Source organism: Pyxicephalus adspersus, chromosome 4 (genome assembly GCF_032062135.1).
Source record: "Pyxicephalus adspersus chromosome 4, UCB_Pads_2.0, whole genome shotgun sequence".
Lineage (NCBI taxonomy): Eukaryota > Metazoa > Chordata > Amphibia > Anura > Pyxicephalidae > Pyxicephalus > Pyxicephalus adspersus.
Genome location: NC_092861.1, coordinates 44,000,119 through 44,119,258, shown reverse-complemented (window position 1 = coordinate 44,119,258; position 119,140 = coordinate 44,000,119). Strand labels below are relative to the sequence as shown.

Here is a 119,140-nt window from a genome sequence, read left to right as displayed (position 1 = left end):
CCTTCCCAAGAGGGTGCAAAGTTCTGAAACAAGCATGTCATGGTCACAGTGAGTCAAGAATTTCATCTTTCAAGTCCATTTTCTTATTGAGCAGACCTAGACAGGATGGAAGGGAAGATCCCTGAGAACTTGTAGGACCAGAGGCAAGTCTTATGCTGAAAAGAATTACTTTACTGAAGGCATCAATTTCACAACTACTTTGAAGAACTGTCACCGCAAAAGACGTTCCACCCACTTGGTGGTTGTGGGGACTGACACTTGGACCTATACAAGTTGCCCCTGAGTTCCTTGTACGAAACTGAATGCAGAACATTTTGCAACCTGTGCTGGTGATAGGTTAACCAAAAAAAAAACCTTGATCTCTGCTATACAAATAAAAACCTATATATTGTGGCATCTATTTATAGAGCATTAATAAACTTTGAGTATATCTGCCACCACTGAGAATACCCAAATGCTAGGAGCCTCTGCTTTCCAGCAAGTTGGCATTCAGTCACGGGCAATCAGGGATAGAATGCTACCAAAGGCCATGGAAAAGTTAGTCCTGGCACAAAAGAGTTAAAGGAGTAGGGAAAAAAAATCAATTTCCTCGTGCCAGGGTCACGACAAGTATTTGCTGGCACTTGGACATAGCTGGAGATGCAAGCAGGTCTATCAACTTGTGTCTGCCCAGGGGCCACTCATCTGCTTTATGATCACCCAACAGATTTTAGGCTGGTGGTTAGGGAGAAAAAAATGCTTTTTGTCCATAAAAAAAAACAAAAAACCTGACTGTGACTTGATGGAAAAACACAATCTTTCTATTCCCTGCATTGACCCTCACTGACTCTTCTGATAATTCGTCAGAGTTTGCAGAATTTTCTTGTGACACTCCAACTTGGTTTTGGATATTGTCAGCAAAGAATGTTGTTTAAGTAGTGACATCGGCTGACGAGACAGGCCTGTAATCTTCTGCTGGATCTATTGAAATTATCCAATGAGCCAGACAAATGACTGACAATGTCATCTGCAAGATTATCGTGCAAAACCTTCTAGTGTAAAAAGCATTTAAATCTTTCAGGTCCAGAATTGACCTAAACCCATGAGAGGTCATTTACTATGAAAAGTTTGGAATAAAATCCTCTTTCTTGCTCTCCTATTGAAAGCAGCACCACTGCTTGTCCTATTCCTTGCACAAAAGATAGAAGCACATTGTTCTATGAATCTCTTGGAACTGTTGTCTGAATGTACCAGGATCTCAGAGAGCCCGACACAAACTCTATCCGGTAACCTTGTTACCTGACTGAAATCACCAAGGGTGTCCGCGTGCTTTTCCAAATGTCGGAAACCTGAACAAACTTCTTTCTATCTTCAACGTCTAGATGTATACACCCTGAAAAGGCTTTCCTTGGGCTCTTCTTAGACTATCTGACTACAGAACCTAGTATTTTTAGGTTCCATTTACTGAGGGTTAACACATTTCTTGACAGGAAATCTCTTGCCTCCTGCACAATTATGTAAAAGAGATAGTGGTGCCTATGCTATACCCTGGCAACTTGCCCCTGTGATCCTCGTCATACCTTCTTCCAAATAGGATCTGGGCAGCATACAGGACCACCTGTTTATCTGCCCTCAACAACGTGACACTAAAAGTAATACTACTGCTGGGCAACAACCAGACCTTTGTGGTGTAGACTCACTTCAAGTCCCCATCTAGACACTGACCCAGAGGATCCTAAACAGAAAAGAATTGGACTTTCCTTCTAAAATGTAGGATAACTTCTTTAGTTGAAGACCGGCCACATTTTACTAGCCTTGATTCACTTTCTTTATCTCAGCCTGCTTTAAAGCATATAGCACACACCCTCTTAGATGGTAATGATCATGCCACATGCCCAACATGATTCACTTTCCGGGTGTTCCACTGATTGGCTTCTGGAATGAGAGAGTGACCTCTTTCTATTGGTAATGTCCCAGGGTGAACTTTCTCTTGCCCCTCATGCTCTTCTAGAGGATGGACAAATAGAACTGGGAGAAGTCAGGTGTCTTGTCTTTCTGAGATGCTTTTTTTCCAGGGCTTTTATCGCTTTTGCTGAAAAGATAGGCAGGCAGGGAAATATCTGGCGCAGACATAATGCATGGCTTGGTTGTGCTTTTTTTCATCTTTATTTGCTCCTTTAAAGCAAGATGCACAGAGAAGTTTGAAGAACAAGGCCTTTGTGCCACACACCCAGCATGCTTCAGTGGTAGGGTGATATGCGGACTGACATAAACTGGGCAAGAGATTTCTCTTTGCTTGATGGCCTAAATCCATCTTTCTAATATTTTGGGAAAAGCCCCTGAAGCAACTTGTGAGTCTTAAGGAACCATTGCCACACATCCACAGATCACTGTACACTTGTGTGATGGTCAGTGGGATAAATGCCTGGTTGCATTACTGCCAGTGGGAAGAATGTCACTTTTACAAACAGCCAAAACATTATTTGGTGTCAGAGTTAGCTGACCTGAGAGGCACAAATTGTACATTACTGGTCAGTGTAATGATCAGTGGGATAAATGTGTGGCTGCATTGCCGCCAGTGGGAAGAATATCACCCATACAAATAGACAACACATTAATTGGTGTCAGAGTTAGCTGACCTGAGAGGCACAAATTGTACATTGCTGGTCAGTGGGATAAATGCCTGGCTGCATTGCTGCCAGTGGGAAGGATATTACCCATACAAATAGACAACACAATAATTGGTGTCAATGTTAGCTGACCTGAGGGGCCCATATTGCACATTGCTAGTCAGTTGGATAAATGCCTGGTAGCATTGCCACATTGCATTAGGGAAGCCTTAGCATCCTTTGACACCGGCCTACATGGAGACATATCCTTTGTTACATACCCTCTATTAGAGGCACGGTAGACTGAGCTGGAGAGAAGCATGTTCTGACCTCCTGGTATGCTTTTTATCCCACAACAGAAAGAAACACTTTTTTTTTTAGGAGGCGGCCATCTTCTGAATCCATCCTCTACCTGTGCCGCAGTTTTCGTGCCTGTGAGGCGAGGTTAGGTGAGCCAGCAACTAAAACAAGTAATATATCTTTCTTATATATGTACCTAACAATACCTACAAATAAAACTTCCTATCTGACTTCCAACCAGTCAGCATAGCAGCTACAAAGAAGGTAAGAACAGAAAAAAGTATTTCAAAATGGCGCCTGCTGTAAGCAGGATGGTGATGGTCACCTACCAAAGGCTGCTACCCCTGCTGGAGTAGTTTGAAGATTAACAGTGTTATCTTAGCAATTGCACTCATTAACATCTAATGATTAATAAATGTACAAGTAAGTAAGAAAAAACATCCAAGGTGTTTCCCACAAATACCACAGGTATGTATAAATATAGAATAACAGAATCCTGGTAAAAAACACCATAACAGACAGAACAAGAGTGCACTAAGCCATATTATATGGACAAAAACAACACAATTCCACCAAATTATATGCAATGCCTAATATTTGAGGCTCAGAATGCACTTTCATGGAGCTTTACAGCAGGTGTCCCAGAGATACAACGAAAAGACATTCTTTCCTTTAAACTCATCTCTATTACTGCCATTTGCATGATGGCTGTGAGCTGAAGTTTGCTGCACCTGTGCAAAGCACTGAGCAACTGTTTAGACAGCAAAAGAAAATGGAAACAGGTCAGAAAAAAAACTTGCTGCTCACCGACCCACAACAAAGGGCTATTTAAGCTCCATATCACCATACCCTCAGCACCAGGGTTCCCATATTTACCATCTACGATGGGACTTCCCCTTGGAGAGTCTGAACCAGGGGGGGAGAGGAAGGAGAAACAAATGCTTGGTCCTGGTGCGAGGACAGAAAAAGAACACCTGTATAGGAGAGGGAGGTTACTTTTATTCCCACAGAGTCCCACATCACAAGAGAAACTATCATTCCAGTAGAGGATGGACCAGTTTTTAAGGTGGTTGGAATTCCACTTTAAAACTTTAGTTCTCACTGTTAAGTTCTACCTTCTGACTGTGAATTTGTTTTACCAGACCTTTACTGGTCAAACTTTCTTAAAGTCCAACTAAACTTTAAAACTGAACCAGGAAAATAGGTTTGATCAGTAAATACAAGCTGTGTATATTAGAAAAAAAGTTAGACATTTTACCTGTTGTATGAGCTAAATGTTCTTGTATGCTGGATTTCCTCCAATCTCTGAACTCAGCTGGTGGGATGGCCATTCGTGTTTCCAGGTGATGTTCAAAGGAGGAAGAACAATAGATTCAAGATTACATTTCCCAGCCTCCCTGCATTATAGTATGAACCTTGGGTCTTCTTGGAGAGGTGGGTAGTCAAAGGAAACCATAGGACCCCAGTCTAATACCAGGACATGCACAGCAACACAAAGTGTTTCCAATTAAAGTTTCAGTTTCAAAGGCAATTTATGCTAATATTTTTTTGTGTTCAGTTTGGGGATTAGTTAGATATTATTGAAAAAGGACGGAAGCTGCATAGGATGAATGAATGGAGCAAAAGGTCATAGTGAGTAGTATAAGCCTCGTAGCTTGTCTCCCATATGGGTCTCCTTTCTATACAAAGGGCATTTTGGGTAAAGTGCTGAACTATAGTAATATTTTTTTTAATATTTTGAAAAAAATTTTAAAGTTACAAAAATTTTACATGATGAGCATGACTAGGTAAATGGATGTTTAGAACTCAATGCCACAAACTCATACCTGTCCAAAGCCTGGGAACCTAACGAAGAGAATAAAGAAGAAAAAGAGAACAATGGCTGCATTTTACTGGTTATTGGACATGGGGATGGTTACAGCGACCCAACCATTGCTAAAATCATTTTAAAGAATGCTAATTGCCTAAATACTAGAATCTGAACTTCTGGATTTCCTTTGCACACCTAAAAAAAGCATTTAGCTAATTGTATGCATTTTAGCTGAACAACTGCTTATTCTGGGTCAGAGATTCAGAAAGTATTAAAGGCAAAGGATCAGAACACCAACAAGACGAGCTGGATTTTTAGAACCAGGTCAGAAATGGCAGTTTACATAACGCCCACTTTAAATAGTCTGAGCTTTCTTATATTAATATACACGGTACATTACATAGTAGGTATACACACAACATTACCAGAAGTACTATTCTGTGAGCAAAACTCAGACAGATTTTACACTGCATAGCATTTAGTAGATCTACAGGAGCTTGGTAATTGGATGTGCTTTAAACACACAAACCTAAATGGTAATTTAAAAAAATTTAGGAGAACAAATCAAAACATTAATATTTTGTCCTAACCAAACCTAAGATCGTTGTTAAAATAAGCTACACACTACAGCCGTGGTACTCCTGTAATGATTTCCTCGATCTTCTGATGGGTTCGGTTTGACGAAATTTCACGGACCCATCGGAAGTTCGAGGTGATTTTTGCAAGAATGTCAGAGGCATTCTCGCTCATCCCTAATAGTGAATGATATATTCATTAAAAAGTTAGGAGGAGATAACAGGCGAGTATACTAGAGGCTTTACCTAATACAAAAACATTTAAAACATAATTTCATAAAAGAAAGGTATTTTTCACTGACATATTGTAATTAATTATTCATGTTCAGATGTACCCGTATACTCCTGATAAAAAAGGTAAAACAATGTTTAACATCATTCTGCCACAGTTCAGGAGTGTGTGATTCTGTATTATCACGTTATAACTGATAGATTTCTATATAAAGCACTGAATCTGACATTCACCATTCTCTGGTGGAGAATTGATCAATGCTATTGAAAACACTTGCATGAAACATTCTCCACCAGAATACAACATTTAAATAGACCCTTAGTGTTTTAGGAAGTAAATGTCAGATATATATACACTAAATAACTGCAGTTGAAATCAAGGTAAGAAGAATAAATGCAAGGTACAACTTTTACATCTCCCCCTTTGATGAATATTTGGTATATAAACACAAAATATATTTGTGAAGGTATTTGATAAATGTGTTTATGTTAAGTGAAAACCTTTATGCATGTATCCTTTCAAGTAGCAGATCCTAATTGTTAAAACACAGCACACTGAATGGTAAGAAAAAAATGACATTGTTTGCAGGATATTCCACATGATGGCGCTATTGAACCAGATCGTATGTTTCATTTTATAAAAATTCCTCCAATTGCCCTTCCAGTGTTGTAGAGGATACTTTATCAAAGGTTACACATTATGTTATCAGGTAATGACAAGCTTTCATATTTAATTATTTTTTAAATTTAAAGAAAACTGTACATTCACAATGGCATATTATTTAAACCAACTGAACTGCAACACAACTCCCAAAAATAATTGCACTTCTATTTCAGTTTTCTTAGCAGTGTTTTCAGCCTTTTGACCAATTTGTTTAAAAGTAGCACGACCGGTATTTGGGATCAAGTATGCAACATCATTGTGTGAATTCTGCTTTCCTCTTTAAAACAGAGCTGCATTGCTATGATTACTTATTGCACAGTTTAAATTCAAAGTGAGAAAAACCTTTGCTCTCATTCTGCCTACAACTGAGACAGATTTTCCATGTGCTTCTGTATTATCAGGATGTTCTCACCTTTGCCCCATAATGACATTTTTTTTTGTCTGTGAATGCCTGCACCAGTGGGGAAATTTACCTACACTACCAAAGAAGAATGTTAGAGGGAATAACCTAAAGTAAAGATAATTCTCCATTGCAAGTGTTTTGTCTTTTTAATAGTATGATCAGTAATGTATACAGAGTCAAAGAAGCTTAATTAGTCATTAACATATCAATGGATTAATAGGAACACACCCACAGAAAACCATGGTATTGTTTTATTATTTAGGACCTGGACTGTTTTGACATACAAAAGTGCTGGTGTCCCTAAGGCTATGTACACACGTGCAATAATTATCTTGGAAACAAACTGGCCAACAACGCCCATGAATGAGGAATGTCGCTGGAAATGAACGACCGGTGGATCTGATTGAACCCGGTGGATCTGATTGAGCAACGACCGTTCGCTATCTTTTGTGTGTACAGTCGTTCAGTGTTCGTGGATGTTTCTCCGGTACACGTCACTTCCTGCATTGTTCAAACGATCGTATCTAGTGTGTGTACATTATTGGTGGAATATATTTGAACAATCGTATCGTTTCAGCATGTACAGAATTGTGTATTATACGATCGTTTAAACTAATCATGAATAATCATTGATTGGTCGTTAATCATTCGTTTTCTAACGATAATTATTGCACGTGTGTATGTAGCCTAAGGTCAAACGTTTTACCACTGCTTTACCCTGCATTATTTTAGCATTATCCCTCTTTTTATTGTTGTCACATCTGAACTTTGAATGGTGAATTTCAAAAATGTTTCACAGCATTAAAACTTCTTGCTGAATTACCCCTTCAGCAAGGAACTACCCCACTAAACTTTACACCTACCCCATTTTAGCTAACAGTTACAGACATAAAAGGCTATGTTAAATACCCCAAATACTTAAATTCGTAGTCACATGATGCACTGGGTCTCAAGTTTTCTTAAGTGCAGAGTAATATAAACATTTTAGTAGTAATCAAACATTATAATGGTTGCCACTTTATTTCCTGGGTGAACAATTGCCATTGCAAGTGGATGATGTGTTCCCATTTTTGAGGAGGTGCTGATGGAGTTTGAAGTTACTTGTTGAAAAAAGACTCAAGTCCATTGGGTTCAACCACTAGGTAGAACAAACATACCAGATAACCTGAATGTTCCAGAAAGAAACATATGTGCAAAGTCAATCCAGACGAAGGCAAAACAGTGCAACTTCATCAAGCATGGTTTAATTACCTCTAACAGGGGAAAAAATGATTTCCTGATTTCTTAAGGCAATCATATACCAGTTCCTAGTGTCATTCATTTTAAAATGTAATACCCAGTAATAGAAAAATAATTTACATTGCCTATATTTTTTAATAACAAGCATGCTTGGATCATCCCAGTGTACACAGAGTGCGAGTGGATTGTCAGACATGGCTGAAGTTGGAAATATTATAGTATAAACAAAAAAAGAGAGCAGGATCTAAAGCACTCTGGTAGCAGTACTCTGGTAGTGCTTTTGCTTTAAAAACGTTTTAAGGACTTTAGAGAAATAAATGTACCTTACCCAATACAAACCATCCGATAGATGGGCACTCCATGATAATCTGTGGCTGGGAGCCAGTGCAGCATTGTATAAATGTTGGCTCACTGGGTTGTGAAGTGCGTCCATCTAGGAGCGTTTAGGAAAGGGGAAGTCTAATTTGACATTTTAATTAAAAAGTTGCAGAGCTTAATGCTCCAAAAGTGCACTTATTTGTTTAAAAAGAAAACATGTCCTAATTCTAGCTGAATAAAGCAACTATTCAAAATTCCTCATTACGTGGGCAGTTAGATGGTGTCCTGTTCACTCTGTTAACCCTTCTATGTTACTCCCAGCTGGACAGGTGGTTTGTGGGAAAATAAGCGCATTGTGCTTGATTGCATCACGGAACGTTTCAAAATATCAGCTTGTGCTCACCAGCATACTGTGTACTAGAATGGCAGGCGCTACCCAAGTACATATTATGCCTAATGTGATATGCTCAACCTTCCCAAAATACAATACCATTTTAAGAAAGATCGCTCTGCACTTATAAATGAACTACTTTAATTAATGGCTTTAAAGGATATTTTAAAGTGCTCACCGCCTTGTTTTTCAGATCCTTGAAGCTGATAGTGTTTCTTAAGCAACAGTTTAAAAACGTATTGGCATTGGGCATAACAAATGTTCTACTCTTAATCACTGCTGCAAGTACATATATATTTCTCATTATGGACACATTTTCTGAAATCCTTCTAACAGCTTGTTAAAGTGAACAGCCAAAACTCTCATTAAGATCTTTAAACATGTACACATTGCCCGATGCTAGATGGAAACTTTAAAAAGCTTTGCAACAGTTTTTTGTAGACACCATACTCATGCAAGTCAAAACCTGTGAGTGTAAAGCCATATATAAATTTAACAGGGAGTACTTATAAATATGTTGTCATCTGCTCATTTCACCCTCTCTATGCATTATGTGGAATCAGATTATCTTCTCATTCAGGGGCCTAAACCTATTCTAGTTTAGGCTGCTCGTCCATTCTTCACTAAACTGTATTGCTGCAGTATATTGCCTAATAAAACCTTAATTAGGATGCTATATTCATAAGGGCCTTTCCAGAAATGTAGAAGTGTTGTGGCCCCCCTTAATAAACATGCACTGAATCTGGGAGAATCTGTGATCCGCTTCCATTGTCCAGACTAAGTGCCATTATTTGGTACTTTTTAAGCCTAGGAGCACTTTTCTGCAGATCTTCCAAGTCAGACCTACATCTTCCAATCATAGTATTATATATATATATATATATATATATATATATATTACTCTTAGTATAGTAAGGTCCGTTTTAATGGGTAATCTTGGTGCCATAATGGCTGGCTGCTGTCTGTTTTAGGGGAGGAACCTGACCATAGCAAGGTAGTAGTCAATCACTGCCCTGGTACATTACTTTTTGGGATTAGGGTAATGTTTTTAGGCAGGTTCTGAAACTAGTTAAATATGTGTAAAAATGATTTAGAATAGGGGCCTCGCCATGAATTATTGAAGAACCTAGGGGAGTCAGGGCAGGTTGGCCCTGTGGCCCCCAGGGATTGAATAATAAACCACTGAAGGGATGAGCTAGTAGTTAAGACTTCATTGGGGAGAGGGGACCCAGAAGTGATATGCTCTGGGACAGGATCCCGTTGGTGCTGAATATGGAACTGTCATTTAAAGGAGAGTCATATTCCAGAGAAGAGCTTCTCTCACAGCTTGCCATTGATTTACAAGTTTAGCGAGGATTCTAAAGGTCCACTACCAGTGTTGATGGTATGGATTGCATTTAGATGTGAACTACCACTGTATGATACTTTGATACCCCAACCCTCTCTCTGTATGTGACAATAAACCACTTAAAATAAAATACTCAAGGCTTTGTAAATATACTACAAGGAGAAAACTACGTAAAAATGGTCTACCCCTTCTGGGGTGAGTGCTATATATTTTACTTTATATATATAAAATGTAAGACTGGTGAATCAAGAAGAACAGTGTGTTAAATGTTTACCATGAAGGCAGACAACATGACACATACCTTCCTAACAACTAAATACTCATGGATATTCTGTAATAGTCTTGTAAACCTTAGCAGTTTATTCCCTGCCTGGATACAAGCAGCACAGTTGTCGGTGTTATGTACATTTTCATGTCTGTTTGCTGAGTAATTCCAATGAATGAAGTAACATGAGCTCCAACCGTGCAACTTAAAAATTGACCTTGGTTGTTCATCTTTTCAGTAATGGGAATAATTACTAAACATTTCTCCGGCAATCATCTGCAACAATTTTGTAGATTTAACAGGAGAAGTGAAGGGAACATTGCTGTTCTAGGATGAGAAAATAGATGTTATTAAGTTAAGAATAAAGTGTGGGTCTGTAATGATAGATCATGCATATGCACACACAGCTTTCTTCAGTTTCCGATATTTAGATGGAAGAGATGACTGTATTTGGTAGAGCTAAGGGGGTGATTGCTCATCACATACTTTCCAATGAAACACACAAATTTGCACATTTACTATCATCTCTGACAGCAAGGACACAGGAAAACACAGACAAAAGCCTCATGGCCAGCTTCATAAACAAACATCTATCTGTCAAAGCAGATTTATACAGTTCTCCACAGAAATTGTCCTACATCTTTAGCAGTTTATACATCCATACAGAAATGTGTACATTTTGAGCTTCATTTAGCAAATTATAGGAAACAAGAACTGTTTGCTTTGCATTATGTTCATGACATATTAGGATCCATAATAAAACAAATGTATCCATTCATCAAAGTGATCATATTTATGTGTGTGTTTCAATCACTTTCCTACAATCATTTGGCAGTGGGATCGAAAAAAGCTTGATTGATTGAAGTAATAAATTAGCCTGCTTTCTATTACATTTTTCGTGTATATTCTGTCTGTAAAACTATTCCTATTTCACCTTGGAAGTACAGCGGATCAAATCTATGATTGCTTACAAAAAGATCACCCGTGTTGTCCATTGTCCTGAGATCAATGGATTCTAAGTTGTACATATTAATTCCTTTTTTATAAATCAAACTGAATCCATAGTAAAGCAAACAGTAAAACATGACAATATTATAGCTGTGCTGGTCTTAGCAAGTAAGATCTTTCTCTAGGTTCAATATTATAGTTGAATGGTTGCTTTAGGAAAATACAGTTTCTTCAGACATTTATTCACTTCATTTAAGTGTGGGGAAATTATAAGTGTAAGGAATGTGGTTAAAGCACTCAAAAGTTCAAGTTAGTTATAAGGATAGCTGAACGTTGAAGCTGGGCTCACAGATCTGTGTGTGCATTTTCTTTATTCAGAAAAAATGTATATTTTTGTATGTATATATATATATATGTATATATTTTTTTATTTACATAGTTTTAGTCTGTAATATACCTATGCATTTGAAAAAGGAGCAACTCAATATAAATCACCATATCAGTATGTTAATATAAAAAGCATTTGTTTCTATGTATAGTTGCAGTACAGCCATATTTCCTTAATTCATACACATATTCTGCTTCTTGCTTGCTTGCTTGCTTGATAGTTCTATACAACTGTGCACTGTTCTGCACAATTGTTCTATTTTGCTGATCCTCCTATAATGAATGAATGAAATCTAAATCTAGTAACCTGTCTATTCAAAAACAATAGATTGATAGGTAGTGGTAGCCAGATATCTTGTGATTTGGGCTGCCTAGACTGGGTAAAGCAGTTTTTTTTTATAATAAATAAAAAAGTAAAAGGTGTCCCAAACATTCCAAAGTGAACAAAATTGTCATTGTAAGGAACTGTAGGAACAAAAGATGTCCCAATTGACAAAGTTTCACTCAACTCTCTCTGATGGTAACTGAAAAAGTTTGTTTTTATTTGCATTTCCTCTTACTTTCCCAGCGACAATGATTGCCAAAATAAGTGCTTAACCCTTCCCTAATGTATCTAAAACTAAAAAGATGTTTTCCTTTACATAGACTTTAAGTAGTATTTAATGAAATGTTTTCAATGTATTGATGTTTGCTAGAATATTTTCCGTCTTACTCATGGATTACTATGATGTATCATCAAAGCTCCCATGTAAATATAAAATATTTTATTGTCTTATTGTTTTATACCCTGGAAACTTTATACAATTTTAAATTAAAGCTGTAAATATTTTTATCAATGTGGGTTAATTTAAAAAAAAACATTAAATGCCAATCATAGCATATGAGATTACAATAATGACAAACATATACCCTTATAAACATGATCATTACATCCTATGAGTCACGACCTCCGTGTATTACATTTTGCAAGAGCTCTGGGAAGCTCCAAAAGATCATTTTTGTAGAACTAAGTCCAGTAAATTACTAGTACTTTATAAACTCTCACTTATAGTATTGTGGAATTTCTCTTTCCCACTCTGCAACGAATAACACCTAGCATTATTTAATCTCTCCGGTTTAATAATTAATGGTAAAAACCGAGATTGTCCTACAAATAATCTTATATTGTCCTTAAAATCTCCTGTGTCATCATGGGAGCTGAGCTGTTTTTTCCTGGTTTAGACAGGCTACAGCAACAAAAAAAGAACAAAACCAAGAATCTTCATTTCCCCAACATTTCTGAGAGATTTTGATGCCTATCGAGTAATTTTGCTGCAATTTCATCATTTTATTGAAATTCATTGGAGTAAATAAGGAAGTGAAATGAAAGCACATCAAACCCCAAGAACAAATATCTTCATTATATATCTTATATTTATCTATATATATTGCAGCTGAATGACATTGGGCATGAATAAAGATGAAGACAAAAAAAGTCCTGAAATATAGTGGCTGCATTTGTTTTCTTGCTTTTTTCACTTTGTTATCACCAACTGATCCTGCAACACTTCCACTCCCAGGGTGACAATAGTTACCATACTAAGCATACTGTTTTATTGGAGGAGTAATGCTATCACCATAGGACAGGAATGCAAACACTTCCCCATATACTTTTCTCCAAAACATAAAGGGGGATTGTTGTACATTTTTCAGGGATAGCTGAAAACAATGTAAGTGATAAGAATGCAGTCCAGGCAGACTCCTGTGAGTTTAACTTTTAAAAACAAAAAGAAACCCTAAAAAATAACAAACAAAAATTGACAGTACGCAAAAGACATGAAACTAAATAAACTACACTAAAAGCAAAAAAAAAAGATTTATCCATTGTGTTTTACAAATATAGTTAGCGTAATGAGCTGACCTTATGAACAGTTTAATGAGCTTGAAAGTATTCAATTATTATTATTATTATTATTAATATTATTATTATTAATAATAATAATAATAATATTAGAGTATTTATATAGTGACAACCTATTACACAGCACTGTACATTAAATAGGGGTTGCAAATGACAGAAAACACAGACAGTGACAAGGAGGAGAGAAGCCTGGCCCGAAGAGTTTACAATCTAGGAGGAGGAGGAAGTATCACACAAATATATACTGTATCAAATCTGTTCTGTAAAAGATTGGGTACAGGATTTTATAAAACCAACATTATTCAATGTACCTGTGGCATGAAACAAACTATTGTGATACTTGAAAGTGGTAAGATAACATAATAAAAAGATGTTTTGTTTTTACAGAAAGCTTTGCAGTTTTTCTAATTTAATAGTCGTGTTTTTGGTCATTTTACAAAACGAGCTTCCTAACATTTCTAAATGTTTCCATTAAGGACCACATCAGCTGGGTTATTATCCTGTAATACCTGAAAACAAAAAGAAGACATAGTTTCCCATCTTCCTCCAAATGCAGTCTCAATTGAGAACAGGAAATTACTTTCTGATTCTCAGTTCTATTCTCCATAATATGATAATGAAAAAGCATGCAAAGAAATGAACAGACATCACGATCTAACAATCGGGGGAGTACAGCGGCACAATACAAGATTCTCTGTTGCTTTAAGGCACCTTTTGTTCAGCTCTTGTTGACTCATGGTTGTGGACTGACGTATGCTGTTATTGTAGGGATACATCTGTAGGGCATAATGTGCTCTCAACATATTACCCACAACATGTCAACGTGACTCATTGTTTCAAATCTTAATTGTAATGAGATTGCTGGATTCCTTTTCTAGACAAACAGTTCAAGGGTCCATACTGGGATTTGGAAAGTGCTGCTGTAACATTCTATTCCAGCCTAGATTAGTGAGTTCTTTTGGCTTAGCATAAAGTAGATATTTCACAAATAGATTAATGAATCACCATTGTCATTACTCGGTGTGGTCCTGGAATTTTGTATAATGAGCAATGCACGGGGGTCACGATGCACAAGCTAAGGCAAACCAGTAATGCTTTTTTGGAAGCAATTCACCGCCTTGTTTAGAAACTTAATGCCCCCTTTAGGAAAATAATCATGTGGAAACTTCTTTTGAAGGAATTTGATCTGACATTTGTATATGTATGGTATAAATGAGCTTTGAGAAAGTTGCTTCAAATTTTAGGGGTCTGACATGAGACCTAGCACTCTACCAGTATGTTACTTTACATTACAATTTTAATTTGGTTTACTAAATAGGCAATGACATTGGGCATTATTTATTAAAACTCTCCTAGGCTAGAGAGGATACACTTTTATCAGTGAAGCTGGATGATCCAGCAAACCTGGATCTAGTCCAGGTTTTAAAACATTTGCTAGCAAATGCTAAATAAATTTGAACAAATCCGTTCCAGGTTTTATGGATCACCCCACTTCACTGATGAAAGTGTCTCCTCTCAAGCCTTGGGGAGCTTTAATAAATCATGGCCATTGAAAGAACTGGCAGCCATGTAAGCAAGCACAAGGCTGTAGTATTTTCCAGTATACCATTAATGGAAGCATTGCTTTCTAATTAGCTAGGAGGAGGAGTAATGATGACCAAGTTCATTTCAAGTGCATGAATTGTGTCATAGGCAGCATCCGAAGTGCAACCCAAAACACCAAGAGACCAACAGGAAAGCTAGGGAGACCAAAGAGGACGTGACCAAGCTTACCTTTTGCAAAAACAGATACATTTTATATATAGCTTTAGGTGCAACAACATCCTTGTAACATTTCAGTGCATGAATTGATTTTCTAAACCACCTTGTAGAATTTGATAACAATACAAATTCACCTATAAACTTGTCTGGGTTGTGTTTAGGTATGAACTCCAAGCACCTATATACATAGCTTGATACATTTTTTATTTGTGGTCAGAGAATCTTCTGCTAAAGATATGCCTGCTGTGAAGTCAGGTCCTGGAGCACTCTGCAAACTGCACCACATTTGATCAATATTGATATAATAATAAAAAAGCAATGCCCCAAAAAGATATAAATCAGCTGCTTTCTATAGAAAACTACAAAAAGACCTTGTACCGACTTTTTACAAAAAAAAAGACTTTTTAAAATAATAAAAAGTCATAATTTTATAATAAGAATTCCTTACCACTAAATTTAATAAATTCCAGTAAAATCTATACATAGAAAGATAATCACAACTGTACTATATATCCAGCCCAATCCAGGCAAAAAGCTTCAGAGCATTACTGCTTTTTCATTAGATCAATCATATAATAATACATTGTATAGATTTTAGTAGAATTGATTAGGATTAATGGTAAAGAATTCTTTGTTGGATCAATATTGACTAGTATAAGACCCATCGCAGCCTGTGATTTGACATCTGCACAACAATAATGGCATCACAATGTTGTCAGTAGGTTCCCAGAGTTGGATAGAAAGCATTGTGCAATGCGGCAGAACATAATTGCCTTACTGTGCTCCCCTTCCAGTCTTAGTCATTCTGTTCAGGTATGACAAAAGGTGAATGTCAAAACAAATTCAGATACTTACATACAATAATTCTATGTATTCCTGGTATATGTGTATACACAAAAATTGTCCAGGATACAGCATTATGCTGTGATAATATATACATTATATGTTTTTTTTTTTATTTGTAAATGAATCCTGTGTTACCTAACAGTTTTCAACCTCAGAAGCTTTTCTTTTCTACCACTTGGAATCTAATAGACAAACATTGTGCACCGTGACATGTAGCCCACTTTAATGTCATTGCAAAACCTGCACTACTGAGCATTAACCTTTAGCACAGACACTTCTACAGTTCTAATTAAACTTTCCTGGATGAACTGACTTCATTTTTTATATGGCCAACAAAGATATGAAATATGTAAACTAAATGATTATAAAATAACTTTTGCATTGCGCAAACCATATCTTTGATAATATAAAACCTTTACCTGACATTTTATGATATAGCACCTAATTGGGGTGAATAACACAAAATATGCATTGCCAGTTTTCCCAGCCCTAATGTGGCACTTCCTTCTACTCAATGACGTCAATATCAGCAAAAAACATTGCAGAGAGCGAGTGAAATGCAGAGAAGTGAAAACAGACATATAGCTGTATGTCAACAACTTCGGTGACAAGTACGCTTCTATTTGTGTAAGCACAAAGCAGCGGGTAAAATGTCTTCCTAGCTTCTGCCTAGAAGTAATACAGGATTAAACTTGTCTGTACTACAAAGCATTAAAAATACATAGACAACACGCATATGCCTGCGGTGACATATGCCATGTAATACTGTGCAAGCAGGCCTGGGACCCAGAACATCAATACTGCAGACAACCATCTGCTGCTCCATAGCCGTCCACTCCGTGGGATTGCCGTGGTAGCTGCATGCAGTGATGTGTCCTGCGGTGTCCTGCAATGTAATATTTGTGTGTCTTGGCACCTCCAGACCTTGAAATATTACAGTATTTAATTTAGCTAATTGTATGTTATAGACAAAATTCACAACCATATGGTAATATTTAAAAGAGATGAGCTAACTGGAAAGGCTGTGCTGGCTTACAACCTATGGCAACATACAAGATACGCTAGTTGTAAATGAAATTTAATACTGAAAAGTTCTAATCAGCAACAAAACCATCATGGGCGTTTTATACTCTAGAGTAAGCTTCTTTCCTTTCTGTCCTTCAAACCTAGAAAGGCCTAGAATTGCACAAAGGTCAAGGTAAGGTTGCAGTTGAACTTTGGAGATGGGGAAATATTTTTTCCTGTTTTGTCCTCCTGTAACATTTCTTCCTTTTGTTCTTTGTTCCTCCTACACTATAAATATTGCCTATTTCATAGACATTTTACTAATGCATTTTATATTAAGAGTACTAAGGCATGCTGTGCAGATAAGTAATCTTAGGTGCGGCTCCGGATATATGATTAAATCAGAACAACAGACATATATATTTTTATATAAATAGAGGTCTAAGTAAATGTAACCTCTCCTGATGCTGTGAAAAATGTCTGAATCACTGCAATTTACTTATCCATAGTTTTCCAAATGGCCACTCCTGTATTGGATGTGAGATCTACAGATCACATTCACTGCTGGTATTTTTATACCTACTTGTTATATAATAAAAAACAAGAGATTTTATGTATGGTTATTAAGGCACAAATACAATGTTGTACCATGCAGAAAGTGCAGTAGATGAATCTGAACATTAGGTACACATTGGGAACATGAACATTTATTTACACAACCATTCCTAAAAAGAAATGTGTTTTGCTTTATATTCCAGTCTTTTTCATAGTCCCATCGCCATCCTGTATTGTGTGCCCTCTCACTTGCAGAAAGAGACAGTAGTGTCCGGTACTCCTAGGTGCATAGTGTTTAAGAGCTACTGGGATCACTATGTATCCCAGCAAATGTTTGGAAAATTTATTTCCCATACTCTGCATGCAAAAGGGCAGTGAGGCAGTATAATTATGTCTATATCACCAAAGATTATATTTCTTACATAATCTTTATGCCTTCCATACAAAATAGAATCTCCTAAACAATGTATATGACAGTCTCAAGTATTTTACTGCACTAAACCTTTTTTCCAATCTTTAAATTATTCAGTTTGTTGTTTTAAAAAGCCAAAATAAAGAAAAAGTAGTGATGAAAAAACTATGATTAGTCCAATCACCTTTACTAGTATGGCTTTGGTCGGGTTTGGCACAGTCCAAGACTTGGTACCAGTCCACAGCCTGGTGGTTGGGAACCTGTAATCTAATGCATTGGGAGGTATGGCTTATGTGTATATGCACTGCACACCCTCAAAGGGTGACACATGGTCAGCTCTGAAGATCTAGTTGAGTAGAATGAAGTTGCCCAAACACACATACACACTAAATTAGGCTGACCCAAGATAAACAATGTAAGCTGTGACCATAGACAAATTTTGTCTATAATTCTGCAATTCTGAAAAGTTGTAATAACTGCATGCAGCCAGCAGAGAGAAACAGTGCTTGTGGTTGTATATTGCGCGGTCTCATGCTATATTTTAGAATGGTATGCATTGTCTTCATCACCAAGGAGGAGCTCAACTACACCAATGTATGAGATAGAATAATAAAATGGAAATTATCTTCTCTTACTTTTTGTATTATTATGACGATTATTATTATTATAAATAATAATATTAATAAACAGTATTTATATAGTGCCAACATATTAGGCAACGCTTTACATTAAATAGAAATGTTTTGAATGTTGGCTTGGGAGCCACCTGAAGCTTTGCTACTTTTCATATTGGCCATTGCTGCACCACTGTATTACTGCACAATTTGCCCTGTATCAGTTTTGCCCTTTTAATCCATGATTATATTCAAACATCAGCATTTTTTTAAAGAAGGACAAACAGAATCCCTATTAGACTGTTACTGCAGTCTGTGACCCCAATGGCAGTGATTTCCAGAAATTAAATTAATAGAAATCTCCCCGTGGTAATACCGACTGCAACAAAACACTTTTTCCAGTAAAATGGGTATTGACTAGAACCTTGCCAAGATTTTACTTTACTGTTTCTGTTTTCTGGTGACAGCCACCTCCCTAATTTTTATGCTGTGCTGTCACAGAAGCCAAAAAAATTGTGTTGTAACTTCACCAACAGGGTCACAAAATGCAAACTTGACAAAAGTTTTTACCTTTTCAGCATCTCTCCATAAATGATATATTTCGATCACGTAGGATCCAATTCTTTTCTGTTCTCCTTGTCACAGATGGGTGTCTTGTGACAGTAGAGTGTGTTCTGCAGTGTAAGTACAAAGATGTACCTGCCTGCAGCAATGAGTGTGGAAATATTATCTAGCGCTCATAAACATGGTTTTGTTCTGTACTTTCATTGCAAGAATGGAACGCACAGAATAGTACGGGAAGTGATACTGCCTTGTATCTAGGACTGGGTATGAATGTAGTAATGTAGTATAATGTGTATATGAACTTTAACAATGGACTTCTCTTCTATCCTCACTTTTGGTATACGAGATAGGGACTGTAGGTTTGTTCTTAAGTGGAATTGGTATGTAAGTCGGAACAGGTACATTATTTTAATAAAAGCAATTAGGACAGATGTTTGTCTCAACATATTATTAGGCAGTGTGGTGTCACTTACTGTATAAAATCCTCACTGTGAGTTAATCACAAACAAAGCAAAAACAAAAAACTTTATGGAGCCTAGACATTCATTAACTTCTGGAGAAAGCTGTGTTTTAATAGAGTTTGTCTTGGTCATTAAAGAGTTACAATATGCTACTGATCAGCTCAGCTCTTAAGATCACCCCCAACATCAGCTGTGTTTATCAGAAGATTTCTTCTGCAAGTCATGCAAACTGCCCCCTCCCCCCTATCGGTCCTTCATCCTGCACACGAGGGAGCAGGGAAGCCCCGAGTCATCCTTTTGTTGGATGTCCTTAGCTCAAGGAATACCTGTATTTGTCATCCCACTACAGGATTTGTGAATAGATAGGAGTAGGTTTATGGTATTCTCTTTAAAAAAAAACTAAATCAAAGGCCACCCCCTTAAATAATGAATCAGAAATATGAAAAAGAAAGGACGGAGGGGTTTTGTGTGTGGCCAAAGTAGAATTTAATATATATATATATATATATATATATATATAAATACATACAAAGAATTAGTAAGAATTAGTTGCATAATTACAATGTGAAATTTATAAACCAAAATAATCCTGTGAGGTATACGTACAACAACAATAGGTACAACTTTCAATACATTGGCACTGTGTACCTGAAAAACATAGGCAACGATTAATTACATAATAGAGTAGTATCAGTTCACAAATAAGTGCTGTTAACAAGATAATAACTACAACTAGACATAGAACTTCCAATGTAATTTGGAGTGATGATTGGATAAATAAAAAAAGAGGTCTCTACTCCTGACGCATTACCCCTGAGGAAGCCCAAGGCGAAACGCATTTTGATCCTACTATAGGACATAGGAGCCTATTGGCACACAAAAAGATATTTCCTGCACTTGCAGGGTGCTTGAAAGAATAACACAGGGGGTAATGTGTACTTATTGCAGGGATATATTTTGTATAGGATACATTAGCATGATGCTGTTTGTGACCATGGCTAGATGAGATTCTTAATTATTATTATTATTATTATTAAACAGGATTTATATAGCGCCAACATATTACGCAGCGCTGTACATTAAATAGGGATTGCAAATGAGAGACTAATACAGACAGTGATACAGGAGGAGAGGACCCTGCCCCGAAGAGCTTACAATCTAGTTAATGGCCCATAGAACACATATTACCTAAACTGGCCTACACTTAGCTACCATTTCTCACAATCAATCATTTTACCTGGGATGAATAGAGATATTAATTATAATATTGTATTGAAGGGCACACAATGGTTTTATCAATATAGAAAAAAATAATATATAAATACATACCATGGGATGTCTAGTTACATAGATCATTCTTCATGTTACTAGAGGTATATTGCTTTTATTATTTCACTAAGGAAGAAATAAAACTGTGAGGTCTTTGCACACAGTGGGTACACGTCTGCCCGATGCTGGGCCGGCAGATATCTCTGTGTCTAATCGGGATGGTATGCTGGCAGTCATACAGAAGACAGGAAAGCTGCAGGCACGGGGCAGTACATAAATCTCTTCATGTGCCTTTCATGATAGAAATAGCACAAAGGCCTCAGACTGAAAAATGAAAAAGGCTCTCGGGCCCTAGTCCTTTTTTTTAAATACATGACTGATTTTACACATCAATAAAGCAAAGCACATTTTTTGCAGTGCTCCTTTCATTAATAGGAAAGAGCATGTAGAACTTGTTATGTGAGATATGATCAATTAGCAGAAGTACTAATTCTTCTTCAAGGCTTGGCACGAAACAATAGCACAGTTCCCAAGACAGCATTATGGAAATGATGACTTCCGTGCAAGCAGCTGAGATGCGTGACACCTAATATTAGACTGGTCCTGTTTTTATCTATTTCACGTGAGTCCTATAGGCCACTGTAACCCCTTCATTTCTGCAAGCTTTTACACCCACTCACACAGCTGGGCTTTCTAGGCTTGGGATGTTTTATCTTATCATATGAGAGCAGAATCTGATAAAAGAAAAACCAGGAAATGTGGTATAGATGTAAAAATATTCAGAAACCACATATTTCCCCAAACAAATAACATGTACATACTAGTACAGTGCATGGGCTAGATAAAGCTAAAAATGCCAGAGACAAAAAACTACAGCAGTATATACAGTGTAAGGACAATATTTGCTGTTTATTACATGCAGTAATGAATATAACAGTGATAATCAACTCCTATATTATATTTTTTATTTTATTTTACAAGCCCTAATTTATCTATATCATCACATTTACATCACATGTGCCTAGAACTGATGAGAATTGACCTTCTATTCATATATATTATGCATGTACAAGTTATATGAATATATTTGTACATGTATTTAAACCCATCAGTATATGTGTTTTTTTTTTTTTTATTATTATTTTATTTGCACTCTGACTGTTGAGCTATTTGTTCTATCTGACTAGTACAAAACAATCTGGTAATCCTGCCAGACAAGTTAAGCCGCATACACACGTGCAATTCTTGTCGTTGGAAAGGATCTTTCACGATCCTTTCCAACGATAAGAACTGCAAGATGCATGAACGGTGCTGTACATACAGCACCCTTCTGCTCTATGGAGAGGGGAGGGGGAGAGCGACGGAGCGGCACCCTGCTGCACACTCTCCCCTTTCCCTTGCATTAGGATCGCTCATCGTTCATCGCCAGGATGGATCCACGGACGATGAACGACTTGGGCTGTACACATGCCAGATTCTCGCCCGATATCTGGCCGATGCCGATTATCGGGCGAGAAAAATTTGACGCGTGAACGGTTTGGATTCACTTATAAAATGTTGCAGGAGCTGGTCGAGCAGTGTGATGGTTTGTCCACATTTCTGTCACTTCTCCTTGACAGATTGGTCTGCGATGTAGAGAAAATATAACAAAATATATATCAAATAAACAAAGAATTCCTGTAATAAAAGCTTCAATATACAAGTGTAATAAAAATGTGCCTTTATAAGGAAATACAAATAAAAAACATATTTAATAAAAATTTTATTTCTGTAAAGGCGGATGACATCCTCATCATCAGACACATATAGAGACACGCTTTTCATGTTACAATCAGGTGCTTTACTTGCATTGCAAATGTCACTTTGAAAAATCCTCATATTGCGTGCCAGAATAAAATCCCATTTCTGTAATACATAAATCATTTACTAGTATGTCTTTTTTTAAATTTTATTAAAAAGGAATATGATCAGTTTACAAGAAAAATTCTTGGCTGATATAAAAAAGATCTTATCATGCAGATCTGTATTCATTACAAATATTTAAATGCATTTTACCTATTTCTGAATTTTGGCCATTGGGTGCAGTGCATTTTAGGAGCTAGGCCCCAGAATAAACATCCCCAACCTTTTAAAGGTTCCTTGCAGCTATAACCCCAAAACCCCTCTCCACTTATAGCCCCCAACTTTCATGTCCACTCCTCTGCACCTAACCAACCCCAATTCCTGCCAGAGAATCAATCAACTCCTATAAAGGGAAGCTGGGAATGGTAAACTTGGCTCTCTGAGCTTTTTTCTTGCACAAGAAATCCAGATGTAACCGCAGACTCTAACCCTGTTATTATGGCATGTGATACCCCGTACAGCATTATTCAAACTGGAGGGGGGCACCTTGTGCCAAACCAAGCTCTTCTACTTTGCACACTGCTGTCAGTTACATTGTAAATAGGTTTGTAATGGGAATAGGTTCAGTTTACATTACAGGTCTGTTTTATTACAGCTCTCCAAGGCTGGAGAAGATACACTTTCATCAGTGAAGCTAGGTGATTTAGCAAACATGGAATGGATTTCCTCAAAGTTATTTGCTATTTGGTAGCAAATGTTTTGAATCCTGGACCAGATTCGTTTCAGGTTTGCTGGATCACCCAGCTTCACTGATGAAGGTGTATCCTCTCCAGCCTTGGAGAGCTTTAATAAATCAGGCTCAATGTGTGTGTTACTACATTTCATTTTCAGGTAGCAGGTTAGGCTCTACCCCAGGCTCATTTGGGTAAATGTAGTGTAACCTGCAAAAGGGTCCTAGACTTTTTTTAAGTTTCCTACAATGGGTATGTACAGTATTTACCTATTTTTGTAGTTGTTTTCCTTAAACAAGTCAGCTTTTTAATGTATATATTTATATATAATTGAAGCATTAGGATCCTAGGTACAAATCTCGGCCAGGACACAATCCGCATGGGTTTTGTATGTTCTCTCCATTTATGATTTTCCTCCAGGTACTCCGGTTGCCTCCCACATTCCAATAACATGCAGTTAGATTATTTGGTTTCCCCCCAAACTTGACCTTAGCCTGTAATAATGACATATGACTATGGTAGGGACATTAGATTGTGAGCCCTTTGAGCGACAGCTAATGACATGACTATGGACTTTGCAAAAGTGCTTTGTAATATGTTGGCACTATTTAAAATACAAGAGAATAATAATAATTTTACACGTGTGTATTGTTTGTTAAATCTTATACACAGCATTTATACACAAATATTTACAGAGGACAGTCATTTTTCCAGCGTACTTGTTGCTTCACTTCTTTATCAGTAACGCATCATTGTGATTGTTCTTTACTTTCCTCTCTCGAAGTGAGCTAGGACTACATGGGCAATCAAATTCCTTTGCTAGGAGATTTAGAATTGTTGGCATTTAACACATATGCAGCTTCCTAAAAATGACTAATACTAATGGCATAACTGTCATCAAGTAGTTATTTTTCCCTTTTACAAAGAGATTTCATGGCCAGTGTAGCCCCAGGCTAAACCTATATTCTGCTCTGATGGTTGAATATAGTTCAGTTGTATGCTGCCTGTGCCCCTGTAATCTCAGCAGTTATTCTGCGGGGCTGCTTATTTTACAAATAACCACCAGGGGGAGACTTTACAAATCTGAAACACAGTCATAAAACTGAATGAACTGAAGAACTGAAAGCTAGTAAAAATGTGAAAGTCACATAATGACATTTAACAAATGTTACAACAGTAATTCATAATGCTTGTTCACTGAAAATACACTATATCTTTCCTTGAAGATAGAATGTCAGGAATCACAAAAACCCCAAGGCTTAAGCGTATGAGTTATTAGAATACATTCCTTTGTCTCTGCTAGAATACACTGCAGAGCGACATTTCTGTCGAAACGCTCAAATGGCCCACTTGTACAGGCGGCATTAAGTAAATGACATAATCCAACCATAATACAGAAAAGATAATACCATGAAGCACAGGCTGTATATTCTCAATGGTTTAATTTTTTACATTTTTCTAAAGATGCATACGGGATAATAACATATGATAGTTTGTACAATATAATGCATTTCTCCAATTGTTAACATAGTTTTAATATACTGTGTTAGTGAACCCGTACATATAAAGCATGAAAAGACAACAAGATCATTGGCTTATTAAACTGCTGTAAATCTGCTGTCATACTTAGATTTGATATTGTTTTTATTGCTCACATAAGATTTTTAGACACACTTTGTATAAATTCCCAGCCTGTCTCTTTTTTTACATCCTTAACAGAAACAAGGCTAATTTTCACCATTTCACAAAGTCATTGGTCCACCTTCATATTACAACAAGATTTTCATCCAAGCATGCAGCCAGAAAAAGGAGTGCAGCAACGATACAGCCCCCCATTTATCTTATCAGGCATTTCAACATTAGGGGTAACTTGCAAAGGAATTTGATCTGCTACCTGCTTGTATTTGGAATATGTTGTTGAATATCATGATTGTACATTACTGGATGACTTGACTGGCTAGAAATTTACATTATTCAACATTATTTTTAAAGTTTATAACATGTTTGTGTTTTTATTCCATTATAAGATATTTTGTCATGATGTGTTTTTTTATTTTAGTTTGTATTATTGTTTTAATTTTCTTTGTAGGAATGGGTACCCCCTGTACTCTTTCCCTTCGAAGGGGGTGGATATATGGTTGTGCCTAATAAAAGGGGCTTCCAGATTCCATAAGTCCCCCTATATTACCATGTGGCTTTTCGAGGCGCTGGCGATAGGTGGAGAATAATTTGCCCCCCCCCCCCCCCCNCCCCCCCCCCCCCCCCAAGTTATCCCCCAATGTTGGAAGGCATGTGGCCCAGTACTGTGCCCTCGCTCTACACTTTCTTTGCTGGCCACCCAGACTGCATGCCTGGTTGCAATATTAGATGGAATTTCAAACATTCTTTGTATGTTTCTTTAGGCCTTGCAGCAAAAGAAAAAGTTTGTTAAGGTGGACAGCAGCAACAAAAAGGCAAGTCAACCATAAAATATAATTGAACATAGAAAAGGCAAAGGGGTTGATTGCCGAAAGAGATAGCAGTCAGAGTTTTACTGGACTTGAAAGAATGTGTTTGGCTGAATCTCAACTACAGTGTTTAAAAAACACATTTGCAAAACCTGATATTACCTAGAAGTAGGTAGCAATGACATTATAACTGTTCTGCACATGGCCTATGCAGAAATCAGTGCTGTGCCCAGCCACTACAGACTGCATATGGAAAATACAGGAGGGGGATGAATACAAGACCAGTCACTGTGAATAAGTAGAAAGAGTAGACTGTAACTAGTCTTTATTACAGGAAACTTCTGCACACAAAAATTCACACAGCACATCAAAATTTAGGAATACACCTCCAGGTATTGCACTCCAATTGCCTTAATTCCCTGTTGGAGTATATTGAACCATTAGTACAGATTTTTTGCCTGGAGTTCAGCTTTAATGGAATGCATGTAATGTTTTTCACTCCAGCAAGCTAAGGCTGGAAAATGATAAACACATTTATAATTATTATACCTGTATTCTGAACAATCTCATTGAAGTACAAAAAGTGCCTATATATGAACTTATGATTTTCCAACAAAGACTGCATATCAAGATATTTTATTGTGCACTATACATTTTTTGCAGATTTTATACATACCTTGTATACAAATGTTTGCATGCTATACATGAAAGTCACTGTGCTGTGTAACATGCTTTTCCCTCTTCTTGTGTGGCCTGGGCTGGACCTGCTATTGATGGGATTATAATAGTGATATCCAGCAGTCCAAATGTCAAGCAGGTGTCTACAAGAATGGGTCTTCATTATGAACTCTGGCTTCTATACTTATAATTAGCACTAACAAACCCCGGATTCTATCATCATCAGCACTGGTAGTGTTTCATGTGGAATCTCTTTTTGGACAAATTGAATATATTTAAACATGTCACAATGTAGAGACACAGTGCTTGGTATTGTGTTGTGGAAAGGGCAACACATCCAAGAGCAGATCAGAAGATCGCACAGTTTCCATGGAATCAATGACAGTATTGATGCATTATCTAACAGCCAGCAAGAGACAGCAATAAAGCTTTCCATGTCTGTAAACTGATTTACCCTCACCTTGTACCCGCTCACTACCATGATCAGCCCTTATGTGTCAGCATTGTTTGTAGAGTGTACGTGCTGCAAGGTTACATACTTTGTGGGATGACAATAACACAAAGTACTCCTTTGATCTTCTGCTTTCTATTTGCATTTCTTATTTAGAAGTAAAATGCAGTTTTGTTTATTTTTCAAAGGACACCTACAAGTTGAGGTTTGTATAGTCTGATGCTTTATATTCAGACATTCATTTACTCCCTCATCCTTTATAATCCAAACAAATGAAATACTAACCATGATGTATAATGTATATATGATAGAGATGTGGTGACGGCCATAGCTCAGACTAGGATGACACAAAGGAGCAGAATACATAGAGAACCCTTGTAGTAGTTTGTGATGTGTTCCACCAGTAGGCCATATATCTCTCCTCTTCTTCCTCCTCAACTCCAGTAGGTAAACTGTAGAATGTTTTAGTGTCCTAGGTGACAAAAAATATCATTTAAAAAATGGAAGGAGGGTGTGTGAGGAGAAATTACGAATTTGCTGCTAATCAGAACTGGAGCGGCTAAAGGGTGCTGAAGTGAGTGTGCTGCTGTGTGTACAGTGTAGAGTAAGCATTGGCTTTACTTACCTGGTTACTAAGGTACATAGTAGGCACACTTCTATTGGATGATCCTTGTTACCTGGAAGGTGCCTCCCACCAGTCCCCTGTTATAAATATGGTAGTTCTACACTGTCCATTACTGATCCCAATAACACAAAGTACTACAAAGTGGAAGCACATTACAGGGCACAATTAATTATACAGAATTAGCACTATGTGTGTTTATTGGATAATGCACATCGCCTGTCCCTTCTGCAATAAAAATTGTTTTTTTTTCCACCATGTTTAGTTCCACTCTAGGGTATCTTTACCTATATCACTTTGCATGCAACAAATAAACTAGAACCCCTCCAAGAGTCCTGCAACCTCTAAAGTGGAACTCCAGGCAAACAGATAAGACGGATCAAACACACATGTATGTTTACTATTTTAGCTATCAAATAATTTGTGTGTTCAGCCACTTGTGATTTGCTGACCTTCAGCACACTGCACAGCCATGCTGATGTCACATAATTCTTTATTCATCAGTTTGGCTTCATTGGTCACCTCTCTGCTGGTAACCGGCTTATGAGTCAGTATTATCACCTCTGTACACCAAACCAGAAAGTGGCTGGGGAGCATTTCATGAAAATAGCTTTCCAACAAAACACACAGTAAATATACACATAAATGGGCTATGTTTTTAGTTATTGGTCTCTTTATAAACCACTTACACACAAGGCTTTTATACATTTTAACAGATAATGTTCAGATTTAGCTGATCAGTGTTCAATCATCACCCTTGGCTTGTTCTGTTCTATACCATGGCCTAGGTATTTAATATTTATATTACTATTAATAAACAGGATGTATATATCGCCAATATATATAATACGCAGAGCTGTACAATAAATATTGGTTGCAAATGACAGACAGGTACAGACAGTGACACAGGAAGAGGAGAGGACTCACTAACTACCATCAAAACAAACCAAACCCATGGATGCTAACCTATTTTAAATTAATTTCCAGAAATATTTTCTGCTTCATCTAACCTCAGTCTACAGGCTGCATTCATTAAATAAATTAATATAAAAAAACAATGCTGAGCAAGTAAAAATATGTGATGGATGTGATGTCCAGTGTCAAGTGGCAGTTGGCAACTAAATTTATGTATGCCTTGGAGAAGGAAAGAGTAGTGTAGCAAAAATTGTATTAAAAGCTAACAAAATATTCACTTTGAGCCATCTAAGTATAATGTGTCTTAGAGTATGTTTTCTTTCCAAGGTGAGGTGGGAAAAAAAATTGTCCCTTTCAGCATGCAGAGAACCCTAGCTATATGTGGTCTCTCTGCAGAGGTCCAAAACACCCATTACTGATCCAGAGCCAGAGATCAGCATTGAACATGAGCTTTTTAGATCTTTAGTCCTGACAGTGGGGAGTCCTGTCAGATCTCTGCTTCCACAAATAGAACCTTCCAATAAAATTACCGGCACATATTTTTGTTTCATGCCCCTAAATGTATTAAAAAGCTTAAAAATTCAATAGCAACTATAAATCCTAAATAATTGGAGTTAGTTTTATTAAAGCAATAGATGACAACCAATAAAATTTCAATGTTCAATTCTCTTTTGTAACACAACATACTGCTTGTTAATGATATCTTTGTCTTTGAGCAGACATTTTTGTTGAGATAAAAGCTTTGGTCCGGGTATTGTGTGCTGTATGATAAATTGGGTTCTCTTTTTACAATTTGACATTTCTGACAGTCATACCTGTTGAGAAAGAAGCTCTTAGCAATTCCTTTGATCAGTCTATACCATATTTTAGCTAAGACTAAGAAAAAACTATTTAAGATTATAAATATTTTATGCTGCTTTTTTCACTATATATAAATGTCAATAATTGAATTCATCCTTGACTGGCTATAACTCATCATTTGCAAATGGAGATTTTTCTCTAGTTTTCCCCATTACAGTTTCTGACTTTTTGTAATAACTATAGAAACCTTTGGACACGGGGTAAAGTATGGGAGGTGATTGTTATGCTAATCTTTATAATAGAGGCCCCAAGATGTCGGAGCTCCAACCAAGTCAGACAAGCACAGAGCCATGCTCTAGCACAAGTATATTTTAGTTGATCCTATCTTGTGACAATCAAAAGTAAAACAAAATACAAGCGCGTTGTCTTCTGCACAAAAAGTTTGTGAGGGAGCCAAAAGGCCACATTCCAGCTGCCAACACCCACTTTGTTTTACGTCAACAATCATTAAAAAATGTCTCTTGTTGCCAGGGAGATGAGTGCAATTGTAAGGAACTGCAGGTGTGGGAGTGCAGGCTCTGTCTTGCTTTAATAGAACCTCCTAGGGACGACTTCCAGGCTGTCATAAAGTTTAAGGTGGATTTGCAGCTCACTAAAAGTAAAGTTGAGTTCATCGGGGGCCAGCGTATGCACAGGGAATACATAACACATGGACCTTTTTGTGTAATAAATTGTTTTGTTACTAAAATGAGTTTGGTCTTTCCTAACTATCTATCTTAGATTCTGCAGGAGTTCATAAAAGTGGAAAGTCAGAAAACACCGGCATTTAATAATGACTCACAGAGTCAGCATTGAGTGTTCTCAGTGATCTCGCTGAATATGCCAAGTGCTGTATGAACAGGCGTATTCACAAAGTCCTGAGGTTGGGTGTGCCATGAACTCTGCACATATGGCGATGGCATAATATTATTAAGACACAAATAGTGGGGGAAGTCTCTGCACAAAGATACTGGCAAGCTTTTATATAATGTCAGGGGTCTGTTAAGGTCTCCTAACTTTTTTGCAAGGGATTAGTAAAAATATAAAAACTATTTTTTTAAATCCCTTTAACCATTTGCTGTTTCAGCTACTCTATGCCCAAGACTTTATTTTAAAGCTAAACAGAACTCTTTGTTGCACTCTGGTAGGTTATTGCAGAATGGTAATTTGATGTCCTTTCTGCAAAAATAACCTCTCCTGCCTGGTTGCAAATGTTTAAATACAGTCTCCTGTCTCCGATTAATTGCAGGTGCTGCCATCTTCTCGCTTGATCTTCAGCCATCTTGATTGGTTGGGTCTGCATGACATAACTCCGGCATACCCACGTTCATTCAGCTTTGGCAGCCACAGGGAAAGTGATCCGGCAGGTAAGCATGTTTTATTACAGAATGAATATGGCCTGTTCCTTGAATGAATATGGCCTGTCTATGATAAATTCCAAATTTTAGGACTCTGTGACCTTAATAAAGTACAAGAGGAATTATTATGGAAAAAACACGAGATAGAGTGCACCACATTGCAAAATTGGTCAGCAGTAGGACAACTATAAATAGCAAGGCTAGGCCCAACTTGACTTAAGGCAAAGAGCGTATGTTGGGACCTTAAAATGAACAAGATAAATCTAAAATTTACTGGAGGCATAAGGACAGGCACATTTTTTTAGGAAGTAAGATACCGAGGATGATATAGCAGTGAAAAACTGGCCAGCAGCAGTACTACGGGAGAAAATTAGAGGACAAGCAAATTCATGCTGTACACCACTCTGTTGTCACATTTCTGTCAATTAAAATAATTGCACATAGAAAGGTGTGGTAGAAGGGCAGGTGATGTTCATATACAGATTCTTCCAGATGATTCAGTCCTCATTAGGAAGGTCAATAAAAGTGCTGCAGCTGGTCCTGCTGTCAATCTGGTGATGTTTTATTACAGTTAAAACACAGAATACAAAGCTGGTTTGTACTTTTGACCTCAGTTGTTCTTAGGCATATATTAACTGGGTTTTGTGTGTTAGTCCCTGGAATGAGAAGTTAACTGGATGTTTGTGTTCTGTCTCTTGCACTTTATACCTCACAGAACAAGAGCTTCAGGTGTGCCTGTATTTCTTTTTCTCTGACATATCTGTCAGATAGCTGACATGGGCTTTCTGAAAGCACAGTGAGTATTTTATAATGAACAGACAGACTACAAAGACAAATCAACAGTATCTAGAAATCACAAATTGCTTCTTTTGAAACATTAGCACCAGCTAAAGTCAGGCAGCTGTGAGCAGGATTATTAAGAGCCGAGTATATAGATGTGCCATGTCACTGATCATTAATCACTGGGGTATCAAAGGCAAGGGAGGGATTTAAAAAGAACATTGCCGTAACAAAGAGTTTGTAGCGACTCTGGAAATTCATTACTGCCAGGGGTCATGGTGTAATATTTGATGACCGGTTATGGAGTTTATGGATCATTTATATCTCCAAATGAAAGATCTATGTTCATGGTTGTCAATCAATTTGCAAGAAAACATACATGTAATTTGAATGAGAAATGAGGAGCAATTTACGCTGTTTATAGAAATCACCTTACCACTTTACTGTCACCTCCACCTCATTAGCATGTAAGCCACTTCCTCGTATTACAGATTACAGTGTGTTTTACCTAATAATAATGAAAGAACAAAAACAACAAGCACTGCAGTTTTTAACTGTACAGTGCAGCTAAATTGAAAAAAGAAATGTAGTTTACATGCATTGCATGGTAAATAATTTCTTCAGAAAATACCATGCTTCATGCTATGCACAAATGCAGAACACTTTATTCATCAAGGAATTACCCTTGTATAATGTGCTGTGCGTCATTCACACAATGTTGTTTTTATTTACAGTTGGAAAACTCCTCTCTTGACTGTTCTATGCACTTTTACCTATCGCCCAACATCATGTGAAAATGTATTTGTCATTCAGCCTTAAACTGCCTTTTCTAACTTGTCATTCTTAAAATAACAAGAGAGAAATCATATGCTCAGCCTGTACATACATATTTTACAAGAGCTATTGTCTAATCATGCTGAAGAGGTGTCAGCAGAAGGTATATTGCATAGTATGTGAAGTATGTTAATTTGGGGTATTCTGTACGTCATGTTACATTACTGAGAAGCAGCACTACTAGATAATCCGGAAATGACATTTAGATTAGTTATTAACTTATTGACAAGGCCTGGCAGAGAATGGATGGACATGGCACATTGTGGTCACATTGAATACATAGGATTGTTAGAAAAAATATTAATTATATAATTCAGTGATTCAAAAATATTTTATTGTTAAATAAACTAAAAAACATATAAAAATACTAAAAACAGAAAAGTTAATTTTACATACATATCTTTTTAATAAAATATAAGAAATGTTTAGTCCAATCAACATCATTCATACCAGTCAACTGTACATTTACTGTATATGTATTGTAATGAATTCAACAAGTAATATGAGTTTACTTCTATGACATACCTTTTACAGTCTTCATCCTCAGTATAGCTTGCAAGATTACTAAAAGCTGGCCTCCTAGGGTTGTGGTTCAGTTTCTCAATTCTGCCCCACTTCCTCTACACTTTTCTCTCTGCTTTATTGAACATGCCACTGTGACTGCCATTATTAGTAATTTAAAGTTAGGCTACAACATTTGGTGTAATATAGAAAGATTTTGCCAGCTAAGAGAGAATTCATGACCAAGCTGCATGGGCCTCCTAAATTGTGAGTTTTTGTAATCTCACATCTCCACTCACTACTTAATTTCATAGTGTTGAAGAAATCCTCCACCACCTTCCACACATTAAAGCCTAAGAGGGAACATAGTTCTCTAGGCCACCAGGACAGCATCCAGTAAAATGGTCAATGTAGTCAAATTCTTTTGGTGTACTTATGCATATAAAGGTAATCAACTGCTATGGATATTTAGTAATTAAAAACAGAGGGGGAAATATAATAGGTGCTCTTTTTAGAAGATATCCATACACATATAATAATGTCTCTGCCCTTACTCACCAGGTAAAAATAAATGTATTACTTCCATGGAGTGTCACTACTTCTATATTACATAGAGTTTGGGTACAAATGGGAATTGTGGCAGGGATATCTTGTCACTGGTGATCCCAAGAGCTTTATGCACATAGCTTGTGATGTAATTTTCCAGGAAACACACAAGCACACTGCATTTAATCAGCCTACGCATCACAGAGATTAGCAACTGCAAAAATGTTTGTAGCATAGAATCTGCTGTGTAGACCAAGCTGATATGGCTCTATGAAGTGCACACATTGGAAAACACTTCTGAGAAAATAGAAGTTGTTGTGGCACATAGTTGTTCCATCTACAGGTGAATCCAGTGCATCCTGTTCTGGGGCAAATGCATTGTATAACTGTAATTGCTTTGTCACAACTGAGTAGTATTTCTCCGGAGTACTGGAGTGATTTTTTGTCGTGCTTCAGTTAGTGAAGATGATCTCTCTTTTGGGGGATGTGGGGAAAGGAGTTTAGGTAAGATACTACCTGCACTAAGCCTGGGCTTATTCATGGTGGATATAGTGGACCCTGAAAGGCTCACCAGTGTGGTTCCATTACTTGATGATAAGTTCTGAGGATGTTTCAGATGTGCACTAGTCAATATGTGAGATGGCACTGCTTTCTCTGGAGTAAATGATCTCTGTGAAACTGGGAGGTTTGCATTACCTCTTTTTAGTTCAAACAACTGTTCCCTGGTCCGGGTCAAGGCTTCAGTGAGCTCATAACGTTCTTCACACTCCATGCGAACAGTTTCCTTAAGGAATGCATTCTGAAAAAGTAGATTTTATTATTATTATTATTATTAATAAACAGGATTTATATAGCGCCAACATATTACGCAGCGCCGTACATTAAATAGGGATTGCAAATGACAGACTAATACAGACAGTGATACAGGAGGAGAGAACCCTGCCCCAAAGAGTTTACAATCTAGTAGATTATTAATTTAATCTTAAAATGGTCAGACTCTCTATACTTTTAATTACCTTAATACATGTTCAGAAATGAAAATAAGAACACTAGCAAATATTTTACTCCTATTATGATAGTTTATTCAATGCCTAGCCATGATTTTGAGTAATACAGCAACTAGCTATAGTCTGATTTAAAACCCATTGTATGAGGCTTCACTGGGCAGTGCAGCAACCAGTTTGCCTAATGTACTATGGCATTAGGTCACACCAAAATGTTGTGTTGGTGTGTTTTGGAAAAATAAGGCTTTATCTGATTTTTGTGCAGAAATGCACTAACACATAAAAGTAATAACAAATGTAAACAAACTTGAACACACCAATACTACAACACATTTAAGATCACATGCACAACAACCTCCAGCACAGCCATGCAAGCAGCAACGTATGCTCTCTGGTTTAATAGAGTTCTCAGAATTACAACTTTACTTTTACTTCTATACAGTTTTTTTTATATGTGCATCATGTGCGACCTTTGAACTGCATATGATTTGGTAACCTTACATTTAAACAGGCAAGAATTATATTTATTACTTAGCATGCATGCACTTAACATGCTAGATCAAATCTGTAATTTTTGTAACAATCAGAGTCTAAACTGTCTTTAATATGATGCTCTTATGCATCATATTATCATGTTTACATCAATACTATTACAGGGAACAGTTGATCTGAAGTTGAGCACAGGTGTAGTGGAGAGGAGTGACATTGCATATACTGAGCATTCCTAGATTAAGTTTGGTGAGGTTGACTGAAGGCAATGTATCTATGGATATATTTTAAGAAAATGCTGATCTATTTCATAAAATCACACGATACCTATTACTTAGGTAATAGATTGACAACCATTTCATATAAAAAAATAAAACAATTTTAAACAGCAACAGAATTACAATGAACAGACAGCATGTCATGCTCACAGGTAAAACCTTTATTTTTATAGGGGAAAATGTCTGCCCTAATAACCCATCCGATGCTAGGCAAGCACTAAATCTGATACGATTAAGTGACCTAGTCACCTCTGCTACATGTAGGATATGATTGGCAAGGCTATTAGTGCAACTGAAAGCTAGAACAGGAATATTGAACAACTGACTGTCTAAGTGATACAAGCTTGTAATGGCATTTCTCAGAAGACCATCAAACATTTTTCAGTTCAGTTCCTAACAGAAATTATAATGATTGCTCATGAATGGAGACCATAGTTCACAGATTGACAATTTGTCATTCCATTTGATTTTCATTTCTTCAAATGGGACTGTAGTGTAATTTGCTTTAGGTATCGTACATAATTATTTCACATGATTTGATCAAAATATAATAACTCGTTACTGGTCTTGTGATTCATTTTCCACCACAGCGTCTAAGCAGTACAAATAACAGTGATATTTTGTAGGAAATGTAAGTTCTAAAAGGTAAAATCTCATTGGTTAATTGACCTTTATCCTCATCATGGCTTCCTCTGCTTTATTGAATGAATAAGCTTTTAAAATACCACAGCAAAAAGCCAACATCTTTTCATTATTAACAGGGTTTAAGTTAATCCATTCAATTAGTAGATATATTGGGCGTGATTTATTAAAGAGCTCCAAGGCTGGAGAGAATACACTTTCATCAGTGAAGCTAACAAATAGCAAATTACTTTGAAGAAATCAATTCCAGGTTTGCTGGATCACCCAGCTTTACTGAAGAAAGTGTATCCTCTCCAGCCTTGGAGAGCTTTAATAAATCAGGCCCTATAGGAAGAGAGAAGATATCTCTTTTGTCAGAAGAACAAATGTCCCTGTTGGAAGATTTGTCTGCTATAACTGTTCTGTTCTAAATTTTGGATTTATTTGGATAAAAGTTGGATAAAAGTTTCTTTTGGAAAAAAGTTATATCAGAGAGGAAGTGAGAAAAAAACACAACACATACAGCAATGAAATGCAGACAAGTGTTCTAGTTTATAGTGTTGTGAGAGATTTGTTACTTTACCACCTGTCCTGTTCTGGGCAAGTGCAGTTTTCAGACAGAGGGGTTTTTTAATCACATTTTGTTCTTTGATATGGTATTCTGGGTCCTCGGTATTTCAACAGAAATGGAATGGTGCTGCATGTACTCTATCTCACTCAAAAGGGCTTTATTTTAAAAACAGGGAATCTGATATTCCCTCAAACATTCTTGCAAGGTATTCTTCTAGGTCTATGTGTTTCAATGTCAGTAACTGATTCCAACCAGGGAATGTTTGAGGGAATGTAAAATTCCCTGTTTTGTAAATAGAGCCCAAAGTGTAAATACACATTATGGTTTTTTATATATTATTTTTGGCACCTTTTCTATTCCAAACTCAAATTAAATTGCAGTACTGACTGGGAGCCTATAATGTATTGTGGCTTCTTACCTCCTGCATGACTTGGTCTAGTTGATGTCTTAGCTGAGTACAGTTCATGCTCATTTCACTCAGTTGCTCAGCCTTTGTGTGAATGTCTTTTCTCATTTCTTCTAGAGAAGAGGTATTGTGTTCATAGTCTCTTTTTAAACGAACTTCCAACTCAGAGATTATTTTCTTAAGGTTGGCAATTTCAGTGTCTTTTGCTTGATTTTTCTCCAGAAGTCTTGTCTGGGCTTGCTGTAACTTCTTCTCCAGAATATTTATTTCAGCCTGCAGCTTTTCACATGCTCTGGATACTAGTTCTGGGATCTGCAAAATATAAAAACTGAATTATTTTGGTTTAGTGTTTACAGGGATTAGTACATAAAATATATTGTAAGGCAAGAATAGTACAATGTATACAGTAAATATTGTTACTATTATTAAAGGTATTACCATAAAACACTGTAAATACAATAAATAGGCATAAGAACACCAACCAGATTCAAGTTTTCAGTTATCCAATCAGATCAGATGAAATATAATGGGTTGCTACTGTAAACTTGCAATGCAATGAACCCAAAAAGTGTAAGTGTATACCAAAGCTTAAGGACCTGTAAACCAAAGCTAAAAAAAAATCTAGATTGATATAATCTTCATATCAAGATATAGGATTTACACTGCAACTAGAATTTACTAGGCAATGTGTATATGTGTTTGCAAAGGGGATCAGCAAATTAAAGATTATTTTACCAATGTGTTTAAAATCTTGCTCCAATCAGTTTGTAATTATCTAGGCATATAGGGGAAGCCATGCTAATTTTGCATAGTCTATTTGATTGCTGGTCTCCTAGAGAGGATCACTCCAACTTGAAAACATTGGATTCTCTACAGTTTCCAATGACATTAAACATCAGAATACTCTTAATAGTCAGAGACTAGGCCAACCAAGCTGCCATGTCTTTACGTCACAATAGAGGATAATGAATCTGTTTTTTTATTTAAGGCAGGCAAGGGTTAATTTTTTCCATGAAAAAATTAGTAAGCTTTGGTAAAGCTGACCTTTTCTTGTATTTTTTTGAAATGTGATACGCCAAATGTCATACTTCAGAAAAGTGGTGGTTTGAAGTGTGCTATCTTGTAATCACTAAATTACTAAAACAAAAGTAAACTGGAACCCAACCAATTCTCAATACATTGTAAAGTAATGCTGCATCCACACTCCAGCTGTTGATGGGAATTACAAAACATATTACTTATTACTGCTGAGAAACCTGCACAGACTATCACGACTAATCCTTTAAATACCTACTGAAGACTACAGTGACACATACAGCACAAGGTTTCCTGAAGAACACTTATGTTATCTTATTTACATTTTTTCAAATAATAGCTACATAAAATGTTGACATGGTTTGGAAGTAAATAGGCTTTTTAGGACAAAGTGTGTAGAAGTATTTCAGCCATTCAAACAATACTGCTTAAAGACGGAAACTGTACATAATCTACCTATTGGTTTGGCAATTTACAGTTTTAGGTCTGGGGCTTCAGGACTATAGCCATACCAGCATGATATTTTTTAATGGCTAGAAAAATGATCAGGTCTTCCCCCTATGGGCTCCAAAGCTTTCTTTGGTATATAAACATTTTTTAAACTACTAAAATGAATATTTGCTTTCTTGATATTTTAGTACCTTTTTTATGTGTTTGTAATAAAGTTTTTTTTTAATAAAAAATGTTAACCTAGTTTTGTTGCTTGGCTTCAATTCTTTGCCAGGGGGGAAATTGTATCATTTTTCTAGTTTGGATTTGGCGAATAACATATTGGAACCACCTGATTTTGTTTAATTTGTTTACCTTTGTTATTCTTCCCATTTCTTCCTCTTACTTTTTGAATGGCTACCTTACTATGTACCAAAAGAAGTTTGTTGTGATGTTTGCAGCACATTAAAATGCATGTAACATGTTTTTATGCATTTCCAGCTTATGGTAACTAGCATTACCTAACAGAACTCATTGTACTAGCACAGGACACAATAAAACACGCATAAATGCACCCGAAAAAAAATATTAAAATACATAACAATGTACAGAAAATGATGTGAATCCAGCCTAAGGAATGATTTTCATTTGTATGTAGTATGTATTTTTAGTAGACAACAATCTGCAGACAGTTCATATCAATATTTTACAAAAGCCAAAAATAAAAAATAGTAATGTAAATAAAAATGTAAAATAACATTGGCACCATGACTCCATTTTTTTCTGATTTCTATGGCATTTAACAGTGAGCCTCTGAATACATGAAGAAAAAAAAAACAAAATGTAACAAACCTTCCATCATTTTATTTCTGACTGCTCATCTAGGGTCCAGAAATGTACACAAGATGACAGGGATTTACAATCTGTTTACATCAGATGGTAATAACAAATGGATACTTGCCATCCTGTTTCCCCTGGCACATATTCATCTGTATTTGTATTTTAGGTTTTTATGATCCCACTCTGTTTGCTGAATGCTGCACACATTATAAAACAAGCCACTTGCCTCCTGATTCAATAGAAATTTGCAGGTGCACAGTCTTAATTGGATACAAACCCTTTTTTTTGAATGCCAGTAATATTCTATTAACCTACTGTGATTACCATATATCATGATGCATGAATATTGGAACATTGTACCCAATGAATAAAACAAGTCCTAGTATATATGCATTTAGAACCCAAGTTTTTCATTTACACATCTACTGAGTACAAATATCAGCAATCAGTCTTTAGGAAATTACAATTCATTATTAAATTACACATTTTTCAAAATATCAAAGGTTAGTAAAAGGTTGCAACATCATTTTCAAACACATATTAATGAACTTTACATGTACACATAGTTTTTTCACATGAAGCCAAAGCCAGTTCACATATATGAAGTAATAATTACCTGGCCAAAAAAAAGTTTTTAAGTATGCTGGGGTAGTGTTATGATCTGTGGTAGCTGGAACTGGTTAGGTCTAGGCCCAGCAACCAAAAAATGTCAAAAATGCCTTAAAATGCCCAAAAATAACCTGACCTGAATGGGCAGGTTTTTCATCAATTGATTTTGTCTTCCCTGATAGAATCGGCATTATCTAAGATGAATATGCCATGATTCATTGGGTTAAAATAGATAAAGAGTGGTTTTAGGAAGCATGACGAATGATTTTAAATGTGGATAAAACACCACAGAATCCAGAACCTTAACTCCATTGATAATTTTTGATGGAGAACACTTTATGCAGTGGTTTAGGATCATCAATACAAGATCTTGGATACAAATGAATGCAATTCTAGAAATAACTGTTGTGACATTGGATAGGCTTTCTGAAGCAAAACCATGGCAAATGCATGCTGTAATCAAAGCTAAAAAGTCGGTCCAATGAAGTAAGAGTGTGTGACTTTTTTGGCCAGGCAGTGTATTTAAGAAGATACACACTCACTTAGTGAGAAGGCTGACAAGAAGGTCAGAATTCACAATTATTTACCTAACAAAGCAAGGAACGTCTAGAAAATGCACCAAAGCAGTACTCTTTAAAATTTACTTTTTATCTTACAGTCGCCCTGAACACAGATGTCCTCTTCCTGACACATAAGTGTGTGGCTGCAGCCTCATAGGTGAATATCTGCAGTGTGAGATGTAAGGCATTGCTGGTCTCAAGAAATCTAGAGAAACATTAGGTGATGCTGCTTACTGTTCTCATTTCTGGAAAAAGGACCTGTTTAAAGGATTCAATTGCTTCTGCTTCGTTCTCTCTTTTTGCTCCTAAACAATTGCCCCATCTATTTTAAAATTACCATTCACCCATCAAGTAACTGGAAAAAGGTCCTTCTCCTACTACCTACCTCGTTTATCATAGCCTGGATACCTTCCTTACTAGAAACTACTTCTGCAGCTGCATTAAGATGGATTTATCAGTATCTGATTCATCCATGCAATTAATGTTACTTGCCTACTGACTTAGGACCTGATCATTTTATCACATATATAGCAGTATTTGTGGAAGTCCATCACTGCCAAGATATAACAAAGAACCTTAGGTGGAACCATTTTACAGCCCTCTCTTATCCAGCATGTGTTCCTGCTTGCCCCTTAGTAATTATTTTTTAGTGTCAGGAAAAAGAACAGTAAGTGCAGCTACAATGCAATCAAATGATGGAAAATACATTTAGGAAAAAAAGGCCATTTTGATTGGTTGTTCTGGCCTACAACAGTAAATTCTTACATTAAATTTAAAATCTGCAGCACCCAGTATGTGCAAAAAGGATGTGCAAGTGACATGCCAAGATGTGATTCATTCTTCTGACACTTTGTAATGATTACAGAAATTGAACAAAAAAGAAAACAAACAAACTTGTTACAGGAAGGAGATTTCAAATTAAAATGCACAGCTGAAAATGTTTATGCAGCTTGGTAACTAAACAGAGTGGTTTTAGTATCCTACAATACAAAAACTAGAGATCTAAAGATCTAAAGATCCAAAGATCCAGGGCTCACTTTGGCAGCCCTACAGTGGTAAAAGTGGGTTAACCAGAAGGGAACACATAAAAAGTGTGTTTTTTGACACACAAGTAAACAAACCTTTCCTTCGAGTTCATCATTCTTATTTTGGAGCCCCCTTATAACTTCGGTATGTCTTTGTCTCTCAATCTCTACATCCACGTTTGCTTCTTCACGAAGCCTCTGCTCCATTGCCTCAAGTTTCTGCATGAACTTTTGCCGTTGATTCTCTATTTCATTCTGGATCTATAAAATGAAAAGAACAATATAGTGAACACCATGCTTGTATCAGGTGAATTTGTTTCCTTAGCTGGTAAATGGGAAACACAAGAAAAATAGAATATGATGGGGTACATTAGGAGGTAACATGGCATCAAGATAATGTGGCATCAAGTAATCAGCAACAGTAAAGAGCATTTGATATACATGAAGTTTATTACATTGTGAAGTTTGAATTAATGGAATGTATTGAATAGGATAAACTCAGATTGAATTGGATTGAAATTCATATTCTGATGTCTATCAAGAAATTTGACAAGCCAGTTACAGCCCTAACTAAACCTAGTCACTGGTTTTGCAGGGCAGGGCCATTTTATTCAACATATATTGGCCATCAATCATTGATCAGAAATTCCTGTTTATTTGTCAGTCAGCAGGTGGGAATAGGAAGGAGAATACAACTGATAGAGAGGAAAAATGTTCCAGAGTCCCTAAAGACAGTGAAAAGACGTGCTCCCCTCTGCGGTGTATAGTAAAGAACAGATGAATGTATGTGAACAAAACAAAAAGCAATGTTAGTTGATATCAATATAGATCAGATTTCTGAATGTATGAAATCTGATCAATATCTAGTAGTGCATGGTGCTAGTCCGGGTAAAAGACCAATATTAGGGAGATGTCAGTCATTTACCATGCCATGTTCAAATGAAATATTGTATGGCAAGCTAAAGCTGAAGACCACTTTTTCAATAACAGAGACAATATTAGGTAGAACATTGTAAAAAGGACATATATGGAGAGGAAAAGGAAGAAAAAGAGAATTGGAGAGCATTGAAAAGTGAACAACAAAAATGGATATGATGTCTAGTAATACTATTGGAAAATCTAATCAGCTGCAAACAGCATTTACCCATAATAAAAATACATTTATGGGTGTTTCTGACCCTTAACTAGATACAGCCATATAAAGCACTCAAACACCAAATAAAACACAAGTGTGTGAATAAATAAATGTAACAGGATTGTGAGAATCCAACAAACAGTATGTTATCTGTTGATACACCAAGGCAGACATATTGAGGGTAGACATTTCCAGTGCACTAAATGTAGTTTGTAATATTAACACCACAGCAGGAACATACTTGTCACGCTGTGAGAAAATGTGGGCTCTGCACACAGAATGACACAGGAAATCTAAAATTACATTCAATTTCTAGGTACTAAATGTACATTACAAAGATTATCAAAAGCCCCTAAACTAAGCGTGTATTCTGCAAACAGGCAGAAAATATGGTTTTCTTGGTTTGTTCCTAATTTATAAATAGTACTTCGTTTAACTGACAGCATCATCATTGTCAACAACACTTCCAGTAAAAGACTGGTCTGAATGGTTTAACGATCTCTGTAAGTGCTGCAGAGACATTTTCAATAAGTAACATGATAATAAAACATTCTTTCAGAATTTCCATTTATTGTCTTCTGAAGCAGGTATCTAAACACAGTTGTGTCAAAGACACAATGAATGAGGTTGAATATTCCTGCCTTGTTTGATTTGAGTTTAAACATAAAATATCACAATATACAGACAGGTGAGCCATCTGTGTAAAAAGAGAGTGGACAACTTTAGGGAGGTTGCGACATCATAGTCTTCTGTTTTCAAACCGGTTATAACAAAGTGCTGTCATATTGGCTCAATGTGTGCTTGTTCCAATGATATACTTGGATATACATGAATTTCTTTACCCTACATGCAATAGAATTAAATACAAGGTAGGAAATCACAGCCCTGCACATTTGACTTTCTGTCTAAGCTTCTCTTCAGTATTCTACTGAGCTGAATCCACATGAAAAGAATACAGGGGATTCATGTTTACTGCATAATGCCAAGCTCTTGCAGTCCTAACTATTAAAGCTGCCATTAATCCTTGCTCTTCTTGGAACAATATTCCCTGCCATCATCAAGGTCCGCAACAGTTCTGAGAGAGAGTTATGGAGGCATCTGTCCTGTGTAAAGAATGGTCCCATACACAATGGGCAGTGGATTCATTGCTCCTGATTAGCCCAGTTTTTAGACACACACTACACTTTTAGCAAGCCAATCTGTTTGTGTGTACTTTTATTAATTGTATAATTTTTTAATCTTGACAAACTGGCAGGGAACATGCTGTATGCTGTACATAAGTTCCCAAAAACTTCATAGCACCTTGTCTTAGTACATAGCGCTGAACCCTGATGCATGCAGTGTTCTGGATCTTGGGAGTAGTTATGCTAATGACAAAATGCTTTTATGGGTAGATGCCAGTCTAAAGAATTCAGCATTCCTTGACAGAATGCCATGGCATGCAGTTCATTCTAGACAATGCCCACATGTAATGTTGAGCCTTCTTGATTAAAAGAACTAAAATCCAATTAATGAAATGGTGGACCAGGTACAGTAAGGCGAAAAGGATTAGATAATTCTGGATGTCTCAGGCAGGAAATGAAGTGAGTTCCATCTAACTTGATGCATAAATTAGTTTGTACAACTGTGCAAGACTAATAGTAAGGCTGATTCCCTTACACTACTTTTGTTGCAAATATTAGGTATGTTTAGGCACTCTTGAGGTTTGGTTAGAACACAAAGAATAAAGGTTGGAAACCAGGAAAAGGATAGAAGAGATAAGATAGATAAGGAGACAGAGAGGAAACTGATTGTCTTGGGAAGGAAGCCTCAGCAGCATTATGTGCTTGTTTTTTCATAGTAATCTAAGTGGTAAGGATGTAAGTGTCCATTTGTCTGGATGTGTGTACCGCATTTTTGCACAATATGGCAGACTTACTTGCCAAAGAAACCCATCCAGTATAGCAATAGCTACAATCTCCCTCATCTCTGCTTCATTGCAACTAGCTCATTCTCCTGGTCTTTTTCAGGTTCATTTTCCTTGGCTACTTTAACTGACCAGGCTGAAAAAAATGTTACTCCCGCACAAGTACATCGGAATTAAATTTATCCTGGCACCATAATCAAGCAGAAAGTGTACGCTGAGTTGTACATTAATAAGAACCATTGCTGGCATTGCCAAAATACATATAAAGTCCTACCTGCCAGCATTATTTTTGTTTTTAGATTTCATTCCACTTTAAAAAAAACTAAAAAAAAATGGAACCAGCTAACAGCCTCAATAGAAGAAATATATACATATATTTCTAGAAAAATAACTCAATAGCATTTATTTCAGTAATTTACAGTGTCAGCACATTATGTTTGCTTTTTAGAGTAGATAAAATCATTCACTTGTGTCTGTGTCATTGATCTCATCTATTATTCCTGCAGCAGTTACTCAAAATATAATAGAAGACAATCCACGCTTCAATGTTCTTTTAGACCGATAGAGGAAAACAACTGGAGGAAAACCACACAAATACTGCAAAGGTCAAGCAGACCCTGTCCCTAGTACTGAAACTGAAACAATGATGTTAAAGGTTTGATTTACAAATATATCAGGCAGTAGAATATAAAATAAATATATGTATGTATAACATTCATTTAGTAGTCTGTGTAGTTGTAGTGATAGTGCTTTAGGACCCCTTGCTTGCTGCATACATTGCAGCATTACATTTTTTTTTTTACCAAACCTTCGAAATAAACCTTCTAATTTCTTATATATCGGCATGATTATATATAAAATATTTGGATAAAGAAAATTGTTATTGTCTCCAAGTTTACTTCCGGCTATGATTGGAATTCATTTCTCAACTAATCCTAAAAATAATTGCAGTGTATAAAGGTATGTGATTTGTTTGTGGGGGGTGTTTTATAAAAACAATCTGCCATATTTTTCACTATACTAGGTATGCCACTGAGTCTGAGACCCCAGCAGACTGACACACCCCATACCCAGTGCTCCACTTAGCAAATCTAACTCCCTTGAACAAAGCTATTTATTGGAGCACTGGAAAGCGGCAATGTCAGAAAGGTAGAGACTCAGACTAGTGTAGTCAGCAGTGTTCTGACTCTCTAATGTGAAGTATTTTAACCCATACTGCAGCGCTGTTGCTGATAATACTGCACTAGAAAAAGTGTGCATGTTCATTAAATATGTAAGTGCACATTGGTGCAGTGGGGGCGAGTACAAAAATGCAGGTGGATGCAATGGCAGGGAATGTAATAGTGCATCTGGGATAAGTGTTGGTGAGCAAAATAGTGCATGCCCTGTGTAGTAATCGTGAGTATGCTGACTGCCTTACCGTAAGAAATATGGAAGTGTCAACCAGGCATTAACAAAAGGGCCCCTTGATCGGGAGTGGTTTTAAATTTGTATTGTCCCACTTTTTCAACATGTTAACAGCAATGTGTATTTGTTTATAAGGAAGGACACTGCAGGGGTATAAAAAGGGAGCACTTTGTTTCACACATTGGGCCTGATTTATTAAAGCTCTCCAAGGCTGGAGAGAATACACTTTCATCAGTGAAGCTGGGTGATCCAGCACATCTGGAATGGATCTGGTAAAGAATTGAAAACATTTGCTAAAAAAATAGCAAATTACTTTTAGGAAATCCATTCCAGACTTGCTGGATCACCCAGATTTACAGATGAAAGTGCCTTGGAGAGCTGTAAAAAATCAGGCCCATTATGTAATTAGATAAGCAGAGCATGCTGGAGCATGTGCTGTATCAAAGAGCTACTAAAAAGGTACTATCTATCAATATGAACACACCCATGGGTGCTCTTGCTTGTACCTTTGTCTCCCAGCTGTCATCAGACTGCATTCTCTGTTTCAGGGTTTCCTGGAGTTGCTCAATTCTATTCTGATATGAAATCACCTGCAATTCCCTAAAAAGAATGGTAAAAATAACAAATTATGTAACCATAATCTATCCCAAGTCAATAAGTCCTGCAACAAATTTTAGAAAATGAGCACTGCCAGCTGATGCAGGAAAATGGGTAGCAAAGCACTGGAAGCATTTTGGCAGCATCAGGATTAGGGATTTCATGATTATCTCTGCTGTGAGGCTTCACATCTGTTTATGATCAGATCGGCCGCATGACATCTTAACAGTGTTAAAACATATTAGTTTATTAGGTGAACACATTAGATGACAGACCCTAGGTCTATTCAAAATTTATTTTAAAGGAAACTCATCATGAAAGTAACATTTTCAGTAGATTATAAATAGCAAACACCTGTATTTCTCAACACAGGATTAGTTTAAATATATAAAACAGATTCTAATAAGACCCTAGTTGTCAGTTAAATGTGTGAATCTGACTGGCAGCATTGTGTAAGCCAGTAAGTTCTTAACAGATTTTGTAATTGCCATTTTCCAGTCCAATTTAACTTTTATAAAAAATATATATATATTTACCTGGACCATTATGTATGAATTGAGCTGATTGCACAAACCATCCCACAAACCCAACAAGACAGTACCACCAGCAGGTTTCCCCAACCCCTCCTTTCACTGTCCTATTTTCCCACCAAACCTCCAGACCTACACACAGCCCTATGGAAATTTAGATTTATGAAGTTTTAATGCAATAACATGGCTTTACTATCAAACCCAATTTTGCAGATAAAAAACATTGGTATAGAAACTGAAAAATAGATATCAGTGACATGTCTTAGGGCTACTACATATTTTCACTTCTGATCTGATAAAACATATGGATCTGAAATGCATCTATAGAGTTTATCAGCCAACCAACCATAATTGACAATTTTTTTCACTACTGTTGTGGATAAATCTGATTTCTATCCCAGAAAGGGAACTTTGTACAGTGATGTGGGACTTCCGTCTGATTACGGATCACAAAATCAAAAGCTGTGCTAAAAAAGGGTTTGCTTTTGTCTACCAGGCCTTGGGAAATTTTGATTTCAACAGAAACACTAAACCTGTGCTGTAAATGGAGTAATGGTTATTTCAGGTGTATATCACATGAAAGTACCATGGCCTAAGTTATGCATGAAATAATCGTGGAAACAAACAAGCACCTTTCTTGCTGCAAGTGAGTAACTTCTTGCTGTGTTTGCTTTAAAACTTCATTCAATGTTCCCAGTTCACTCTCCAGGTGCTGAGCACTTCTTCGGTAATTGTCTTCTGTGCTTGCTATTTTGGTGATTTCTTTCTGTAACTGCTGGCACTTCTGCTGAAGAAGTATCACAGAATCTTCTTTCTCCCTCAGTTCCTTTGTAAGCCTTAAGGTAGAAAAACATCATAGCTATGTAATCAAGAAATAATAGGTTTCCACATAAACGCTTGCACAGTGGATATGGTACAATACCTGAGAAGATAAGCGTGTTTCATTAGAAAAATGTATACTAGTTGGAATAGGTATAAGAAAACTTTAGATACAGGCAGAGTAAAGCTACGTACACACGTCAGATTTTTATCGCCCGATAATCGGCATCGGCCAATTATCGGGCGAAAAACTGCCGTGTGTACAGTCGGTGTCGTCCATCGTCCGGACGACCGACCTGCCGGATCCACGGCAGGGTGCCGCTCCGTCGCTCTCCCCCTCCCCTCTCCATAGAGCATGAACGGTGCTGTATGTACAGCACCGTTCATGCATCGTGCACTCCCTTGTCGTTGGAAAGGATCGTGAAAGATCCTTTCCAACGACAAAAATTGGCAGTGTGTACGCAGCTTAACTCCAGCAATTAACCTCTGATTAGAGTGTGAAAGGGTGGGGGCCTTTTATTGGTGTCTGAACCAACACTGGGGGGATGTTCCTTAATTTCTTGCCCTGCTCATCCATGCCACTTATACAAAAAGTGAAAGAAACTCTGCAACAGGAATGCAAATAAAACCTGGCAGCAGTTCTAATCCTTTTATTTTACAATAATTTATTTTTGCCTTCTGTATCTCCACTAGACAGACTTCTTGTCACTGAAACATTAAATCTAAGAAAACCTACCGCTGAGAGACACATAGAAAGCAAAAAGTAACAGAGATTTCATTATTTCGCTGATCTATCAAAAATGGTAAAAAAAAAGTTTTAGCTGAAGATGGACCCTACATCCTCCTGTTATCTAGCTGTGATTCAGATGGTCTTTGTATGACATTTCTATCCCATTTATGCTTTTGGCTTTTGTTTAGTTGTGTCAGTACAAATGAGACATGTATTATAAATATTATTATATATGACTTAATTTAGAAGATTCCCATGAAGAAGAATGAACACCATTAATGTATCAGTGTAACATTCAAAATAAAAGAAATGGTAGTTATGCCTAAGCAACCTTTCTAAAATGTGTATATTGCTGTGATGACTTCCTGAGAATAGAAGTGCACTTCACAGTATTTGAGTGTGCTTAGGAATCCCTGCATCTGCAGCCTCATAGCTGTGTATCTGCAATGTGAGATCTAAGCCACTGCTGCCTCTGACTGCTTATCTAAGCAAATCAGTAGTAAAATGTAGTAATGACACGTCGATGCTGCTTTTTGTTCTCCTTGCCAACGCTCTGACATTAGGAAGCAAACCTCTGTCTCTATCAAGATGGCTGTCTTCACACAAAAACACAGTGCAAGACAAAGCACGGTAAGTCAGTAATGGGAAAAAGATCAGCTGCGGGGAAACCACAGGTAATACTAGTCAATATTCCCTTACCCTTACCCTGTGTTTCTAGGCACAACTCTCAATATTCAGTTCTTCTTTAAGAAAACACTGAAATAAATACATGAACCAAGAGCTAGTTAAAAGCTAGATCAACACCCCAATCTATTTAGCTGCATGGAAGTTATTTATAATCTGTCCTACGCATTGGCATATTTGCCAGTTACTCAGAGAAAAAAGTACTGTATGCATTTTAAGGCAAGTAGATATACTACAAATAATTAAAATAAATTTGTTAGAACTGTTTTACCTGCCAAATTATGTTTAATTGTATTCAGTATGCAATGGGAAAATACCCACCCTCCCCCAAGCAGCATAGATGAGACCCTAACCTCCATTGCTGTAGCAATAGAGCTTAGGTAAGAGAACTTCCAACCTGATAACTGGACAATAAGGAAACAGTGGCACACTGATAAGATTATCCACTTCTACTTTTGTCAACGTTTCCTGCAGCACACTGTTAAGCAACATACAGATAATTCTTGCATGAGATGAACGGTCGCGCTTGGTGAAAACCGGACTTGTACAGTGGTCCCCAATGTCATTTATTAATGTGACATGACGGATCGATGAACAGCCAATTGGGAATGACTGTTGTGCACCCCTATGGAGGAGAGCACAGCGATTCTCACCCATCTGGTGCTGTGTGTACAGAACTCATTTGTTTATCTGTCACTGGAAATGATCAAAAACTATTGTTTCCAGCAACAGTTATTGACATTATTTATTACTGACATTGCTTATCAGGTCCTAATGCAAGTCTTTCCTCTCCCAGTCTTTGTGTTGCCAAACTGGGGATTACAAGAAGCTAGTATAAAAAATGGATCCCATTAGCTGCATAAACAAAAAAGAATACTGTTCACCAAGAACTTAACTTTATTAAACAGTATTTTATTATACCGATCTAGAATTAGGTTTCAGTTGCTTTCCTGTGTCACAAATATTACTAAAGATAAGTACCGGTAGGTATGCTGAAAACTTTGCTTATAATAAGTAGCAAAATTTACTGGCATTTTTCAGTGGGGTGTTGTAAACATTTTGCAGTCACGCACACTTTCATGTGTGGTCACTCACATCCACAACGACCTAGATAGCTATTAGAATCACATCATACTGAGGATCTTCATGACCCATGCTGTCACTTGTTGGCCACTTGGGAATATTATCCCTGTATCAGATCCAGCCATCCAGGGCAGAGTGTCAGAGAGCTTTAACATTAATTTCTGTAAATGTCTGCTGGCACAATCAGGATTGCCTATTATATTAAACACAAAACGTCTACCTCAATGTACTGCTTTCATTATCATATTCCATTCTCTGTAGCTTTGTCTGGAGATCAGTGACCTCTTTTGACTTCATTCTGTAAAAGGAAAGCAAATGGAAAATGGAAAAAAAAACAAAAACAAATTACCAGGATAGTATTATACACTTCAAAAAAAATTCTACAAAATTATCTTACACACGTGTGTGTGTCATGTAAATTAAAAAGATCCTGTGGCAAAATTCCATCTGTAGTGCCTAGGTATGGTTAGCAACAAAAATTGTGTAATTTATGTATAGCAATAATAAAAAGAATAAACCAACAAAGTTATAATTGTGTGTACCAACTGTCTGCTGGTTCTAGATATCTGCAGCGTGGTTCTAAAATGACATTTCTTTAAGGAAAAATACTCCTTAAAGAAATGTCATTTTAGAACCAGGAATAAATTATGATATCTGATAAAAGCTCTTTTTTGTCTTATTTTTGCACAGCAGTTCACCTGTTGCCTTCATTAGTACAAAGTTTAGTATGCGTGCTGTATGTGGATAACAACCTGTAGAAGTATGTGGTATTCAATAGCTACTAATTACAAATGTGTTTTTCATTTATGTACAGTGGGCGGCCTAATGAAATCCATTGCCCACAAACTAATGTCTGCAGTCATACTTTGTTTCATATTCCTGATTTATCCCAGAAGACCCTGTTGCCTAATACTACTAATCATTTTTTTCTTTTTAAAATTTTGGGAAGCTCATAACTACTGCAAAGACCGAGCTGTGCAACAGTAAGAAATATTGGGTTGTGTGATTATGGGCTCAACATTACTGCGGGTAACCAGAATAAATTGTGGTTGCAGCTTTGGTACAAATCTTCAAACAACAACCATGTGATGAAAAGCCAACCTGTTGTTTTGTGTTTTGTGAGCATTTTAAGGAACACTACATAGCTATATAGATTCACACTGTTACATATGTATTTTAGCATGTGATAAAACATGTGAATAGGACTAAATAATTTCTCTAATAAACTGCTTAAAGAGGACCTATCATCCCATTTTTAATAAATAAAAGAATGGCTATCCCTTTTACATAATAATTTTTATTTAATTTTGTTACCTTTTTGGGGGAGGTCCTTTCCCCTTCCATCTTTATCACCATGTCAGTAAAGATTAAAGGAAAAATCTGCAGCCTTCTGGGATACTTATCTGAGATCAGGCATGCGTCTGGGGTCATTCCTCTAATGTAAAAAAAAGTGTTTGATCTCACACATGTGCAGTGAGTTTGCTATTCTTTTTTTCACATATGGAGGAAAACCCGATCATGCACAGCACAGCCATGTTAGGAAGGCCCTGGAAGAAAGACGATGCAAGAGCTGGATGGAATAGTGAGTCTTTCACAGGTATGCAGGTTTTAGCCGGTCGCACCACTCAGCATTTTTCTGTAAACCTACAGCTTCTTCCCATCCAGTTTAAAAATAATTCTGGGGAGGATACGAGGTAGGGTATGTATTTTTTTTTTAATGGCAGTTCTGCTTTAACTGCCGATGAACAAGCCAAATAGAAAGCAAAAGGAATTTCTACTTTATATCTAATTAATTGTTATCCAGCTTAGAAACAGACAAAAGTGAACAAGCCCCTAAAGAACCATTATTTTCATAACTGTGGGTGTACAGTACATTCTCTGCAACAACCACACACAGACCCCTAAAATAGTGGCAAGAAATCCCCTGCAATGGGTATAAATACCAATGTAAACATGCCAATAGATACTCAAGATATACACCACATGAGGAGGTACTTAGAAAACACTCCAGGTTTTGGAAAGGAGAGCATACTATATTACCAGAACCTATGATTTGCTCATAAGTGGAAAAGAAACAGGTCCACTTAACTGCCAGATTGATGCTTATACAGTTATTCCTTTCTTAATGACCAAGGCTCTTTCTTAGGACTTGGTCTTAAAGCGAATTGGTTGTTAGGTTAGGAGCTCATTAAAAAGATGGTCTCCAGTGCTATGAATGATCAGCACGTGTCAATATCGGAATTACTGACAGCCTGCAAAACCAATTATGGAACACGTAGTATGGTGCATAGGATGGAGTAGAGAAGAGTGGAGAAGAGTTGCTGCTCAACCATACACTGCACAGTTCTTGTACAGTGTACTCGTCAAACAGCTGGTCATAAGTCCAAGGCATTGTTAAGCAAGTTGGTAAGTCATAAACATCTATTCCCTATTTCCAACCTTGAGGGAAATACATTATTGTTCTGGGTGTGATTGGCATGTGACAATCTCTCCTTCTTCCCACAATGCAATAATTGGTGCACCTTCACCTACAAATAGCTAACCTAAGCAGAAGGCCTTAACAATCAGAATATACTCAGCATCATGTGCTGGGCTTTCTGAAACATTAAACCTGTAGAAGAAAGGCTATGGTAAAGCAGGAAATTGACCTAGTCTTTAAATATTAATTTTTTTTGATGTATGGGTAACACTGTGAGTGTTTTGCATGAAAGGGGTTTACAGCAAATACACCAATTTCATGACATAATCAACATCATGAGACAGAAGAAAGCTCTACCCAACAGACGACAACAGATGTGACTCAGAATTACTCTACATTCCTCAAACAGTTATTACCTTTGTAAGCACCTAATCTAGCAGATATTTATCCCTCCCAACACACACTTAAGACATCATATGTTAGCAGTCCTACGTAACAGCTATGAGCACCGTGTGCATCATTATTTAGCGAACCTAATCCGACACATGTCTCTTATAAAAAACTTCTAAGCACAAATATGTGTTACATATTCTGAGGTTTATCAAAGTCAGAAAAAAAATACTAAGTGAAAGAACAATCTGTAATAAACTATTTATCTGCAATGCACCCCAATATGTCCATAGATAAATTGGAAACTGTCCTGCTGCTGGCCAATTTTTTAGTGCTATATCATCATCCGCAGTATCTACATACATCCTATAGTAAAATCTGAGCATATGCTTTTGTCGGAGCTGACTCCTAATTTGTATACTATAACACCTGACTAAACTCTTTTTCTTTGTCAGATTTTAGCCATTTTCTTTCTTGATGAAAGATGTCCAGCTGTGGGTTAACTACCAGAATCTTTTATAGTTTTGCCAGTGGCAGGACAATTAGAATTACAAGGGAGCATAGTCCACTACTGGTCAATTTACGACTAGTGAAACTGGGCCTATTACTGTTTGTAGAATGTCAACTCTTTCTAGGTCCTTCTGCAACTGCAAAGTTAGCAAGAGTAGAAGTTACTCCCATGCTTACAGAAACCATGCTTTCCCCTAGTTCAGACCTGCTTCTTACACACTGATTAGGATTAGCTAGAGATCGCGTTTAAAAGTCAGCTAATTAAATAAGTATATATCTGTTTTGTTTTTTTCTACAACTTTGTTCTGTATATATTCCCTAACAATTACTTTAGGAACAACTAATGGCAAAGACCAAATAACAAGTAGAGTATTTTACTGGCAGGAGAACGGTGGTAATTACCAGTTCATGTTCAATTATTCATTCTTCCTTGTGGAACACATTACAGTTCACCTTTGTGTACGCTGTTTTCACTTTATTAGCTTCCAACAGGAAACTTACTAGACTGACCTGTAACGAGTTAAAAAGTTTTTCACTACCTTGAATAGGGATCTATCTGATGGATCCTGAACAGTACAGGAATGACAGCACACATGGGATAAGCCATGCAAATAGCTATAGAGGCCTGTATTCCTGTTATACCTCTGCTGAAAACTATTGTAGACTGTCTATCTTATGTCAGTTGCCATGGTAAGCACTATATATTTACACTAACAACCTCTCCTGGTTCTGTACAGTGTCGTCTGGGACCACTGAACAATATAGCTAGAATATAAGAATTATTACTCTAGGCAATTCTCATAATGCTATATTATGAGTAGTATATTTCCCTGTATGATGCTTGGATGTTTAACTTACAGATGTAATACGTTATGGCATTAGGCTTTGTTTCCCCCATGCTGAAATATTTATGAGAAAAAAATAAATGGTAAAAGTAATTGTATGGTGTTTGACAGGTGTATGCTTATCACCACAGTGACAATGGTCTGCTACAGCTTATTTTTTCCATCAAAGAAAGAACACTTTACCTCATGATAAAAGAGAACACATAAGCCTATCTATGTCTAATGTAACACTGTTCTGGATGGGTCATTTGTGAAAAACCTCTCCTTTACTTTTATGACAACGTTGTTGCAGCACCTTTGTACAAAGATCTGGTAAGTGACAACTATTGTATAAATATATGTGTGCAACTATTGTATAATTAACGTGTGCAGAAAATATTCTTAAGCCCACATGGTCTGCTATCCTATATTAAAGATACCCTTTAGAAACTGGGATCTGGGAGCACATAACTTGCTCTCAGAGCTCCTATCCCTATGGAGGTATGGCTAACAAGCACAACCTCTCCAAGGAAGAAGGCCAAAATACTTTGTTTTGTCAAAGTGAAGTCCAAGCCATTGATAACAAGCTCAACATGGTTTAGCCAGCTAACAATACAGACAGGACTCCCTGTATTCACTCTTGATACAGGATTCCGTTGCCCTCTTAACAGAGTAATTGGTGGGTGACGTCATACAGATCATCCCTGGAAACAATTTGTAGACAGCCAAACACAATCAATAAAGTAAAACAGATCACAGGTAGGCTACTAGGGAAGTCATACCTATATGAAGTTATCTTATCTTCAAGCTCTCTTGATCTTAAATATCTGTATATACCACCAGAAACAAATCACTATTTTACCAATAAGGTTTATAAGTCAATATATTTAAATTGGACACACATTACCCAAAACCTCATTCCTAATGTGCTATCTAATGTGCTATGTAATCTATTTGCTCAAAACCTAATGCAATACTCTCATCTAAAAAGCACAAAAACATTTAGCAGTAACTTCCTAATTACAGAATTAATTTAGGAAATGTGCTATTAGGGAGTCAGGCTAAAGGAATCCTGCTACGTATTCAGATCCAGAATCTAAAACTACACAACAGCCATCTTGGGAAGCTTCACAGCAAAGATCCTCTTCTTAATATAGGGGATGAGTTGCTAATGAGGGGCAGCAGTATGTGACCCACATAATGGTGTGAAATGGTTCATTAATAGCTGCTAAACCTCTGCAGTTTTACACATTACAAATTAATCTTGTAACACTCCCAGTGTTTTAATTACTGTAAAAAGTAATTAACCTCCCTACATTCAAAATAATCCTTATTGGAAAAATGTGACATCCGCACTAAGTTTCACAAGGAGAAAAAAATCAAATAAAAATAATATCAAATTAGTAAAAGTAAATTAGTAAAAGCATTTTTGATTGCCATGAAGACTTCCAATTAGAAGTCTTCCAATAGAATGTCTTCCAATATTTCCCCCTACTTCAATCCCCTGGGGAACATTTGGAGCAAAAACTGCAGCATTAATGTTAGGTTGTCCCAATTCTTCATTATACAAAAGTGATAATGATTAATATCACATATGCTTTTCTGGATATCATGTAAAGTGAACTACCCTGTTAACTGGCAGCATATTTTATAAGTTCAAGTTAATACTGCTCATTACCTCTTATTACAAGAGAGCCCTGTACAGACGTCAGATTTCTGTTGCTGGAAACAATCTTTCATGATCAATTCCAGCGCAGTATGAACAAATGTTGTACACACAGTGATATTCTTTTCTATGGACAGTGGAGGGGGGAAAGCACAGCCGTCATTCCTGAATAGTCGTTCATCAATCCACCAGGATGAATGACGTTGGAGAACTGTTGTACACACATCTGGCATGTGTACATAACTTAAGGTTCATTGACTTAACAACTGTGGACCTCTGCATAAAGTAAAAGGAGTAGGCATAACACAGACTAGTATGGATAGTGCAAAGAACAATGTACAGCATACAATCAGAATTTACTTAAAACAGAACAAAAGTTCCACTTTTAAAAATTTTGGATCAGGCAAGACATTATTGCAAAAAAAAGACAGGTGATGTCTGCTCCTACAGTCTTACCTGCCTGATTGCTCTGGGGAACTATCAAAAAGCTGCATGCGAGGCTTAGCATTGTTTGCCAGGATACCTGACAATCCTGGCTTTCCCTGGGCTTTCATGGGAATCAATGGAGTTACGTCATCCCAGCCCAGCCAATCAAGATGGCTGAAGATTATATCTACCAAGAAATGAAGAAGGAACATGGTGGCCCCCTGTGATGGAATGGGAAAAAGGTGAGTGTAAAGGGTTTCCTTCAGCTTCAACTATGCCCATACTTTGCATTCAGCACCCTTAAAGTGAATAAGCCAGCACCCTTAAAGTCAGCACTCTTAAAGTGAATAAGCTGCACAAATGCACTGATTGACATTTGAACCATGTACTAATCTGGAATAAAAAACACATTAAAAAAATAAATACTACAGCTATAGAAGAACCAGTATTGTGAATTAGCTATGTATTTATATGTGTTTATTAAATAAAATAATATTAAAAAATGTGCACTAGCAAAAACAGTAATCACTTCCTCTTAAGATGCCGCATACTTTTACTTCCTCTAAATATAGAGATGTATATGTCACTCAAAGCGTTCCCTTTCACTGTTTTTGTCCCAGCAATGTAAACAGCAAGCAGTGACAGGGTATTTCATTTGTTTGAAATTTTACATTATCATCATGTTTATTTTCATTTAGATTATGCATGAATCTTATATCTGATGGTATGAATAATACTGTGCTATTACTGGGCAGCCTGAACACTGCTCGCAAATACCCTTTGACTATTACAGTTCTATTTTTACTAATGTATTACTGCTCACATCTCTAAATTGTACTAGTAGCAGTGTACTGCAATGTCTGGGGTTTAGATGTAGAAGTCATGTTTTCTATCCTAAGTGGCCTAGAATTGCATTTTTCCATGTGTATCAATAACACACAGTAGAGTAGACACTTAAATAAATGCTATAGAAATCAAAGATGGTATCCATGGTTTTCTACATCCCACGATACTCCCACAAATGTTTGCCAACCTGTATTTTTAGTAGAAATGACATACAACCTGTAATTAGATTCGCCTTTTACACATTTTGCCAGAATGTGACAGATTAAATTATATAAAACTAGTCATAACAAATGGAAAGTGAAGCGAGGCTAGGCAATAATAAAATGTGTTATAATGTACCAATTTAGTATCTGTACTTTTTATACATGTATGTTATCCTTTAACATAATTTTTTTTGTACATTTTATTATTTTACCGTCACAAGCAGGCAGATATTCCCCCTATACGACAGCTAACTGGCCCTAATTGGAGAAATTTGGATTTGTTATGGTCTGACAGGTCCATTTAGTAATCAGTCCGAAAAGGTTGCATTCTACTCCTAAAGCCCTGAGGATGGTTCAGCTACTGGATCAATTTAACAGTTTTAGCAGGCATTTTGGGGGTAGCAATGATTGAGTTTCCAATGTGATAAAAATACTACAATGCTTTGATGTAATAGTTGACCTAGTGCAGATTCCATCTACTGTTTATATTGGTTGTTTGTCCCAAAAAAGCCTGTTTTTTTTTTTCGTTTTGTTTTTAGAACATTACAAACGCTAATATTTTTATAGGCACACCTTAATTATCAACAAGAAAATATGTAAAATGTCTACAAATCCTAACAATCATTTAGGTTATCATGGAGTGTAATGAGCTGTAGTATTTTTGGCAGCCTTCCCTAGCCGTTTAACAGCTCAAGTGAAACTACTGGAAATATATAAAAAGTAACTTTAGCATACACTAGCATTAACACAGCAGTTTTTTGTTTTTCTGAGTTCCCAAAGTTGTTTTAGCTGTCGGGCTTGCCAGTAGATATGTTATTTCCACTAAATCCACTTCCTTTAACAGGCCAAGCTGTTTACCAAAAGTTTAAGTTACTGGGGTTGCAACAAAACATGGTAAGCTTTTATTCACATATAGAACTATGGACCATTATAAAAAAAATATGTGCAGCATGTATCTGCAACTAAGCTCCACTGCTCCCGAACTCAAAGCAGAAATGCAATTCTCATTTACATTATGTTTAAGTGAGATCGGAAGATGTTGTGGGGGCGTAGCTATCAGCATTATCTACGAATGCCTTTCACAACCTTTTTAACATGACGGAACCTTTCTAAGGAACCCCTGCCATAAATACTATATCCACAGCTCACAATATATCAGATTTGTGGTCAGTGAGAAAAATAGTTCTTACACTGCTGGCCCATTAAGGGAACTCTTAGAACCCCCGGAGAAACCCTAAAGTTCCACTGAACCCTAGTTGGGAAACACTGCTATACATGCATACAGCTGGCCACACCTAGTCTTGCCCACTGCTTTCTAAATCAGCTGACCTTATTCTGTTGTTGTAAACTGCAGTGTCTGAGAGGGGTAGAATGTTGGATACAAAATTTAGAAGTAACTTGGAGTAACTTAGCACAGCCAGGGAAGGTAAATAGTGTGTTTTCCTTATGAAACATCAGTATCACATAGTAGAAGGATTGGCCAACCTAATACCATACATATATGATACATAATTATTACATAATTATTACAAAATAAACTCTATCTTGCACAGGTGTTAATAAGTCCAAGTTTTTACTGTTGATAGATGATTTTGACTGATTTTAAAAGTAGCTCGCAAGCCAAAAAAGTGTGGGCACCCCTGGGTTAGGAGATTTATAAATATTGAAGTTACAATACTTGTAATGTGATTGTGTATTTTAATAAACTTTAGTTAGATTGACAGTTCCTTTTTTGTTTGTTTAAAACATTTTAGACTTCTAATATGATAATCTAATCAAAGTTTGCCTAAAATAACCTAACTGTGATGGTGCCATATTTCCTATATGTAGAGATAACAATGGCGTTCACTAAAACAAAGGAGTGTTTGGATAATAAAATGTAACAAACACAATAATTCAATGGAACTATTCATTAAATTTAATTTAAATATGTACACAAAGCCTCTATTATGTTAATAACATATCATTAGAGACACTGTATGTACTCAGTGTATCCAAATTAAAAATTTAAATTACCTAGTGGTGGCACACAATATTAGGTCAAATATTTTAATAAGAACAAATTTAGAAATGAAAACCAAACATAATGTGAATAATCTACTATTCTGCAAAGTAATTAATGCAGTGTTAATTTAGTAAAAGTATACCAAAATCCAGTAAATATGAATGGTCAAGAGGCAATGTAATATTACCAGCATCACAAAGGAAATGTTACTATGGTTTCCAAATATTTACAGGTTGTCAGGCATTCAGTCTTCTGCCTATGAACTTGAAAGACAAGTCCTTTGAGAAAAGGGTAAACATCCTTTTGCAAGCATTCATGGAAAGCAGAGAAGACTGTTAAATGAAATGGTCACAGATATTTGTGAATAAAATGGGTAGATTTCACATGCTAGTTAGTATTACATAACAGTCTGTTGCTATGTAAAAGTGAAAAGTATGCATTTTAGAACTTGAAAGAAACACTAGGTAAACACAAATATACAGTTGGAATATATACACTGATCAGTAGAAGCATTAAAACCACCTTTATATTATTGTGTAGGTCCTTCTTATACTGACAAAATAGCTCTGACTGGATGAGGTGTGACCCCTGAGGATTCTTTAAGTCATACTGCCAACGCCAGCCTCCCTTCTTCCCATCCTACCACCATCTTTCCCCCAATGATATGAGGCACACACACTCTGCCATCCATATGATCCAAAAGAAAACGTAATTCACCAAATCAGACCACCTTCTCCTATTGCTTTATGGTCCAGTTCTGTTGTTCATGTACCCATTATAGGTGCTTTTGAAGGAAGACAGGATCAGTATGGGCATTTGTTTGCAGCTGTCCATCCCCATAAACAGCAAGCTACAATGAGCTGACACCTTTTTTACATGGTCAGCAATACATTTAGGAAGCTTTCTTCTAAAGTAGCTCTTTCATGTGATTGGCCCAGACATGCTAGCCTCCATCTCCTTCCCCATTATTAGTGACCCTATGTGCACTCATGATCCTGTTTGTGGTTTACTGCTTGGCTTTCCTTAGGCAACTTTCTGTAAGTATGAACCATGGTATGCCATAAACACCTCCTTCGTTTTAGAGATGATCTGACCTAGTTGTGTTGCCATCACAATTTGGCCTTTGTCAAATGCACTCAAATTACACTTGTCCATTGTTTCTGCTTCATATAACCTTCAATAAGTGACAATAAATGAGTGAGACAATGGCTCAGGGGTTAGCACTTCGGCCTTTGCAGCGCTAGGTCCCAGGTTCTTTCCAAGCCAGGACACTATCTGCACTGAGTTTGCAGGTTCTCCCTGTGTCTGCGTGGGTTTCCTCCGGGTACTCCGGTTTCCTCCCACATTCCAAAAACATACAGTTATTTTAATTGGCTTCTCCCTAAAAAATTGACCTTAGACTACATTAATGACATATGACTATGGTAGGGACATTAGATTGTGAGCTCCTTTGAGGGACAGTTAGTGACATGACTATGGACTTTGTACAGCGCTGTGTAATATGATGGTGCTATATAAATACTGTGTAATAATAATATGAACCACGATTTGACAGGTTTCATTGTAATTAGATAATCAATCTTATTCACTTTCTGGGGTTGTACTGTTTTGGCTTATGGGTGTATATGTGAACTGTCTGATCAAGAGATTTGTAGCTATGTGTATTCAGTCTTGTGATGCATAAACCTGTAGAACAATGAATAGCCATATTGGTGACACCACTATTTCCTGGTTCAGCTTTCCAGCTTCCAGTTTGACCTCTCCACCTCCAGGTTCGTTATTAGGTAGATAGTTAATCAACAACACCATACTATTCAGTGAACAGGATCGTAACAAATAATGTAAAACTGACAGTGAATTAGCCAAATAATGAACTCATCCTTTTACTTTTTGTAGTATTACAGAAGCGTGTGAATCACATGAGTGGCCTAGCAGAATTATAAATGTGAACGTTTAAATAATGTTCACCTATGTATATGTTTCAGCAATCTATGTAGCCATAGCAATATTTCTTTATTTTTTTTTTCACTAAAAGCAATTTTCTCTAGATTTGGTTAGAAAAATGTCAGCAGCCCTAAGGGTAACCGGTGACTCCGCTCTTCACAGGTAATCAAGCATGCTCTAACTGTTCTGTACACTGATGTGATCATTAGTCCCTTCCACAATATGAGCACTTTTAGAATAATCTAACATGCAACAGTTTTACAGATTTCTTATATTTTGCTAAATTCCATGGTAGTAAGCTAGAACTCTTGTATTGGTGGATATTGGTTGGTTAATATGGGTTAATATGCCTTAAACTTCAGCTGTGCTTTTTGCACTACCTTCCTGAATAAGCCTGAATATACACAAAAGAAAAGTGTATGTGTAACATTCCCTAAAGTAACCGTTGGAGAGCTCAGCATAGGTCATCTGGTGTTCCTTTCATACTCAACGGATATCTATGAGTCAGCAGCTGCATATTGTGGCTGGCTGGTGTCAGATAGAGAGCAACGCTTCTGTGCTGTTGTTTGTTTAGGAGTAAAAGGAAAGCGGCTTACATGGAAATGTCCTTGTGGTGTTGCATTTCTTTAGTTACATTCTGGAAATTCAGTCCTAATGTTTCCAACTGTTGCTCTAAATCTGTGTGAAAGAAAACCATTATAATTAATGGGTTGAATTCTCTAATTACACAATCAGATTACAACTTGCTTTTACTTGAAAAAAGAGAAGGTTTACTCATATGTCTAAACAGTAGGCAGTAAGTGTTAACACAGATTGCTGAGAATGTATGCCAAGATAAGGAGCACTTGTCAAATGCTTAGAATTTTTGCTTGGCGTGAGAGTAGACAAGATAGATATACAAATGAATGAGTTAGGGTATATTGTATTTTATTCTGCAGTAATAACACAAAAACTTAATTTCCCATGAATTAGACATGATTAAACCTGTCTTTCATATCAGTATATGTATAATAAAATTATATACTTATTGATATGGAAGACAAGTCATTTATAATTTATGGGAAATTCTTATTATCTCACAAGAATAATTCAAATAACTAATGTGACAATCTGAGTTAAGGTAGTAATTTATTATAGTAAATGGGAAGTTCCTGCAATGCACTATTTATATTTAGGCCACATTACAAAACTAGGGATAGGCTGATCAGTCAGAAGCAAACATGGTCAGTTTGCACGAAACTGGAGTTTACAGGGGATTTTGTTTTTTATCCAGGTCACCTTGCTGTGTAACACTCTTTAGTTGTTTATAACCTGTCTGGTTAAAAAAAAAAAGAAAAAAAGAAATGCAACTCCCCAGTTCCTCCAAAAACTGCATATTTAGCTAGGAAAATGACATTAAATTAGAAACTGGTTAGATCATGTACACACATTCAATTTTCCACTGATATCTATGGCAATCTTATCCTAAAGCTACGTACACACTTCCAATTATTATCGTTTGTAAACGAACGACGAACGATCCTGCACGATATCTGCGAACGATCGTATAGCACCGATCCTGTACATACAGATAACGACACCCTGTATCGATCAAATGTTCGTTCATCGCGCATGCTCAGAACATGCACGATCACTGAACGACCGTACACACGATAGATGGTCAACGATCGTCGTCCAATCCGATCCGCCGGTCCGGTCGTTCATTTCCAATGACTATCCTTGTTCGTCGGCGTCGTTGGTTACTTTTTTTACAAACGATTTTTGGCCAATCGGTCGTTCGTCGTTCATTTCCAATGATAAAAATTGGACGTGTGTACGCAGCTTAGACCACAAAACACCTTTCCATACAGCTAATGATTTTTAGATACAAATCAAGCACAGTTTCTACTCTGTATGTGACCTTTTTTTTAAATTTACACAACATACAACCTTCTCACCTCCCCCATGCCAACATACAACCTTTTCCATCCTCCACACTAACATAGAATCTTCTCCTCAATGCTAACATACAACCTTTACTTCATTATCACATACTACCTTCTCACCTTTCCCACACCAGCATATAACCCCGCTCTATGCTCTGTATTGTTTTTTTTATTGCTATGAGAAAAGGCATGTAGCCTGTATTTTAATGGTCTTCTTTCGGCTAATATATTACCCACTACTGAACTACAAGTTCCTATTCTGCACTGTCCATATGTGAAAGTGGAGATCTTGGTAGAGTCAGGGTTTTGCTTCCTTATGTCAGATCCTCCAGTAAGGAGAACAGTGAGAAGCACGGTAGTGGCATCATCAGATCTCACTTTAAATCTCATAAGACTAGAAGTCAGAAGCATCAAAGTTTCATAACTCACACTCCAGATATACAGCTATCACAATATATGCAAAAGATTACCTAGACACTGAAATGAAGAAAAAAAAACTTGAGTTTTCTGGGCATTGCCTAAATACAATGCACAGTTCTGAATATTCCCTATACCATAGCAAACCACCACTTTTTAGTTCAGGTTTACTTTTCTGTATAACCCCAGCTGCAGCACAATGTCAGAATGCAGGATAATTTATAAGGAGGACAAAGTGACCGTGTCTTTGCAAAAGGTCCCTCTCAAGCTAACAAAAATTTTGCCTTGCCAGAACTCCCCTACAACTCCAACAAAGAAATTTAGGTAAAACTGTGATCCAAAATACTGTCTATGGAAAATGTATTATATTTAGTTGTTCACAAATGAGATAAGGGCCCTGCTTTGTTTTTTGTGGGGAAGGGGGTGTTGTATCAAATGGACTATAACTTAAAGTCATATTAGTGTGTTAAAAATGCCCTAAACCAGCGATGAACGTATGTGTTCAGCAATTTTTACCCAAATGCAAACTGTTTTATTTTACATTTTAGTGAATGTGGCCAGCTTATAAAGCTGTGTATATATGTGAACTGTTTCTAGACAGACCACTTTGCATTCCAATGAAAAAGGACAGTCTGGTCTGCCAAGTAAAAGTGATATACAGTTGAAGGCTATTGTTTTTAAAAAATAATTATAGCTATGTGAATTTACTATTGTATTATTTGTCAGAGCAATATATTCTTCAACTTTATTGTGAAGTCAAGACGGAATGTGGGTGGAAAATGGATTAAGTCACCAGCATTCTTTAGTGGGAAACCCATAAAAAAGGTATTGTTCTTGAAGAGCTAATCAACATTAAATTCACATCACTCACTTATGCTGGAAAAGACACAAAAATTCCTTTGGAAAATAATGCAAAAAATTCTGTTCGCAACTACCACACAGATGTGATAGGGAACACGTGCAACTGCTCTGCTAGCTAATGAATTTCTCATTCATGGGACGTTTTTCATAAAAGAGATTATGGACAAATGATTACAGTGTGGAAAGCTTAAATGAAACGAAGGCCTTTCTTTACATGAAAGGGACTGCTGAAAACATATTATTTAACCGTCATCTGTTTTCAGTACATTGTATAAAACTACCAGGATTTCAAAAGCTTTGGTGAAAATGTGGAACAGAAAGCTTCTCATGGTTTGTCATGCCAGTATGGTCCAGTATGTGGACAGAATGAACCATAATAGGGACTGTGAAATACTATTGACAGCCTATGTCAGTGTTCTTGCCTGTATTCTAACAGAACTAATCACTCCAATACCTTTCATTATTTCATAGTCCACTATAATGAATTGTGTCACTGGAGTATTCTGTGGAGTGATGTGCTTTGTTAACAGCGAATAATGAGGCAGTAGCTTATCAGGAGGGTTTTTTGTATGTGTTTAAAGGACAATTTTCAGAAACAATATATCATTAAATCAGATACAGATTTTATACAGTTTTTGTCTTCAAGTGTTTTATCCTTAAAGTGGCAGAACAAGCACATCTGTTGGGTTTGTATTGCTGTCTATTCCCTCACTGGTGCGAATGACCCGTTTTATTTGTTCTGGTGTCCTGGGACTGTGAGAGAAGATTTGGACCTGTAACGGGAACAGGAATAGAGAGGAAATCTTACAAAGGGGACACTTGTTGCAATAACAACCATCAAAGTGACGGCTCCCCTGGTCACTTCCAGTTGTCCCTTCGGGACAAGAACTAAAAAGAAATCTTAGCAATGGAAAAACAAAGAAATAACTGACAGTTTTAATCATTGAAAAAAATTCCATTCTTTTACTGGTATTTTCTTAATATTTTTTCTAATGTATTAATTCATAATAAATGTGGTATTATCATTTCGTATAGGGAGACAATGAAAGGGCAATGAGAATTTACTGGTTCTAATTCTTCAGGGTGCAAAATTAAATAAACCAAAGGTGCAGCAAATATTTTCTACCCCATCCCTAGTGCTTATGTAAAGTAAAAATTTTAGTTTAGGTCAGCCTTAATATTGTCAACTTTGATCTAGTTTAGGATTGAAAATGTTTGCCACCTAAAAGCAAAGCATATTTAAGAAATCTATTCCAGGCTTGCTGGAATACCTAGGTGACCCCATGACAGTCTATTTTCTCTTGTTTTATGGAAATTTAGTAATAAAAGCCAATTGTGTCCCATTTGGAAGATTTCCCTTTACTTTCAATACCAGTGACAGAAATAGATTTAGACAACTGTTCAAAGTGGGGGGTAAAGCCCTTTGAGACAGTTGTCACCAGGTGTCACTATTTGAAGATTTTTCCTCACTTCCTGTTTTGGTGAAAACAGTAAACTTTATCTCATCATTTTCTGTTCCAGTGACATTACTCAAAATGACAAAAGAGTAAAGTGAATCTTGTCTGTAGGCTACGTACAGAAATAAAAATATATCCCTTTTGTACACTATCCAACACTAAAAATAAAGAATCATTTATAAACCCAAGAACAAAAAAATAATATATTGCAGCTTACTAATCCGTAGATGTGGTTGCTGCATTTGTTTATTAAATTGAATATCTTTGCATTCATTAAAGCAGCATTAGACTCTAAGATTGCTACCTAGTGAAATGTTTAAGAGGGCAATTAATAAAGTATTCATTTCAAGGCTGTGTGAATGTGAAAAAATACCAATAAAATTGTTTCTTGCAGGAATCACTAGGTAGGAAAAGCCATTCTGTTCTTGCAATTAAAGGAGGGGAAACCTTGTCCTCAGTAATGGATTAGATGTTAGCCATGGCTTTAAAATGCCACTGAAATGCACTATTTATATACTTCAATGTGTGTTTCTCTTGCTGAACTTTTTAATATGACCTAAGGTAAGAAACCACAGCTGCTCAGGCACGAAATGAAAAAAAAATGAACATCCGCCACTGTTTACACTTCCAGAAGACATGTGAGCTATTCTGAAACAATAAAACACACAGCACTTATGGGGGAGAAAAGAGCTGCACAAAACTGCAAGGACATCATTTGAATATCTGTGTAATCCCAGGGCTTTTTCTTTGAAACAGGCAGATGGTGGGCTTTACCTTTTATAAGAAGTGCAGCAGTTACAGACCTATTGGCGTCCTGATTGATGATGTACACAGGGTCAGACTGGCCTAGTGGAGGACTGGAAAAACCCTCCAGTGGGCCCCAGTGATGTGCCTCCAAAAATAATTTGCTTTATTTTTTTCCACAATTATTTTTTTGTTCTATATAGAAGGCAAGGCAATTGCCACCTGGCCCTCTGTTGGGCCTTTGTTGTCAAAAATGTACCACTGTGCCAGGAAACCTATGCATTCCGGTGGGTCCTGCTTTTTGATTTCTTTAGTGGGCCCCAGGTCCCCACTCCAAATCTGAATGTACATATAGAAATAAAATACAGGTCAAAGTTTGTATTCTTGGTCTTGTCTTCATCTAACATCCTGTGTTCATATTTACCAGCCTATATACTGGTTCACCTGTAAAAGGATATTACCAGTTTATAACATTGTTCTGTGCAGAAAAAGGGACCCTTTCCATCCTTTACTTTCTACAAATGCCTTATCATTAGTCTAAAGTTGTCCTGAAAGCAAAAATTAAAGAGAAAAATGACAAAAACATTTTTAAAAAATTTGATTTGCGAAATAACAATTAGGCTATTTTCATTTTATGCCCGAGTATCTCAGGCATGCGCAGAAGAAGCCTATTCACACAAAAACAAAAATTTGACGATCTCTCGCCTGGGTCACGTGACGTAGGATGAAGAACCAGGAAGAAGAGAAGATGGCAACGCAGGACCGGATGCAAGACACCCCCGGATGAATGGGACTGCCTTGCGGAATCGAAAGTGTATTTTTTGGCACTTTTCAGCTTAGTTCCTCTTTAACTTTATTGGGCAGAATAATTTGGTGGCTTTAGATGCAATGACCTGGAACAGATATGCATTTCAGGAGTTCCAGCATCAGTCTACTTTGCCATATGCTTGTTCCAAGTTCTAACCTGTTGTAAATCCAAAAGAACAGGTAGGCATGTAGAATTTTGTTAATAATGACAATAAAGCCATATAATTTTTCCTGCACTCCCAAATGTATATTTATTCTTTAAAAATCCATTACGCAGCATTTTACTTGTTGCCAAAAATGTCACTACATGATGTTGTTTTGTTTATGTATAAAAGCAAGTAATACTAATGTGCTACTAATATTCACTAATGTATTTTATTGTTACCAGCAGTTCTAGAAAGTGAAACAGATGCTTGTATTAGTGATTTAAAGTGGTGAATGGCCCTTACTCTTACATTGGGTAATAATTTCAAGTCCATTGTATTGTAGCTCCTAAATGTGGTGGCTACATTAGATTTCATTATTTTAATTTCATTAAATTTAAAAGAATGTGTTGTTAAGCTTTGCAAGAGAAGAAATGCACAAGAAAACACAGGTCTCTCTTACCCAATATGTGCTTTTGCTGTTGGTGACATCTACTTTCCACTTCATTTTGAGTGTCACGTGATTCTTGAAGCTGCTGGGAGGTTAAAGCAAGAGATTCGCAGACAGATTCTTGATTTTTCAATTGATTTTGAAGGGAAATATTTAGTGACTGGAATTCTGACAAACGTTGTTTCACTCCAATCATTTCTATAGAAGAAATAGAAACAAAATGGTATATGCTGAAAACATGTATCTTAGAAAGCAAGGTGGAACCATCCTTTTTTACAACTATGTGTTACATATCACTTACTATGACTAAACCTATTACATACGTTGCAAAAAAAAAACAAAGCAAAACTGGTAAATATAGAGTATCGTGGGAGAACCTGGATGATCTAGCAAACCTGGAATGGTATTCTTAAAACCATTTGCTTTCAATCCTGAACCACATCAATTCCAGGTTTGCTGTATCACCCATGCTCTCCCATTATAGTCTATATACACCAGTCTTAAAAAGCTTTATTAAATCAGGCCCAATAGTTCTACAATTGTTTATAAAATACAACTAAACACAGTGATGTTATTCTACTAAGTAGCCAATTTTCACTTTGAAAAGTACATATTCTTGCTGAATTGATCTGTGCTGAAATTACCACCTAATCATGCAAAAAAAAAAAAAAAATACTGTTTTTTTGTTTTTGTTTGTTTGTGTTTTTCACAACATAAATGTTCACTTTGCTTTACCTCATTTACTTGGCTAAGCATGCAATTTCATTGTAAAAGATGGTGATTTGGCCTTGTTAAGGTCAAGGCTTTTGGACAACCCTATTTTTAGTGAATGCAGGGGAAGGCAGCAGAGACCGTCCTAGCCACACTATTAATCCAGCAGAGCTGGAAAGGCAAATTCTACCTCGTCGGGATGCTAAGTACAGCCACTAGACGTTGGTTTACATAACGTCCAATGTCCTTGAAGCAGCAGCCATACCCACTCTCAGAAAGATGGAATTCTGCATTTCCCTAATGTTAGGAGAATATCAACTGACTATAAATGTGCAGATTATCAGAAATAATACAATACAATACAGTACCGATACTTAAGTTGTTATGTAGAGATGTACGTATCCATGTAAACTACTGTCGTCAATGCCTATGTTTTGCAAGCATATACATTTTTGGCAGTGCTGAGAAGTAGCAACAAAACTAAGCAGTATTCTCATCGTCTGCACTAAAATAGTAAGTAAACATGTCAGCTCTAAAAATACTGCAGTGAGAGTGCTGTATTCTTCCACTAACAAGGAGCTTAGAGGGAACATAAAAATGACATTTTCTGCAAAATGTCCTTGGCAAACAGGGAGTGTTCTGATTATTCCGGACCTCTTAGTATTGCTGCAGGGTGCGGTATATCCCTTTTAATAAGGACAGCTGGATAAAACACTGCATGGCAACAGCATGCTGGATTATCTAAAGGTTAAGACACATTCTTGTACCAGGCAATCAACAACAAATATAATCAGAGATGCCCTTTGCTTTCACAATTCCTAAATGAAACTTTTTTTTCTATTTGACAAAGAAGAGCAAACAGAACAGTTGCTGGTTTAAGTGGAATAATTGATGATGGAATGAAGATGAAAGAAAACTGGAAAAAAAAATTCCTATAGTAACTAATAGGCATTTATGTTCAGATGAATCTGCTTATCAATGCCAATATTTCTAGGACTAACTTGTACTATGCCATGCTATGTTTTTACATTTTGTTTTTTAATTCATTTTAGAGGTTTTCCTGGAAAAGAATAAATGAATGAAGTGGTGCACAGGGGCTGTTCAGGAGGAGGAACTCAATACATTTGCTTACAGCACTGATACGCTAACTTTAGTATCTTTGGGCAGCAAGGAGGTTACTGGTAATAAGGCTGGTATGCATAATGCTGATAGCCACCCTTTGAAAAAGCCCCCCCCCCATCACTTACCTTTTATTTATTTAACATAGACTTTTAACCCATCTCCCCTACAGCAAACTCCTAACACTTGACTACATTAACTATAAAAGGGTAGGATTACTGAAAACTGATATTACATATTTTGTCAAATGCTGGAAAATGAAACTAGAGTTTTGGTATACTTTACAGAAATCTCAGTACAGATATTTTGTCTTTTGGGTTCCTAGGTAAGTATACTCTTTGCCGTAAATACAAGATGGGCTTTAAGAAAGAAGATTGGACTTTGGAGATCTCATGCAAAAACACTTGATGCATGAATACACTAGATCAGGGGTGCCCACACTTTTTTGGCTTGCAGGCTACTTTTAAAATGACTAAGTCAAAATGATCTACCAACAACAAAAATTCTAAACAGATGTTTAATAATATATATATACCGAGTATAACACAGAAGTGACTGAAGCTAATGAGACATGAATCAGGGCCATTGAATGGCAGAACATTGCACAGACATTGCACTACAAGACTATAGTGACAGAAAAGCTTCAGTTCACCTGTCATAGGGGAATGGTGTGCTAAGAACTGCTAATCTGTACAAACGTATCTCGGTAATTGAACTCTGACACCGAGCCTGAACTGACTTGGTTGCCCAGCACAGCTCACCTCAGACGGCCCTCACGCCCTCTCTGTCTCCCCCCCCACTCCCCACTGGTACACGGAGCCTTCTCACGCACACACTGAAAGACATCCCCAGCATCCCTAAAGAGGTACAGCAGGGAGGGGTAAGGCAGGGCTCGGTGATCGTCTCGCGTTGCCTTTGTGATCGACCAGTAGAACGCGATCAACGTTTTGGGCACCCCTGCACTAGATTTTACCAGCCCAAGGTGAACTGTTCCTGTATTAGTAATAGAAGTAGAATGAAAACTGTTCACCGACAAAGAAAAATGTTCTAATGCTATAGGAACGGTGCCTTAGCAATATGATATCTGAGTTACTGTCATCATTAATAAGATACAGTAAAGCTAATGCAATAACCTTAGAGAATGGTACACCGGGTGAGTAACTAACATAGGACTCTGCAATAATATGAGTGGAAATTTACAGTAATACTGTACAGCGCTAAAATACAGTCTAAAATTGTCACATTCATGACTATGTAACTTAATTACAGAAATAAAGCTGCAAGGTGTAGCATATATTCTTGTTTCCAAGTTTACAACGCCACTTCAAATGTCAGAAGAACTCTGTCCTATGGTGTTTTAATAACTGTGTCCCTACGCAATTATGTAACTATCATTGTACGTTTATATGACAAATATGGCATTTTGTTTGTCCTGCTGTATGTATGTTTTACTCATTAACTTCCTTTGTCTCTACTGCATGATAACATTAGGTAACAGAAACAAAAAAAAAACAGTTTGAAAAAATAAAGCTTCCCTAAAGTCTGCAATGCAGACCTGGGAAATTTTAAAAAAGGAACCAAAAAAAACATAGGAGCCAGTCATCTGCTGACTTTGCACATATTTTAGTAGTTTTAATGAGCTGTTTTCATACTTGTTTTGGTGCTATACATTTACATATCAGAAAATAATTTATATTGTGCTACCTGTGATTCCTCCATCTAGAAAATCATGCAATGTTTTTGTGTTGAGCATCGTTTGTGGCAGTCAGAGAAAATAATCCTGCTTAGGGATGAAGTATTGAGCACTTCCAATTGTTAAAACTGATTTTGAATATATTTTTCCAACATGTTGTGATTAGACTATGAGGAATAAAGCATTAAATTCAGAAACAACAAATGTGGAACAATGCAGTGAGATTGGGAAGGAGAACATGGTGGAGGGTAGGGTAGCAATAAGATATTAAACAATTGATTGTTCTTAGTAAAATATCTGCTGTAATCCTATAATGTATGCAGTCTGAGGGCACTATTTTGCCTATTCTGTTCCCACCTCCTAAACATGGAATGAAATAGGACAATTGTTTGCAAATTGCATCTTTTACAGGATAACATAGCACAAAATAAAACAATACTTAAACTACTTAGAATTTACTTTGTAAAATACATATTTACTTAACACTACGGGATTTACATTACTGTTAACACTATATTCTGCTTTTGATTTCCTAATGTCTACCTTTCATGGTAATGATTTTGACCTTTTGGTAACAGGATGAAATTGTGTACTATGATAAAAGAGAAGGCCACGCTGAAAACAACATGAGCTTTAGCCTTTTTTCATTGCACTGGATTGAAAGATGTGTTTTACTATTGATACCATATGACTTATGTACCGCACAGCTCATTCCATATACCATATTCACCCCATACTGTGAATTTGACATACATGTATTTGCAGTATAAAAAAGCTATTACCTCTTGAACTGCCAAAAACCAATCTACCTGGGGGAACCATATACTGTACATGTGTTCATAACTGAAATACTGAATACAAATCTTTGGTGGCAGGACAGGAACTGGGCTCAGCTCTGATACCAACTTATCACTGGGTAAAACAACATTGGTTGGCTATTATCTAACATGACTTTGTGGGAATGCAACCATAGAATAAATAAGCAAACAGGCTTTGTGCCTGGTTTCCATTAGGTTGTGATTTCTAAATCTCTGATATAATGTTGATGCTGATCATGATGTAAATTTCAAAACTAATGGTATCAGAACTGAAATCTTTCATTTTCATAAAAAACAATACCAGCTGCATTGGATGGCATTGTATATCCTGCCAGGATCACATGATGAAAGATCAGTTTGTCCTGTGGCTTGCATCCCACAAGGTGCATATTTTACTACAGTTTTTACTGATTTCCTGCTGTATTCTATGTTGTGTATCATGGTAATTGTGTGTGAATCCATGAAAGAACATTCATTCCTTGGGTGTTTGCTTTGTCAAACTATAAATGTGTGCACCAACAACAGATACGTTGTGCAAAATACAGACATTAATACAGAATACAGACAATTAATCAAAATACAGACATTAATTTCACTCAGGTGCTTACTTAGAAAAAGAGAGCAGCAACAACAGGTAAAAGTGGTAAAAAGAAATCTGACTTGCTGGTCATTATGAGTTCCAACATCATGACTGCTCTCTGCACTGTTTATTTGAATATTCCCACTGTATATAAAACACTAAGAATAAATAAATGCAAGTAATACAACAATCTGAGTTACATAAAAGTACTGAAGTAATGACACAAGGACATACAGTAGTTTTATTATTAGTCAAGGGTAAAAATGGGGTAAAGGTGACACATGAGGGAGGACAGTGCCTATTTTCAGCAACAGTATGGGTGATGGATAAAGGGTTGAAAGGAAGATGGTGATGTTGATGGACGATGTACTTGTATCTTTTCATTGCTGTTTCAACAAGGCATACCTGAACTGTGAATAAATGTTTCTTTGACAATATGAAATCCAACTGCATACATGACACCCAGGTGTAGTTCTTATTATTAATGTCTGATGGAACTGGGATAAAGAAATGACCCTATGTACCTATTTATCATAGTAGAGGATTGCTAACAATTTAAGAAGACCTAAGAATGGTTGTCTGTATGCACAAATAGATTAAGTTATAAGGTTTATATACACTTGTATGATGCAGTTTCCCATGTAACATTTTGTTATTATTCAGTATTTATATAGCGCCATCATATTACGCAGCACTTTATCCAAGTGCACAAGTCCATAGTCATGTCACTAGCTGTCCCTCAAAAGGGCTTACGTCCCAATGTCCCTACCATAGTCGTATGTCATTACCACAGTATAAGGTCAATTTGGGGGGAAGCCAATTAATTTACTTGCATGTTTTGGAATGTGAGAGGAAACTGGAGTGCCCAGAGGATAACCACGCAAAGACGGGGAGAATCTGAAAACTCCATGCAGATAGTGTCCAGGATGAGATTCGAACCTGGGACAATTAAAGTTTGCAAACAAATACAGAAATCAAGTAGTCACCACTGATGTTTCTACGGAAATGGAAATACGTAAATAAAATATCATTAGGTGACAATTGCTTAATTAGATACCATTCCAGTACTGATGCCATCAGATGCCACCAGACATAACCAACTGGCCAAGCTTGGCATCTACTTCCCCACAACAAAGGTTACCTGGTGCCAAAGTTGTGTTTCTTCAAACCCCCACCTGCACCAATATAAATGTACACTCCTGACAGATCCTAGCCGCTTTTTAAATGCTTGTAGGAATTTCATGAAAAAATTCAGTAAGATTCAAGCTTGCAAGCAACAAATGAGCTTTGCACTTTCCGGAATGATTTGGAAGAAAGTAATTTATAAAGAGTTATGCCTTATATACACACAGCAATAATATCCTAAAACCTAAAACACTGGAACATTCAATCTTACTTCAAACAAATCAAATATGTAGTATTAGTATGTATTAGTATGATCTACATACATTTTTATGGTGATATGGAGGCAATGGTGTTGGATATAGTATAGGAGAAGTATTAGAAGATTAGAAGAGTAATTGGTGGATGCAGGTAATGAGGTGATGTCTATATGTTATATAGAAATAAAACTTCTGCTATATGACTGAAAATACCCATTTTTAACAGAAGTGAAAATGTGGTCAAATATACCCAGTAATACTTCTTTTATGTATAACTACCATCTTCGGAACAGATTTACAAATACATGAACTGATTATGTAGCACGTTGAAAGAATTATATGTAATCCAGGATTAATGACCCAGAAACACTCTAGTGGTTGAATGCTATCTAATGGGATATCAAACTATCAGGATCCTGAATGGGCCATACATTGACATCTGCCTGTAAATGGTATCATTTCTCATTCCATAAACAATCCAGAAGTTCTGCTAAATATGCCCAAATTTTGAAAAAATGAGCATGTAATGATGCTGATAGCAAATATCTGATAGTTCCTTATTAACCACCCAGCCGTTAAACCCAACCTTGGTTCGGGGTAAAAACACTTGCAAAAAGTGTTAAACCCGAACTTTTGTCAGGTGGTTAAACAAATGTTATATTGCAATCGGATTGTCATACACTGTATGACAATCGGATTACAACTGAAAGAATATACTTACCCGGTCCCCGCAGCTCCTCCGGACACGTCTTCTCTCTTCCTTCTTCTTCCGGCGAGTGCAGTGATGATCTCCGGGGTTTCCTGGTGACGTCGCTGCATGCATCAGTGAGGGAGGCGGGGCGGGAAATTCAAAAAACTTTGTATTGAGCTCAATACAAAAAAGCTATATTGAGTCCAATACAAAGAAATCTTTATATAATATATATATAATTGTATTATATATATATTATTTAGGCTACTGTACAGTTACATTACATTATACACTATTTTTTTTTCAGGATTTTTTTTAAAGATTTTTTTTAAAGATTTTTTTTAAAGATTTTTTTTTTATGTTTTATAAAAAACATTGTTATTATTAAATTTATAAAATTTTGGACATATTTCGGTGAGCTATGCCGTAATTCGGTGAATTATAAGTAATTATTGAGTAATTTGGTGAATAATAGTATTTTTGATTTATTTATGTATTCTTGTTTAAGCTGATTTTTGTGTTTTTTATTTAATTTTATTAAAAGTAATTTTTTTTTTTTTAGATGATTTTGTGTTTCAAACTTTTTTTATATTCATGATATCTACTAGACCCTTGTTCGGACATATTTCTGTAAGTTACAGGTCTACAATTTAACCGCTTTTGGTACAGAAATCTAGACATCAGTGAAACGCCCAGGTGGTTAATTCAGTTCCATTATTACTATTTACATTACTAGGTTTGTTGATTTATACACTTGGATGACCAACCTGCAGAATGAATTTGAAATATTTCTTCTGTTTTGCTACAAATATCTCTTCTAATTTTATTCCAGTCTGCAACCATAGCACCAATTTCATTTTTAATAGCTTGCTGTTCTGATTGAAAACATCTCAAAAACACCAAAGTTTTCTTCATGTTTTCTTCTTGTTTCAATGTCTTCTCCCTGTAAAAAATATGAAAGAAATGAAAAGAGTACTTTGAATGTGGACATTCTGTAAGGATTCACTGTACCATGAAGCAGAGTTTCTCCATCATCAATGTATGCAATCATTTAAAGGTTCAATGAAAGGTTTAGTGTAGTATAACATTTTGTAACAGTAAAATTGCATTTTTTTGTAGAGGTCTAAGATAGGGATCTATGTACTAGATTCATTCCAGGTTGAAAATCATAAACTCTGGGCAGGAAGGCTGTGTTTCCGAAATGCATCTCAAGGCTGTCCATTCAATTGTGGCTGACATATACCTGGGGGGGTCAAAATGACACATTGGAGAAGACGGCGTGCCACATTCCTTCAATATAAATTGATGTGAGATGCTTTTTAATACATCAGGTAAGCACCAAAAGCTTTCTGGAAATTACATTACAGCAAAACTCCACCTATTTTATGCTCCTGTTTTTTCCAGTAGTTTTTTAAATATTTTTTTTTCACATTGCAAAGCTGTGATTGTACATGTGATTAATGCAGACAGACCCTCCCGCTCAGTACTCAGGTATTGGAATGCATGTGTAATTTTCAATAGAACAGTAGGGGGTAAGATGACAACAAAAATGATTAAATTATTGATTTTTTTTTTCTCAGCCAAGCTGAAGTTTTACTTTAGTAGGTAGCAGCCATGAATGCAATATTTAGTGAAATATAAGCTTAGATTCTAACAATTAAGAGATAACTGTAAAAATATAGGCTGGTAATGTTTTTCCTGAGCCCAATTTTTTCTTTACTTTTTTTTTTATAAATATAAAAGGCAAATTTGATTTAAAAAATGTACCTGTTGCATAATCCAAAAACATTTTAGACACAGAAAATTGTTTCTTTCTTAAGTAAATACCACTTTACACTGATTTATGTTCCATACATTGGACAATTTGTGAAAGTTTATCCTTGTGATGGATTAGAAGATGATATTATTCATGAAGGGACTGTCTGTTTTTACTAAAACATGGTAAAGCCCTTTATTGTGTGAGAACTGTCTAGCAGCCTGTGTCTCCCTCCTGTGTGATCAGCTGTTTGGATCCTGTTCCTAAACAACAATGACTCTTGGAACTTGTTATTTAACTACAAGTTAAATAATGTGCCACTAATAAATTTAAATTGAAGGGCACCTAAAATAATAATAAAAAAAAACCTTACTATAAAACTTAAAGAACGTGCTAAATGCAAAATAAGTCTTTTAATACTTTCCTTTCCCTTTACCCGCACTACTCTGTGTTCTTTAGATACCAATACCTAAAATATACTGCTTATAAAATTCTGGGACAATCGAATGCCTGGTCCCCTCTGTGCTGTGTAGTTCTTTCTGTCGATTCTTACATCAATACAGAACAAAGTGCACTTATTATTTTTCCATCCCTCTACCCCTAGATGCATACCTAACTCTATCCAGTGACCACCTCAATGTCCACTTGCTTTTCTAAAATATCCTTTACACTGAGAACACTTGCATAGTAAATCCCATAAACTTCTACATGACCTGTAGGATGAATCTCCTGCCTTTGAAGAGTGCACCATGGAAGTCAATGGGCAGACTGCGATGGCATGAGCAATGCAAGGAATATCAAGCAAGTGAACTTCATTTGCAAACGCATAATCTGGGAACCATTCTGTAAAATGTATTTGTAGCCTGGAGTGTAATTAAGCTCCCAGGCTAAACCCCATCTCAAGATTTTATTCTGCTGTGTGAACACATCAAATTTGGCTGGAGGGGTTCAGGTAGATTTTAATGGGACAGCAGTGTCAAGAAGATGGATCATTTGGTTAGGATACTTCTGCCAACTCATATTATCTTTTTTTAGTGACATGCCTTGGCCCTTCCATTACATTGACAAAACTCTCAACAAAGCAATGATCTAAAGGTGTTTTGAAGTGTACCAGTCACACTCCAACAATTCAGATAGATATGTTGTGTGTTGCATAAGCTAGGATGAACTCACAACACATGTAATATAGGCAATACCTAAACATTTGCTTTTTGAAAAGGTTTAACCTATTTACCGATATAACACATTTTAAAAGCTAATGAAAGAGACAGCGGCAGTAAAATGCGCTCATGTGGCAGGCATGCAGACATAAAATATATCATGTGGCCTCCAGATGAAATCATGTGCTCCATCCTGGCCTGTTTTTGACACAGGTTCTTATCTCATATCAAGCATGTGAACACTCATTCCCGTCTGTCACTCCCTAAACTCTGGTAATGCACTGTGTGTCCTGATATGATGTTCACCATCAAAAACATATGTTAGCTCCTGCATGATGAATCCTGCTCATTTCTGTGATCTTTGCAGGGGAGGAAAAAAAGTTTAATAAGAACACCCTTATTTATTAAAATGTCAGTGGATCAAAGTAGTGTAAGACAAAACAATGAAATCTACTAAAATAGCAAATAAAATGCACTGTAATAATAGGTATGCATATGCTTTATATGCATGCAACAATTGTTTATAGTACTGTGGACATAATGCAGATCAGTGTGCTACAGCTGCCAACCTAACTTCTCAGGTCAAGGATATGAAAAGGAACTCCGGAATTTACTATCACCTCCTCAGAGAAAGAGTGATGTCCCTTTCAACAGCAAAGGCAAGCAGATGTATGCAAGGAAAGACTGATGTAAAGAAGGAATTTGGCTGATGATGTGACAATCAGTCTTTGTTTTTCACATTTTTACCCAGCACTATAAAAATTAAATGCAGAATTTGACTGGTTACTACAAAAAAATTAACTTGTTTTGCTCCAATAACCTACAGGGCTAGGTCCTCTTTTCCTCCTGTGTCATTATTTGTATCTGTCTGTCATTTGCTACCCCTATTAAATTTACAGCGCAGTGTAATATGTTGGCGCTATTTAAATACAGTTTAAAAATAATAATAATATGGCTGCCATAATACATTGTTGAGGTTGCAAGACCATGTTGAAAAGCTGAAAAAAAACTATACATATTCAACCAGGTCTAGTTGCATACAGCTGTATTTTAAGCCTAACATGCAGTCCATCTGCAACCCTTTTTAAGTAAAAGAAAAAAATTCATAGCTATGTAACATTTTCAATTAGACAAGTATCATGTGATAAAACAACAAATGCAGTACAAAAAATACTCCTATGCCTTTTTGTATTAGTCTTGTTGTGAGGAGAAGCTGAGTGCTGAGTGAAATAACATTTTATGTTTGGTGCATCATACATAAGAAATATCATGGAATGAGAATGCTGTCTGTAATTTAGTGATGGATTTAGAACCCAAGGTGGTCTTATTCATCAATAACAATCATCTTTTATCACAACATGCTTTTATTTTTCTGCACAAAAATAAGATTAGGAGACTGATGATAATTTGGTTGTTAAAAAAGCAATGTGAACCTAGTAGAAGAGATCACAGTGCAGAGATAAGTAAAAGCATTTTAAACCATGCCATCATTTATCTCGGTGTCTATAACCATACACATTTAAATAACTATTAAAACTGGATAAACAGTTTTTGGTTCAAGGCCTACAAAATGATTGTGTTAATATAAAAAAAAGCCACATATATTTAAAAAATGTATATAAAAGCTCCAGAATCATACCTAAAACCATAGTCACATGACATATTAGAAGAGTCTGGTCTGCAGTGCTCTGTCATTTCTTGGTAACGTGGGCATTGCCCTTTGGCTGACGAAAGGGCTATCACAGGGTCCAGTAGCATTTAACAATAATATTGTGGGAGGTACGGACACATGATTGGTCCACATGCTAGTAAGGGGAATGCCAGTGACCAGGTATTTTTTTGCCTAGAGTATAGCTTTATTCTGATCTTTACCATTAGTGCATATTCTTACCATCTCAAAATATCTTTTTGATCAGTTTGTCTCCTAAACATAAGTACTCCTGTTTAGAGCACTGAGGAGCCAGACATCCCTATTGCCTGGAAAAAAATGCATTTGGCCAGCAATGAAATGCTTTATAGACATTGGACCAATAGCTGACACAGCTAAGAAAAGTCTTATTGGAATATTTTTTTCCTAATGTCTATGAATACATTTAATGTTTGTCCACACTGAAGGCATGGCGTACATTACTGTGCAGCCATCCACATGCCTTTACCCTAGCTAGCCTCTTGGCTGGGGAACCAGGGTTGGGTAACTAGGCTTGCATGACATGAATATTTACACAATTTGTGTGAGGTTTCGTAAGTCAGCCCAATTATGTGGTTTATGACATCTGTTGTGGGAAAAATAAACCTTGATATCAAAAAAGTACTATAATGACCATTTTGTCTGCATAAACAATCATTTTATACTGTTTTTCTATATTCGTTTTTAAGCACTTACCCAACCCTAGCTATCTCACCCTAGGGAGCTAGGTATGGATACCCGCAGAAAGTTCAACTTATATTTATGTATTTCACACTTCTAGATCTATGCTGTTAAACAAGAATCACAGTTCCATGTTCTTACCCTAGTGAAGGACATTTCATTAAAGAGCAAAAACTGAAACCTACAAATGGTAAAAATTAGAACATATCACGAACCGAGAGAGTTTTCTGTTAAGCAAGTGATAAAAAGTAATTGCTGGAGTTCAGCTATATAAGAAGAATAACATTCCGTAGAATAATAAATGTCACTTGTGGATAATTCAGAACAGAAACAGATCGGCAGTGAAATTTGAGGTATACCCTGCAGCATTACTTATAGAGCTCTGCTACAAACTTACAGGCTACATGGAAAACATTATGTGCTTTATATTGTGAATATTCTATTTTTATTACAGAGAAACAACAATGTATTCTCAATTACTGGGCCTAAAAATACTGCATACAACATGCACATTTCATTATTCCTTTCCATGCTTCATAGAAATCTGGGGAATAATTACCAATCTGGTCCTGGTGATTTTATTGTACCCCCTGTATTTAGCGTACATCAAACTCATGTTATGGGTTCTTTGAGCTCTGAACAAACACACACCCAAATAGTCAGGTCAAGAGTTTTTCAACTCAAGCTGAACTCCGGAACAGATTGGCTTTTTTAGAAAATAATGGTATATCTTTGCCCTGATTACCAAGGAGGTTTGCTATGGAAACAGTGATGTCTTTGCATGGAATGACATACTCAAAAATAGGTTACCATGCTATTTGTAAATTTCACAGATCTAACCATGTGGATATTTTGTACAGTACACTTTAAAAAGTTTTAAATTCACATTTAGCTAGGTTTACTTACGTTAAAAGTTGATTCTGCTCCTCTGCAACCTTTACAGCTTGCCGACAGGCTGTGAGTTCTTCAGTCACAACGTGAAGTTCGTTTTCTTTTGCATTCAGTTGCATTTCGGCAATCTCTAATCTAAGCATAAAAGTAAAAAAAAAAAGTCTTTACACAAATGGAAAATAAATTAAAATGGCTGTAGATTTTTTATTTAACCTTTATGGAAAATTGTACGGTGAATCTGGTTGGTCTTTTTCATAACAGCAGTAGTATGTGATGCGTTCAATTAAAAGCTAACATTTTCATATAGAGAATTCTTACTGAATACAGTAAATTACTGTCAAATTGCACTTTGCTCTTTAAACATTTATTGGTTAGGCTTGGTAAGACTTGTACATACATAAGCTATATTAAACAATGTGGCTGTGCTGGATAAATGATGTGTCTTCTTATAAAGTATATGCACTTGGTTGACTCTGTATTCTCTTGATGGGGAAGATTCTCTCCTACAGCAAAGATCATATGACCAAGAAAAAGAACAAAAACAATGCTGGCTCAATACTGGTTACATGTAGATATTATTTGAACAGAGAAAAAAAAGTTCAGAAAAGTAGGAAATTAAAACGTTTTAAGAACTGAGAAAACATGGAAAGTGCTGAACTGATACATCAATATATACTGTACAAACTACTATAAAAAATCAATTGTGTAATAATACATAGTTTATTATAGAAAAGTAAACTGATTATATTATATAATATATACACATACATATATACCGTATATATATATATATATATATATATATATATATACATACATACACATTTACATACTACTACTACTATAAAAACAATTGGGTATTATTATTATTATTACTTATTATTATTATGTTACTTCACACCTGCATTACATTTACCTCTCATCTGCATGAAGTTTACAGGCAGTACTTTACCTGGCATGGACATGTGCGGTCACAAGTACATTCTGTCATAAAAGTTGACATAGTTTTAAAAGGATATGTATGCTATCAGCACCCAATTCAGCTCAGGACGAAGCCTAAAGCACCCTCAGATAACACAAATGGTATCTAAAATATTTATAAACGTCCAACATGAGAAAAACAGGAATTAAATTTACCTTGCAGAGGATTAAAACTTAAACAGGTTTCAGTACATTTCCTGTATTTTCTTCTCTCATTTGGTCAGCATTTGATACTTTAGTGCCATAGAAGCTCATTGTAAGTGCAAAAAAGCGAAATCTTTTGTATTTCCTATCACCCTATCACTAAGGGTATACTAAAGGGCTGATACTAACTTATCTGATTTTTGATCCAATAATTGACAACAACATCCGATACATTCAATAGCAGAAGAGCTGCTATTGTTTTATCTTTTCATTTTTTTACCTTTAAAATATTTTTTATTTTCAGTTTACCTGGGAGTCCCATTGTGTTCCAGCATTGTGACCATGACAAGGTTTGCCTGCTTCAGCTACTAACTGAAGTTCCAGGATACAGTTCTGAGACATGGCGTGTCTGCAGTCCTATGCTCAACCTGGCTGACTCCCCCTTTTCCAGCCCTGCTCATTTTGCTTGACACAGGCTTCTATATGGGGTCATAATTTTAAAAGTATATGCAGAGCATAGAGCTGCTATTAGCAGTGAAAAGTTAGTAACTTCTGTCAAGTGACAGTTATATATTGTACATTTTTATGAAAGAAAAAAAAACATGGGGGATGTTTTTGTAAGTAATCTGGCATGTGGGAGCTTTGTTCCTAAGATTGCTATTACTGACTATGTTTAGCATATACTTTAAATGTTGCCAGTCAGCAGAGAGTTGGGTATGAATTGTATACATGTCCATATTTATACACCACTGGTTGGATTTTTTTTAACTGCGAAAAAAAGACATCACAACCTGAAAACCAAATAAAAGTTAAAGCCCAATTAAAAATTCATTTGTAAGTAGCTGAATTTATTTCACACGTGAAAGGTGTCCAATGTCTTACCATTTATTTTCTTTAGAAAACAGCCACAGTCTAAGTAAAAAGGCTTGTCCCCTGCCAGGCCAGAAGGACCCTTGCTCTTCGTGTGCAAGCATTTGCCTCTCTTTAGAGGATTCACTTGCTCCTTCTTCAGCTATGCCATAACTCTGCAGGAAGATCACTGCTCCCATACAAACAGCAAGGGTCCTCTGTAGCATTCTCACATTGGAAAGACTTTTCTATATATGTCTGCTTATAAAAAAAATGAACTGTGAAAACTTTGAACGCCTTTTGTTTGAAAACACCTTAAACATATTTAGACGCTTTAAACTGACAGTTCAGTTCGGCTTTAAAAGTAACTGTAATTTCAGTGTGTTTTGCAATAAAATATTGTAATTGCAGTGTACTAGGAAATAGAACTGAGGTTCTTCCACACTCAATAAGCAGTACAGATGTCAAAAAAGAAAGCTGAGGGCCATATGCATAAAACCCCCTGGATCTATAGATCAGTGGTCGCCAACCTTTCGGATTTCACGGACCAATAAATCTACTGAATCCAGACCGCGCATGTGCGGGAAACCATGTGTCACCCAAAGGGGAGGAAACTTTACCCAGAGTGATGTCATTATGCCACAACCCTCCCCCATCGCAGGCTCAGACCTGCTTGCTAAACATCCTGGGGGGACAGTAGCGCAGGGCAGGACACCAAAAGTTGTGTCCACACAGTGCTCAACCCAGAAATTTTTTTAAGCCGGGTGGGAAGAAATTGTAGGCGGGTGGTGGCCCCTGTATTGTGACCAAACTCTTTAGTAACCACCCAAAAACAGCCGGGTGGGTTCTGAAAAGTGCCAGGTGGTGCGCCCAGCTAAAAGGGCCTGGGGAGAACCCTGCCACAGCCCTGGGCTATTGACCCCCCACGATGTTTAGCAAGCAGGTCTGAGCCTGCGATGGGAGAGTGGGCAGGTTGTGTCCATACGGGGGCACAGAGATGAGGATCACCAGTTGGCGACCGCTGCTACAGAACATGATTGTACATAAAAATATATTTTGTAATAATTTAGGAACTTCCAAGAAAAGTTATATAATATTTTGGAGACTAGTAGAAGATTAATATGTATGGAGGGTGACCTATGGTTTTCCATCTGTTGCCTGAATGCATCATTTATAAATTACGAGTAATAGAACAGATGGAAAGGTACAGATTGCCAGATTAACTGATCTGACAGCACAGCTTTTCTCAACTTGAAGAATTTAGAAGAAACTGAGAAGAAGGTAAGAGTAATAATGAGAAGAGGTATAAAAAAAGAGAAAGCAAAGAATATTAGATGAGAAAAGGCCAAACATTGTACAAAACTAATATAATAATGGTTTGCCAGAGCACCCAGCTCAGAACTAATTTACCACCTTTTTTAAATCAGTCACAGATAAGTTTAAGTTACAGGAAAAGGTTTACATTTAGAAAGGATGGTAAGAATGTACCATGATGGTGTAATTGCACTAAATGCACTAAATGCATTTCCTAAATGTGTCCTGTTGTGACACAGTAGCTGGTGGAGGGAACCACAGCTCCCAGTATTGGCAAGGTTGTAGAAGTTTTAGATACCTGAGGTGCTTTTAGCACTTTAAGGCTATGTCTACACTGACTACACTAAACGCTTATAAAAGCCCATACAGCTTTTGTTTGACTGTTTAAGCATTTATAAAGACATTTTAAACAAAGATATGTGGCAAAAAAGTGTTAGAATACAGTAAAACGGTCCTCAAATCATACAAAATACTCCAAATGACTGCAATCATGTAAATGGGGGCATTCGGGAGACATTTTGGAAGCATTTGTGGAAGGTATAAATCTTTATTAACACTGCAGGATGTGCCTAAGACATCAGAAAGTAATAAACACGTTCTGTTACATAGTACCTATGTTTTATTTTCCTTTTACTCTAGGAACAGGGTTGCTTTGAAGTTGAATGATGCCAGTTTTGTCTAGGGAGACTCTAATAGAGACAAATAGTTAGGTTTCAATAGTCAGTCTACCCAAAACTGGGCCAATGGTCAATGCAGGCCCAGCATTGTCGTGATGAAGTCAAGAGCCAGTTTCTAGGACAGAAGTAGATAAGCCCAAAAGACTAGCATATATAAGGTATACTTCTCTGACTGTAACGCCTATTACCCTCCCGCCAGCAACTATGCGTTGGCAAGGTGAGTGTCGGTTGAAATTGATTTCTTCACAATCATCTGCTATTGCTAGCAATGTTTTCAATCCTGTACCAGATTCATTCTAGGTTTGCTGGATCACCCAGCTTCACTGATGAAAGTGTATCCCCACCAGCCTTGGAGAGCTTTAATAGATCAGGGCCATAGAATACAATATATTCCCTGCAATTCTGGGAATACACACACAAAAAATCTTTATGTCAAGGTGAAAACAAAGGAAAAATACACATAAAAGAGGAAGTCCAAAGGGTCTACACAAATTACATCATTCTGTAGCTTTTAGAATGCTTTGTTTTACAGTTGAAAGGAGTGCGGTATGTTGCAATTCATTTCAAGGCCCTCTGGCTCTGGCACTCTCAATATGCTTTCCATTGGACATGCCACAAATATTTCAAAGGCTTCTTGTTACTCAAAAGCACATGACTGAGTGGTAGGAATTACCTTCATAAAATCAAAGTCTTAACCTTATGCCTTAAGGTGTGGAAAGAATATAAAACATGCCATACATATTTTCCTGTAAAGAAATCCTGATTTCATGCAGCAATAGGATCACTTTCTGAGTCAGGACAATTGAATTACTGTACAGAGACTACAGACGAAGGGCTGAAACATGAGCAGGAGATGTTATCAAGGAGAGGGGTTTTATTGTTTACAAGATGAGTGGAACTTTATTCCACATGGTATAGGAAAGCTGCCAACCCACACCTCTCTTACCCCAGGAGACATAGAAAAAAAAGTTCATGATTAAAAGCCAAACTGCTAGCAAATATAAAGCACATCCTTTCATTTAGTTATACAATATTACCTGAACTACTGAAAAAAAAATCCCCGGCATTCCTTAATTGATTTATTCAAATTGCCAAAAGAACTGCAGGTTTTAGTTACAGATATTTCCACTATTTCATTGACACAGTCCAAGGCAAGGCAGCATTTTCAGCCTGCAGCATTCTGATATGCCATTCATGAACCCAACTAGACAAGGACAAGCACTGGACAAGGACGTAGCGCTTTTGCCAAGGTAGAAAAGGAGTTGGTCATTATTTGTGCTAAAAAGCACGAAAATGTGATAACTGCATCTGAGGTTTGAAGTCATGTTAGAAGGTTAAGACGCTGTAGAATACAGAGTTTTGATTTCAGAGGTACAAATATAGCGGAAATCAAACACTTTCAATAAACGTTTAGGAAATGCTTTGCAAACCCATTTATTTCCATGTAAATGTAGTAGTGATATCAACACTGTAATACACATCTACTAAAAGTGTCCTACATATTTGTTGGTCCTGTTTGATATTCAGCCTATTTTAGACAAGGGTTTTGAGAACCTATTTAAAACCTGAAGCTGGCCCCTTCTCCACTTCAAACTACATTGTTTTCACTAAAACTATCTTTATCTCTATTTATGCATTTATATAGTTCTGACATACAAAGTCTATAGCCATGTCACTAAATTTCTCTCAAAGGAGCCCCAATCTAATACTATTAACCTTGAAACAAACCATAGTTCACTCACAGAAAAAAATATTAACAAATACAATTAATTCTTTTTATCAATGTGAAATTGACCTGTATCCTGGCAGACACACACATCTGAAGTTCCTGGATAAAACATTCACATTTCTTGTTTCCCACTGTAACCTTAACCTTTTTGTGATCTACATTCTTTAGAAGCTGAGGATTCCCTGGCACCACACATCCCATTTCCTTTTGTCTGTTCTAGATAAATTCTACCTTTCTCTAACTAATTGATTGCTTTCCTTTTCTCTCTCCAACTATTGCTTGGTTGGGATTCACACACCTACAAACAGAGCCACCTTTTATATCATTTTACTTCCAATTATACATACATACATACATAACATAGATAACAACACCCCAGTTTGAGTACTTTCAGATTAGCACCTACAAAATTCTCAATTTGATCTTCTATTATCTTTCTTTCTTGAAATAAAAGTGATTATAGATAATGTGTGTATCAGCATTGCCTATACATAAGTTTGAATTAAGAATTTGTAGAACTGATACACACACAAGGCACAATATTGTTTTTCTTTGGTGTGGGAGCAGGAGCTTTTTTCAGGGATAAACCAGAATATCTGGTTATATGCCGAACCCCATGATTAATGTAGTAAAAAAAAGGGGGGAAGGAAGGAGGAAGAAGGAGGTACAGATAAAAAAAACAATACTTTATTTTCTTAATATTTAACTATACATATAATTGCTTACAAACAAGGAAAAATTGTTTGAAAAATTAAAGTTAAAGTTATATTATTTTCTATAGCACTTAACCAACATACAGGTAGGATAGTTAATTTGTCCTTGTTTATATATGTATAGTTAAATAGTGAGAAATTAAAGTATTGTGTTTTTCTGTACCAATTTATGCCTTAAAAACCTCCTTTCTTCTCCCAATTTTTTCTTCTTGTTTTTCTTTGAATTATTTTGATGACTTACAACATAGCCTTTACGTAACCTTTTTAATTTTTTGTGATTGGCAAGATTTCTATTTAATAAACCCCCCCACTTTTTTTTAAATTAAAAAATGCATATAAAATATATTTTTTCAATTTTGGAAAAGCTATTTGTAGTTTTGTAGGGTATAATTACTGTCCCTACTAGGGAGATTTACCCTCTTGTTCTAGATAATATGTAACTGAAAATTTAGAGACACTCCCATAGATGATATAAAGAATTCTTGCTCTGCCGATCTGGAGAAGAAATCCCACTTTGCCCCACCACAGTTGTTACAAGGAAGGACTATGGCTACATATACTGTACAAATTATGAGTATCTAACACAACAGCACTGAAGGTGAAGCCAACTTTGAGGCTTATTTTGTCCAAGATTAGGCTCTCACCTCTCTAATGCCTTGTTTCTTTCGGCACAGGTGAAATGAACACAATATTCACATTCACAAAAGTAAAGCTTCACCTATAAAAATCAAATGATATTATTATGTAATATTTCTTAATTACTTGGCTTTAAAAACAAAGTAAACATTTAAAAATGTTATCAAGAAATACATATAAAACAGCTTTTCTGTGCATTGTAAAAGTTGTAGACTAATCACTAACATTTTGGAAAATAAATATAAATTTTGTTAACTATAATTCAGTAAAAAGTTCACTTTTTACGTACTTGATATTATCTACGAGGAGCCCCGTTTTTTTTTTTTTTCAAAGGTGCTTACAAAACACTTAGCATTTCACATTTGTCAAATGTTTTCCATCTTAAGTTCCAATTTCACAGCATAATGGAAATTGATGATAATATTTCAAACACTTTTCTGCACACACCATGGTGTACCCTGGCACGGTTATGTCAATTAATGAACAAATCCAAAACAGTACATTCTCTTTTTGTGGCATTTTGTTCAGAATTTGCAGCTGTTGAAACTGCAGGAAGCAACAAAGACCAAAAACGGCCACAAAGATGTGTGTTATCTGAAGTTCTTCCGAGCCAGACTCCTGCGAAGGTGGAACAGGTACAATACAGTCAGTACCGGGAAATGTAATTACAGAATGTGCACCACAACCCATTAGAAAAGGCTAAGGTTGCGTTGTTTAAAAAAGTCTGAAAGTCTCCAAGGAAGAACTCTGAAGTCATCTACAAGTATTTTTTTTACAGGCAAAGCAAATCAAGAGGAGGACAAACATACAAAGACTGTTCTTCCCTCCTAATGTTCCCGTTTATGAATATGTGGCCTGACAATCAGACGCATTTACTATAATAGTAACTATATGTTTTTAATGTACAGCGCTGCGTAATATGTTGGCGCTATATAAATCCTGTTTATTAATAATAATAATAATAATAATAATAATAATAATATATGTCAAGTGTATGTATAGGCAATTTTTTTTTATTTAGATAAAGCAGAGATAAGGTAAAATTCCTGACAATTTATTTTTTAATGTTTTTTGCCATTGGAAAATTGGCTTGCCCCTGGAATGTCTACCAATTGGAAGATTTTTTTTTTCACCTTTTTTTGCGCAGACAACTCTAAAATTACAAATTTCCCCTCACTTGTTTTAGAAGGAAAATAGTCCCCCAAAGGTTATCATTACTTGCTTTTTTAATACCTGTCACATTAAACTCTCCTCAGCAGCTCTTCCCCTTGAATTAAATCCTGCCCTCCTAATTTCCATTGTCTTCCTGTTCGGTGTACCTTTATTGGAGTATTGTTGCCCACATTTGTAACTGGACAATAGACTGTCAGTTAAAGTCAACTGGGTATCTTTATTGCTTGAGTCCATAAGACTAAAGGGTTCTACATATCAGATGAATTTTGAGTTTAGGATTTCTAAAGTGTTGCAAAAAAAAACAACGAATGAAGTACAAGTATGCCACATTCCTGTGTCACAATATGATTATTAACAAATGTGGTATGCTGGGTTTGTGTTGTCCATAATCCCATGTTCTGCCACCAGATAGTACCAGGCAAATATGTGCTAATGACCAGCAGGTACAGCCCATGGCAAAAAGAATGTATTTGTATTTTATCTTTATTACCAATGTTTGTATTTTCAGCTAAGAATATTGCAGCAATGTATTTTGCTGTTATTAAGACTATTATCTATTTTACATCATCTTCTTCTATGAAATGATCATGTCTGGGGGAAAAAAAGATTACATCCGTATGCTGCAGTTAAAGCTTTCACAAAGCAGTCGTGTGTGACTTTGTATGGTTGTTTGGTTATGTTTGCTTGCCCCCAGTGTAATATTTCACTGTGCAAAAAGAAAATTCTGCAGAAAATGCAAAAAAGCTTCAAAATATATCTGAAGTGTCAGTTACAGTATTTTCCTTGCAGTCAGTCAGGAATGCATAAACAGATGTAACCCAGTAAGAACCAGGAAATGATGGTGTGTGGTTTCACCTTGTGACTGTGTGAACTCCCATGATCTGTTTGTTACCTTATGAAACCTGGCAGGAGGTGCTCAGGGTAAACATGAAAACAATGAGCATTGCTTTAGCCATTAACGGGAGCAGCACACCGGTGTCAACCGACTGTTTAGTTTCCAAACTACAAGTCTCAATGACCAATTAGACTCTAAGGGACTACGGGATTTTCATTGTTGGAATATAAAGCTGGCCATGTATGTTAAAATATTAACAATCACAATGGCAACGACAACACACAATGCTGACAATCTCAGTTTATCACAGACTAAATTATAAGTGATTCAATATGTTGGAAAGTTTACAAGAAGCATATATAAAACAGACAAGCCAGCATTGCATATTTCTTCTAAGCCAGTAATAATGATGCTGACATGCACTAAATAAAAGTCTTTTATGTTTAGACATATGAAAAAATAGTTTAACTATAGGAAAGCTTTTGTTAAAATGACATATAATGCAATATGAATAATGTTGTCCACTCAAGCTTCAGATCTTCCTATATTTAAGCTGAGATCTAGGTAGATATGAACTGCACAAATGAATACAATGTAAACAGTGTAAACTGACTTTTAATGACTAGATTAACGATAATCTATTTTCCCCAGTCTTGGAGAGCTTTGATAAATCGGGTTCATTATTTTCAGGTACAATTAGGAAGAGGTATGGGGTGCTAAGGTGCTGTTTCAGATAACTGATCCAGCAGGGCTAGAATCGGAGTCTGGATGATGTGTGTAACTTGTGGGGTGTAGTGTAGTAAGAAAGGGACCAAAAACATTTGTGCTACTGTGCTGCTCCTTGACACTTCTAGCTGTGCTAAATAAAAGTATAAAGACACACCTTGCCTTTGCTGAGCAGGTGAGTAAGAACTTGTGAATCAGGGCATGAATGAGAGCTTGTTTAAAAGCTTGTGTGACTCCATACAGATATCACTGGCATTTTTATATTACCATGACAGGCAGGTATTATTATCAACAATTATATCATTAACAAGCAGGGACAAATGGCAGGCAGATATTACCAATATTAGGCAGACATCAACATCATGCATATATTATTAACAATAGACAGATAGTAACAATATGCAGATTTTACCAATGACGGGCAGATATCAACAAGAGACAGATTTCACTAAGAGGCATATATTCCACTGACAGGCAGACTGATAAGTAACACGTACCTTAGTGACATGCAGATAATTCAGTAATAGATATCTGAAAAGCATTTAAAGAGATGTAGTTTTTTGGGACTTTTCAGGCCAAACTAAAACTAGGATAAAATACTTTGCATAAAAAAACTTTTATTTCAAAACACCAATAATTTTTAAACATATAAAAAGACTGATCATGTAAGCAGTATCTCCTGTACAAACACCAAAAATGGTTTATAAGTTGTCGACACGTTTTGCGGTAAACATAAACCGCAAACTTCAGGACACTTTTGGGGCATCTACAACGTTATTACATAGTCAAGGGTGCCTACACAAGTCCAAACATTCCATAACCATTAGGGTGTTATAGCAGTTGAGCAAGAAAAAAAAGAGGGGCAACAAAGTGTGCAGCGTCTCCAATAAGTTCCTACTTTAATCCTTATTAGTCTATATGTCTCTGGAGGACATCTCCCCAGGGGAAGATGAGTATAGAATCACAAGGTCTGTTTTCAGAGGACAGCTTTACTTGTCACCATGCACAGGAAAAAATGATGGCTGCAAGAGCCTATGAGACACCGACGATGTTCATGTGCCCAACACTGCTCAAAAATACCGGCAAAGCCGGTATAGATAGAATGGAGGTCAACTAGGAAGAAGGAAGTACCAATTTAAATATCAGCTAGCTATTAAGATTCATTAAGTGCAGGCCTCAAATGGCTATCCAATATGGAGCATCAAAAGGCAAAATCTGGCCTCCTGATGACCCTTTTTCATTCCTGCATGCTTGGGGTGGGTGGGACAAGAAGAATACAATTCACCAGTAAAGTTTACAGACTAGATGATAAAAACAAGTTTGGATACACTGGCAAAAGTGTTCCTGGTTTACTCGCAAGATAACCATTGATTTTGGTTAAACAATATGTGTCATTTCCATCCAATGTAATCTTGCATGCTGACACATTGATAAGGATGTTCTGTAATCATTGCATACTGAGAATGTTAAGTGGTAAAACTGTGTTCTAAAGAACTTTTCTGTGACACATGCAAGTCTATTTAAATAGAACAATTCCAGTGAAATGTTTGTTGGCACAACAGAATGAAAGAAACTAACAGTGTTCATAAAGAACTAACCAAAACCACAAATGCTAAAAAGAACACATTTAACCTCTTTGTGTTAATGGTTTTGCAAGCATTCATGAAAGAATTGGAGGTCCACATTTCCTGTTTTTTCATGACCTTGTTTTTTGAGAGTCACAGTAGCTTAGGATAAACATACACGTCAGATGACTCTGGTTATATAATCGCCTCAGGGCTTATATCGGACAAGAATCTGATGTGTGTACATGGCTAGTCCAATGTCGTTTATGGATCAGTCCTGGCCGATCCATGAATGACAAATAGTGCAATCCAAGTGAGGAGGAGATGCCGCTTACTCGTTCTCCCCTCTCTATAGAACAGAACAGTGCTGTATGTGCAGTGCTCCTTCATGCATCTTTCCATGTTTTGTCCTTGGAAAGGATCGTAAAAGGTAGAAATAGAATATAAAAAAGATAACAGAGAATAAAATACTCACCAAATACCTACAGGGATATAAAATATATTGAGCTGTACATAGCAAGTTTAGGAAAGTTTAGATAAGAACTAGAAATTTATCAGTAAGGCATGCTTAGTGAAAATATTTTATAAAATATCTCTATATATTGCTTTGGCTGCAATAATAACTATGAATCTGTCCTCCTGTGAAAAACATGTATGTGGATGACTTCTGCCTGTAAAGTTTCTTAGTTGTTGATATGGAACAAGCATGCAGGTTAGTGAAGTTAATATTCAAATAAAGTCGCTCAAAAAAATGAAAATTCTAGATCTTCATATTGGTTCCCACTTTGTGATTCAAAGTTTTCAAGCCCTTGGATCAGTATGACAGCCAGGCAATCAGGCTACAGTTATAAACCAACACAATATATTCCAGTAATGTATTACCTAAAATATAATTACATTTATTTTTACACAGCTACTACAACTATATCCTGAAATCATTAGCACAAAGAAAGCATTGCATGATGATGCAGCTTAATAAAGGATTTTTAGGAGTTTTTTTGCTGTCCGTGTTGCTCTGCAAATATTTTCCATCACTACTGGTGTAATCACCAGGACAGGAAGGAGATAGACTTTTATTTTGGGTAATGTGAGTTTTTTTTATTTCCAGTAAAAAAAGTTTAGAACCTTTATCATTTGTTTTATGCAGTCTTTGTACCTATTGGAAATGCTATTCTCATTTCCTGTGTAGACACAGCACAGAAAGTAAGAAAAAAATTGCCCTTTGGGGGACAGAGGCAGCAAAAAAAAAAAAAAACACATAACGCCTGTAAACACCACTAATTCTCCCCCCAAACAAATTGGGAAGGAGTTTCACTTTAGTCCCTGTTGTACATCTGTGCCCCGGACCATCCTTTACTTTGTGCCAGCAAAGCCTTATAACACCTCAAGACAGCTATCATTTTCTGCCTTCTAGCCATCAACTATTGTTTACATGCAAGGAAGACTCCTCTGGGGACATTTCCATCTCATATACAGTGGAAAGCTTGCAATGTACCTTGAGTGGTGTCATGTCAAGCAAAGTATGTCACTGCCATTTCACAGGAGATATTGATGCTCTGCCAAGTCAGGCATATCAGTCTCACGGCAGCTTTCAGCCATTTAGGAACCATACTTCATTCAGATTTCACTATTCAAGAAAACAATATTCATAAATGAAAGTGCTTTGTTTATATAGATAGTCAACATTTTTGCATTGTACCTATTTCATCTTAATATTTTACAGGAAACAACACAACTTTTGCTTTAGAGTGATGCTGGCAAGGATTTGATCATGACTTATGATATTCTCCACAGGAATAATCATTCAAAACAAGCTTTTTGTAACTGGTAATATTGGCGAGTATCATTCAGAAAAAATCACCGGAGTGCTTTTTATTGCCATTATTCGTGAATTCAAGGCCAACGAAATTGTAAGTGTGGAAAACCGACAAGACAAAAACATTTAAAGGCAATCCAGTAAAATCTTTTCTATTAAACTGGATATAGTGGGAAAGAGTTGACTTTAGAAAGATTTCTCCTTACAATGTTTGTCACACAGGCAGATGCGCTATACCTTTCCCATCCCATTCAAACCAAATAGTTTTGGGTATTAAAAAGTAATAACAAACACACTTGAAACAAAAACTATCCAAAAAAATAGTGGCTGTATAGCATGGCCAACCGAAAGCAACAGATAGTCCAAAATCCAATTTCAAATTGTAATATTTGAGAAATATCAGAAATATCATAGGTTAGTCAGCACTTCCTCATTGGAAGTTATTTTGCATAGCAAATGCAACTAGCTAGAAAATGCTGAGAGAATCTATTTTTTTAAGATAAATTATAAGAATGTAAGCACTTTTAAATTTTCTATTGCAATTTCTAAAATTTGTATTACATCTGCCTAGTCTGTGAAGGTTCACATTTATCCAGGTCATAGTATCACATGCAGTAGTTAAATCACATTCAAATAGACTGGTTTTTGTAATGTAGAAAAGGTTTTGGATCCTGTTCAGGCCATTTTTTCAGGTCTAATGAGTATACCGAACATTATTTAAAGAAACATCCACCTATATACATTTCTTTATCTTAAACAGGCCACATCCCTAACATTCATAGGAAATGATATGCGATGAAAGACATCAATTTTAAGCAGGACTTTTAAAGCCATTACCATCAAAATTTTACAAGAATAACAACATTTTATTAATAATAAACATTAAAAACAAACATCTTTTCAAATACATAAAATTGTTGCAAGGAAGGAGGTGGTTATGGCAGCAATGGTATATTAAAATCCCGTTTAGCTAATTAGTAAGTAATCTCTTTCACTTTTCAATATAGATCACAGTGATCCTAAGTTTTATGTCCTTCAGTCCTCAAACAGATATACAAACATACAGCCCAACAGCACAACCATGTTCCTATTACATCGGCTTCCCTTACAAGAGAATCAGCCTATCAGAAACATACTGCAGCATTTACACAGGTACAATGGAGATTAATTTAATGACCATGGAATGTGAAAAAACAGATGCTGATTGCCAATAAACGAGATAGGAGGTGTGAAAATCATTCAGTAAATAACAGAAGACTAAATATTCTGGGGACACCATATTTTGACAACTTTTTGTGGTTTGTCTCTGAGTTCTTTGGTAACCTTTTATAGGACAAGTTTCACCTTTATTCTCCACATACATACACACAAAAGAAGGAAAGTCTCCTGTAAGGAAGAATGATTTCCTGCAATTCATCATTATTAGTTAGCATGCATTAGGTTGTGGTTTAACCATTTTTCTTTGACTCTGAAATCTAAGACTGAGTTTTCCAGATAATGCCAAATAATATGATGACACCAATTTAGTTTGATTAGGGTGTGTCAAGATCTGTGCTGTTTCAGGTCCAATTAGAGACACGGCAAGAAGGACAAATTGACCTGACACTACATGTTGTAATTATAGATAATTACATTGAAATGTCATAGGAACATCAAATTCCTCTCTGGAACACTGGAAACTTTGAGGTCTTTAGGGAAGTATAGCTGATACAGGTACGTAATACCAAAAGAGAAGCACAGAGGCATACTAGGGGCCATTTATAATACAGGATTTAAACAAGTAGGAGTATTTGTTGAACAGATCAAGTTTTCACTGAAACATTTCTTTTTACCATATACCATACCAGATTTAATTTTTACAGACATATTAAGATATATGTATATATTAGGATATATTAAGATTGTGCATTGGAGGGTATGATTTTCCTATAAACAATACGGTGCATAAAATTCAAAAGATGGATATGATTGCTGTCTTGCTTGCAGCACAAGCATGGTTACTGTTGGAGACCAGCTAGTTATATATGAGAACTAGTTGTGATGCTAAGTAATAGGTATGAAAGTTAGGAAATGCTAAGTCTGTCTAGTGTAAAGGTAATTGGAGAAATTCTAATGATAATGTAGGAATAGATAGTTCTTTTAATGAATAAGTAGTATATGGCACTGAGCTTTTTAAATGGGGATTGAGGCACCAGTTCGGTGTGTTATCCACCGAAAAAAAACATACATATTAGGGGAACAGTATGACAAATTGTCATACTAGTAACCACTAAAGTTACATTTTTTTGCCTTAAAATAAGTCCCTAGGCAAAGTGGGAAAGCATTCTGTTTCAGGCTCTATTCCTTGATTAGTGTTGGAGTACAGTGGCTAACACTGTGACCATGCTTATGAGCTCAATCCACCAAGGAACATCTCAAACAGAAAGAAAAAGGAGAAATATGGATTGCCCTGGCTTATCTGAATCTTATTAAAATGTTGCATGAAATTTAAAGTATCAGTTCATTGAAAGAAACTAACAAACATATTGGAAGTGTGGGAAGTGTGTATGAAAGAGTAATAAATAATTTTAGGAAGTCAATGTAAGGCACTGGTGGGAAGCTATAAAAAAAGGACATACAAGAAGTGCTGTTCACTTTCCTACAGTATATCTATTATTATGTATGTTGAAGAAATGGTTGAAAATGCAAAGCTTCCTTATGTTTTATTCTACTATGTCACCTTTATCTACAGGCACTTTACAAATGAAGATGATTGCCTGTTTAACTATGTGAAAAAGAAAAAAGATAAACTTTCCAAGGGATGTACCTAATTTTTCACATGAATATATCTGCACACAAATGTGGGTAAATATAACTAGCCTAAAAATGCAAACCAGATTATCTGGATTTTCTCCAGTGAAGATGCCTCATTAAACTCAGCTACAGTCAATACTGAATATTCATTAAGTACTGGACAATCAACAGCTCACGTGAATATTGTGAAGTTGCAATAGGGCTTAAATAGGGCTTAATACTTAGCAGAAGGAAAGTTTGCCCTTAATACAGTACATTATCATTGCTCAATAATTTACAAAGCTATATACAGTTTAAATGATATAATATTTTGAATATTATTGGGTGGGTCAAATCAACTTCTTGATGAAAACAATCCGCTTCTACTGCAACTACACAAATGTATTCAGAGGTATTCACATGAATTCTGAAAAGAATCCTTATGTCACTCTGAATCATTTCAAATTGATTTCCAATGAAGTATCTTTCAGAAAACAGGCTAATAAATTGTGATGTACAATTGCACATGGTGGCTGAATGCAGCATATCCATTAATGTATTACTCACACAACACTAAATATCTGTCAATAAAGCAATATTGAAGTAGTGTTTAATTCATTTTGCCATGTGTATGGCATTGTGCCATAGAAGATCCAGTGACCTTTTCTCAGAGACAGGCAGCACGATAGCTTATGCTAGATTTTGACTCTGTAACTATTATATATTAGCCTGGAAGGGATGGGTGCTAAAAAGATTTAATTAACAAACTTGCATGTATTCAGATGTAAGTTCCAACATTGCGCTCCTGGCAAGCTGCGGAACTAATCTTTTTCCACATTTTTGCTTTGAACTACAGTAATGAGTGTATGAAAATTATAAAAATAAAATTGAAGAGTGTGTTCTGACCTTTCAGTTTTGGACTTGCTGTCAGCCTTGCTTTGTTCATGCTCTTGGCTGAGAGAGTGAAGTTCTTCTTGCAGGCCGTTCTCGCGCTCCACACTTGTCTGGTAGAACTGTAGTTCTTTTTCCAAGGCCTTCACTTTGTCTTCCAAAATCTTAAACTCATGAAGTATTAGATAACTGACACCGCAGTATTTGCACACAGTCTCGTCCCGGGGCATCTGAATGACAAAGAAAGGAATAAATATTCATAAAATCCCAGTTGTCAGCAGGAAAAACCAATACAGATAATTGTAAAATATTCAGCATATTTATTAAACAATAGAAGGATTTTCATATGGTTTTTAACCAATCTGTCACAAAAGTGTTTTTATTTACGTCTGATTGTTTTAGCTTTTCTACAGAATTGAACATCTAATAGATGGAAAATATTGCAAAGTGTATAACTAACATTCTGCATGCTCTGTGTCATGTTCTATCTTATTGAATGAGCCTATAATTTTTTTTCTTCATAAAACCAAGTTTTGGATTTGGATTATAATAGTCTAGTAGTAGTACTTGGAAAACAAAAAAATATTAAAAGAATACGGGTAGTCCCTGAAATAGGGACATCCGACATACGGACACCTTCTAGATACGAACGGTTGTAAGTGTTGTAAACAACACTAAAAAAACTTTCATGGATGAGGAATGAAAGCAGATAACAACATTTTGCTTTCTTTAGAGCAGTGGGGGCAGCCTATTATATCTATGTCCTTATACACGCCATCCATGAATCTTCCAAAGATGTAATTACTATTAGAAAAAGATAAAGATGTACTGCAGACCTAATTTATTTAGTGATTACAATAAACTATAAACTATAAAATAATCTATACAGAAGTAGCTTGAAAGAACAAATCATGACTCAGCTAGGTTCACCATGTATTGTGTCATTTTAGGTCTATCTTTATTTTAAACAAAACTAAAGAGAAACTTTTTAATTAAAGATACTTCTGTAGCATAAGAGATTTTCTTTGTTAGGAAGCTGTTTGTTCTAGCATTATAAAATGCTTCTGGTTCTTGGGATGACCCTGCATGTATGGCAAAACTATATCTCTTTTTTCGGTTGCCTTTTGTTAATGGAAGATACAAAATGTACCCAGAAAAGATGGATCTACTATTCTGAAAAGGCAAAAGATAAATGTTGCAGGTTTAAACTTGAATACCATTGTTGACTTTAGTGAAAAAAGGGGACAACATGAGCTGTTATAAGAGGTTATCATTATAGGAACACGGTGTTCATGCGCTGCCACTTTTTTCAAATAAGTACGCTTCTACTGAACTGTCCGTTCCAGAATATATAATCCAATGTACTGATCCAAAAGCTAAAATGAATATTAACACTGTGCGCTCTTTTAAAAAGTAAAAAGTTTTTTTGTGTTTTTGTTGCATTTAAAGAGCCAATATTGTATATTAGTATGACTCAAAAGTTATTTTTTTTTTTTAGTTTCAGACATACATTACTTTTAGATGGTTATGACGTTCGGCCTTTGTTTTATCATTCTAAAAGAATTCCCCTTGGCTTTCTTGGGGGTAGGAAGTAGAAGTTTACAAGTGAGTGGAAGATTCAAGCAACCAATGAAATAAAAAAAAACACAATCAGGTTCTATTCAGTTTGATTAAAGTAAGCAAAAAAGGTATTGTACTTTCAATTTTGATGCTGTAGATAAAAAAGCACTGAGGTCCTTGAATCCTGATTGGAAATTCTTTATGGCCACTTGCATTACAAACAGTCCTCCATTTACTCAAGGGTTTTACGTAGTCTCCACTTTACAGGACAAAGATAACCAATGCAAAATTAGCAAAAAAGAAAATAGGATTTGTATAGGTATATGCAGCTGGGAAAGGATACAATAAAGAAAACCTGCTGCTTTGTGAACTGACAGGAGAGCACAGGTTGACCTGTTTTCAGGTCTATAATGTGTGTATAAAATACCCCCCCTATACACAGCTTTAGAAAAACACAAACAAAAAAAAGTTTAAAACTCTAATAAGACCCTCAGTTTTATTCAACTAAATACATTCCAGGTGCAATATAAAAAAGTGTGCAATATCTAAGGCTACGTACACAGTGCAATAATTATCATTGTAAACCAAAGATTAACGACAGATCGTCCAATAATCGTTAACAAAATAAGTGAACGACTGGCCAACGACGACAATGAACGAGGAATGTCGCTGGAAATGAATGACGGTCCAGATTAGATTAGGCGATGATCATTCGCTATCTATTGTGTGTACAGTCATTCAGAGATCGTGGATTGTTCTGTGGTACACTTTCTCCGGTACACGTCACTTCCTGGATCGTTCAAACTATTGCATCTAGTGTGTTTACATTATCGGTGGATTATATTTTAATTGTGAATAATCGTTGATCGGTCGGTAAACGTTTGTTATTCAACAATACTTATTCCACGTGTGTACGTAGCCTAACACTTCTCCTACTATGTCAGGTCTATTGCACTGCATTTGGCACAGCTCATGCTTATGCTTATTAGAGAGCTCAGGGCCTGACTAATCAGGGGCATAGCGGTCCACATGCAGCAACTACATTCTAGAAAAAGAACACAGGCTGTAAGACTTTGCACATCGTTTGTTTTAATATATCTTAGAAAAAAACATCTAGTTTAAGCAGACATGCCCTTCATTGTATTACCAGTTGAATTTCCTCCGGTAATGGATGCATTGGGATATGCTTTTCCATGTTGTCCAGGTTTTCTTTAGGTAACTCTGCAATCCAGAGACAAAACATACAGGTTAAATGTGCAAGCTGCAAGGCGTCCATCATTTTTGAAAACCATATTACAGTGAAGTGCAGAGAGTGGGCAATAGCTAAAACACTAAGACAAGGACAGAATGTACAATTGGAGAGCTGAACATAAAAGCAAACATGCCACATGGTACACATCCCATGATCATTAAGTGTGTTCCACAAAAAAACTATCCATGGATACTACATTTGCATGTGTCTTTATTAAAAAAATAAATATATACATGTTTAAAGTTGAAATACATATGCCAAATCTGTTTTATTAGATTTGGAACTGTGTTAAGCCAGTCTTATGATTCAGGCAACTCTGCAAAGCAGGGCCAGATGAATAAGCTTACTTTTCTCTACTGCAGGTAAAAAAAAAGAAGATATTTACCTGTATCTGCTGCCAGTGTCACTTATCTAGTAAGAAATGATCCTGTAAGAAAACTGGATATAACCCACATTCAGCATCACACTGTATCTGGTGAACAACAGAAGCAAATGAGAATTGCATTGCATTCTCAGATAGCACCACTGCTCAAAGTAAAGCTTTTGCTGAGCACTTATGTGTGCTAAACTATTTGGCTTCTCTTCCAGGCCAGATGTATTGGGCTGCTGGGTGTGAATTAGGAACACATGCAACATACTTCTTCTTATTACCACTACTTATTGAGCCATATTTTTCTTAATGTCCATGGAGAGTCTATGACATGGTAATTTTTTCTGATTTCTGTAACTGGGAACAAACCTGCTCCAATGTGGGACAAAGTATCTCATTTATCACATGAAAAGTGTGAGCTCCACCATTTCTATTAATATATATGTTATTGAATTGCTTGAATCATTAAGAAGAAAACTGATTCTAAAGCAAAACAAAACTTGGCTGTGGTTCAGAACCACTTGCTAGACCTAATTCCTACTTCTCTTTTCTAGCACCGACAGGTCCACTTTTATTCTCACCACCATCTTACCACTTCTTCTAAACTGGCACCTTCTATCTGCCACCCTAAAAAACTATCCTCCTGCCACCTAGCTCCATTCATGTTACTTTACAGATGCCAGGAGTTGCCCCGGAGTGTACATTGCAGTGTAGCACAATTCATGTACAAAAACAATACATTATATAAGAAAGTAAAAGTAGTTTTTTGGAAGAAGGGACTAAAACTTATCTATAAGAAAATGTACCTGCTATCAATATTTTCAAATTTAGTTCAGCCTAAATACCTGAAACTTTTTATTTGCAATTCTACCAATTTGTTAAAAAGCCAAATGTAAGTCACAATCATTTTAGCTTTTAACCTAAAAAAAGTAAGGTGTTTAGTTTCAAGTTTTTCAAGATAAATCAGAAAACATCTTGATGAATAAATGAAAAAAGTGGTTACTTAGACCCAGGAAATTATTGGGTCTAAGTAACCACTTATTGTGGTTTATTATTGGAATTTCTTAGAAATTCATGGGCTATCTTATCAATTGGTTTGCGATGGGGTGCGGTGTTGCTGCCTATTTTATTCTCCAAATGGTTCAATAGCAAGGTGGAGTCCCAATGAAGATCTGAAAATGTCCCCTACTAGTGTAGTGCCCTGGAGCATTTGCCTATTTTCCCTATGCCAAGTTAAAACTTCTTACTTTATTTCACCTAAAAGGGTTGAAACAAAGAGACAAATGTGGCGGTGTGCTTTTTTTCTTTACTTATATGAAATTAAACTGGATTACTTTGCTACTTACTGTAGGGAAATGTGCAGGTCTAATTTGTTGGCCTAGGGAAGCAAGAATCCAAGTTGAATTTTATCTTGTAAATGCTAAATTGATATTGTGAAGCCTTATGACCTGAAGCCAAAGAAGAATACAAACAATCTAACTAAATCTATTATCTAAATAAAAAGACATCAGACTCATCCAAGACTTTTTTAGAGCTGCCCTAACTCTCTGGAATGCTCTTCCGTGTCCCATTCAGCTTGCTCCTACTTTCTGCTCATTTAAAAGAGCACTCAAACCCCATTTTTTTAAACTTGCCTACCCATCTCTTCTTCTGTCTCCTACAACTCTCACTACCTACCCACTATTCCATATTTCCCCTCCTATTGTGTGATACTTCCCCCCACCTCCTAGATTGTAAGCTCTTCAGGGCAGGTTCCTCTCCTTCTCCTGTGTCACTGTCTCTGTCTGTCATTTGTACCCCTATTTAATGTACAGCACTGCGTAATATGTTGGTGCTATATAAATACTGTTTAACAATAATATTAATAACTACAGACTGTTTTCTGGTCTTGGGAATATATCCAAACATTGGGTTAAATAATTGATGGTTTGAATAATGAGGTCTGGCTGTACAAACTAAAGCAGCAAAATGGGTCGCTTTGTAAGAACTATGAACTGATAGCAGGATCATCATAACTGCATGAAGAAATTCAAAAGAGTTCCTTTTAGTTGCACTTTGATCTTTATGATACAAACTATAACACAGCCCAGTTATCTTGGAATGAGAGAAGATTTCTGAACAAACTACACATTACACAGCAGCCCAAAACATTTCTCAGAACATCTGCAGATAATAGCCACAACTAATATGTAAGCATTGCATTGTCAGAACCGACAGATGGAAGGCCTTAATGTCTGCTATCATTACATCTGAATAATATATGGCACATTTTGATTTGTCAGTGGGAAGCATTCAAAGTACAAAGTGCCAGTGATAACACAGTTACATTTTAGAATAGAATTTGGTAAAGTCCATCAGATAAAACGGCCTTTATACAGTTCTAGAGTGAGAAATCGCCATGGTTACTGCAGTCATTGACAGCATGCCAATGTCCCCTTGTACTTTGTGAAAATCAATTCCTACTGGCAGACATAACCCAGACACAGCAGAAATAGAGTATGGTAGAGTATCACAGCTAAGACAGTAATTACATTGCTTCCTATACATACCTATTATTATTACATTTACTTTATCAAAGCTGGGGGAAATCTATTCTGCAACACTATAAAATGACTGGGCCAAATAAATGATCACGTCATTATTATCTAAGCTAATACAAGTATTTCTAAGGTGTATAATTATTCTTTATGACTACAATAACCGTACCTAAATTTAGAAATTTCAGTTTACGTAAAAGGGTAGACTACCCTTTTATGTAAGGTAAAAATTCTGTTTGTTTTTTGTGCAGCACCCAGCAACACCCTCTTATTTTCAATTGAGAATGAATAAGAGCCCAAAGCCTTCCGGGATACCTACGTCAAGCATCCCAGGGGGCTCTTGGGTGCTCCTTTTCATTAAAAGGGAAAAAATTGCCAAACTTACACATGCGTTGTGAGATCAGCAAGTTTTTTTCAAACCTACGTCACCCGATTTTGCGCCTGGGTCGGGTGACAAAGGAAGAAGAGCCCCGAAGAAGAGGAGAAGATGGTAAAGCCCGGTGTGCCGGCCCAAAGACAGATCATGGGACAACGTGGGACCCGATGGAAGACATCTCTGGACCGATCGACTGTGCTGCGGGATTAAAGGTAAGTGAATTTTTTTTGTTTTGGGCATTTTTCAGTTTACGTCCTCTTTAAATGATCATTACTGAGTTCAATGATAAAAATGTATAAATCTGCTCCTTATATAATTATTACATTATTTAAAAAACATTTTTAGAAGTTCGTAAATAATAAAAAAAACTGTTTATTTTAGAAACTCATTTAACCCTTTTGTAAAGCAATCTACTAAATCAGCATTTTGGCAGTACGTTTTGTAATAAATGATTTTTGGTATGTAGAATATGTTTCAAGTTGCAAAGAGTGCCATTGTGACCATGACAGGGGTGTTGTTTTTACAGCATTCCAGCACACCAGTGTATACTTAGAACAATGGATTAACAAACATAGGTGGGACTTGGGTTTTTATTTATTACAGGGCGACTGGTTCTTGTTTCTTCAAAGCCCAACTCCAACCAAAACTTTTATTTTCGTTTAGATAGAGCTGGGAAGTGTTAGAAACTGTTGGGTTCCTTTGCAACCCTGTTCCTAATATGGAGATTTTCCCTTTACTTTCTCTCAGAACACTAACTAATGTGAAATGCTTTCCAATGGGTACCAAGACCAACATGCATTTTTGGTAGGCTGAGGGTTAAATCTTCTGATAATTTATTGTTTCATTCTGTGCCTTGCAGTGCCAGTGATGATGGCACCCCTTCATTATTTGTCCAGGTATTACATGGAAAGACTAACAGGGTATAAAGGGTCTCAGGCAAAAATCAATAATACACTCTCCTTCATTAAGCCGTGTACACACGCTCAAATATTGTTGCTGGAAACAATATTTTATGATCATTTCCAATGTCAAATGAACGAACAAGCGCTGTACACACAGTTTCATTCTGTTCCAATAAGGGGGGGGGGGAGAATGAGCAAGTGGCACCCCACTGTGTTCTCCTCTCTTCACTTCAGTTGCGGTCGTCGTAGGTTGCTCATGGATCTGTACATATGTCGGATTAACGCCCGAGGTGAGCCCAACTATTCATATCAGGCGAGAATTATCTGACGTGTACATAGCCTTATATTTAGCAGTAAAAATGTTTGGCCGAAACTAGACTTAATACCTGATGAATTGTTTTATGGCTCCCTTGTCTAGGAATAAATATTGTAAATAACCATCAACACTACAGGCCCAGTCTTTATTCTTGAATTAAAGTGTATGTCTAATAATTTTTTCCCCTAGGTTTGAATAGCGAGGGGAAGGGTATAAATGCCTTACAGGTTTTTCTGCTATTCTGCTAAAAAGATTCCCCCTCACTTCCTGTCTGCTCAATGTGCTGAGTTGAACGGGAAATTAAGGGAAATCTCTCTAACAAACTTCTGGATAGCAGGGGGGCCCAAAGTAGACATAATGTGGCCCGTGGACAGTTGATGAAAATCTTCTCATATCAGCCAATTCTTTCAGCTGAGTTTGACCTGCCTGATCTATATCACTGATTTTTCCTTCTTCATGTATACCTAGCGATTGTTAGCAGGCCTTTCAGCCTCATCATTTTTTTTATCCCTAGACATGAAAAAGTGCCAGTATAGTTATCCAGCTCTGTCTTTCTGTAATGGAATTTAGGACACTGAGGCCTGTTAGGGACAAAGACATGCCTGCCAGAATGACCCACTTCATCAGGGAGACATTTGTCTGATCCAATATTTCCAACTTACTTTTTGACTGAATTAATCTGGGTTCAATGAATTAATTGATGTAAAACAAGCCTTTTACATCAGTTCATTATCTGAGACCAGGATAATTCAGTCAAACGCAAGCAGGAATACCAGAGCGAATGAATGTCTAGCTCATAAAATGGGTCAAGTTGGCATGTGTATAAAGATCAAAGGAGTACGGCCCAAGAATGTGACATATAGGCTGTCAGGGAAGTGGGGGATCAGTACTAATTAATATTCTAGGACTTAACACAACCGTGTTGCCTCTGAAATAAGATCAACAAACTGAAATATATTTATATTTTATCATGTCCAGAGAAGGAGATTCTGGATGTCTATTCTACATCTGCTAATCAAAAGTGAATGGGCAATTCAGCATCAGCACCTTCAAACAATGACAAACAGGGTGCTTCATTTTAGTGCTGCCATATATATGGATATATTTGTAATGCAGTAATCTGACATTCACTGAAACTGTCCCTGGTAGAGAATAAATTACTGCCATTGAAACATGTTGACCTTGAGCATACTCACCAAGGACATTTTCACAGCTTTATAAACAGACTCCTTAGATCAGTGTTTCTCAATCTTTTTAAACATGGGGGATCCCATTGAAATTGATTTCAGAGAACCCCTGCTATAATTACTATATAAACAGCTCACAGTACATTAGTGTGGTAGTTGGTGAGAAGAATGCCTCCCTTACAGGGAAACAAAAAGATCGCTGTCACTTAAATTGAGAGTCACATTGCTCAAGGAACTCTGAGCAACCTCTAAAGGAACCCTGGTTCAGAAAAACTGAGTATTCAGAGTACAGTACTGTGCAAAAGTTTTGGGCAGGTGGGAAACACTGCTGTAAAGTAAAAATGCTTTTAGAAACATAAATTCTAATGGTTTATTGTTATCAATTTAGAAAATGCAAAGTGAGCTAACAAAAAATAATATAAATCAATATTTGGTGTGACTAGCCCTTGCCTTCAAACCAGCATTCATTCCTCTATGTACAAGTCAGGGATTTTGCAGGATTATAGACAGGTGTATGATTATCGAATTATACCAATGGTTGCTACTGGTCATCATAATTATATGTAGGTTTCATTATCTGAAAAACAGTCATGAAGAAAGCTTAAAACTGGGTAAGGAACAGCCAGGCTCTGCAACCAAGGTGACGTTGTGCATGACAGTTTCGTGGTAGTTGTACTATATCAGGAAGTTCTCTCCTAGGAAAAGGTTTTGGAGTTTCAGGATGTGTTGTTCAAGATCTTTTGAGGAAGCACAAAGAAACGGGCAACATTGAGGGCCGTAGATGCAGTGGTCAGCCAAGGAAACCTAGTGCAGCAGATGAAAAACACATCATGCTTACTTTCCATTGAAATTACAGAATGTCCAGCAGAACCATCAGCTCAGAACTACCAGAAACCCAGTGGGACCCAAAGACACCCATTTCTGTCCAGAGAAGTCCGATCAGAAGAACTGTGGCTAAAAAGCCATACTTTGTATATGGAAACAAGTCCAAGTGACTCCACTATGAACAAAAACATAAAAACTGGGGTGAAAAAATATGGCAGAAGGTGATCTGGACTGATGAGTCAAATTTTTAAATATTTGGCTGTAGGAGAAGTCAATTTACTCACTGAAATGTGTGTCTGCAGGCAACAGTGAAAGTACCTAGAAGAATTTATGTTGTTATAAAGGCAAAGGGTGGTCACACCTAAAAATGATTTGATTCACATTTATTTTCTGTTTACTTTGCATTGTTAAAAAAAATATATATATATATATATATATATATATATATATATATATATTTTAAGAGGCATCGTAAGCATCGATGCAAAGGAATAATACAGATTGCCTTAAATGCCCAAAGACTGCCCAACAGTGCAGGAACAAAAATCCTATATGACACAGTTCTTAAAATGTTGATTTGACTAATAAAGAGCATGTTTCATCTGTAACACACAATGGGCTTGATTTATCAAAATGCTGTATTAGAGTGGAGTCTGATGGTCACGTGAATAATATTGGTGTGAAATCTTTTGTATCACAAACAACGACATGAGGTGAGTGCCATTGGGAACCATGAGTACTAAACAGTCTTTTTGCACCTCGTACTGAGACAGAGGAATGATCTCTATCTATGGACCGAAAACTCTTCTAAAGCTAGAGGTGTACGGACAGCTATCAACATGACTGATGTGACAAATACTTATTCATATATATACATATATATATATATATACTGTTAAAAGTAGTTCTATAATGTTAAAGCAGAACTAAAAACCTCACCTTCGCAGATCCCTCAATCCCCGCTGGAAATGTCCTTGATTGGGGGTCCCTAGCTGTCCTGTAATCCTCCTTTGTCCTGAAGCCACCATCCTCTTCGTCTCCTTGCTTCTTCTGGCTACATCACCTGATCTCACACTGTGGAAGTGCAAGATCGGGTGATGTAGCCAGCTGTAAAGGTGAAAAAAAAAAGTGCAGATCTCACTGCACGTGCATGAGATCGTCTTTTTACCCAATGCAGCACCCAGGAGCCTCATGGGATGCATGACATATGCTACAGCTGTAAAGACAGAATGGGAGGGGCTTCACCCTGAAACGGGTGTTAAAGGAAAAAAAATGATAATTTTAACTTTACATAAAAGGATTGTCTATCCTTATATGTAAGGTAAAAATGTTGGTGATAGGTCCGCTTTAAATAACCATTAGGATGCTAATCCTGTGATGGCACAAGATTACCCTGAGGGTAGCAGATAGGACATCTCTTGAAAGCAATCAACAGGTCTGCTTTATTCTCCCTTTTCCACATCCTCATTTCCACATCATTCACCTCCCACTATTCTGTTCAGTGAAGATTGCCAAAAGAAAAGTCCAGCACAAAGTATGGATGTGTATATCACTCACTGATGTGACAGATGTGGGCCAGTCAGTGCAGTCACACCAGAACATCTCTTTATGTATGCTATGACTCCAGCAATTTGTAGCTTACACCGGGAAATCCCTTCACTCCTCCTGGCTGATCAGAGCAGCAGAAGAACAAAAACTAAAGTAATAATATACACATATAGACAACACATGGTAAAAAAGTGAATGATTAATTGTGCAATAACAATAATATTTTCATATCTACTGACAATACAATAATAATGATGCCCATGCATTTTCTATTCTTTAGCGGCTCAGGTTTAGTGTCTTACATTGGCTGCTATCAACAGCAATGTGGAATATATTAAGCACCCAGAGCTGGGTATTCATTTTATGACAAGCCATACATTCTTAAATGATGTCATAACAATGATATACAATCAATGAGAGATCATCTAGCAATCCTTTGGCTTCAATCAGCTGAAAATAAAACCTTGACGTTAGGTAGAAGAGACCCTGTCACCAGACCATACATTTGAGCATCAATCTTTTAATACGGTTACATGTGCATTTAATGATTTTTTGTATGTTGTTTGCTTCCACTTGAACATTTAAAACCTCAAGATTGATACAGTGATCCTCAGCAAATACGGATACAGGATCCTCAGTAAACCCAGAGCTGTCAATAAATCGACCCTCTAAAGTAATCTGCTTTGCTTGATAAAAGATTATGTAGGAAGGGGAGGGGAGAGACAGAGGAGCTAGACCAGCACAGATAAGAAGGTATTTGCATATTAAGCCTGATTTATTAAAGCTCTCCAAGACTAGATAAGATAGACTGTCATAAGAAAACCTCGATGATCCAGATATGGATCTGGTCCAGGATTAGGAACATTTTCCAACTAAGAGCGAATGACTTTTAAGAAAACCCATTCTAGGTTTTCTGAATTACCCAGGTTCACCCATGATAGTCTATCTTCTCCAGTCTTGGAGAGCTTTAATAAATCAGGACCCTTTGGGGAGACTTGTAATGTGCAGGTGGCTGTGTTATAGAACAGATTCTACTAATGCAGTCATATTTAATAACTTCTGTCCCATTGCAAGTCAATGTATTTATAGGAAAGATCAATGCTGTAAGTAAGCATGAAACAGACCATGGGAGCATTAAGGTCTCCCAACCTATAACCATTACAATTCATGAAATAGTTGTATTACTGAATGATGTGTGTGGCTACTAATTGATAACAGTTACATATTCACCACTGAGCCAAGAATAAATGATGAAGGCTGCACGCATGGCTGGAGTGTATATTCCGGGTGATGAGTTCTATTGTGGAATCTAACACTCGCACACATACCGGGACGGCTGTAACGGAGCACCGAACAGAGCTCGCACGTGTCCTTCTTGCTGAGCTCAGGCGTCCATCGTTGTCATGGTGACAGGGCTCTTCGTTACCCCGCCCTCTTTGCAGAGATAGAAAGGCGCATGCACCCTGATGACAGCGTGTCTTGGTTGGCGGAAGTATTGGCGCTGTGGTTGGCGGAAGTTGTGTAGCAGATTACTTGTTACAGTGTTCTCAAAGCATATCCAGTGTGTAGTGTTATCTAAGTATCTCCCTATCACCACTGTTATTAGATATATAATAAACTGAGATAATTTGTACCTGAACTTAATAGGTACATGCATTCTTTAAAGACAAAAGAAAAGAACTTAAAGAAAATAAAAAATATTATCATTAATATTATTATTAAACAGTATTTATATAATGCCAATATATTACGCAGTGTTATAGAATAGGGGTTGCAGATGACAGACAGATACAGTGACACAGGAGGAGAGGACCCTGCCTTGAAGAGCTTACAATCTAGGAGGTGGGGGAAGTAACACAATATCATTAATTTTATACTAATACATGGCTGCAATATTAAAAAACTGCATTGCATATCCTATACTCACCACTCACTTCAGCCCCCTGGGAAGTGCCAGATTTTAACATACATAGGGATAATATAGCGGTGTGTAATACATATGCATATAAAATATACTACAAGGAATATGGAGGTCAAAGTCAGGACTGTGTAATATACCAGGGTCAGGGGGTGTCACAGTGTCCTCACATTACTGGTCAGATGTCCGGAATTTGGTGGTGAGTGTTATCAAGTCCCCCAAATTCCATCTCAAAAGGTTTAGAATTAGGAACTCAAAACTTCCCCCTCCCCAGTCATTGATATTAAAAAAAAAAAATCCTTAATTAGTGATGGTCAGCGGAATTTTAAAATCCCCATCATTGGTGGTGAGTGAAAATTTACCCCAATTCCCTCCGAACAAATGTAAAAACATTCCCCTGAATCATTGATGAATCCCCTCCTTCCAACACAAGTACCCTCTCTTCCACTCATTGCAGTCTGTGTTTCTTGTTTTTTACAAAATGCCCACAGGAATGTGTAGGGAGGGTGGGAAAGAATAATAAAACACCTTCACCTTTATGAGATTGTGACAGGTGATTTTTACACCGTACCTTTCTCCTCACCTTTGGTGTGTCTGTTTGTGGCAGGCTTTGGATTTTTGAAAGTGTTGGAAAAAATACCAACTGCACCCCCCCCCCCCTTCCTGAAATCAGCCCTTTAATCTGCAGTCTGTGCCACCTTGCAAAAGGGGGGCAGCCATTGTAAACTTAAGGATCTTTTACAACTTGAGTTGCAGTTTTCAAACAATTGTGTTGTAAGCTATTTAATACAGTTATTTGTTTAATATCTATAATCAAAGGAACAATTAAATGACAACTGTTGGTGGTTGTGATTTTTAGTTGACTTTCATGCTTGTTTTTTTTTTATTTGTAATTCTGTTTACAACCCTCACAAGTGTTCCATGTGTACTTCCCTGTGATTAAGATCGTTGTCACATCTACCTGTGCAATGACATCACCACAGGAACTTTACCTGCAGGAAGATCACTTCACCTTGCATTAGGTGCATATACTGAAATGAGGGAATTATTACAATGCAGGGTCATGGAACAGATTCACAGGGCATTGAGATTATGTTTAAAACCTAGACAGTCCTATGGAATCAAATATGGTCAGGAGTCATGCATTAACTTTAGATGCAGCAAGTTGCGATTCATTTTTGGCTCCTCCAGAGATACTGCAGGTCAGTGGGTTTAAACCCTTCCACTTTTCACTAAGTCTTCCTTTCAGAATAGATATTTAGAACAGTGCCCAGGATACAATGCAGTGTAACATTCCAGAATCTGAGCAGACTGCTAGATCAGTACATGCTGTCCTAGCAGCTATGAGGACCTCACTCCCCCCACACACAGTCCTTTGTCCAGGAACTACCGGCTCGCCACTAGATATATTGGAAACGGGGGTTAAATGTATTTATCATTGCTGTGTCCAAAACATGCAGCCTATAAAAGAAGGCAGCTTTCATTGCAAGTTTTCCTATCCTAATGATAATTAAAATATAGTATATTGCCCCCTATAGCTCTTTGCTGTTTTAGTCCAGATAGGATGGGGAGCTCACATCTGCCTGCCACAGCACAGGAGATCTTCAATCTGAAAAAAAAAATAGAATGGGTGAAGGTTATCCTATAAATGAAAGTTGCCACCAGGCTTGTAATAGGCCTCCTGAAGCAAGAGCCTGTAAAATGTGACCCATTGGGGGCCAAAAAAAACACAGACTTCAGACCAGTGGTGACTGCACTGCTGACCACCTGCTTAGAGAATGTGGAAATCTTTTATCCTCACTTCCTTTAGGGACAGTTCACTAAGCAGAAGAAAATATAAAGGATAGAACAGAACCACCATGGCATTGGTCAGAGGCATAAATACATTTCTATGAAGACTTCTGCATTTTGACAAAAATGTTACCCTTTCCCAAAAGCTAAAAGCACTCTTGCTAAAGTTAGCGTTTAATATTTTGGAAAAGACCCCTGGGGGCCTGAAATAAAAATGTGGCAATGTATCTTTTGTACCCTTGGGCCTCTTTTTCTATTCTGAAGAATTCTTTGTTAAGCACTGTGACCAAACTACAACAATCCAGCCAGGAAGGTGGAAGAAAGAATTGAGGGAACCAGGAAGACTTCAGCTGGGTGTGTGAGGGGGATCTTTTCAAAAGAAATTCTGTTTCTTTTTCTGCTGGAGAGTTCCTTGAAATTCCTGGAGTGTCTCTGTGTATAGTCACAAATACTGCACACCTGCTCAAACACACAGACAAAAGGGAATGTTAGCAGAGCAAAGTAGCTGTTTAGTGGTAGAGAGGTTCTTCAAGGAAAATGGAATGGAAGCAATGTGTGAGAAGAAAGTTTAGGGCGGGAATGTAGCAAATTTGGCATACACCTAACTGCTAATAGCTGACCTTTCAGCAAAGTGAACCTGTCAGGAGCTGAGTATAGGGGCTGCCAGTGCTGATTGCTAATTCTGAAAATGGCATTTGGATAGTTGTCTCCAGCTTGAATAGTTTCTAAATCTCTAATCCAGATCAAACAATGCTATAAATGAGTATCAAACTTTGTGTAGCTAATTGGTAATATATGAACTTGTTTTGATAGATCTGAATGTATTTATCTAATTTTAGGGAGGCTAAAGCTACGTACACACTTCCAATTTTTATCGTTGGTAAACGAACGACGAACGATCCTGCACGATATCTGCGAACGATTGTATGGCACCGATCCTGTACCCACAGATAACGACACGATCGTTCAAAGATATTGTACACACGATAGTTGCGATCGTTTGAACGATACAGGAAGTGACGTGCACCACAGGAAGTGAGCGAACGTTCGTTCACCGCGCATGCTCAGACCATGGACGATCACTGAACGACCGTACACACGATAGATGGTCAACAATCGTCGTCCAATCCGATCCGCCGGTCCGGTCGTTCATTTCCAACGACTATCCTCGTTCGTCAGCGTCGTTGGTTACTTTTTTTACGAATGATTTTTGGCCAATCGGTCGTTCGTCGTTCATTTCCAACGATAAAAATTGGAAGCTTAACAAAATAGCCCATGCAGAGCTCTGAAAAGAAACATGCTTTCTTATAGAAAAATCAGAGGTAAAGAAGGATGGGGTGAATAAATACACTCCTCTTACATCTTTCACAGGAGTTCAACGTCAGAGTAACATACTAGCACGTTGTGTACTATCATTGGGCAATGCAATTTATTGAACCCTATGCAAATACTGACTCCCTCCCAACCATCCTGGATTTCACAAGACCGTCCTGGCATTTTAAGTACCGGTAGTCCTGTATATTTTATGTGAAACAACAACAGTACACAGTAATCTTTTCCTTCCATTGACCACTGAGACCTTTGCGTTTTTTTCTCCACCAGCCAGATGGTCTAATTCTACTTTTCCCCTTTGCACCCTGTATCTTGCGCTGTGTTTCACTCCTGACTGCACTGATATTTATAATATATAGAGTTGATCAGCACACTCTACATTACTTCCAACCAGGGTGTTTTTTTATATAGTTCTTGTTTAATGTAGGATTAAAATGTTAGCTGCATTTATGTTCTCTGTGTAGAGAGGCATATGTGATGAACGAGTTTTATATTTAAAACCATATCCATAAAACTAATTTGGTGCCATTGTAAGAAGGATTTTGTGAGCAAGAAAATGTATACTGTGCGCTGAGCCATGCACACTATTCTGTGTAATATTCATGTACTGCAGAGCGCTGGGGATGTGGCAATTCCTCGGCTACCTCAGGTGTCGACGTTTCTCAAGAATAAAAGTTTAGAGGTATGATGAAGTTTTGAATAGGATTATTTTAAGCTTTTCTATTGTATACAGTGGGGAAGGGTTAGAACAATGTTTTTTTGTTTGCTGTCTAAACCTTCCAGTCCCACCCACTATCCTTATTACTTGTCCTGGTGTCCCAAGGCCACAAAGTCAATATAATTATCCACAATAGGGCCCTAGGTAGAAGTAAAAACCTGATAAATTAGTTCTGTCCAAGTGATAGAAACATGAAATAAAATAATTTTTATTATGGTTTGATCATATTCCTTGTAAGGAACTACATTTTTTGTACACCACTACACTTTAGGGTCTGCATTATGGATGTGAGCAAGCTGATATTAGACAATCATGAAGATTGTCAGGTACTTTATATAACACAGACATCTTATCTGCATATTGTACATACATCCTAAATACATCTCTAATTCTTTCATTTTTTTTATATACTGCATCTAAACTAACTTCATAAATTCAATATAACCTAACATAGCAAAGGGAAGTGTCACCTTCCTAAAACAGAAATTAAGGGAAGTATCAGTTTGTTTACACTAATGCGATTAGTCAGACTTCTCAAATACATCCGCATTAGTAATTGTCAGGGATGGGTGACTAGCATGCAAAGTGCACCATTCAGCCCATACTTCACAGTCATGTCCCTGTAGATGTCCCAGCGCACTCTCGGTGCCCTCCTTCACTTATTTTTTACAGATGTGTTCTTTTACTGGCTTCATGTTTCCAATCTGTTGTCTTGTGCAATTAATGAGGTTACAGCGAAGGCCTGTGCCAGGATTATGGGCTATTGTTTTGACGTCAAATCTCATTGCCGTTAAGACTCTGTGACATCTCTGCTTATATTTAATGAGATTGCAAAACATGTGGAATGGTCTAAGGTTTGAAGTGCAATCCTGGATGAACTTCACCTAAATGAGAGCGGACTGTCTCTTCATAGTCAGAGATTGGCCCTTTCATGTTACTGACTTGATAAGGAGTACAATAATACAGCCTGGAATGTCAGTCATTATACATCAGCAGGAATAATCAATGCTGCCTGCTTGGTTGCAAAGATAAGAAATACTGAGAGATTCTAGAAAAACTAAGGTAACATAAAGGAAACAAACTGCATCTAAGCATATGTTCAGGTTACTGTAGTAATCCAGGTGTACAATAACCCTAAACATGTAATAACAGAATTACAGGAACTGCCATTGCTAACTTGTTTTTACTGGTGCAGTCCCCAGAGGTGTCTGGTCAAACCCTTCACTGCAGGGTAAATTATTGTACATGCCTAAAACAAGCATGCAGCCAGTGATTCCTAAGGTCTTGCATTGGCCCTGATTTATTAAAGATCTCCAAGGCTGTAAAAGATACAATTTTATCAGTGAAGCTGGGTGATCCAGCAAACCTGGAATGGATCTAGTCAAGGATTCAAAACATTCACCCAGCTTTCCTGAGGAAAGTGTATTCTCTCCATCCTTGGAGAACTTTAATACATCAGATTCATTGTGTGAGTACTGAATAGCAGAGCTATCATTACATAGTTACATAGTTGGTCAGAACAAAACAAGTTCATCAAGTTCATACATAAAATTGGTGGTTGGGGTCATTGAGGTAACAGCCTGCATCTAAAGAGTGTGGAAGCAGCTCCAGCTCAACATCTGCTAAAAACAGAAATAAAACAACCTTCCATTTAAAAACGTGTGTGTTTTGTGTGCTATTGCACACTGATCTGTGTTCTTAGCGTGATGTTATACTTGTCTTGGACAAGTTGATGGATGAATGCAGTAACAGGAGATGCATTTTAAAAACATACTCCAAACTGTCTTTCATTTAGACTGTCCTTCTTTTAGTCCTTCTGTCCCTCTTTCTTTATTCTGTTTTTTTCAGGTGAACACACACACACACGTATAAAAATGTATTATTTTAATAATAAAAAGTGTTCATTTAATGTATTATGTCAATTTTTTGCTTTGTAATTATCTGAAGCTTTTTCACAAAGATTGACTCGTACAACAGGAATTCAGGGTATATTTCTTCAATGGTCCCCCAAATAGCAATTAGTAGAGTTCTAATCCTTTCCCAAATCTTTGCTAAAATGTCTTGGCTTGACATACACCACAATATTTTTATGTAGGGATGTGTTCCCTAAAAGCATTGCTGTGATTTTTTTCATTAATTTTTGTATTTTGTGTTGCAATCTTTTATTTTGCAGTATTTTGTGTTTGTCCTGTATTGTTGAAGAGGCTCCAGCACCTAATGTCAGGTGGCACAGGAGTTCTTGTCTATTATGTCATCTAGCCAACCCCTGGTGAGCTTGGCATCAGTAGGTTAGACCTACTTTTGCCATAACCAAGAGCTGATGTTCTAGAAAGTTGTTTTGAGAGTCCTTCTTCTTGGAAGACGTTTTCCTTCTTTGACATTCCTCTCTGGGGAAAGGAGTTCCAAGAAAAGTTGCAGGCCTGGTTTGGCCTGGGCCTAGAAGATGCCACCTTAGAAGAAGGCAGTCTATGTGGACCAACAAACAGAACATTTTTTAGAGTCATCACTGGAACTAGCCAACAATTGCTACTTATGAAGGAGTGCCATGTGAGTTTTATATATTCCACATACCTTGTCCACCTGTCCTACCAGGTTTAAGTAAAGCTTTAAAAACAACTTCAAGCATGAACCTACTGAAGTTAAGGGCAAGTAAGCATGATCTATTCTGGGGACTAGGTATGTCCTAAGGGGTTCTCTTCTATCCATAAAACCCATATAGGCAGCACGGCTGGCTCAGTGGTTAGCACCAGGTCCAAGGTTTAAATCTCAGCCAGGGCACTATCTGCAAAGAGTTTGCGTGGGTTTCCTCCCACATTCCAAAAATAAGCAGTTAGGTTAATTGCCCCCCCCAAAAAAAGAAATTGACGTTAGACTGTATTAAACACATATGGCTGAGGTAGGAACATTAGATTGTGAGCTCATTTGTGGGACAGCCAGTAACATGACTGTGGATTTTGTAAAGTGCTGCGTGATATGTTGGTGCTATATAAATACCGTGTAATATTAATATTATAGGTGGAGGCACTACAGATTTAGGAACACTTGGACATTAGTTGGTAAAACCCCCACATAGTAGAGGCTCAGGATTTCTACAGGACTGGGGTGTAATGGCCACAAATTATGGGGTCATCTCACACCCCACCCCTACTACCCAGTGTGAAATGTGTTTTCATATTGATAGATGGCTTTCAGTACCTTTTATGCAATGAATATATTTTGGATTGATCAGCAGGACTGTGGACCCATTAGTTTTACATGGATACAGTTTAAAAATCATAGATTGTAAGCTCCTCTGTAATGCCTGTAATTGTCTGTCATTTGCTACTCCTTTTTATTGTACAGCACTGCGTAATATGTTGGCGCTATAAAAACACTGTTTATTATTATAAATAATAATAACAATAATAATATGTATTCACACAGAAGGTAAAGAGCAGAATACAATAATACAGAGATGTGAGAATAATCAGCTGCTGAAATCTTCATCCGGTAACATATAAAAATAGCACTCTTTAGACCTATTCTATATGTGGTGCAGAACATATGGTAACATACACGTGAAGATGTGAATAAACCAACGTAGATTTGTGATCTGACCACAAAAGAAAGAATTGTATTTCTGCTTGAAATCTATATTCTGTATGACACCAGACAAGTGTCACTAGTTATGTATTCATATAAAATACTTTACATGTACCTTCCTGATCCCTGTCCTTGTGTTACCTTCCATGACTCCTCCACATACCACAGATCAGAGGGTGGAGGGTTATGTGCTGCATTACCCAGTACTGCCAAGCCAACAAACCCTGGAGACTGGAAGGAGAGGGCATTCAGGCAAAGTATAGGAGAGCAGAAGAGAACTCACTAGTGTGTTGATGTTCATTTGTTGGGTTGGCACAAGGAAGCTGGAGGCTTTATATATCGGTGTCACCCTCCATCCAAATAGTGTGGCAGAGCTGTGTGAATCATACAATTGGCCAACAGAGTTACTCTCACCCAAAGCAGATCACATGTATTTTTGGGCTTTATTGTAATGTAAGTGTGCCTTTGGATAAATATTTGTTCCTACAATAAAAGAAAAGAGGGGAAAATTCCCCTCACTTCCTGTCCCAGGGACACAACAAGAACGAGGGGCACATCCCTCCAAAGAGAGAGAAGATCTAATTTAAGGCAGCTAAAGCTTTTTTAGAAGATTTTATTTGGAAGATTTACCTGTGTTCTCGTTCGGGTCAAAAAAGTAAAATATTAGATTTCTAATCTTTGGTCATCAGGACAAAAAGTGTAAATCCACCCCATGGGGACGAAGATGGCAAATAACCTTGC

The 119,140-nt window shown here is 36.7% G+C and overlaps 1 protein-coding gene across 1 annotated transcript; it reads right to left on the bottom strand.

The window, feature by feature from the left end:
- Window positions 1–32,666: 32,666 nt before the first annotated feature.
- LEKR1 (leucine, glutamate and lysine rich 1) lies at window positions 32,667–110,441 on the bottom strand. Its single transcript, XM_072408015.1, has 13 exons — window positions 110,387–110,441; window positions 100,893–100,966; window positions 98,201–98,415; window positions 81,380–81,499; window positions 75,957–76,132; window positions 68,208–68,393; window positions 61,987–62,068; window positions 50,378–50,455; window positions 47,474–47,677; window positions 46,221–46,314; window positions 41,363–41,527; window positions 36,781–37,080; window positions 32,667–34,198 (listed from the first exon to the last, which is right to left on the bottom strand). The coding sequence occupies exons 2-13, from the start codon at window positions 100,938–100,940 to the stop codon at window positions 33,800–33,802; spliced, it is 2,067 nt and encodes a 688-aa protein (XP_072264116.1). The 5' UTR covers window positions 100,941–100,966; window positions 110,387–110,441; the 3' UTR covers window positions 32,667–33,799.
- Window positions 110,442–119,140: the final 8,699 nt, after the last annotated feature.

What these genes read in the sequence shown, in the direction of transcription:
- LEKR1 (XM_072408015.1), bottom strand. Translation starts at nt 100,940, where the DNA reads ATGGAAAAGCATATCCCAATGCATCCATTACCGGAGGAAATTCAACTG. An exon ending in GAGCAGAATCAACTTTTAAC is followed by an intron (nt 76,133 to 81,379) that starts GTAAGTAAACCT and finishes TATTTTTTACAG; the next exon opens with GGAGAAGACATTGAAACAAG. An exon ending in AATGAAAGCAGTACATTGAG is followed by an intron (nt 47,678 to 50,377) that starts GTAGACGTTTTG and finishes TTCTACCTTAAG; the next exon opens with GCTTACAAAGGAACTGAGGG.